This window comes from Oncorhynchus tshawytscha, linkage group LG06 (assembly GCF_018296145.1).
Source record: "Oncorhynchus tshawytscha isolate Ot180627B linkage group LG06, Otsh_v2.0, whole genome shotgun sequence".
In the NCBI taxonomy this organism is placed as follows: domain Eukaryota; kingdom Metazoa; phylum Chordata; class Actinopteri; order Salmoniformes; family Salmonidae; genus Oncorhynchus; species Oncorhynchus tshawytscha.
Window position 1 is genome coordinate 12,378,997 of NC_056434.1, and position 144,179 is coordinate 12,523,175.

General features: G+C 42.7%; 3 protein-coding genes and 1 non-coding gene across 8 annotated transcripts in view; 3 read left to right on the forward strand and 1 right to left on the reverse strand.

Moving 5' to 3' along the window:
- The first annotated feature begins 5,514 nt into the window (after positions 1–5,514).
- On the forward strand, positions 5,515–18,951 carry LOC112246726 (LIM/homeobox protein Lhx8-like). Of its 2 annotated transcripts, XM_024415235.1 has the most exons (9): positions 5,515–5,731; positions 7,156–7,234; positions 7,584–7,730; positions 7,919–8,040; positions 8,250–8,470; positions 15,923–16,026; positions 16,320–16,415; positions 17,010–17,199; positions 18,512–18,951. In XM_024415235.1, the coding sequence occupies exons 2-9, from the start codon at positions 7,232–7,234 to the stop codon at positions 18,589–18,591; spliced, it is 963 nt and encodes a 320-aa protein (XP_024271003.1). In that variant the 5' UTR covers positions 5,515–5,731; positions 7,156–7,231; the 3' UTR covers positions 18,592–18,951. The 2 variants fall into 2 exon arrangements, with proteins under 2 accessions (XP_024271003.1, XP_024271002.1); XM_024415234.1 differs by lacking the exon at positions 7,156–7,234.
- A 13,009-nt stretch (positions 18,952–31,960) lies between these two features.
- On the reverse strand, positions 31,961–113,025 carry LOC112246689 (choline transporter-like protein 5-B). 4 transcript variants are annotated; one of them, XM_042322982.1, is made up of 22 exons: positions 112,824–113,025; positions 95,558–95,606; positions 66,367–66,440; positions 60,675–60,759; positions 59,699–59,783; positions 59,435–59,563; positions 58,781–58,841; positions 58,456–58,579; positions 49,142–49,225; positions 48,922–49,034; positions 48,475–48,612; positions 41,036–41,135; positions 40,822–40,914; positions 40,457–40,544; positions 38,421–38,680; positions 36,935–37,029; positions 36,720–36,823; positions 36,471–36,544; positions 36,264–36,334; positions 35,920–36,008; positions 35,342–35,426; positions 31,961–32,394 (listed from the first exon to the last, which is right to left on the reverse strand). In XM_042322982.1, the coding sequence occupies exons 1-22, from the start codon at positions 112,858–112,860 to the stop codon at positions 32,282–32,284; spliced, it is 2,151 nt and encodes a 716-aa protein (XP_042178916.1). In that variant the 5' UTR covers positions 112,861–113,025; the 3' UTR covers positions 31,961–32,281. The 4 variants fall into 4 exon arrangements, 3 of the variants coding, with proteins under 3 accessions (XP_042178916.1, XP_024270943.1, XP_024270941.1); XM_024415175.2 differs by having other exon boundaries at positions 31,963–32,394; positions 38,421–38,683; XM_024415173.2 differs by lacking the exon at positions 31,961–32,394 and adding an exon at positions 33,547–34,740 and having other exon boundaries at positions 38,421–38,683.
- trnas-uga lies at positions 94,486–94,561 on the forward strand. The gene has a single exon. It is a non-coding gene; the product is annotated as a tRNA-Ser (tRNA).
- Positions 113,026–135,173: 22,148 nt separating the features above from the next.
- LOC112246722 (alpha-N-acetylgalactosaminide alpha-2,6-sialyltransferase 5-like) overlaps positions 135,174–144,179 on the forward strand; it is a 35,723-nt gene continuing 26,717 nt past the window's right edge. Inside the window, exons 1-2 of the mRNA XM_024415226.2 lie at positions 135,174–135,351; positions 136,140–136,319. Of these exons, the coding sequence (XP_024270994.1) occupies positions 135,337–135,351; positions 136,140–136,319 (195 nt within the window). The 5' untranslated portion in view covers positions 135,174–135,336. The remainder of the gene's footprint in view (positions 135,352–136,139; positions 136,320–144,179) is intronic.

Here is a 144,179-nt window from a genome sequence, read left to right on the forward strand (position 1 = left end):
ATACCATCTACTGCATCTTGCCTATGCCGTTAGGCCATCGTCCATCTATATGTACATATTCTTATTCATTCCTTTACACTTGTGTGTATAAGGTAGATGTTGTGAAATTGTTAGATATAACTGCAAGGTCGGAACTAGAAGAACAAGCATTTCGCTACACTCGCATTAACATCTGCTAACCCCGCGTATGTGACCAATAAAATTTGATTTGATCTTGATTTGTCCAAAGAAATCAGCAAATATGATGATGTATTCAATCGGTCCCTTGAATCAGTACCTGGGGAGGTACATTTTGATTTGAATGAGAGCTTCACTCCAGTCCAGTATGCTCCTCGCAATGTGCCCATTGCAATGAAAGTGGCTGTGAAGGCCCAGCTGGACAAGTACTATATGAGATCGATGGCCACATGGCATCTGTGACTGAACCAACCAGGTCGGGTTTGGTGTCTCCTTGGCACCTGAGGTATACCAACGCAAGCAGCATGAGCTACAGGCTGGGCTCAAGGCCATTGAACCCATCGCTGATGATGTCCTGATCATAGGCTGGTTTGACACTGATGAAGAAGCAGAACACTACCACGATTTAAAGCTCCTGGTACTGATGGAGCACTGCCGATCAGTTAAGTTGCAGTTCAAGGTGAAAGACGTCCACTTTCATGGCCACATTCTCTCAGCTAAAGGCTCGAATCAGGACCCAGACAAAGTAATAGCGATCCTCGATATGCCAATATGTCGATATGTCTGATGCAAAAAGAGTGCAGCATCTCATCGGCTTTGCAAACTATCTTGCAAAGTTCATGCCACACCTATCAGCAGTCTGTGAGCCTCTGCACCGGCTGTTGGACAAAGACACACCATGGCACTGACTACCCAAACAAGAGGCCGTTGTGCAGTAGATGAAAACTCTAGTTTCATCCATGCCAGTGTTGTGCTACTATGATGTTACGAAACCTGTCACAATCCAGAGCGACTCCAGCCAAAGTGGACTTTGTTGCCTTGTGCAGGAAGGCGAGCCCATTGCGTTTGACTCGAGAGCACTCACCCCTATCAAACAAAACTATGCACAAATTGAGAAAGAGCGCCTCAGCATCATTTGCTCCTACCAGCACTTCCATCATTACTTATATGGTCTAGAGCTGGTCATTGCTGAAACTGATCACAAACCGCTCATTGCCATATTCAGTAAACCTCTCCTCAACGCACCCAAGAGGCTTCAAATCATGCTCCTGACTGCAAAACCTAATCCTGAAAGTTGTCTACAAGCCGGGACCAGAGATGTACATCAGCGACACACTGAGCAGGGTAACAGCACAATGTACAGGCAATGGCACTGCCTATCAGCGACATAACATCTGTTCATGGCGGCAAGAACAACAAAATGTTCAACAGATCAATCAGGCAGACTACTTGAACATCACAGATCACTGCCTAGCCCAGATCAGGTAACACACTGACAAGGACGGACACCTACAGTCACTGAAGTTCATTGTTCTCACAGGTTGGCCGTACCTGAAAGAGGAGACACCTTTCACAGTGAGAGAATACTGGACGTTTCGAGATGAGATCAGCGTGCAAAATGGCATCTTCTTCAAAAGGTCATTATCCCCAAATCACTATATCCAGAGATGCTTAACCCACTCCAGTCACGTTGGAGGTGACACATGTTACCGCCAGGCACGCAAAACATTATACTGGCCAAACACGGAGGCAGAAATTAAAAACGTTGTTAGCAGCTGTACCACATGCAAGATTATGCTAATGAACAGCAAAAGTAAACCATTATGTCACATGAACTGCCCACAAGGGCCTGGCAAATCGTCAACATGGACTTATTCAGCCACAGACAGACAAAAGGACTATCTTCTCATCTTTCTCACTACTTAGACTTTTGAGAAATTTAACTGCTTCCTGACTGCAGAGACGGTCATAAAGTTCAAGCTTTTCAACTCAGAATGGGAGTGTGACCATGTGATCTCCTCTCCAAGGCACCCAAAGGCAAATGGCAAGACAGAATGACCTGTCATGACTGCAAAGAACCTGTTACCCAAGGACTTGCATGACAGCAATGACCCCTGATAAAAACCTGTTACCCAAGGCCTTGCATGACAGCAACAACCCCTGGAAAGCCATCTTACAGTGGAGGAACACACCCACCGAAAACATGGACAGCAGCCGAGCGCAACGAATTATGTCCAGACGTCTGAAGACTACCATCTTCAGTAGCCAACAAGTTACTTGAGCCCTGTGTCATGGTTGGCGTCACGGATGTACTGCACCACAAGAAGCGGCACGCTAAGTGCTTCTACAAACGGACTGCTCGAGACCTACCAGAGCTGGAGGTGGGTGAAACAATAAAGAGGAAACCGCTGCCGGGAGACCACACTTGACTTTGGAGGCTGAGCACGTGCCTACAGAGAGTTGCTCCACGCTCTTACCTGGTGGATGGCGGTGGCTCTCTCGTCGCAAATCTGGTGAATGTGAGATAACTGCTGCTGAGGCTTCTCCCCCAACAAGTTCACCAGCTTGTGGCCCTAACTCTACCCCTGTCAGGGTGGGTCGGCTGTGTAAGCCACCGGACAGGCTTACTCTGTAAGCAAGGGACTGTGTTAAACTGTCCTCTGTTATAATACATTTTCATTTGTTATGACTTGTCTGATAATAACTTCTTATGCCTGCAATCCCGTTAACGGGATGATATGACAACAGCCAGTGAAAGTGCAGGGCGCCAATTTCAAACATAAAAATCTCATAATTAAAATTCCTCAAACATACATGTATCTCATACCATTTTAAAGCTAATCTTGTTGTTAATCCCACCACAGTGCCCGATTTCAAATATGCTTTACAGCAAAAGCACCACAAACGATTATATTAGGTCACCACATAGCCACAGAAAAACACAGCCATTATTCCAGCCAAGGATTTTCCAGCCAGTCACAAAAACCACAAATAGAGATAAAATTAATCACTAACCTTTGATCATCTTCATCAGATGACACTCATAGGACTTCATGTTACACAATACATGTATGTTTTGTTTGATAAAGTTCATATTTATCAAAATATGAGTTTACATTGGTGCGTTACGTTCACTAGTTCCAAAAACATCCAGTGATTTTGCATAGCCACATCATTCAACAGAAATACTCATCATAAATGTAGATGATAATACAAGTTATACACATGGAATTAGAGATAAAACTCTCCTTAATGCAACCGCTGTGTCTGATTTCAAAAAAACTTTACGGAATAAGCAAACCATGCAATAATCTGAGACGGCGCTCAGAAGAATGAATCACAATAGCCGCCATGTTGGCGTCAACATAAACAAGAAATTATGTGATAAATATTCCCTTACCTTTGATGATCTACATCAGAAAGCACTCCAGGAATCCCAGGTCCACAATAAATGTTTGTTTTGTTCGATAATGTCCATTATTTATGTCCAAATATCTTCTTTTGTTAGCACGTTTTGTATACATATCCAAACGCTCATTCTGGTCAGCGCTACGTCGAACAAAAACTTCAAAAAGTTATGTTACAGGTCGAAGAAACATTTCAAACTAACTACAGAATCAATCATTAGGATGTTTTTAACATATAGCTTCAATAAAGTTCCAACCGGAGTATTCCTTTGTGTCTTCATGAGCAATGGAACGCAAGTGGATACCATGAGGAATAAGCGTGATCAGAAAATGGCTGACTGCAAGACACCTGATAGATTATGCTCTCATTCACTCCCACAACACAGTAGAAGTCTCATTCAAATTTATATAGATGGTTGACATCTAGTGGAATCCCTAGAAAGTGCAACATTATTAATATCTCAAGGGGATTTCATTGGGAACTGTGGTGAATACATACAAAGCTCAGATTTCTCACTTCCTGTTTTGATTTCTCCTCAGGAATTTGCCTGCCAAATGAGTTGTTGTACTCACAGACATCATTCAAACAGTTTTAGAAACATTAGAGTGTCCAGGCATCCTGCACTGACGGAATGAGGTCAATATCCTCCCAGGATACCCGGGCCTGGTCGATTAGAAAGGCCTGCTCACTTAAGTGTTTTAGGGAGCATTTGACAGTGATGAGGGGTGGTCGTTTGACCGCAGACCCATTACGGACGCAGGCAATGAGGCAGTAATCACTGAGATCCTCGTTGAAGACAGCAGAGGTGTATGCTGCCATCACCATGCTTCACTGTAGGGATGGCATTGCCCAGGCGATGAGCGGTGTCTAATTCCTTCAGACGTGACGCTTGGCATTCAGGCCATAGAATTCAATCTTGGTTTCATCAGACCAGAGAATCTTGTTTCTGAAAGTCATTTAGGTGCCGTTTGGCAAACAGGAGAGGCTTCCGAATGGCCACTCTACCATAAAGGCCTGATTGGTGGAGTCCTGCTTAGATGGTTGTCCTTCTAGAAGGTTTTCCCATCTCCACATAGGAACTCTGACCAAGGCCCCTCTCCCTGGTTGCTCAGTTTGGCCAGCTCTAGGAAGAGTCTTGGTGGTTCCTAACTTCTTCCATTTAAGAGTGATTGAGGCCACTGTGTTTTTGGGGACCTTCAATGCTGCAAACATTTTTTGGTACTCTTCCCCAGATCTGTGCCTCGACACAATGCTGTCTAAGAGGTCTACGGATCATGGCTTGGTTTTAATTTAAGCTAATAATTTCTTCCATTTTAGAATAAGGCTGTAACATAACAAAACGTGGAAAAAGTGAAGATGTCTGAATACTTTCATGCAGTGCAAATACTTATTTTCCACCATCATTTGCAAATAAATTCATTAAAAATCCTACAATGTGATTTTCTGGATTTTTTTTCTCTCATTTTGTCTGTCATAGTTGAAGTGTACCTATGATGAAAATTACAGGCCTCTCTCATCTTTTTAAGTGGGAGAACTTGCACAATTGGTGGCAGACTAAATACTTTTTTGCCCCACTGTATATGCAGAATTTGATTGTAGAATGACAATTGACTATACGAAAAACCCTTCGTCAATCCTAGCAAGCTTTGTGCAGAATTACTATTCCAATATCTTGTGAGATTTTGACACGAAACATTTGTTAAAAACATGAAATACAGGCTCGAACAAAAGGTGATATTTTGGTGCGTCTTTTTAGTAAAAAAAATATTATATTTAGATACTACATAGCCAGCCTATCATTACCAATGGCAAAATATAGTCATCTTAATTTGAATAAATGTTGTATTGTCAAATTCCCGTGCTATAAAATCAAATACGCCTATTGACTGGCCTGCACTTATGGTCAAAATGTTCTGTGCCATTTCCCATTTATTTTTTTTAATCAAAAGGGATTTAATTTAAAGAAACATTTAAATTCCTTTACAAATATTAAATACTCAAAAACAATTACAGGCCTATAACTATAGGTGAATATATCAGGGAGGAGCGCCCAAAGCACACAGGAAAAAACGAATTATGTTCCGCACTCAAGAAAACGAAATCTTCTGGTTCGGTATATAGCCTACAGCCAGAAGTAACTAGGAGTTGGAGACAAAAGGAAATATCTTATCACACTCGTTAAACATCTCTTAAAAGGGATAGGCCATTGAGCGTTTTCAACTGTCAAGAAGTTACTATTTGAGGTTGCTTTTCGCATTTACTCACAGTCATAATTGAGATGCACTGGAAAAGTGAAAATAAACTGGAATGTTACAATGTTGTTGACGAGAATGAAAACGGATCTATGTTGATGTCTAAAAATGGGGTAAGTTCCACTTTTTTATAGGTCTACTTCAAAGAGAGATGAAGTGTGTCAAAGATTATTCTGCTTTCCCCCGAACAAGAATTGTGCCATCATTTCAGGGCAGCTTGCAAAACTATAGATTTATTATTAAACGTATATAGCTGTACGTTTATTATTAAACATATTTAGCTATAGGTTTATTTGGAAACAGATATAGGTTTATTAGGAAACCTATATAGCTGTAGGGTTATTATGAAACATATATAGCTATAGGTTTATTAGGAAACATATATAGCTATAGGTTTATTATGAAACAGATATAGGTTTATTAGGAAACCTATATAGCTGTAGGGTTATTATGAAACATATATAGCTATAGGTTTATTAGGAAACCTATATAGCTGTAGGGTTTTTAAAAAAAAATATAGCTGTAGGATTATTAAAAAACAGGTTTATTAGGTTTATAGGTTTATTACGAAACACATATACCTATAGGTTTATTATGAAACACATATAGCTATAGGTTTATTATGAAACATCTATAGATATAGGTTTATTATGAAACACATATACCTATAGGTTTATTATGAAACATCTATAGATATAGGTTTATTATGAAACACATATACCTATAGGTTTATTATGAAACATCTATAGATATAGGTTTATTATGAAACACATATACCTATAGGTTTATTATGAAACATCTATAGATATAGGTTTATTATGAAACACATATACCTATAGGTTTATTATGAAACATCTATAGATATAGGTTTATTATGAAACACATATACCTATAGGTTTATTATGAAACATCTATAGATATAGGTTTATTATGAAACACATATACCTATAGGTTTATTATGAAACATCTATAGATATAGGTTTATTATGAAACACATATACCTATAGGTTTATTATGAAAAAAGGGCGCACAATTTTGACAAAAGGGGTTGAATTTGAATTGCTTGAAGTTACTTTACCAATTATGCCTATCAATATTATATTGTCAGACTTATATAGCAGCAAAGTCAGTATTTTCACTTCCTAAATATTCAGCAATTAAGACTCAAATAGTTAATAGACCTCTTCACCTTTAGCTTGCCCTGGGCAAACGTTTGTGTTCTGATTGACATGCTTGTTTTGATTGACATGCGAAATTTATGTTAGGGAGTCAACCATTGTGCTTAGCAGTTCAGAAGCCCCAAATGCAAATATCAAGAGCATACTGCACATTGGATAACTATTACCTCAAGTGTCGCCTGTTTTTGTAACTAATGACAATACATCCCTTTTTAAATGTCATTTTGGTAATCGCTGGGGTTGTCATGGTAAAAGGTAAAGAGGTTGGTAGTTATGGGATATAGCTTTGAAGGTTTCTGAAGCGGCTGAGTGTAAGTTTGACAGACCAAAAACCCCTGTTCCTCCCATGCCATGTATAGCTTGTCGTCATATGTGAAGATTGCAGAAGCGACGCAGAGGTTATCAGCAGGTGCAGTGAGGGCAGGAGAGAAATGAATGGTAACATTTCATAATATAATCCAATGAATAATTAGAAAACTAACCAAATATAATATTTCTTAGAAATTCACCATTAAGGCTACTCACATGAGATAATTGTTTTTACATTATATGGAGAGATTTGTTTGTTTTGTTTTAACCGCATGTGCCTGTCAACAACTCTAAAATAGGCCTTTTGCTAAAAGGTTTTAATTGGAATGAACCGGATAACCTGAGATGTCTCATTTCCGCGCAACTACATTGGCACATGCGTAATGTGCGCCAAAGTTTTCGTTGCGCACATGTAGGCTATAAAGGCTAAAGAATTCGGCACACATGCATCCTAACCGCGGTATATTGTTCTATTCAGGGAACACCAGTTGAAGTATTGGATGAAGATGTATGCTCCCTCGGCTCATCCTCCCCGTCGCTGCGAGAGATGGTATATCCGCCTCTGTTGGGTAGAACTGTTTGTGCAAGTTGCAGTGAGGAAATTGTGGATAAATACTTGCTGAAGGTAAAATATGTGGTTTCATCTTGTCGCAACATTTCAAATTTCGTTGGGGTGCTCATTTCGTGCATATCTTGTGCTTTTTGTATACGATTTTAGTAGACTAACTAAACTCTACTGTTTTTGCGTTTGCATTACTACTAAATAATGTCCGAATATTATTATGTTATTTCATGATCATGTTTTTTTCACAGGTTAACGACTTGTGCTGGCATGTGCGTTGTCTCTCCTGTAGCATGTGTCAAACATCGCTTGGCAGTCATACAAGTTGTTACATCAAAGACAAAGAGGTCTTCTGCAAATTGGACTACTTTAGGTATTTCAGATTGTTTTTGCATATTAAATCAAATCAAAAGTGATTTTTAAATTACATTTTTGCCATTTATGTATATAGCCTACATGTGCACATCCTTCAGTATTTATCCTGTATAATATTTATTTGTAACACGTAATTCCAATATTCAACCGCCATCTAACCAACAGGCCAGTTATTTACCTGATTTTTAAAACCTGTATTTATTGCAGAAGGTATGGAACATGGTGCGCATGCTGCGGCCGAAATATATACTCTACCGACTGGGTCCGCCGGGCGAAGGGCAACGTATACCACCTGGCGTGTTTCGCCTGTTTCTCCTGTAAGAGGCAGTTGTCCACGGGGGAAGAGTTTGCCCTGGTGGCGGAGAAGGTGCTGTGTCGTGTACATTACCACTGTATGCTGGACAACCTGAAATGTGCCCTGGAGAAAGGTGAGCATTTTGCAGTGGAGTGACACAAATTCACAACTTCTGCTGATATAGGGAGGTGAATGATGATAGACAATAAATCTATAAACTCATCATAATCTGCAGCAATATTGATAAATTAAAAACCTAAACGAATTATGATTTATTATCAACATAGGTCAAGTGGAGCCTAAATAAGTAACACAATAGATATTGTTGAAGGTGTTTCTTAAATGTATAATATTTGCACCTGTTCCTGAATTAATCAATCAAATCAATGCAAAGTATTCATACCCCTTGACTTATTCCACATGTTGTTGTGTTACAGCCTGAATTCAAAATGGATTGAATATATGTTTTTTCTCACCCATCTGAACATAATACATCATAATGACAAAGTGAAAACATAGTGTTTGCAAATTTAGTGAAAATTAAATAAAGAAATATCTTATTTACATACACTACCTGTCCAAAGTTTAAGAACACCTACTCATTCAAGGATTTTTCTTTATTTTTACTATTTCTACACTGTAAAATAATAGTGAGGACATTAAAACTATGAAATAACACATTAGGAATCATGTAGTAACCAAAAAGTGTTAAACAAATATAAATATATTTTATATTTGAGATTCTTCAAATAACCACTCTTTCCCTTGATGACAGCTTTGCACACTATTGCCATTCTCTCAACCAGCTTTATGAGGTAGTCACCTGGAATGCATTTCAATCATTACATGAATATCAGTCAATACGGAACATTTCAAGAACTATCTTCAAGTGCAGTCGCAAAAACCATCAAGTGCTATGATGAAACTGGCTCTCATGAGGACCGCCACAGGAATGGAAGACCCAGAGTTACCTCTGCTGCAGAGGATAAGTTCGTTAGAGTTACCAACCTTCAAAGTTCACATAACAGACACATCTAAACATCAACTGTTCAGAGGAGACTGCAAGAATCAGGCCTTCATGGTCGAATGGCTGTAAATAAACCACAACTAAAGGACACCAATAATAAGAAGAGACTTGCTTGGGCCAAGAAACACGAGCAATAGACATGAGACAGGTGGAAATTTGTCCTTTGGTCTGGAGTCCAAATTAGAGATTTTTGTTCCCACTGTATATTGAATCAAATCAAAGTTTATTTGTCACGTGCGCCGAATACAAAAGGAGTAGACCTTACAGTGAAATGCTTAATGTGTGAAAGTTAAATATTTCTAAAGAATATTTTTGAATTCCCCTCGCCACCGTTTCAGCTGAATGGGGGGGGGGGAGTAATAACAGGTTTTAATTACAGCCTCTAACCAACAGTGCAGTTTTTAAGTTAAAAAAAAGGTATTAGGTGAAAAATAGATAAGTAAATAAATTTGGTCAAACGTTTAGGGTAGCCTTCCACAAGCTTCCCTCAATAAGTTGGGTGAAATTTGGCCCATTCCTCCTGACAGAGCTGGTGTAACCGAGTCAGGTTTGTAGGCCTCATTGCTCGCACAGGCTTTTTCAGTTCTGCCTACAAATTTTCTATAGGTTTGAGGTCAGGGCTTTGTGATGGCCACTCCAATACCTTGACTTTGTTGTCCTTAAGCCATTTTGCCACAACTTTGGAAGTATGCTTGAGGTCATTGTCCATTTGGAAGACCCATTTGCGACCAAGCTTTAACTTCCTAACTGATGTCTTGAGATGTTGCTTTAATATATCCACATAATTTTCCACCCTCATGATGCCATCTATTTTGTGAAGTGCACCAATCCCTCCTGCAGCAATGCACCCCCACAACATGATGCTGCCACCCCCGTGCTTCACGGTTGGGATGGTGTTCTTCGGCTTGCAAGCCTCCCCCTTTTCCTCCAAACATAACAATGGTCATTATGGCCAAACAGTTCTATTTTTGTTTCATCAGACCAGAGGACATTTCTCCAAAAACTATGATCTTTGTCCCCATGTGCATTTGCAAACTGTCGTCTGGCTTTTTTATGGCAATTTTGGAGCAGTGGCTTCTTCCTTGCTGAGCGGCCTTTCAGGCTATGTCGATATAGGACTTTTTTTTTACTGTGGATATAGACACTTTTGTACCTGTTTCCTCCAGCATCTTCACAAGGTCCTTTGCTGTTGTTCTGGGATTGATTTGCATTTTTCAGACCAAAGTACATTCATCTCTAGGAGACAGAACGTGTCTCCTTCCTGAACGGCATGATGGTTGCGTGGTCCCATGGAGTTTATACTTCCGCACTATAGTTTGTACAGATGAACGTGGTACCTTCAGGCGTTTGGATATTGCTCCCAGGGATGAACCAGACTTTTTTTTCTGAAGTCTTTGCTGATTTATTTTAGATTTTCCCATGATGTCAAGCAAAAAGGCCCTGAGTTTGAAGGTAGGCCCTTGAAATACATTCACATACACCTCCAATTGACTCAAATGATGTCAATTAGCCTATCAGAAGCTTCTAAAGCCATGACATAATTTTCTGGAATTTTCCAAGCTGTTTAAAGGCACAATCAATTTAGTGTATGTAAACTTCTGACCCACTGGATTTGTGATACACTGAGTTATAAGTGAAATAATCTGTCTGTAAACAATTGTTGGAAAAATGACTTGTGTCATACACAAGTAAATGTCCTAACTGACTTGCCAAAACTATAGTTTGTTAACAAGAAATTTGTGGAGTGGTTGAAAAACTAGTTTAATGACTCCAACCTAAGTGTATGTAAACACCTGACTTCAACTGTATGTTAAAAAATATATATATTTTCCTTTATTATTTTCCTCTAACCCTACCCCTACCTATTTGCCATATATTTTTAACTATGCTGTTTCACAAAAGTTCTGAAGTTATATATATTTTACAGATACAGAAAATTTGACATTAAGACATCTTGTTTTAAGTTCCACCCTTGAGCTACCTTCAACCCCTCCCATTCATCTCTACACCATCCAGTTTTGATTTCTATTTGCAATTTATTTTTCAACTGTGCTGTGATGTTTCACAAAAGTTCTGAACCTTTCTATTGTCATAGTTTCTACAGATTGTAAATTAAAGATAACATTTTTTTGCTAAAAGTATTATTATATTAGTAATTGATTGACTATGACTTTTCAAATCACCCAGCAGTGCTATTTACAGAGTTAGCTCCAAATAAATGGTGCCATTCTTCAGCCATTCCTGAACCTGCAACCAAAAACAAGCTTCTATAAATATGGACAGTACCAATACAAATGACATATGATCTGTCTCTTCGCAGCAAAATATGCAGAGCTGGGATGGTTGTATCACCCAGCAGTGATAGAACCATATGACATTCTATTGGTTGCAAGAATTTTGTATAATATTTACTATTGAAAAATTATACATTTTGAATCCGGCGTCATTTTGTGTATCAGTTCCTAAACCATGTGCCATGCCATGTGCACATGTACCATGTGCCATTCAATCTATATGGCACAGCTGACAAATTCAATACTTTTCCCCCATTCCACTTGCCTCTTCCATTTTTGCGGTAATGCTGCAATTAGTTGGTTGTAATTTTGGGTAGAGCAGACATTTCCATATGTTTTTGTTAGCTGAATGTGTGACAACTCCACCAGTCATATTTATGATATCAATTTCAAAGACTATACTTGTTTTTATAAGGACAACCTGTGTATCACTAAAGACTTAATTCGGAGGTACTTTAATATTTAATAATTTCTGCCCTCCCAATTCACATAGATGATATAAATATGCACATTTAATTTTGTCAGGCTTGCCATATTTTTTGCTTATATAATTTAAAAAACAAGCTACTAGGCCATATGCAAATAGGTAAACTGGGATATGACTAAAGAGTTAATCAGGGTGATTTTTCCACAAACAGACTATTTTTCTTTCCATGGTAGTGAGATGTATTTATTTTGGGACATGAATACCGAGTATGTCTACATCATCGTCAGACCATTTTATTTGTCAACTACACAGTAATGTAAAAGTTGAATTTTGTAGTGATCCAACACGTAATAAAGGTTGTACATTTATCATAATGTGGTTGTAATCCAGAGGTTAGAAAAAGGATCTAGATCCTCTATGAGGCTGTGGAGGGATCCAACACGTAATAAAGGGTGTACATTTATCATAATGTGGTTGTAATCCAGAGGTTAGAAAAAGGATCTAGATCCTCTATGAGGCTGTGGAAGGATCCAACACGTAATAAAGGTTGTACATTTATCATAATGTGGTTGTAATCCAGAGGTTAGAAAAAGGATCTAGATCCTCAATGAGGCTGTGGAGGGATCCAACATGTAATAAAAGGTTGTACATTTATCATAATGTGGTTGTAATCCAGAGGTTAGAAAAAGGATCTAGATCCTCTATGAGGCTGTGGAGGGATCCAACACGTAATAAAGGTTGTACATTTATCATAATGTGGTTGTAATCCAGAGGTTAGAAAAAGGATCTAGATCCTCTATGAGGCTGTGGAGGGATCGTAATAAAGGTTGTACATTTATCATAATGTGGTTGTAACGTTAATAGAAAGGGTGTACATTTATCATAATGTGGTTGTAATCCAGAGGTTAGAAAAAGGATCTAGATCCTCTATGAGGCTGTGGAAGGATCCAAATTGTGGATTTAAAGAAAACATGAATCATCAGCGTCCAATGACACCTTTGTTTTTAATCCCTGGATTTCTAGCCCCTTGATATTATTGTTGGATCTGATTTTAACAGCTAACATTTAGATGGCAATAATAAATACAGTGCATTCGGAAAGTATTCAGACCCCTACACTTTTTCCACATTTTGTGACATTACAGCCTTATTCTAAAATGGATTAAATAAATATCATCAATCTACACACAATGCCCCATAATGACAAAGTGAAAACAGTAAGTACATAAGTATTCAGACCCTTTGCTATTAAACTCAACATTGAACTCAGGTGCATCCTGTTTCCATTGCTCATCCTTGAGATGTTTCTACAACTTGGAGTCCACCTGTGGTCAATTCAATTGATTGGACATGATTTGGAAAGGCACACACCAGTCTATATAAGATACCACAGGTGACAGTGCATGTCAGAGCAAAAACCAAGCCATGAGGTCGAAGGAATTGTCCGTAGAGCTCCTAGACAGGATTGTGTCGAGGCACAGATCTGGGGAAGGGTACCAAAAAATGTCACCAGCATTGAAGGTCCCCAAGAACACAGTGGCCTCCATCATTCTTAAAATGAAGAAGTTTGGAACCACCAAGAGTCTTCCTAGAGCTGGCTGCCCAGCCAAACTGAGCAATCGGGGGGGAGGGGCCTTGTTCAGCGAGGTGACCAAGAACCCGATGGTCACTCTGACAGAGCTCCAGAGTTCCTCTGTGGAGATGGGAGAACCTTCCAGAAGGAAGCACTCCACTAATCAGGCCTGTTGGCAGAGTGGCCAGATGAAAGCCACTCCTCAGTAAAAGGCACATGACATTCCGCTTGGAGTTTGCCAAAAGGCACCTAAAGGACTTTCAGACCATGAGAAACAAGATTCTCTGGTCTGATGAAACCAAGATTAAACTCTTTGGCCTGAATGCCAAGCGTCACGTCTGGAGGAAACCTGGCACCATCACTATGGTGAAACATGGTGGTGGCTGCATCATGCTGTAGGGATGTTTTTCAGCAGCAGGGACTGGGTGACTAGTTAGGATCGAGAGACCTGACAATAGCTGTGCAGCGACGCTCCCCATCCAACCTGACAGAGCTTGAGAGGATCTGCAGAGAAGTATGGGAGAAGCTCCCCAAATACAGGTTTGCCAAACTTGTAGCATCATACCCAAATAGACTTGAGGCTGTAATCGCTGCCAAAGGTGCTTCAACAAAGTACTGAGTAAAAATTCAGAATAGTTATGATAATGTAATATTTCAGTTTTTAATTTGTAACACATTTGCAAACATTTCTAAAAGCCTGTTTTTGCTTCGCATTATGGTGTGATGGTTGTAGATTTATGAGGACATTTAAAAAAAGAATAAGGCTGTAACGTAACAAAATGTGAAAAAGTCAAGGGGTCTGAATTCTTTCCGAATGCACTGTAAATCTGCCGATAGTGGACAACCTTGTTTTACTCCTCTTGACAGTTTAATACTTTCTGAGATGTATTCATTATTTAGTATTTTACACCCAGGGTTACTATACATAACTTTAACCCATTTTATAAGAGATTCTCCAAAATTGAAATAGTCCAGGCAAGTCAGCTATGAATACCAGGCCTGGTTTCCCAGATTTTTCATAATGTTCTATTGTTTCCAGTACTTGTCGTATATTATCGCCAATCTATCGTCCATATAAAAACCTGTCTGATTAGGATGAATAATATCCGACAATACCTTTTTAATGCTATGCATTTGAATATAATATTTGCATCACAACACTGTAAGGGCCTGTTTCAGTAATAATGAAATCAGACCTTGTTGTGTATCTGTTAATCTACCATTCTTATAGGAGTGGTTAAAACATGCTAACAACGGTCATCTGAGCACATCAAAATGTTTTGGGTATTTCAGTATTACTTTAGGGTCTTGTTGCAAACAGAATACATGTTTTGGAATATTTTTATTCTACTGTATACTGGCTTCCTTCTTTTCCCTCTGTCAATTAAATTAGTATTGTGGAGTAACTACAATGTTGTTGATCCATCCTCAGTTAGTTTTGTGGAGTAACTACAATGTTGTTGATCCATCCTCAGTTTTCTCCCATCACAGCCATTAAACTCTGTAACTGTTTTAAAGTCACCATTGGTTTCATGCTGACGTCCATGAGCAGTTTCCTTCCTCTCCGGCTAATGAGTGAGGAAGGACGCTTGTATCTTTGTATTGACTGGGTGTATTGGTAACCCATCCAAACTGTAATTAATAACTAAAATGCATATTAAATGTTTGCTTTCTACCTATAGGTGCCCTTCTTTGCGTGGCATTGGAAAATCTCCCTGGTCTTTGTGGTTGAACAATAATAAATAATAATAATAATAAAAACACATAATTCCACTTTGACATTATGGGGTATTGTGTGTAGGCCAGTGACAAAACATCTACATTTAATCCATTTTAAATTCAAGACAGTAACACAACAAAATGTGTTAAAGTCAAGGGGTGTTTATACTTTCTGAAGGCACTATGAATACTTTTACTATACTGTAAAGTGCATAAACCTTTAGACAAAGCCCCTTGACATTTGATAATAATTAAATTATGTAAATTGATACAAAAGAATACAGCCTATTGTCTTTGATATGGAACAAAAGTAACTTCCCATTTCACAGATGAGAAGCCATTCAATGCACATAAATGTCATAATAATCCCACTGGGCACACACTGCTTGAATCAATGTTGTTTCCACGTCATTTCAGTGAAATTATGTTGAACCAACGTGAATTGACGCCTGTGCCTAGTGTGATGTCTACGGATGTCTACGGCTTGCATGTCGAGTAGCATGATTATGAGCTCATTAATTAAGAAGAGCAATCATCTCATTTCAGAAAGTGGTATGAACCTAGAGGGGACGATACCAACAGAACAGCAAGTGAATCAGCCCAGGCCGTCGAAGAGAGCACGCACCAGCTTCACCGCTGACCAATTACAGGTGAGTATCAATAATCCACCAAACGTACCTGGGAGACCATCCCCAGGTCAATAGCATTGCGATAAAGCTGAATACCAAGGTTCATAATTTGGTTCAATATTAATTAATGCCACAGGTTTGTTCATTTTTTAATCCTTCCTGGGAGTTTAAATCCAGCCCCTGCAGATGTCACCAAGCCTTGTCAATTATGTCTGACTGTTCCCAGCCAAGGGGTTCAGGGCAAGTGATTAACATATGTCTGACCTCATGTGATTGACATATGATTGAGCTCAGTGACTTTATGACTCCTCCAGGTGATGCAGGCCCAGTTTGCCCAGGACAACAACCCGAATGCCCAGACCCTGCAGAAGCTGGCAGAGCAGACAGGCCTGAGTAGGAGAGTCATACAGGTTAGATCAGAGATGGTCTTTTTGGCGACCCGTTGTTTTGTTGTTGATGTAATGTGTAGAATTGCAGCAAACTTGTCTTTAAAACTGCAACATTTTCTTTACGCCCCCATGGCAAAATGTGTAGAATTGCAGGAAATTAACTCTCAAACTTCAATTTTCTCTTTCTGATGTCAAGAGGAGCAAAACATTTTTGCTTACATGGGTAAGCAGACCCGAGAACCACTGAGGCCCCAACCCCCATCAGTTACCCATCCCTGGGTTAGATATTCATACACAGTTTTAGTCAACGCATGCCTCACAAACAGGATAGGATATGACTGCATTTCTACAGTACATGTGTAAACTTTTTAAGGATTTGTTGTGTTGAAAAGAATTGAAAAGAAAAAAAAACTGTAAAAACACCCACTTGGTTTTCTGACATTTCCTCTAAAACAGCAGTCTGGGATTGGTACATCTGCTCACCAAAACGAGTTATTAGGTGACCACTTCGTTGCTGTTTGAATCTGATTGGCTCTTTAATAAACACACATCAATTAAGTGTGTCACTATTGAATGCTGGTACTAAAAACATGGCACTTTCTACATCCTATCCAGGTTTGGTTCCAGAACTGCAGAGCACGCCATAAGAAGCATGTGAGCCCCAACCACTCCTCAGCCACGCCGTTGTCCTCCCTGCAGCCCGGCTGCCACTCCCAGCCCACCCCAGCCCCAGAAGAGCGGCAGTACACAGCCTACAGCACCCCAGAGGGATCCATGCTCAATGCTCTGCACTACTACATAGATGGTAAGTGGATAGAAAGGATGCATCCCAAATGGCACCCTATTCCCTTTATAGTGCACTACCTTTAGGGGCTATGGGCCCTGGTCAAAAGCAGTGCACTGTAAAGTAAATAGGGAGCCATTTGGGACACACAGAGGCTGTACCAGAGACATATAGAGACAGTACACACCAGTAAGACGGCCCACTGGGCGGGAGGGGCTCAAAAAAGACAATCACTTAGCTGTGGTCAATTTGCAGTTTACAAATGATTGTAATTATGATCCAACCCCCCCCAACCGTCCGCTCCGACTAAAAATCATCCCACGGCTGAATCTAAATTGCCTACCCCTGGTTCAGAGTTAGGAACAGCCATCTCTTGTGGACAGACTGAGTAACAAAAATGGTATTGTAACGTATGTCAAAAGACTGTGGGATGCAATGACTAATGAGCAACAGTAGCTCCAGTGCTTTGGTTTTTCCTCACTGGTTATTTGGACACATCAAGATTGGATGAAGGTGGTGCTTAAGGAGGGTTGGGGGCAGAGCCTTAGGTAATGCTCTATAAGAACAAAGCCCTGTGTAGTTTCCTATAAGACCAGAGCCCTGTGTTTCCTATAAGACTAGAGCCATGTTTTTCCTATAAGACCAGAGCCCTTTGTAGTGTCCTATAAGACCAGAGCCTTGTGTAGTGTCCTATAAGACCAGTGCCCTGTGTAGTGTCCTATAAGACCAGAGCCCTGTGTAGTGTCCTATAAGACAAAAACCCTGTGTAGTGTCCTAAGACCAGAGCCCTGTGTGTCCTATAAGACCAGAGCCCTGTGTGTCCTATAAGACCAGAGCCATGTGTGTCCTATAAGACCAGAGCCCTGTAGTGTCCTATAAGACCAGAGCCCTGTGTAGTGTCCTATAAGCCCTGTGTAGTGTCCTATAAGACCAGAGCCCTGTGTGTCCTATAAGACCAGAGCCCTGTGTGTCCTATAAGACCAGAGCCCTGTGTGTCCTATAAGACCAGAGCCCTGTGTGTCCTATAAGACCAGAGCACTGTGTAGTGTCCTATAAGACCAGAGCCCTGTGTGTCCTATAAGACCAGAGCCCTGTGTGTCCTATAAGACCAGAGCCCTGTGTTTCCTATAAGACCAGAGCCCTGTGTGTCCTATAAGACCAGAACCCATGTGTAGTGTCCTATAACATTATTATAATGTTATTATTTGAGCATTTCATTCTAATCCCCCCTCTCTCTCTCTCTACTGTCAGGGATGTATGCCATGGCAAAGCCCTGGTTACTAGTCTTATCTAATCAACTATCTTTCTGATCTCTCTGTCTCCTTCTCTACAGTGCACTCTCCTCAGTCTAAGCTATTCCAGCCCCTGCTGTCCCTCCACACCATGACCTCCCAGCCTGTGACACACGCCTGAGCCACACACGCACACACACACACAATGTCCTCAGTTTAGCAGGTTTAATTAATTGCAACATTACTAAGTTAAACTAAGGTCCATATTGTTATCTTGTGGATGTGTGTGTTTCTCTGACCCCTTGCACACTTAAACAATCCGAGTGTGTACGGGGCCTTTGTGTTCTTAATTGCACGTGTAACAGTTTGATGCTGGTCTTAGATCTAAGGTGGGAAACTTGACTGCCTTTGACAAGCCATTGTGAAGTTACATCTTTAAATTATGAATTCTTTGTACATCAGTACTTTAACTATTGTTGTTGTATTTATTTATTGTATGTGGTTAAGAAAATAAATATTGACAAAATTATTTAAAAAATAATAACTGTGACTGTTTTCTACTCACATCAACAACCATGTATGCAAAAAGTTCAAACGGGTTCAGTCAATGTAATCAATACATTTTTAAGTGAGTATTAATATCTATATTGTAGCCAGTAATGAGGTTATTAATAGGGATGGGTACCTAACTCGGTATTAAACGGGCCCCGGGGCTAAATTATGAAAGAGCATAGTATCGATAATGCCCGACGTTATCGGTTCTGCTTTCGGTACTGGAGAAATTAAGAAAATAGATTTCCTATTTATTATTGCTACATAAACATTATCTTGCACATTTTATCTCACCAACCGTTTCTAATTTTCAATGAGATTAAGACACTCGTCTATGATGTATTTTCGCTATTCCCAATCCAGAAGAGAGATCTCTCGCGCGGAGCCTGTGTCTCTCACATGCTACAGCACCCTGCTCTTAACTTGTGACGATGGCGGAGAGGTAAACGTTCAAAAGTGTGCTTACACTTCACCAGAGTCGATGCTGACAATGCTCGTTGCCACAAGTGCAACAAGACTTTTGCTTGTAAGGGCGGAAACACGAGCAATCTGTCCAAACATCTATCAAAGGTGCATCATGTACAGGCAGAGAAATGCAGTTTTCGACTGCCTAACTCGTAGTTCATCTCTCGTTGTCCGATCTACGTTAAGTATGTATGCTAGCAGCCTAGAGCCCACACACGGAGTTAACTAAATTATGTGAACATGGGTTCATGATCAAAAGTAACCATTAGCCAGCTGATTGTTTAGCTATGGGTGCGTTCAGAAATTCAATCACCCATTTAAAGATTTTGCAACTGTTTTGTTAAAGTTGCAGCTACAATAAACCAACCCACTCCTCCCTCTAATACCGGTGGTCCAAGCCAAAGACAGGTGTAGTGAGGTGCGTACTGGCGGCAGAGAGGTCAGGCGCAGGAGAGCGAAAACTGATTTACAACGGTGCCATTTCATATCCATAAACCACCGTCAACAGAACAATACAGTAAATTGGTCAAACAAAACCCGGTAAATACCAGCATACCTGTGCATAAGCACTACAAGAAACAATGACCGATAAGGACATGGGGGGGAACAGAGTGTTAAATACACAACATGTAATCGATGGAATTGGAACCAGGTGTGATGGAAGACAAGACAAAAACCAATGGAAAATGAAAAGTTTATCAGCAATGGCTAGAAAGTAGGTGACTTCGACCGCCGAACGCCGCCCGAACAAGGAGAGGGACCAACTTCGGTGGAAGTTGTGACAAGTCCAAAGCCACTTCACGCTGACAGCTAGTGGGAGGATGACTGAGGAGAGGGTGAATGAGTGCCACCTAACCGTGACCAGGTTCATAGTGACACCCCTTTGCAACAGTGGAGTCTAAGGGCTTTAGGTAACAGTATATATTGAGTATATATATACTGTCAGTATATATTGAGTTGTATACATTTGTAGGATATAGTAGTATAAAAGAGTTGTATGTTAGTCCCATCACTCCACAATACACAACACAACACAATAATTCAATAATGATAATTCAACACATGAAAACTGTATTATTATTTTTTTACTGTCGGGAGATGAGCAAGGCACTCAACTCCAAATATACCCCTCCCTCCAGGAGTTACCTCAGTGACACATTCATTCCATCCTGCTTTGGTGTAGAAAAGGCCCATGTGAACACCTAGCTGAAGGACGTGCCAAAGCTGGCCATCTCATCAGACGGGTGGACCAGCCTCTGTCAGCACCACTATCTCACTGTTACAGTGAACTACACAAGCCAGGGCAGTGTAAAACAGAATGTCCCCCACACCAGGGCAGTGTACAACAGAATGTCATTCACACCAGGACAGTGTAAAACAGAAGCTCCTCCACACCAGGACAGTGTACAACAGAAGGTCCTCCACACCAGGACAGTGTACAACAGAAGGTCCTCCACACCAGGACAGTGTACAACAGAAGGTCCTCCACACCAGGGCAGTGTTAAACAGAAGGTCATCCACACCAGGACAGTGTTAAACAGAAGGTCCTCCACACCAGGACAGTGTGAAACAGAAGGACCTCCACACCAGGACAGTGTACAGCAGAAGGTCATCCACACCAGGACAGTGTACAACAGAAGGTTCCCACCAGGACAGTGTACAACAGAAGGTCATCCACACCAGGACAGTGTTAAACAGAAGGACCTCCACACCAGGACAGTGTACAACAGAAGGTCATCCACACCAGGACAGTGTTAAACAGAAGGACCTCCACACCAGGACAGTGGGCGGAAACAGAAGGTCATCCACACCAGAACAGTGTACAACAGAAGGTCCTCCACACCAGGACAGTGTTAAACAGAAGGTCATCCACACCAGGACAGTGTACAACAGAAGGTCATCTACACCAGGACAGTGTACAACAGAAGGTCATCCACACCAGAACAGTGTACAACAGAAGGTCCTCCACACCAGAACAGTGTACAACAGAAGGTCATCCACACCAGAACAGTGTACAACAGAAGGTCCTCCACACCAGGACAGTGTTAAACAGAAGGTCATCACACCAGGACAGTGTACAACAGAAGGTCATCTACACCAGGACAGTGTACAACAGAAGGTCATCCACACCAGAACAGTGTACAACAGAAGGTCCTCCACACCAGGACAGGTGTACAGAAGGTCCACACCAGAACAGTGTACAACAGAAGGTCCTCCACACCAGGACAGTGTTAAACAGAAGGTCATCCACACCAGGACAGTGTACAACAGAAGGTCATCACACCAGGACAGTGTACAACAGAAGGTCATCCACACCAGGGCAGTGTTAAACAGAAGGTACCTCCACACCAGGACAGTGTGAAACAGAAGGACCTCCACACCAGGACAGTGTACAACAGAAGGTCATCCACACAGGACAGTGTACAACAGAAGGTCCTCCAACCAGGACAGTGGAAGACAAGGTCATCCACACCAGGACAGTGTTAAACAGAAGTAGACCTCCACACCAGGACAGTGTACAACAGAAGGTCATCCACACCAGGACAGTGTTAAACAGAAGGACCTCCACACCAGGACAGTGTACAACAGAAGGTCATCCACACCAGGACAGTGTAAACAGAAGGCCTCCACACCAGTGACCAGGTTCACAGTGTCATCCACACCAGGACAGTGTACAACAGAAGGTCATCCACACCAGGACAGTGTATACAGAAGGTCATCCACACCAGGTCAGTGTATACAGAAGGTCATCCACACCAGGACAGTGTATAAAACAGAAGGTCCTCCACACCAGGGCACAAAACAGAAGGTCCACCACACAATAATTCAATAATGATAATTCAACACAGTGTAAAACTGTAATTTTTTTTTTTTCCACACCAGGAGATGAGCAAGGTCATCCACACCAGGACAGTGTACAACAGAAGGTCATCCACAGGACAGTGTACAACAGGTCATCCACACCAGGACAGTGTACAACAGAAGGTCATCCACACCAGGACAGTGTACAACAGAAGGTCATCCACACCAGGACAGTGTACAACAGAAGGACCTCACACCAGAACAGTGGACCAACAGAAGGTCCTCCACACCAGGACAGTGTTAAACAGAAGGTCATCCACACCAGGACAGTGTAAACAGAAGGTCATCTACACCAGGACAGTGTACAACAGAAGGTCATCCACACCAGGACAGTGTTAAACAGAAGGTCCTCCACACCAGGACAGTGTTAAACAGAAGGTCATCCACACCAGGACAGTGTACAACAGAAGGTCATCCACACCAGGACAGTGTACAACAGAAGGTCCTCCACACCAGGACAGTGTAAACAGAAGGTCATCACACCAGGACAGTGTTAAACAGAAGGACCTCTACACCAGGGCACTGTTAAACAGACGGTCCTCTACACCAGGGCAGTGTTAAACAGAAGGACCTCTACACCAGGGCAGTGTAAAACAGAAGGACCTCCACACCAGGGCAGTGTTAAACAGAAGGACCTCCACACCAGGACAGTGTACAACAGAAGGTCCTCCACACCAGGACAGTGTACAACAGAAGGTCATCCACACCAGGACAGTGTACAACAGAAGGTCCTCCACACCAGGACAGTGTACAACAGAAGGTCATCCACACCAGGACAGTGTACAACAGAAGGTCCTCCACACCAGGGCAGTGTAAAACAGAAGGTCCTCCACACCAGGGCAGTGTGAAACAGAAGGACCTCCACACCAGAACAGTGTAAACAGAAGGTCTCCACACCAGGACAGTGTACAACAGAAGGTCATCCACACCAGGACAGTGTACAACAGAAGGTCATCCACACCAGGACAGTGTACAACAGAAGGTCATCCACACCAGGACAGTGTACAACAGAAGGTCATCCACACCAGGACAGTGTACAACAGAAGGTCATCCACACCAGGACAGTGTACAACAGAAGGTCATCCACACCAGGACAGTGTACAACAGAAGGTCCTCCACACCAGGGCAGTGTACAAATCGCGAACTGGCGAAGTATAGTGGCAGAGGAGATCTCAGACATTCTGGAAGAGTTTGAGATGGAGCCGAGCAAGATTGTAGCTGTGACTGTTGATAACGCTGGCAATATGGATGTTACCATCTAGAGGCTACACATCCTAAAAATAGGATGCTTTGGACACACATTGATTCTGGCAGCGCAGAAAATCTACAAAATGACTTCCATTGATAAATGGGCAGCCCGAATCAGATCAGTGGTCATGTGGTTCAAGACATCCTCGATGTCCAGCCCCAATCAGAGCAGTCGTCGTGTGGTTCAAGAGATCCTAGGTGTCCAGCCCCAATCAGAGCAGTGGTAGTGTGGTTCAAGAGATCCTTGATGTCCAGCCCCAATCAGAGCATTCGTCGTGTGGTTCAAGAGATCCTCAATGTCCAGCCCCAATCAGAGCAGTCGTCGTGTGGTTCAAGAGATCCTCGATGTCCAAAACAGCCCTGAAGGAAAAGCAGCAGCTCCTTGGTAAGAAGCCAGTTCAATCTTTTAAAGCATTATTTTCAAATTCCCGCATTTAACAATTTAATTCAATATTCAAGTGTGTGGTAATTAAATGTATGTTGTTTTTTGTTGTTGTTTCAGGCCTTCCGCAACACTCACTCATCCTTGATGTCAAGACCAGATGGAACTCTATCTAATGAGAGATTCATGGAGCAGTATCCAGCGATCCAAGCAGCAGCCTTGGACCCACGACTGCAAAAAGCAATGACCAAGGACAACCTGGACTGTCTGAAGGAAGAGGACTTCCATAAGGCTGAGGAGTTTGTCCAGCTCATGAGAATCCTCTATACAGCCACACTGTGTGTGTCATGTGAAAAGAATTCCACCTGTGGACAGATCATACCCATCCTCCAAAAACTGGAAGAGCACTTCACTGTGAAGCATGAAGATACGTTTGTGGTAAACATCAAAGAGAAGGTGTGGGAGAACGTCTCTGAGCGCTATCAGGATGAGGACATTCAAGCCTTCCTGTATTAGGCCACAGCAATGGACCCCAGATTTAAAGGGAGGCTGGTGAGTGACGCAACTTGGGACAGGCTGAGGAAGGAAAATGTTGAAGCCACTGTGACAGGAGCAACACCAGGGCTGTCAGAGGAGACGGAGCAGAAAGACACAGAGCACCAGCAGCGGGAGGAGTCTGAAGGAGAGGAAATGAGGGAGACAGTCCCTCCAATGTACAAAACAAGGAGTGGCTTGGAGGAGCTGTTCTCAGTGGAGCACAGGGAGTTGAGATTGACGATCCAACAGGACACCTTGTCCCTCAGCAAGCATGTTGACCTAGAGGTTGAGCTCTACAAAGGCCTGCCTCCCATCCCCATGGCTGAAGATCCTGTGATGTGGTAGTGGGAGAAGAGAGCGACTCTGCCCCTCCTCACAAACATTTCAACAAGCTACCTCCTCCACCCCTAGTGAGAGGGTATTTTCGACTGCAGGGAACACAATAAGCCAGGAGAGGTCCTGACTTCTGCTAGAGAAGGCAAATATGTTGATCTTACTCCAGAAGAACTGCTAATCCTTTTCCAGCCGACCTGCATGCCCCAGTCATGTTTTATTTTCCCTTTATTTAACTAGGCAAGTCAGTTAAGAACTAATTCTATCCTACCTATCTTTCCAATTTGTTCCTGCCGTACATACCTGCACGTACGCTACGGTCACAAGACGCAGGCCTCCTTATTGCCCCTAGATTTTATAAGCAAACAGCTGGAGGCAGGGCTTTCTCCTATAGAGCTCCATCTTTATGGAATGGTCTGCCTATCCATGTGGGAGACGCAGACGCAAACTCGGTCTCAACCTTTAAGTCTTTATTGAAGACTCATCTCTTCAGTAGGTCCTATGATTGAGTGTAGTCTGGCCCAGGAGTGTGAAGGTGAACGGAAAGGCACTGGAGCAACGAACCGCCCTTACTGTCTCTGCCTGGCCGGTTCCCCTCTCTCCATTTGGAGTCTCTGCCTCAAACCCTATTACAGGGGCTGAGTCATTGGCTTACTGGTGATCTTCCATGCCATCCCTAGGAGGGGTGCGTCACTTGAGTGGGTTGAGTCACTGACGTGATCTTCCTGTCCGGGTTGGCTCACCCTCTTGGGTTGTATCGTGGGGGAGATCTTCGTGGGCTATACTCGGCCTTGTCTCAGGATGGTAAGTTGGTGGTTGGAGAAATCCCTCTAGTGGTGTGGGGGCTGTGCTTTGGCTAAGTGGGTGGGGTTATATCCTGCCTGTTTGGCCCTGTCCAGGGGTATCGTCGGACTGGGCCAGTGTCTTCCGACCCCTCCTGTCTCAGCCGCCGGTATTTATGCTCCAATAGTTTATGTGTCGGGGAGCTAGGGTCAGTCTGTTATATCTGGAGTATTTCTCCTGTCTTATCCAGTGTCCTGTGTGAATTTAAGTATGCTCTCTCTAATTCTCTCTTTCTTTCTCTCGGAGGACCTGAGCCCTAGGACCATGCCCCTGGCCTAATGACTCCTTGCTGTCCTCAGTCCAACTCGTCGTGCTGCTGCTTCAGTTTCAACTGTTCTGCCTGAGGCTATGGAACCCTGACCTGTTCACCGGATGTGCTACCTGTCCCAGACCTGCTGTTTTCAACTCTCTAGAGACAGCAGGAGCGGTAGAGATACTCTGAATGATCGGCTATGAAAAGCCAACTGACATTTACTCCTGAGATGCTGACCTGTTGCACCCTCGACAACCACTGTGATTATTATTATTTGACCATGCTGGTAATCTATGAACATTTGAACATCTTGGCCATGTTCTATTATAATCTCCACCCGGCACAGCCAGAAGAGGACTGGCCACCCCTCATAGCCTGGTTCCTCTCTAGGTTTCTTCTTAGGTTCTGGCCTTTCTAGGGAGTTTTTCCTAGCCACTGTACTTCTACACCTGCATCGCTTTCTGTTTGGAGTTTTAGGCTGGGTTTCTGTACAGCACTTTGAGATATCAGCTGATGTAAGAAGGGCTTTATAAATAAATGTGATTGACTTTGTCTACATTTTGTTACATTACAACCTTATTCTAAAATGTATTAAATTGTTTTGTTCCTCATCAATCCACACACAATACCCCATAATGACAAAGCAAAAACAAGTTGTTTAAAAGAATGTTTAAACTTTAAAAAACATCACATTTACATTAGTATTCAGACCCTTTACTCAGTACTTTAATGAAGCAACTTTTTTTGCGATTACAGCATCGAGTCTTGGGTATGACACTACGAGCTTGGCACACCTATATTTGAGGAGTTTCTCCCAATCTTCTCAGCAGATCCTCTCAAGCTCAGTCAGGTTGTATGGGGAGCGTAGCTGCACAACTATTTTCAATTCTCTACCGAGATGTTCAATCAGATTCAAGTCCACTCAAGGACATGCCGCTGAAAAACATCCTACCACCATGCTTCACCGTAGGGATGGCCAGGTTTAGTCCAGACTTGACGCTTGGCATTCAGGCCAAAGAGTTGAATCTTGGTTTCATCAGACCAGAGAATCTTGTAAACTCCAAGTGGGCTGTCATGTGCCGTTTACTGAGGAGTGGCTTCCGTCTGGTCACTCCACCATAAAGGCCATATTGGTGGAGTGCTGCAGAGATGGTTGTCCTTCTGGAAGGTTCTCCCATCTCCACCGAGGAACTTTAGAGATCTGTCAAAGTGACCATCGGGTTCTTGATCACCTTCCTGACCAAGGCCCTTCTCCCCCGATTGCTCAGTTTGGCCGGGCGGCCAGCTCTAGGAAGTCTTGGTGGTTCGATGGGGACCTTCCATGACATTCTATAACCAGCATGAATATAAAATACATTTCATCTGTATTTTAATGTTACATGATCATGACTTTGTTGTGCCTTTACACAGGTCAGATGTCAATGACAAACATGGTATGGCTTGTGCATATATGGGCATGTTGTGCTACAGTATGGTGAAGGAGGATGTGGTGTGATATTGACAGTGATGCAACGGTGTGACAGAGGCAGCGAGGGCACATTATCGGTCTCCACAGTGCTGCTGCACAAAGAAAGCAAGGGACAAAGACCTTCAAGCAAAAAACCTTGAATGGCACACCAGAGGGACAGGGGCCAAACATGACTCATTTGTGACTTCATTAGTGAGATTTATGGTCAATTGTGGTTAGAATGCTATGAACAAGGCATGGGTCCTCAAAGGCTTGGCACTTACTGAAACACCTTTAAATTGTAGGGCTATTACATACTCACAATTGGAAAAGTTAGAGGGTTGAGACAAAGAAATTAGCCCAATGGACAATGCATGGCAAATAGCTCTCTCAATATGAGAAAATAAAAGTTAGTGCTCCAAGGAGCTTGAAGAGCATAATTATACATGGGAATTATGGGCATTTCATGTACAGTATTAACCAGAGCAGCCGTTCAATCAGTTGTCTTGGTGTAACCTTTTGGGAGGTTTCTGAATATTTGTAGTACCACCCTGTGACTGGTTTGAGTCACTGCATACAGAGTTACAAGTGCCTGCTGGGTAATATGTGGAGCAACATATTGTTATAAAATTATATACTTGATTTTTCACTCAAGTAAGTGCTGTACAGTACATTGGTAAAATCAACAATATCTTGCAGTTGCCTTTAAATGCATGATTTGGTCACAGTTATGCTAACCATACTGTTATTATTGTGCATTTAAAGACATGCTCTGGAACTTTGACATATACTAAGTATTTATTTATTTTTTGCACTGAATGTGTCAATTTGAATGCATGCACAATATATAATTACGGTTTTAGCTCAGTTACACACAAAATCTCTAGTTGGTTTCCCCCACGTGGGCCAGCCACCTAGTAAGTGGAGTTCAACCAATGAGCTTCAGCCCGTCACCATATTAGTGACAGCTAACAAGAGGCAGATGATGCATCCACAGCAGAGAGCAATGACGTGGTGCACAAATCTGCACGTGACGTACTACGCATTTTTTAAACAATAAACTCAGCAAAAAAAGAAACGTCCTCTCACTGTCAACTGCGTTTATTTTCAGCAAACTTAACAAGTGTAAATATTTGTATGAACATACTGAGACATAAACTGAACAAGTTCCACAGACATGTGACTGACATAAATGGAATCATGTGTCCTCTGTGTAATGCTCATTCCTTCAACGATAAACACAAATCCGACCATCACCCTTTGAGACAAAAACGCGACTCGTCAGTGAAGAGCACTTTTTGACAGGGTTTGTGCCCAAAGGCAATGTTGTTGCCGGTGATGTCTGTTGAGGACCTGCCTTGCAACAGGCCTACAAGCCTTCAGTCCAGCCTCTCTCAGCCTAACGCAGACAGTCTGAGCACTGATAGAGGGATTGTGCTTTCCTGGTGTAACTCGGACAGTTGTTGTTGCCATCCTGTACCTGTCCCGCAGGTGTAATGTTCAGATGTACCGATCCTGTGCAGCTGTTGTTACACATGGTCTGCCACTGTGAGGACAATCAGCTGTACTTTCTGTCTCCCTGTAGCGCTGTCTTAGGCATCTCACAGTTAAGACATTGCAATTTATTGCCTTGGCCACATCTGCAGTCCTCATGCCTCCTTGCAGCATGCATAAGGCACGTTCACGCAGATGAGCAGGGACCCTGGGCATCTTTCTTTTGGTGTTTTCCAGAGTCAGTAGAAAGGCCTCTTTAGTTTTCATAACTGTGACCTTAATTGTAAGCTGTTAGTGTCTTAACGACCATTCCACAGGTGCATGTTCATTAATTATTTATGGTTCATTGAACAAGCATGGGAAACAGTGTTTAAACCCTTTACAATGTAGATCTATGAAGTTATTTAGATTTTTACAAATTATCTTTGAAAGACAGGGTCCTGACTGAAAAAGGGACATTTCTTTTTTTGCTGAGTTTATAATAATATATGCCATTTATATGCCAATTTTTGAGGACCACTTTTGGCTCGGGAGCACTACTTTCAGAACAACTGTCTAAAAAGTATACAAAATGACTGGAGAAACTCTTTAAGGTTATGTTTTGTTAGTACATAAAGTACTGTATGGAAAGATAATAAATTCCAATATTACATACAGTTGAAGTCGGAAGTTTACATACACCTTAGCCAAATACATTTAAACTCACGTTTTTCATAATTCCTGACATTTAATCCAAGTAAAAATTCCCTGTCTTAGGTCAGTTAGGATCACCACTTTATTTTAAGAATGTGAAATGTCAGAATAATAGCAGTGAGAATGATTTATTTAAGCTTTTACCTCACATTCCCAGTGGGTCAGAAGTTTACATACTCTCAATTAGTATTTGGTAACATTGCATTTAAATGGCTTAACTTGGGTCAAACGTTACAGGTAGCCTTCCACAAGCTTTCCACAATAAGTTGGGTGAATTTTGGCCCATTCCTCCTGACAGTCGGGTTTGTAGGCCTCCTTGCTCGCACACGTTTTTTCAGTTCTGCCCACAAATGTTCTATATGATTGAGGTCAGGGCTTTGTGATGACCACTCCAATACCTTGACTTTGTTGTCCTTAAGCCATTTTGCCACAACGTTGGAAGTATGCTTGGGGTCATTGTCCATTTGGAAGACCCATTTGTGACCAAGCTTTAACTTCCTGGACTGATGTCTTGAGATGTTGCTTCAATATATCCACATCATTTTTCTCCCTCATGATGCCATCTATTTTGTGAAGTGCACAAGTCCCTCTGTTTCCTGTTTCCTCCAACATCTTCACAAGGTACTTTGCTGTTGTTCTGAGATTGATCTGCACCAAAGTACGTTCATTTCGAGGAGACAGAACGAGTCTCTTTCCTGAGTGGTATGACGGCTGCGTGGTCCCATGGTGTTTATACTTGCTTACTATTGTTTGTACAGATGAACGTGGTACCTTCAGGCGTTTGGAAATGGCTCCCAAGGATGTACCAGACTTGTGGAGGTCTACAATTTATTTTCTGAGGTCTTGGCTGATTTCTTTTGATTTTCCCATGATATCAAGCAGAGGCATTGAGTTTGAAGGTAGGCCTTGAAATACATCCACAAGTACACCTCCAATTGACTCAAATGTTGTCAATAAGCCTATCAGAAGATTCTAAAGCCATGACTTAATTTCCTGGAATTTTCCAAGCTGTTTAAAGGCACTGTCAACTCAGTGTATGTAAACTTCTGACCCACTGGAATTGTGATACACTGAATTGTAAGTGAAATAATCAGTTTGTAAACAATTGTGGGAACAATTACTTGTGTCATGCACAAAGTAGATGTCCTAACCGACTTGCCAAAACTATAGTTTGTTAACAAGAAATTTGTGGAGTGGTTGAAAAATTAGTTTTAATGACTTCAACCTAAGTGCATGTAAACTTCAGACTTCAACTGTAGGTCCAAAGCACATAATAATAATGGCATCAGGAGCAATCAAATCAGTCACATACACATGGTTAGCAGATGTTAATGCGAGTGTAGCGAAATGCTTGTGCAACTAGTTCCGACAGTGCAGTAATATCTAACAAGTGATCTAACAATTCAACAACAACTACCTTATACACACCATGTAAAGGGATGGAATAAGAATATGTACATATAAATATATGGATGAGCGATGGCCGAGCAGATAAATGGTATAAAATACAGTATATACATATGAGATGAGTAATGTAAGATATGTAAACATTATTAAAGTGGCATTATAGGGTCTAGTGATTAATTTATTAAAGTGGCCAATGATTGAGTCTGTATGTAGGCAGCAGCCTCTCTGTGTTAGTGATGGCTGTTTAACAGTCTAATGGCCTTGAGAAATAAGTTTTTCCGTCTCTCGGTCCCAGCTTTGATGCACCTGTACTGACCTCGCCTTCAGGATGGTAGCGAGGTGAACAGGCAGTGGCTCAAGTGGTTGTTGTCCTTGATTATCTTTTTGGCCTTTCTGTAACAAAGGGGTGCTGTAGGTGTTTTGGAGGACAGGTAGGTTGCCCCCGGTGATGCGTTGTGCAGACCGCACCACCCTCTGGAGAGCCTTGCGGTTGATGGCTGTGCAGTTGCTGTACCAGGCTATGATACAGCCCGTCAGGATGCTCTCAATTGTGCATCTGTAAACGTTTGTGAGGGTTTTAGGTGACAAGACAAATTTCTTCAGCCTCCTGAGGTCGAAGAGAAGCTGTTGCAACTTCTTCACCACACTGTCTGTGTGGGTGTATTATTTCAGTTTGTCCATGATGTGTACGCCAAGGAACTTAAAGCTTTCCACCTTCTCCACTACTGTCTCGTCGATGTGGATAGGGGGGTGCTCCCTCTGCTGTTTCCTGAAGTCCACGATAATTTCCTTTGTTTTGTTGAGTGAGAGGCTGTTTTCCTGACACTACACTTCGAGTGCCCCAGTGTTGAGGATTAGCGAAGTGGAGATGTTGTTTCCTACCTTCACCACCTAGGGGCGGCCCGTCAGAAAGTCCAAGACCCAATTGCACAGGGCGGGGTTGAGACCCAGGGCCTTAAGCTTAATGATGAGCTTGGAGGGTACTATGGTGCTGAGCTGTACTCAAGGAACAGCATTCTTACATAGGTATTCCTCTTGTACAGATAGGATAGGGCAGTGTGCAGTGTGATGGCGATCGCATCATCTGTGGACCTGTTGGGGCGTATGCAAACTGAAGTGGGTCTTGGGTGGCAGGTAAGGTGGCAGTGGTGTGATCATTGACTAGTCTCCCTAAGCACTTCATGATGACAGAAGTGAATGCTACGGTGCGATAGTCTGTGTCCAATATGGACCTGAATTAGTATTTACCTCCATCTCTACTTGATCCTACACGGTTGTCTTCCCTATCACCTTCCCTGCCTCTGTCTATCCATACTCCTCCAGTCACCCTGTATCCATTCCTCTTCTTCTCTCATCTATCTCTTGTCTTTCCTCCTCTTGTTGGTGTTCTTGTTGAGGATGTGTCTCAGGGTTCTGCTCATGTAGAAGGGTCTGGCTGCAGAGCCGTTGTTCACCTCCAGATCCACCACTGGGGACAGGAACACATAGCCAGTCACATACCACAGAAACTCTGAAACTCTGTTAAATACCCCCATGTATTTAGAAAGTTGGGCCATTGCAGTTTCTGCATTACGTCTCATTTAAATGACAACACAACATTCTATGGCATAAGTGGCAGCGCCCCATTAACATTACAAGGGGAACATTCAAATAATGACATGTATAGAATTAGAACAATATAAAACATTCTAAAAGCTGGCCAAACTCTAAATACAAGACTGTATACCCATAACCTACTGCTAAACATTCAGAAACGCAGTCATATACCTCAAACTCACTGTTATTGGAAATTCCTTCAAATCCATTTGAAATACCTAACTCAAGTTTAGATACTTACCCTCAAATCACTGTTTCATAAAAGTCCTCTTGATCCCAAACAAGACACCTCTGATTTCCTCAAACCCACTGTTTGATAACAGGCCTACCCCAAAAACTTGAATATCCCAAACCAACGATCAATTTATAATGTCATTAACCCTTAAATACAAGATACAAATTAGATATGAATCGCCTAGAAAATTTGCTAATGAAATCATTCACATTTATTTAAAAAAAGATTTCACATTTTCATGGTGTCATTGATACAAAAAGAGTTATCCTGTACAAAAACATTAAATATCCTCAGAACAGATGTGTGTTACAGTACCTAGTATTAAAAACCGCACTACTGCAGTTCTGCACTATTCCATATAAAAATACCAAAAATGGCTTTAACATCCTTTTATAAATGGTATTTCAAAAGGTTCTCGGTGGTAGATCGTAAAACCACAAAACAATAAAGAAGGAACATTTCTCCATTTAGAACTAGGCACATTTACTAGCAACTGCAGTCGGAATCCCTGGAAGGTGTCAGGGTCCATTCAAATCATTCACCATGAGCATCAAATGTGTTCAGAAGTCTTGACCTCCCTGAGCCTACATTATAACTGTCACTTACAGTGTAAAACCAATATCTAGTGTTACACCTTACAGTGTAAAACCAAAACATCCTACAAGTGTCTGTAACCATGTCATTTGTATTAATTTATTTGACCTTTATTTAACTAGGCAAGTCAGTTAAGACCAAATTCTTATTTTCAATAACAGCCTAGGAACAATGGGTTAACTGCCTGTTCAGGGGCAGAACAACAGATTTTTACCTTGTCAGCTTCGGGATTCAATCTTGCAACCTTTCAGTTACTAGTCCAATGCTCTAACCACTAGGCTACCTGCCGCCCCAGGAGTATGTCCAGTTTATCTATCCGTAGCATTGCACGTTAAGTTTTGAACTGTGTCTGTAACAGTGCCAATAAATATGGTGGACCAAAAGTGCCTCTTCAACCAAAGACTAAACAGCCATTAAAATAATCATGCAGATAGAAAAGCCACCTCAGGGTTATTTTCCAACACATGAGCGCGCCTAAAAATAGCTCTGGGATGAAGTTTCCCCTTGGTACAGATCTAGGATCAGCTTCCCCAATCCTAACCTTAACCATTGTTGAGGAAAATGCTAAACTGACCCAAGATCAGTGTCGAAGGGCAACTTCACCCTACACGTGACCTTACATTACAGTACATGGAACCATTGCACAAACACAGTAGTGTCACATGGGGGCGCCCTTGCCTTGCCCCACAACCATCTGCAAAACTACACCAATTGCATCCGAAATACAGAGATCTCCTTCTGCAGTGTATGTGCCTCTTGCAGTGTATTGGGCTAATGGCGATTTCACCCACGTCCACTGTGCTGCTGCAGCGCTCTCTAAGTAAGGCAGAGGCCAGCAGAGTCTCGACACAACAAAGAAAGGGACAGAAGCACGGCAGAGAAAAAAGGCTAATATTAGAAGTATCAGCGGCGGTGCAGGCGGTGAGAGGGAGGAAGTTGAACAGAGCGCCGCCTCTTTCTAAACCCCACCCACATACACCACCCTCTTGGGTCCTGCCATGGCCTTCCTGGTCAGTCCTGACCCGTCAGGTCACCTCCATGCATGAGTCCAGCCCAGCCATAAGGCCCTGCTCTAGTATCCTCCAGAACACAATCACCCCCACACACAGATGCTGAATGGGACAGTCCTTCGGTGTATCAGGTGTTCTGGCTATCAGGAGAAAGAGGTTCATTGTTGTGGCCTATCAGGAGAAGAGGTTCAGTGTTGTGGCCTATCAGGAGAAAGAGGTTCAGTGTTGTGGCCTATCAGGAGAAAGAGGTTCAGTGTTGTGGCCTATCAGGAGGAAGCGTAGAGCTTGGAGCCCTGCTCTCTGCGGAGGATCCTGTGCAGTTGAGGGGACATGTAGAAGGGCTTGAGGGGCGAGCCGTCGTTCCTCTCCAGGTCTTCACCTGATCCAGGACCGACGGAAGACAAAGCATTGTCACAGAGGAGGAGAAAAGGAGGAAAGACGAGGAGGAGAGGAGCAGACAACGTATAGGTAGGAAGGCAGAAAGAGAAAGAGAGAAAGAGAAAGGAGTTTGAGCCAGACGATTTAGAAAGCCAAGCAGGTAAATTAATTAGGAAAAAAAGTTGATATAGGTTTCAGTCAGCCACAATGGCCAGTGCATTATAGCCAACTGGTTCAGTGATTAGTATGCAGCAGAGGAAAAGTTTGATAAATATAATGCATATAGCACAGGCCCTATACAATAGTATTCACTGCAAGAACATGCAATATAAATTATTGAATTGGTAAAACAATGACAGTAGTGTAACAAAAAAAAAATCACGCAGTGCAAGAACAACCTTTTTCTGTCTTATGAAATAAACTGTACACCGCTATTGATATAATAGAGAGCAACATGAAGTAGAAATGAGGAAGCATTCAATTAGCTCACAACGCTGCAGTCAGTTCCAACACAAACCCTGGAGTGTACTCCCTGTGTATCATATAAACACCCTCACACCACAGACTGGCCTGCATTTAAAAGAGATGAATGGTGTACTTACAGAAACAAAGGAATAAGGTGTCCACACACATAGCATAGACGTTGAAGAAGCCATGGGCGATCAGGTAGGATCCAAATATCACTGTCTGACAATGGCAGAAAAGTCCAAGTCAGTAAGCACAATAAAGCTTACCGTATGCTTCCCAGTCAAAACAGATTACGCATATATTATCACAAAATTGTGTGACGTTTGTGTTATTTTTAGTTTTCGGGAGTTTTTGTTCCAGCTGTTTGTGCAGACAAAAACATTTCTTGAGTCAAGTCGAAGTTTAGTTGATTAGACAATAGTAATACTCCTAGTCAGAGTGAGAACGTGAAGTGTTTGTCATTCAACGAGTGATGACTAGTTTTCATGCACATTTTTTCTGCACCAAACATCTTAGCTAAATGTAAAATTGTGCAAACAACATTAACATTGCTGTTTTTTTCTAGTTATTCAAGCGAATGTCTTTAGGGAGTATGAGAGCACAGAAGTCGCTTCACCTAGCCAAGTTCGGCTACAAGCAAACAGAACCTACGTATGTGGGCACATTTATCAACAAGCAATGCTGACTCATATGATGCAAGTCCATTTCTTACCAGTAGGGGGACCCAGTAGTAATTTAGTGATGGCACCTCCTCTTGAATAACTGGAATCTTACGGGTGAAGAAGAAGAATGCTAGAACACCTGGGGGGCAAAAAAATCGGAATCCTTAATAACAAAATAACAACCTGAGCAAACACTGACAAATGTACAATTAGTGTAACATAGTATCTATGGGCATTGTCTTATAGATAACACCTCTGCTGAGTACGTTATGGTACTATTTTCCAGCGTGTGTTGTTTGTTTAGTCTTGTTCATGCATTGGGTAATTTTAACATCAGCCCTCATAGTTAAACATACCACAAGGTTATCACCAGTGTGTGGGAAAGGGAACTCACCAACACTCCCTGAAATAAGCACTTTTCCCAAGAAGAGGAGAAAGTCTGTCACCTTATCCAGCACTGCCACCCTACAGAGGAGACACCTCATTGGAGGAGCCCAGAAGCCCAGAGAGAGACAGTCACCACCATGAAAGACAGACAGACACAAAAAACTGTCTGAGGGACAGACAATCAAACGAACCGATACAAAAGACCTTGTCTTACCTTACTACGTTCCTCATCAGGAGGAAGAAAGCATCTTTGGCCGAAGTACAGAAGCTCTTTCCATATATCGCCATCTAGGGTGAGAAATTCAAAGTAAGACCATGTTATTCACAATTCCAACACTTTCTGTGAGATGGATATCAAATAGCATGATCACAATAGTAATGGGTGTACTAACTACTGAAATGCCTCAAAGGTACTGGATGGATGGTATTGAAAAATATTTTGACAGAAACTACCCAGACTCACCATGATGTAGGCGTTCCTGTTCATGAACTTGATGAAATGTTCCAGGCACCAGAAGCAGCATTTGAGACAGCAAATCAGGAAGCGGGCAAAAGCATTGTGAGCACCTGAAAAATACATGATGATCATCTTCAAGAAAACATGCCATATAAATAAATATACAGTACTGTATGTAAACATACGAAAGGCAGTGGGTTAAGTACGAGCAGAAAACCCACCTTTGAGTTTGTGATCCAGATACTCTAGAACGATGCGAAACATCTGCACAAAGGCCAGGATCAGAGAGCCAAATGCCAGAGAGCCTGTGTGGTACCTGGGAGATACACAATACACTGTATTACTAATACAAAATAGAGCTGTATATCCACCACACACACACACACTTCCCCCTTCCCATCATAGGTGTAAAACCCTCAACACACGTAGGACCAGTTTCCTCACAGATTATGTCTCATCTTGGACTTAAAGGCTTAATGGAGAATCTGAAATAGTTTATTAGTGCAGTACTAGGATAACTCCCTTAGGGAATATCTCTCGAAGCAAGATGTGCCATTATAAACTATACTGAACAAAAATATAAAAGCAAAATGCAACAATTTCAACAACTTTACTGAGGAAATCAGTCAATTTAAATAAATTAATTAGGCCCTAATCTATGGATTTCACATGACTGGGAATACAGATATGCATATGTTGGTCACAGATACCTTAAAAAAAGGTAGGGGCGTTGATCAGAAAACCAGTTAGTATCTGGTGTGACCAGTATTTTCCTCATGCAGCGTGACATTTCCTTCGCATAGAGATGATCAGGCTGTTGATTGTGGCCTGTGGAATGTTGTCCCACTCTTCTTCAATGGCTATACGAAGTCGCTGGATATTGGCGGGAAATGGAACACGCTGTTGTACACATCGACCCAGAGCATCCCAAACATGATCAATTGGTGACATGTCTAGTGAGTATGCAGACCATGGAAAAACTGGGACATTTTCATCTTCCAGCAATTGTGAACAGATCCTTGCGACATGGGGCTGTGCATTGTCATGCTGAAACGTGAGGTGAAGGCGGCGGATGAATGGCACAAAAATGGGCCTCAGGAGCTCGTCATGGTATCTCTGTGCATTCAAATTGCTCATACCATAACACCACTGTCACCATGGGGCACAACATTGACATCAGCAAACCTCTCGCCCACACAACGCCATACACGTGGTCTGCGGTTGTGAGGCCAGTTGTACGTACTATCAAATTCTCTAAAACAACGTTGGAGGCGGCTTATGGTAGAGAATTGAACACATTCTCTGGCAACAGCTCTGGTGGACATTCCTGCAGCCAGCATACCATTTGCACAGTCCCTCAAAACTAGAGACATCTGTGGCATTGCATAGTGAAAAAACTGCACATTTTAGTGGCCTTTTATTGTACCCAGCACATGTGTAATGATCATGCTGTTTAATCAGTTTATTGACATGCCACACCGGTCAGCTGGATGGACTAATTTAGCAAACGAAAAATGCTCACTAACAGGGATGTAAACAAATTTGTGCAGAAAATGCATATGAAACATTTCTGTGATCTTTTATTTCAGCTCATGAAACATCGGACCAACACTTTCCATGTTAGTTCATATTTTTGTTCAGTGTCCAACTCAACACCATCTTCACCTTCCTTATACGTTAAAAACCTATATGACTGAGACAGCCTACCGTACAGCCCTGCTAAAGGATGAAAATAAGGGGCATGATGGTATGTCTTGGGGCTTCCTCAGGGCCCAGTAGTAGGAAGCGAAGGCCCCGGCCAGGGTGCACTGTCCCAGGGCGATGGTAAAGTTGACCAGCCACAGGAACACCAGCAGGTTGCACAGCTGCAGCACAAAGATGTAGTGGTGGTAGAGGCTCTCGCCGCCGTAGAAGGCAAAGGTGCACTGGGAGCCTGGGCACACCATGGTCACGTTGGTCTGACTGAACTTCTGGGGAGAGATAGGGGTAAGTTATTGGGTTAGAAGGAAATCGCACCCTATTCTCTATTTACTTCTGGCCAGTGTTTATAATGGCACACTATTCCCTATACAGTTCACTATCTTTGGCCATAGTTTACAACGGCAACTCCCCGTCTTAGGTCAGTTAAGATCACCACTTTAATTTAAGAATGTGAAATGTCAGAATAATAGTAGAGAGAATGATTTACTTCAGCTTTTATTTATTTCATCACATTCCCAGTGGGTCAGAAGTTTACATACACTCAATTAGTATTTGGTAGCATTGCCTTTAAATTGTTTAACTTGGGTAAAACATTTCAGGTAGCCTTCCACAAGCTTTCCACAATAAGTTGGGTGAATTGTGGCGCATTCCCCCTGACAGAGCTGATGTAACTGAGTCAAGTTTGTAGGCCTCCTTGCTCACACACACTTTTTCAGTTCTGCCCACAAATTGTCTATAGGTTTGAGGTCAGGGCTTTGTGATGGCCACTCCAATACCTTGACTTTGTTGTCCTTAAGCCACTTTGCTACAACTTTTGAAGTATGCTTGGGGTCATTGTCCATTTGGAAGACCCATTTGTAACCAAGCTTTAACTTCCTGACTGATGTCTTGAGTTGTTGCTTTAATATATCCACATAATTTTCCACCCTCATGATGCCATCTATTTTGTGAAGTGCACCAGTCCCTCCTACAGCAAAGTACCCCCACAACATGATGCTGCCACCCCCGTGCTTCATGGTTGGGATGATGTTCTTCGGCTTGCAAGCCTCCCCCTTTTTCCTCTAATCATAACGATGTTCAATATGTTCAAACAGTTATATTTTTGTTTCATCAGACCAGAGGACATTTCTCCTTACTTCTTTGCTGAGCAGCCTTTCAGGTTATGTCGATATAGGACTGGTTTTACTGTGAATATAGAAACTTTTGTACCTGTTTCCGCCAGCATCTTCACAAGGTCTCTTGCTGTTGTTCTGGGATTGATTTGCACTTTTCGCACCAAAGTATTTTCATCTCAAGGAGACAGAACGCATCTCCTTCCTGAGTGGTATGACGGCTACGTGGTCCCATGGTGTTTATACTTGCATACTATTATTTGTACAGATGAACGTGGTACCTTCAGGCGTTTGGAAATTGCTCCCAAGGATGAACCAGACTTGTGGAGGTCTATAATTTTTAGGTCTTAGCTGATTTCTTTTGAGTTTCCCATGATGTCAAGCAAAGAGGCACTGAGTTTGAAGGTAGGCCTTGCAATACATCCATAGGTACACCTCCAATTGACTCAAATTATGTCAAATAGCCTATCAGAAGCTTCTAAAGCCATGACATCATTTTCTGGAATTTTCAAAGCTGTTTAAAGGCACAGTCAACTTAGTGTATGTGAACTTCTGACCCACTGGAATTGTGATACAGTGAATTATAAGTGAAATAATCTGTCTGTAAACAATTGTTGGAAAAATTACTTGTGTCATGAGGAAAGTAGATGTCCTAACCGACTTGCCAAAACTATAGTTTGTTAACAAGAAATTTGTGGAGTGGTTGAAAAACGAGTTTTATTGACTCCAACCTAAGTGTATGTAAACTTCTGACTTCAACTGTATCCACAGCTGGGTGATTTGTACTGCTGCCAAGCACACTGAGCTGAATTTCAATAAGCTGCTCTAATTCAGGGTTTCAAGGCCAATAACATACAGTATTCTAGGAGTGTGCAATACAGCAATAACGTCAATGTGACAAAGAGGAAGACAGTAAAAAGAAAAGCCAACCTCTGGATCACAGGTGAGGTTGGCATACATGCATTTGTCCTGCGTCGACATGACCTTGTAGACAGCATCACCAGATGACGCTAAGAATCTGAGGGCAAAACCAGTCAAGGGCAACACGGAGCAGTGATAAGCAGTGATAAGAAACAAAATGTGTGCCTGCCTATGAGCCATCTACATTGGGATTTCCACTACGGGTTCAGCAGTTTCAATAGGTTCAATTCATCCAGTCTTTATCTCTATGATGCCATTGGTGACAGTTCAGGATGCTTCTCGTGAAGCTACAATGTGCAATGCTGCATGTAAAGATAACTGTGTAAAAGTGTACACACACAGTGAGGATGAGAAGACCTACATAGAGAGGATACACAGCAATGACTGCCCAGTACGCTATGCAGATGGCCAGCAGCACAAAAGTGATGATCGGGTAGAAGAGAGTGGACATGATGTAACCAATGGCCCTGGAGAAAAGAGAGACACAGAGAAAGGGGAAGAAAAGTTTGAACTCACAGATGCTGGTTTCATTGGAAGTGACATAACAAGATGTCTGACTTAATCTCCTGAGTGAAGAACACGACTCACCTGCTCCCCTCCTTCAGCAGAGCGATGGCGATACGTACTCTCCTCCTCAGGAATATCAGGATTACTATGATGACCGCCTCAATGACTGATAGGGAGATCACTGCAATACAAATTATTACTGTTGAGTAGAAAAATCTATGTCCCTTTACAGCAGAGGTGGACAACAAAAAAAAAATCGATCCTCTCAGGCCACAGCATATCCTGGGATTTGCCAAATTAATTTAAACAATATCAGGTTTAATTTGGTATTTTATGTAAATTCAGGGCCTGTCTATAAAAGAGACCATGGTCTCAGTATGACTCTCTGATAAAATAAAAGTTAAATAAAAATAAATCAATAAAATACAGTTAACAGGAAGGCCTACGGTTTCCCTGCTCTAAATCATTGGCTGATTGAGAAATAAGAATAAAACCAGCAGACACACCCAACTGCTTCCCTAGTAACTTAGAGAGACCCTGCACCTTGTGACACAGAGTAAACTGAGTTGTGGCAGCCTTGTGCCAGGCTAGTGTGCTATGCCGTGCCGTGATTGTTACTGTTGATGATATCTGGAAATGTGCACGTAAACCCCGGCCCATCTACTGTTGCTAGCCCCAATTCTGACTTGTGCTCTAATATCTGCTTCACTGATTTCTGCTCTTGTAAAATAAAGTGTGGGTTCACAGCTCCAATTCAGATGTGTTGGTCATTACTGAGATGTGGTTAAGGAAGAGTGTTTTGAACACTGACGTTTCTGGTTATCACCTTTTTCAGCAAGACAGATCTTCCAAAGGTGGAGGGGTGGCTATCTTCACCAAGGATCACCTTCAGTTCTCGGTTGTCTCCACCAAGTCCGTTTCCAAACAAATTTATTTGCTGGTTTTAAGCATTACATTTTCAAATATCTCTTTTTTTTCGATCTCCATCAGCACCGACCTGTACCCTACCTGCCCTAAGCTCTCTCCTGGCCCCTTACACTAAGTCTGAATTTGTCCTGCTAGGTGACCTCAACTGGGACATGCTTAAACCACCTGACCAAGTCCTAAATAAATGGGACTCCCTAAATCTTTCTCAGATTATTACCAATCCCACAAGGTATGACTCCAAACACCCAGAAAAGGCTACTCTCCTCGATGTTATCCTCAAAAATAATCCTGATAGGTGTCAGTCTTGTGTTTTGAAATGACCTAAGTGATCACTGTTTTACAGCCCGTGGTCGTAATGGATGCTCAGTGAAACGACCTGTCCTGATTTGTAATAGATGATTACAAAAAAACTTCAATGAGAAAGCCTTTCTTCATGAATTGGCCTCCGTAAAATGGTATAGAATCAGCTGGATCCCCTCTGTCGAAGACGCTTGGACCTTCTTTTTTGATATTTTCAGTGGTATTGTTAACAACCACACCCCATAAAATTCTAATTAAAAACAGTTTCAGCCCCTGGTTCAACCGTGATTTTTTAAAAATTATTATTGAACCTTTATTTAACTAGGAAAGTCAGTTAAGAACAAATTCTTATTTTCAATGATGGCTTAGGAACAGTGGGTTAAAAAACAGAGATGGCCGACAGAGATGGCCGCCTCGCTTCGCGTTCCTAGGAAACTATGCAGTTTTTTGTTTTTTTAACGTTTTATTTCTTACATTAGTACCCCAGGTCATCTTAGGTTTCATTACATACAGTCGAGAAGAACTACTGAATATAAGATCAGCGTCAACTCACCATCAGTACGACCAAGAATATGATTTTCACGAAGCGCTGTGTTCTGCCTTTCAACCAGGACAACGGAATGGATCCTATGCGGCGACCCAAAAAAACGACTCAGTAAAAGAGGGAAACGAGGCGGTCTTCTGGTCAGACTCCGGAGACGGGCACATCGTGCACCACTCCCTAGCATTCTTCTCGCCAATGTCCAGTCTCTTGACAACAAGGTTGATGAAATCCGAGCAAGGGTAGCATTCCAGAGGGACATCAGAGACTGTAACGTTCTTTGCTTCACGGAAACATGGCTCACTGGAGAGACTCTATCGGAGGCGGTGCAGCCAGCGGGTTTCTCCACGCATCGCGCCGACAGAAACAAACATCTTTCTGGTAAGAAGAGGGGTGGGGGCGTATGCCTTATGGCTAACGAGACATGGTGTGATGAAAGAAACATACAGGAACTCAAATCCTTCTGTTCACCTGATTTAGAATTCCTCACAATCAAATGTCGACCACATTATCTACCAAGAGAATTCTCTTCGATTATAATCACAGCCGTATATATCCCCCCCCAAGCAGACACATCTATGGCTCTGAACGAACTTTATTTGACTCTTTGCAAACTGGAATCCATTTATCCAGAGGCTGCATTCATTGTAGCTGGGGATTTTAACAAGGCTAATCTGAAAACAAGACTCCTTAAATTTTATCAGCATATCGATTGCGCAACCAGGGGTGGAAAAACCTTGGATCATTGTTACTCTAACTTCCGCGACGCATATAAGGCCCTGCCCCGCCCTCCTTTCGGAAAAGCTGTCCACGACTCCATTTTGTTGATCCCTGCCTACAGACAGAAACTAAAAAAAGAAGCTCCCACGCTGAGGTCTGTTCAACGCTGGTCTGACCAAGCTGACTCCACACTCCAAGACTGCTTCCATCACGTGGACTGGGAGATGTTTCGTATTGCGTCAGATAACAACATTGACGAATACGCTGATTCGGTGTGCGAGTTCATTAGAACGTGCGTTGACGATGTCATTCCCATAGCAACGATTAAAACATTCCCTAACCAGAAACCGTGGATTGCTGGCAGCATTCGCGTGAAACTGAAAGCGCGAACCACTGCTTTTAATCAGGGCAAAGTGACTGGTAACATGACCGAATACAAACAGTGCAGCTATTCCCTCCGCAAGGCTATCAAACAAGCTAAGCGCCAGTACAGAGACAAAGTAGAATCTCAATTCAACGGCTCAGACACAAGAGGTATGTGGCAGGGTCTACAGTCAATCACGGACTACAAGAAGAAAACCAGCCCAGTCACGGACCAGGATGTCTTGCTCCCAGGCAGACTAAATAACTTTTTTGCCCGCTTTGAGGACAATACAGTGCCACTGACACGGCCTGCAACGAAAACATGCGGACTCTCCTTCACTGCAGCCGAGGTGAGTAAGACATTTAAACGTGTTAACCCTCGCAAGGCTGCAGGCCCAGCATCTCCAGCCGCGCCCTTAGAGCATGCGCAGACCAGCTGGCCGGTATGTTTACGGACATATTCAATCAATCCCTATACCAGTCTGCTGTTCCCACATGCTTCAAGAGGGCCACCATTGTTTCTGTTCCCAAGAAAGCTAAGGTAACTGAGCTAAACGACTACCGCCCCGTAGCACTCACTTCCGTCATCATGAAGTGCTTTGAGAGACTAGTCAAGGACCATATCACCTCCACCCTACCTGACACCCTAGACCCACTCCAATTTGCTTACCGCCCAAATAGGTCCACAGACGATGCAATCTCAACCACACTGCATACTGCCCTAACCCATCTGGACAAGAGGAATACCTATGTGAGAATGCTGTTCATCGACTACAGCTCGGCATTCAACACCATAGTACCCTCCAAGCTCGTCATCAAGCTCGAGACCCTGGGTCTCGACCCCGCCCTGTGCAACTGGGTACTGGACTTCCTGACGGGCAGCCCCCAGGTGGTGAGGGTAGGCAACAACATCTCCACCCCGCTGATCCTCAACACTGGGGCCCCACAAGGGTGCATTCTGAGCCCTCTCCTGTACTCCCTGTTCACCCACGACTGCGTGGCCACGCACGCCTCCAACTCAATCATCAAGTTTGCGGACGACACAACAGTGGTAGGCTTGATTACCAACAACGACGAGACGGCCTACAGGGAGGAGGTGAGGGCCCTCGGAGTGTGGTGTCAGGAAAATAACCTCACACTCAACGTCAACAAAACTAAGGAGATGATTGTGGACTTCAGGAAACAGCAGAGGGAACACCCCCCTATCCACATCGATGGAACAGTAGTGGAGAGGGTAGCAAGTTTTAAGTTCCTCGGCATACACATCACAGACAAACTGAATTGGTCCACTCACACAGACAGCATCGTGAAGAAGGCGCAGCATCGCCTCTTCTACCTCAGGAGGCTGAAGAAATTCGGCTTGTCACCAAAAGCACTCACAAACTTCTACAGATGCACAATCGAGAGCATCCTGGCGGGCTGCATCACCGCCTGGTACGGCAACTGCTCCGCCCACAACCGTAAGGCTCTCCAGAGGGTAGTGAGGTCTGCACAACGCATAACCGGGGGCAAACTACCTGCCCTCCAGGACACCTACACCACCCGATGTTACAGGAAGGCCATAAAGATCATCAAGGACAACAACCACCCGAGCCACTGCCTGTTCACCCCGCTATCATCCAGAAGGCGAGGTCAGTACAGATGCATCAAAGCTGGGACCGAGAGACTGAAAAACAGCTTCTATCTCAAGGCCATCAGACTGTTAAACAGCCACCACTAACATTGAGTGGCTGCTGCCAACACACTGACACTGACTCAACTCCAGCCACTTTAATAATGGGAATTGATGTAAAATATATCACTAGCAACTTTAAACAATGCTACCTAATATAATGTTACATACCCTACATTATTCATCTCATATGCATACGTATATACTGTACTCTATATCATCTACTGCATCCTTATGTAATACATGTATCACTAGCCACTTTAACTATGCCACTTTGTTTACATACTCATCTCATATGTATATACTGTACCCGATACCATCTACTGTATCTTGCCTATGCTGCTCTGTACCATCACTCATTCATATATCTTTATGTACATATTCTTTATCCCCTTACACTGTGTATAAGACAGTAGTTTTGAAATTGTTAGTTAGATTACTTGTTGGTTATTACTGCATTGTCGGAACTAGAAGCACAAGCATTTCGCTACACTCGCATTAACATCTGCTAACCATGTGTATGTGACAAATAAAATTTGATTTGATTTGATTTTTAACTGCCTTGTTCAGGGCCAGAATGACAGATTTTTACCATGTCAGGGGATTTGATCTAGCAACCTTTCGGTTACTGGCCCAACGCTCTAACCAATAGGCTACCTGCCACCCCAAAATTACTCCACCTCAAGAATTCCATTTGGCGAAAGGCTCCGCACACGCATACTCAGGCTGACGGGCTATCGTTCAGGAAAATGAGAAATAAGTGCACTCAGGCTATCCGGAAGGCCAAAGTTATTTACTTTAAGGAGCAGTTCTCTCTCTATGGATCTAACCCCAAGAAGATACGGAAAATGGTTAACGACCTGGAGAATAATCCCTCCTCCTCACAGCTGACCATGTACCTTAATATTGATGATGTGGTTGTTACTGACAAGAAGCACATGGCTGAGCTCTTTAATCACCACTTCATTAAGTCAGGATTCCTATTTGACTCAGTCATGCCTCCATGCCCATCCAACATTTCCACATCTCCCACTCCTTCTAATGCAACCATCCCCGATGCTCCTCCCTCTTTTTCACCTGCCCTGATACAAAGTTTCTCCCATCAGGCAGTCACTGAGTCCGAGGTGCTAAAGGAGCTCTTTAAACTTGACCCCCAAAAAACATCTGGGTCATCGCCAGGCCTATCTTAAACCTTTTTAACCGGTCTCTCTTTTCTGGGGAGGTTCCCATTGCTTGGAAGGCAGCCACAGTTCGTCCTTTATCTAAAGGGGGAGATCAAGCTGATCCTAACTGTTATAGGTCTATTTCTATTTTGCCCTGTTTATCAAAAGTGTTGGAAAAACTTGCCAATAGTCAACTGACTGGCTTTCTTGGGTATGCAATCTGGTTTCCGCTCAGGTTATGGATGTGTCACTGCAACCTTAAAGTTCCTCGATTATGTCACCATTACCCTTGATTCTAAGCAATATTCTGCTGCTATTTTTATTGACTTGGCCAAATCTTTTGATACGGTAGACCATTCCATTCTTGTGGGCCGGCTAAGGAGTATTGCTGTCTCTGCGGGGTCTTTGGCCTAGTTTGCCAACTACCTCTCTCAAAGAGTGCAGTGTATAAAGTCAGAAAATCTGCTGTCTCAGCCACTGCCTGTCACCAGGGGTGTACCCCAATGCTCGATCCTAGGCCCCACACTCTTCTCAATTTACTTCCACATGATACCTCAGGCAGCAGGAAGCTCTCTCATCCATTTATACGCAGATGATACAGTCTTATACTCAGCTGGCCCCTCCCCGGATGTTGTGTTAAATGCTCTACAACAAAGCTTTCTTAGTGTCCAACAAGGTTTCTCTACCCTTAACTTTGTTCTGGACACCTCCAAAACAAAGGTCATGTGTTTTGGTAAGAAGAATGCCCCTCTTCCCACAGGTGTTATTACCCCCTCTGAGGGTTTAGAGCTTCAGGTAGTCACCTCAGACAAGTACTTGGGAGTATGGCTAGACGGTACACTGTCCTTCTCTCAGCACATATCAAAGCTGCAGCCTAAAGTTACATCGAGACTTGAGTTCCTCTATTGTAATGGCTCCTCTTTCACCCCAGCTGCCAAACTAACTCTGATTCAGATTACCATCCTACCCATGCTAGATTACGGAGACATCATTTATAGACCGGCAGGTAAGGGTGCTCTCGAGCGGCTAGATGTTCTTTACCATTCGGCCATCAGATTTGTCACCAATGCTCCTTATAGCACACATCACTGCACTCTATACTCCTCTGTAAACTGGTCATTTCTGTATACCCGTCGCAAGACCCACTGGTTGATGCTTCTATATAAAACCCTCTTAGGCCTCACTCCCCCACATTCTGAGGTATCTACTGCAGCCCTCATCCTCCACATACAACACCCGTTCTGCCAGTCACATTCTGTTAAAGGTCCCCAAAGCACACACATTCATGGGTCGCTCCTCTTTTCAGTTCGCTGCAGCTAGCGACTGGAACGAGCTGCAACAAACACTCAAACTGGACAGTTTTATCGCAATCTCTTCATTCAAAGACTCAATCATGGACACTCTTACTGACAGTTGTGGCTGCTTATTGTGATGTATTGTTGTCTCTACCTTCTTGCCCTTTGTGCTGTTGTCTGTGCCCAATAATGTTTGAACCATGTTTTGTGCTGCTACCATGTTGTGTTGCTACCATGTTGTTGTTGTGTTTTGTTGCTACTATGCTGTGTTGTCATGTGTTGCTGCATTGATATGTTGTTGTCTTAGGTCTCTCTTTATGTAGCATTGTTGTCTCTCTTGCTGTGATGTGTGTTTTGTCCTATATTTATGTTTTATTTTTAATCCCAGGCCCCCATCCCCGCAGGAGGCCTTTTGCCTTTTGGTAGGCCATCATTGTAAATAAGAATTTGTTCTTAACTGACTTGCCTAGTTAAATAAAGGTTCAATAAAATAAATAAATAGTATCCCCCTGTGCTTAAATAGAGGGAAGGTCACTCACTCAAGATGAGCCAGGTTTGACTGAGCTGTAGGTAAACCCTGAAGTCCGTCTGAAAGCCGATGTCAGAGATGGTAACATCACCATCACTGTGTGGCTTCCCTCTCAGTGTACTGAACTCCCAGTAGCAGTGCCAGATCCCTGAGAGAGAGAGAGAGATATGAGAAGTTATCTGCTACATTTGGTTTTCCATGACAACAGGTGTTGGTTTGCCATGACAGCAGGTGTTGGTTTGCCATGACAAGAGAGGTGTTGGTGACAGTTGGATGTTAGAAGATGTGGACACTGTCTCCCACAAATCTATATACAGTAGCGGTATGTTACCTTAAATACAGTATGGGCTGGTGGAGTGTGGGTACTGTACGCAGACTAAAGACGGCATTAGTCTCTTTTACTGAGGCTAAAGTTGCTGTTGATTAGTGGCAGAGTGTACTGTATTGTATTACTAACCATAGCCCACCACAGCGATGACTCCAAAGATGATGAGCCACAGGAGAACTCCGGCTGTGAACCGTAGCAGCAGGATAAAAGCCAGGCTGACCACCATGGTTATCACCAGACCTCTAGACACACACACACACACACACACACACACACCTTTATGTCAGAGTGAAAAACACAGTAAAACACACATATGGCACTCACAGACGCACAGAGACGCAGGTCTTACAGTAAGATCCAGTACCAGGAGCTGGCGTAATCCTCAAATATCTTCATGCCAACCTCCTTGGCATCTAGCAGACTGGTAATGCCACTGTGAGAGAGGAAGAGGGGGAGTGGGATAGACAAATATAGTAGGGTGGGAGAATTGTGGAAAGAAAAAAGGTAGACCGAGAGGGAGATGAAGGGAGAAAGAGAGGGAGGGAGAAAGAGAGAGAGTGAGAACATGTCCACAGAGAGAGAAACGTTGACTTATACTGACCTGTGTTGTATAACAGTGACTCACTCATTCACACAGCAGGTCATGACACATTGCAGTTTATGAGGGGATTGTACATACAACCCTGGGAGACTGCACAGGTTGTAGGCAGGCCTCCCTTATAAATGTCACAAGTCAACATCGGGGTTATCAAAGTGGAAGCAGTGATGCTCTCTATGACTCTGAAGCAGAAGGTTACTACTCTACAGCAGTTACCAATTAATTGTCTGATTAGACAAAGAAATGACAAAGAAATGATTATTAATTATTCCTGAATCTCTTTCTGTAAAAACTACATTTTAGCTTTATTTAACTAGGCAAGTCAGTTAAGAACAAATTCTTATTTTCAATGACAGCCTAGGAACAGTGGGTTAACTGCCTGTTCAGGAGCAGAACGGCAGATGTGTACCTTGTCAGCTCGGGGGTTTGAACTTGGAACCTTCCGGTTACTAGTCCAACGCTCTAACCACTAGGCTACCCTGCCGCCCCATTACATGTACAAGCAGGGTATGATAACGGTTCAATGTACAAGCTGGAGAAAGAGGTGATAGCAAAAACCACCTAGGATACTTTGATCAGAAATCCACTGTAACTACAGAGATTCTGTAAAATCATGCAAATATCTGGCTTTGTGATTCCTCATTATTGCATTGGTAAACTGGCAACGTTAACACAAGTTATATTGTTCATAATTTGAATTGTAGATATCTGAACTAAAATGTTCCCCGATGCTTTTGCTCACTAGACTTTCAGCCTCTACAGGACTGGTGGATAACAGTAGCATGAGACTAGAACCAACCTTCCACTGAAACTGGGTAGGATGCCTCCGGACTCAAGCACTAATCTGTTTTATGAGGACAGCTACCTCATGTCAGGAGCAAAGCTCACTCTAGGCGTTCATTTAATCTGGGCCATCGTACTTCTATAAAAATCACTATAGTAGCACAAAATACAATTTACTTACGTCATTTTGTTGTTATGAAAAAAAGAGTCCCTGATCTCCATCAGTACTAATGAAACCATTTGTTAACTTGTATTTAACCAGGTAAAAACACATCGAGACCTAGGTCTCATTTGCAAATGTGCCCTGGGAACGATACAACAAATAAAATTAGACCATTTAAAACACAAAATTAAATAAATAGAAAATATATACACAATCAAACACCTTTATCACTATAAAAATCCCTAACATTTCTCCTAAACTGACCCAGAGACAACAACACATCCAAACATTACTTGGAGATTATTCCACATGATAGGGACCTGGTAGGAAAAGGCAGATTCACCCAACTCTGTGGATACACGTGGAGTGCTGTGCTAATGTGCCTAATGCACTCCACAGACCAGAATTTAACAGATGGAGTTCAGCCAAACCTCCAGTCGAAAGCAAAATAATAGATGCTATGTTGAAGTGGTTGGTTGTAGGAAGTGTAATTGGCCTGAAATGCTCTGTCCTTGGACAGCTTGTTGAAGAGCTTGACATTCAGGGGGAAATATGGGAAAGGCACTGGGGTGGACAAATCATGTGTAAGGGTGAGATGAGCCCAGCCATGCCTGAGGGGTTCACCACCAGGCGAAATGCTGAGAGATTACAAAAACGGCCCTTTAAAATTGCTGTAAAGAAAAATAAATAATTATGGGAAATGAAGGAGCTGTCACCCTAACAGTGGTTGAGGTCATACAAAGTTCACCATTTGGGTGAGATGAAAGATAACATTACATCTGTCATTACAAAAACATCACACTCCAGTCATAACAAAAACATTACACAAGTCAAAACAAAAACATTACACAAGTCAAAACAAAAACATTACACCAGTCAAAACAATAGCATTACACCAGTCAAAACAAAAGCATTACACCAGTCAAAACAAAAACATTACACCAGTCAAAACAAAAACATTACACCAGTCAAAACAATAGCATTACACCAGTCAAAACAAAAACATTACACCAGTCAAAACAATGGGGATGACAGACGACTAGTCAACAATAAGGACATCAATCTGAACCCCTACAAATCAGCCGGGCTAGACAATCTGGACCCTCTCTTTCTAAAATTATCTGCCGAAATTGTTGTAACCCCTATTACTAGCCTGTTCAACCTCTCTTTCGTATCATCTGAGATTCCCAAAGATTGGAACGCTGCCGCGGTCATCCCCCTCTTCAAAGGGGGAGACACTCCAGACCCAAACTGCTATAGACCTATATCTATCCTACCCTGCCTTTCTAAGGTCTTTGAAAGCCAAGTTAACAAACAGATTACCGACCATTTCGAATCCCACCACACCTTCTCCGCTATGCAATCTGGTTTCAGAGCTGGTCATGGGTGCACCTCAGCCACGCTCAAGGTCCTAAACTATATCATAACCGCCATCGCTAAGAGACATTACTATGCAGCCATATTCATCGACCTAACCAAGGCTTTCGACTCTGTCAATCACCACATACTTATCGGCAGACTCAACCGCCTTGGTTTCTCAAATGATAGCCTCGCCTGGTTCACCAACTACTACTGATAGAGTTCAGTGTGTTAAATCGGAGGTGCCACAAGGTTCAATTCTCGGGCACACTCTCTTCTCTGTATCCATCAATAACGTCGCTCTTGCTGCTGGTGATTCTCTCATCCACCTCTACACAGACGACACCATTCTGTATACTTCTGGACCTTCTTTGGACACTGTTAACTAACCTTCAGATGAGCTTCAATGCCATACAACTCTCCTTCCATGGCCTCCAACTGCTCTTAAATGCAAGTAAAACTAAATTATGCTATTCAATCAATCGCTGCCCGCACATGCCCGCCCGTCCAGCATCACTACTCTGGACGGTTCTGACTTAGAATATGTGGACAACTACAAATACCTAGGTGTCTGGTTAGACTGTAAACTCTCCTTCCAGACTCACATTAAGCATCTCAGATCCAAAATTAAATCTAGAATCGGCTTCCTATTTCGCAACAAAGCATCCTTCACTCATGCTGCCAAACATACCCTCGTTAAACTGACCACCCACCGATCCTCGACTTTGGCGATGTCATTCACCAAAGCCCCATATACTACCCACCACTGCGACCTGTATGCTCTTGTTGGCTGGCCCTCGCTTCATACTCGTCGCCAAACCTACTGGCTCCAGGTCATCTACAAGTCTCTGCTAGGTAAAGCCCCACCCTATCTCAGCTCACTGGTCACCATAGCAGCACCCACCCGTATCACGTGCTCCAGCAGGTATATATTTCTGGTCACCCCCAAAGCCAATTCTTCCTTTGGCCGCCTTTCCTTCCAGTTCTCTGCTGCCAATGACTGGAACAAACTTGCAAAATCACTGAAGCTGGAGACTCATATCTCCCTCACTAGCTTTAAGCACCAGCTGTCAGAGCAGCTCACAGATCACTGCACCTAGACCATTTGTAAATAGCCCATCCAACTACCTCATCCCCATGCTGTATTTATCTTGCTCCTTTGTGGCCCCGTACCTCTACTTGCACATTCATCTTCTGCACATCTACCATTCCAGTGTTTAATTGCTATATTGTAATTACCTCGCCTCTATGGCCTATTTATTGCCTTTCCTCCCTTATTCTTCCTAATTTGCTCACATTGTATATAGACTTTTTCTGCTGTATTATTGACTGTATGTTTGTTTATTCCATGTGTAACTCTGTGTTGTTGTATGTGTCGAACTGCTTTGCTTTATCTTGGCCAGGTCGCAGTTGTAAATGAGAACTTGTTCTCAACTAGCCTACCTGGTTAAATAAAGGAGAAATATATATTTTTAAATAGAGCAGTCATAACATCAAGGCACAAGTACAGCAGACAAAGTAATTGTCACTGAGTCTGGTGGCTTGAGGCTCAGAGATAAATCTTTCTGGTTCAGAGACTGAGGGAAGGATAGGTTAGAGGACATCATCCCTGCTCTGTCAGAAGCAAAGAACACACTGTCAGAAACGGTCTTCAAAACAGTTTCAACTCATGACAAGGACATCAGAATACCACCTTCATTTTCAGCTACGAAACTCAATTTTTGTGTTCAGATTGACTTTCATAGACTGAGGTAGGCCTAAGAGCTATATATAACTTGTGGTAATTACTGTGGCAATAACGCTAATTACTACACTAATCTGAGGGTGCTCTTTTCCAGTTTTACTAAATTAAATCTTTGCAAACATTATGATAAAAAAGAAGTAACACATTGACGAAGGAACACGTTGATGAAGGAACACGTTGACATAGGAACACGTTGACGAAGGAACACATTGACGAAGGAACACGTTGACGAAGGAACACGTTGACGAAGGAACACGTTGACGAAGGAACACGTTGATGAAAGCCAGGTGACGTGACCCTCAAGCTTTGAAAGACCAATAGTACATCAAATGTAAGCTACATTGTTACTCTTTATTAGGGCTTTGATATTGACATCATACAACATTTGGAGGTAATCTGTCCCCTTTCCTTTCCACAGCCACAGTCAAGAGAGGAGCAGCAGCAGATTACCGATGATGCACATTCAAGTGGGAAGGTTAGTTTGAAAACAGCGAACTCGGGGCTACAGAAGGTTGAAACACTGTAATTAGTTTGAGACCTTTCCAATCCTTGCTGCATGGCGATAACCTGGCTATGAAGAAAAAGCATTCAACTGGTCATCAATTTCTTGTTTCAAAGGCAAACGGGTTTAAATCAATGCAACCATGGAATTTGATGCACTAATGATGGCAACTCATTGATACAAAACTATCAAGACCCTGCATCTGTCTTAATTGCTCCTGTAATCATTCCCACCAGTTAATCTAAACTTATTGAAAGTCACTTAACTGTACTACTCTGAAGCTACAGCATATGTTGTATTTTCATGCAGACATGCATAGACGGCTTTCAATATGCATGAATGATCCACACTCCACACGCTATTGGGCATGAGTCTCATTGCCCAGTTGTCCGACCCTGCAATAGCTGTCCAGTTGACTCTGGGTTCAAGAGTGGAATCCCTATGACCCAGGGGCGTAACTTTCACTGGGAACGGTCATGTCCCCCCACATTTTGAAATAGCATTTTTTCATCCTGGTTTTATCATTTGAATGTGATACAAAACGAGGCAAGCGTGTGCTTTAGGACCATGCAGATGCCTCCGAGCGGTCGGGTAGGCTGTTTGGAGTGTTTATCCAACTGGATAAAATAACAATAATAATAAATTATTATGTCCCCCCCACTTCTAAAACCAAAGTTGCGCCCCTGGTTTCAATGCATTCGCATTACCAAACATCAATGAAGCCTCAGTGAACAGATTTGTGCAGCGTTAATCTTTCAGGTCTGCTGGTCAAAAATATTCAACCATTTGATACCATCACCCATAACAGGTCTTCCACTTATGCAACAGTCTCCCTCAGCCTCGACAGCATTTCCACAACACAATGGGACGTTGAGGAGAGCAGGACTTACTTGGACAGAAATTCCAACTATCAAATCAAGCTTTATATATACACAGCACATTTCAGACATGGAATGCAACACAATGTGCTTTACAGGAGAAAAAAACTAATAAATAACAATGAAAATAAAAGCAAAGCTAAAAATGTTGTTTTAAGATCTCTTAAATATGTCCACACTTTAAGCCCCCCTCAGGTTCTCTGGCAGGCTATTGAACAGGCTGGGGGCATAATAACTAAAAGCTGCCTCTTGGTCCTAGGCTTTGGGATAGTTAAAAGGCCAGTACCCAGAGGACCTGAGGGAACTATTGGGTACATAACTTAAAAGCATGTCTGATATGTATTGGGGGTGCAGAATCGTGAATTTACTTTAAAAAACAATCTTAAAATGAATTCTAAAACTTTCCGGGAGCCAATGCAGAGACATTGAAACAGGTGTAATGTGTTCTCTATCTTCCGCCGAAGTCAGTTCCTCTCCTTGTTCGGGCGGTGCTCAGCGGTCGAAGTCGCCGGTCTTCTAGCCATCGCCGATCCACTTTTCATTTTCCATTGGTTTTGTCTTTGTTTCCTACACACCTGGTTTTCATTTCCCAATTACTGGTCATGTATTTAACCCTCTGTTTCTCCCCCATGTCTTTATGTGTGATTGTTTATTGTTCACGTCGGTACGTTTCCATCTGGTTTTGTCCGGGTGCTGGTTTCACCCTTGTTTTGTGGCAACCGTTAATGTTCGCACTTTGGTACTGTTACTTGTGCTATTTTCTTGAGTAAGTGCGTTGTTCACTCATCTCTGCTCTCCTGCGCCTGACTTCATGCACCAGCTACACCCGCCGCCTGACACCGTCTGGTCTTGGTCAGAACCCATGCTGCAGCATGTTTTGCAGTTGACCAATGGCTTTCTTGTATAAACCAGACAGGAGAGCATTACAGTAGTCAAGTGTGCTTGTAATAAATGCATGGATGAGTCTCTCTTTGTCAGCCGGAGAGAGACACGGCCACACCTTGGCAATGTTCCTCGGGTGGCAAAAAGCTATTTTAATCACGTTCTACTGTGTGATTCTAAATTTAGATCAGTATCTAAAATAACACCTAGGTTTTTTACCTGGTGTTTTATCTTTATTTCCCAAGGTGCTTTGGCTCCAACAATAAGAACGTTGGTCTTGTCTTGATTTAGCTGGTGGAAGTTGTGAGACATATCACGTATTTGATATATAAAATATATCACTAGCCACTTTAAACAATGCTACCTAATATAATGTTTACATACCCTACATTATTCATCTCATATGTATATACTGTACTCTATATCATCTACTGCATCCTTATGTAATTACATGTATCACTAGCCACTTTAACTATGCCACTTTGTTTACATACTCATCTCATATGTATATACTGTACCCGATACCATCTACTGTATCTTGCCTATGCTGCTCTGTACCATCACTCATTCATATATCTCTATGTACATATTCTTATCCCCTTACACTGTACATAAGACAGTAGTTTTGGAATTGTTAGTTAGATTACTTGTTGGTTATTACTGCATTGTCGGAACTAGAAGCACAAGCATTTCGCTACACTCGCATTAACATCTGCTAACCATGTGTATGTGACAAATAAATTTGATTTGATTTGATTTAAATCACTAATACAATATAATAATTTATACATGGAGATAAAATCCTCTGATGACACAGAAATGTAAAATGGTGTATCGTCTGAGTAGCAGTGCTTTCTGATAACGCTGCCAAGGGGTTTACTGAACAGCATTTTTCACTGTTATGTTCACCAATGATGACAAAAAAACTCGACAGGTTAAATAGGTCCTAAACCAATTTAGAACTGGACCGGAGAGGCCAACCCACCTCTCCAGTCTGTGAAGGACATCATGGTCAACAGTGTCAAATGCAGCACTTAAATCTAAGAGTAGCGAGAGCTGTTTAGCATCTGTATTGGCTCTAAGATAATTCACTACTTGAACTAAGGCTGTCTCTGTGCTGTGGTGGGCACAAAACCCAGATTGGAATTTTTCAGAAATACAGTTGGCACATAAAAAAATATTTAGCTGTTTGAACACAAATTTCTCCAGAATTTTGCTTAAGAATGTAAGGTTGGAAATTGGCCAAAAATTGCTAAGAGCTGATGAATCTAGATGACTTTTTCTCAGAAGGGGTTCCACCATAGCTGTTTGTAATGCAGTGGGGAAAATGCCTGTGAACAAGGAGTGATAACTAAAGGCTGCCTCTTCTTCAGATATGCAATTAAAAACGGTTTTGAAGAAGATGTTGGGAATAGGATCAAGAAGGCATGTAGAAGGCTTAAGTTGTGAGATCACTTTCCTGAGCATGTCTGTGTCAACCAGGGAAAATTACTCCATATTGCCTTTACATGGTCGTCTAGGGCACATATCAAGCTTCTCATCAGGTCTTGCTTGACTGATACCCAGCCTAACGTTGGTTTTCTTCTCTCTAAAATATGCCGCAAACTCATCACATTTAGATGTGGAGGAAAATTCACATACTGTAGGTTGGCAGGGGTAGGATTACAGGCCATCAATGGTCGAAAAGAGCACTGTCAAATTATTCTGATTAATAGTGATCAAGTTTTAAAAAATGAGCCCGTCTGGCATTTCTATTTCCCCTTTTATATATGCCTCATACAGTCCATTCGGAAAGTATTCAGACCCTTTGACTTTTTCCACATTGTGTTACGTTACAGCCTTATTCTAAAACAGATTAAATATGTTTTATGCTAATCAATCTACACACTATATCCCATAATGCAAAAGTGAAAACAGGTTTTCAGAAATGTTTGCAAATTTATATTTTAAAAAATATCTAAATTAAATACCTTATTTACAAGTACAAGTATTCAAACCCTTTGCTATGAGACTCGAAATGGGTCAAGGGTCTGAATACTTATGTGAATGTGATATCAGTTTTAATTATTTTTAACATTTGCAAAAAAAATCTAAAAACCTGTTTTTGCTTTGTCATTATGGGTTGTGTAGATGGATGAGGGGGAAAAAACTATTTAATCAATTTTAGAATAAGGCTGTAACGTAACAAATGTGGAAAAAGTCAAAGAGTACTGTCACGTTTACTCCCGCTCCCCCTCTCCGGCACTCGACGTGGCCAGTTGTCTCATCATTATGCAGACCTGCCACCATCGTTACGCGCACCTGCCACCATCGTTATGCGCACCTGCGCCTCATGACACTCCCCTGGACTCCATCACCTTCCTGATTATCTCCCCTGTATCTGTCGCTCCCCTTGGTTCTTTCCTCAGACGTTATTGACTCTGTTTCTGTTTCATGTCTGTACGCTTTTCCTGTTTTGTACTATGTTCTACTTACTATTACATTTGCACTCCCTGCACTTGCTTCCTGACTCCCAGCGTACACGTTACAGGTCTGAATATCTTCTGAATGCACTAAATATGTAATTAATAAATAGAAAGTGTTAATATGTTAATTTAGTTGGTTTACTTGAATTCAATTGGCTATGAATGACATTGGCGGTAAGTTTGATATAATTTGTATGGTAGGCTATCAGTCTATAAATAGTGTTTCCACCAAACTACCTCGACAACATTTCGACTACAACAGAGGGACGTTGAGGAGAGCAGGACTTACTTGGCAGCGTCCCTGAGATCGATCACGCTCCTCGTTTTACCTAACCCATCTTTAAAGTCTGTCTTGTTGGCGACAGTTAGCGTCCCGTTCCTGGTGATAAAGTCAGGGAAGCACCTCTGAAGGACTGAAACACACAAAGAAATATTTAATGGCTAAGAATAATGTTTCAATGTCATAGACTGTTTATAAGTATCACTTTCCTTTCCCAACCCCTAACACATAATGCCCCCCTCCCACAGAACCTAAGTCTTAGAATAGACAGTCTGAATCTTAAGTCACCATAATGATAGTGGAGGAACTGTGTGTAGAATCTAGATTCACTTACAAGGTCTGCTTGGCACTATCATAGATGGGCAGTCCTCATCTCTCAAGACATGTGCAACTGACTAAAGGGAGAAAAGAGAGGAAGAAGACTTCAAACAATGTAAATTCAGTGACGTCAAATCCTCAGAGTGTGAGTGTTTATACCAACTCATAGGTTAGGATGACTGGTAAGACATCCTATCACCATATCCTATGAGTTTGCCATTATCCAAAAGGACCATGAGGAGAGTGGGCGTGTGGAACAGAACAGAAGACTGTCATACATTAGAGACTGGTAGGGAACCCTTCCTGAGTCATTTGTCGTTTTAGCACTCTGGTCTCGGTGCAGACTAAGCGCACACTCTTTTCCTCTTTCTCTTCCTCCCTCTCTCCCCCTTTCAGTCACTCCCTCTTAGCCACAGAACTTTTAAATCTCATTATGTTTCCTTTACATAATACATTACATAGGCCTAGTACTTATAAAGCAATATAGTGTTTTTCCGTATAATTAAATGTACAACAAGATATACTCTAATTGCAGCAACTAAATGACTAACTGATTCTAATAAGATTGCCATATCGGAAGAGTCTTGGTCACTACTGACTTCTAGATGGATAACCATTACAGGTGACATCTGTTCAGAACACTCTGACTGGAGGCATCAGGTCTCTGTACCTTTCTAGGATTGTCGAAGCCCGGCTTGCAGAACTGCCTGTAATACTCCCAGTAGCTGTTGTTGTACCTGTAGTTGTACTGCATGTCTAGGTATGTGGCAAATCTGTCTGGGCACTTGGAGACACAGAGCTGAGAAGAGAGAGGTAGAGACAAACATTCATCAATGCTTAACAACAGAGAACACTGACCTTGTATAATCAAGCAAGAAAAAACGAGCAGGAACAGAATAGCATAATGTGTGCCGCGTAAAGAGGGGCCTCTTACTTGGGTTGTAGGGCACTGGAGGTTAATGAGAACGGCAGGATTGGCACATTGCAATATGTTGAAGTAGAATAATATGGCTTTGTTGCTGTAACCACAGTGAAATGGAGAGAATATTCATTTGTTTTCCAACACACACAATGACAGTTTTATTAGAAAACGCTGAGAACAAATGTTGTATTGAAAATAATGGCAGATTGAGCTGCCTGTCAAACAGAGGCAAGACACAGTGTAAACACACAGGGTGCAGGGAAGCCTGTGGTGGTGGTTAATGCTACTTTAAATTCACTTTCATACATGCCACACAAAGCCCTATACAAACTAAAAGGGGGGATTACTGTAAAGCAGGGCTCTGCAACCCTGTTCCTGGAGAGCTACCCTCCTACAGGCTTTCCCTCCATTCCTGTTCCTGGAGAGCTACCCTCCTACAGGCTACCCTCCTTTACATTTAGCAGACACTCTTTTCCAGAGTGACTTACAGTAGTGAGTACATACATTTTTGTATGTATTTTTCTTACGGGTCCCCCATGGGAATTGAACCCACAACCATGGTGTTGCAAGTGTCATGCTCAACTAACTGAGCAACATGGAAGCCACACCCTTGTGCAGATTTTCGCTCCAACCCCAGTTGTAACTAACCTGATTCACCTTCTCAATCTGCTAATTATTAGAATCAGGTGCGCTAGACTGAGTGTAAACCTACAGGACAGTAGCTCTCCAGGAACAGGGTTGGAGAGCCTTGCTGAACATACAAGGGGAGCTTAAAATGTCTATGTTTACAGACTAATCCCAGGCTGCTTACAATCTCTTCCAAGTGCAGAATTCTTTTAGAGGATATTAATGTGAAGCCACACTTGTCCTAAGTGCAATGCAATGATATAGTACTATACCTATCCATAGTAACTATACACTATCCATTGTACTGTAGATCCAATACATTTTTCTCCAAACACAGAGAGCGGTCTTTCGTTCTACTTACGCGTTGGGGGTCCCTTGCTGTCCACAGAACTGTCCGTGGCTGTCGGTGGGGTAGACCACCTTCCTGGTGTCGCCATGGATCCAGGCTGCAACCAGACAGACGGCCACATCATTAGCCTCATTCACAGACCTGTCATATGTCAATCACTCTGGACATGAATTAGTGATAGGCTCTGCCTGACTGTGTATGTATTGGAATATTCTGACAGTCTAATGCACATGCATAAGTTGTCTTGACCTCTGAATGCTCAGCTATGAAAAGCCAACTGACATTTACTCCTGAGGTGCTGACCTGTTGCACCCCCTAGAACCACAGTGATTATTATTTGTCCCTGCTGGTCAAACATCTATAAATGTTTGAACATCTTGAAGAACGATCTGGCCTTAATGACAATGTACTCCTATATTCTCCATCCGGCACAGTCAGGAGAGGACTGACCACCCCTCAGAGCCTGGTTCCTCTCTAGGTTTCTGCCTTTCTTGGGAGTTTTTCCTAGCCACCGTGATTCTACATCTGCATTGTTGCTCTTTGGGGTTTTAGGTTTCTGTATAAGCACTTTGTGACAACTGCTGATGTAAAAAGGGCTTTATGTGATTGATTTGATTGACTACCACTATCACTTCAGCCCACAGCTACTGTACATCAGTATTAAAACAGGTCAAATGGGATCCAATGTAGACTGTTGTTATGAATCACAATCAGAAGCCAGATATGAATATATTAGTGTGTCAAGCTGAGACTGGCTGTTCAGACATTACAGGACAACCTGAAAAAGTCTGTGAGAAACTTAGAGATTACAGTGATTATTATTATTTGACCATGCTGGTCATTTATGAACATTTGAACATCTTGGCCATGTTCTGTTATAATCTCCACCCGGCACAGCCAGAAGAGGACTGGCCACCCCACATAGCCTGGTTCCTCTCTAGGTTTCGGCCTTTCTAGGGAGATTTTCCTAGCCACTGTGCTTCTACACCTGCATCGCTTTCTGTTTGGAGTTTTAGACTGGGTTTCTGTACAGCACTTTGTGACATCAGCTGATGTACGAAGGGCTATATAAATACATTTGATTTGATTTGGTAATACGAGTGAAAGGCACTAACAAAACCAAGGCCAAGGTAATCCAATCATTCCAACACTTTCTCCACCAGTCTGCATCTTTTGAGGCTTCAATTCACGATGCAATCCTGTGTTCAATAGTTTTTCTAACCTGTTCAAAACATAAACAGCAAAGAATTACCTAGGAGGACAATAACATACTATTTTCTAGCCTGCCTCACACAGCTGGGAGGTTGAGAAAGGGAAGTTATGCACAAGGAAGAGCACATGGGAGGAGAAAGAATGAAAAGCTCTTCACGTAATTGCTGACATGCCAGTGTCTATTTGAAGTCACCTCCATTTTCATGGCTCTGGCTCTCTTAAAGTAATTGGGCAACAGACAGTCCTTCCTCTGCCCAGACTCAGACGTGACTACACTGCCAATCGAAGTCTGAGAGGGACTCCACTTTGAGAGAAGACATCAACGTTGATTTCATTTGACTCACTGAGGTTGTGTGTGTGTGTGTGTGTGTGTGTGTGTCATACAGACTACATACAGACTTAGGTGTGTGTGTGAGGAGATTCACATGATTGATTCCAATCTACTGAGAGGAACACTGAAGTATGCTGTGTTTAACTGCTCTAATTAAATTCCTTAAAAAGGCATGGAGGCCAGAGGACATCACCCATTTCTCTAGACAACATGCTCTAATCTCCAATCGGAAGATTAGAAGCACAGATTAGGGAGATGCCATTGAGCAGTGGTTCCCAAACTTTTCATAGTCCTGTACCACTTCAAACAATCCACCTCCTGCTGCGTACCCCCTCTAGCACCAGGGTCAGCGCACTCTCAAATGTTGTTTTCTGCCATCATTGTAGGCCTGCCACACAAACACACACACACTATACAATACATTTATTAAACATAAGAATGAGTGAGAGTTTTTGTCACAACCCGGCTCATGGGAAGTGACCAAGAGCTCTTATAGGACCAGTGCACAAATAATAATAATCAATCATTTTTCTCTTTATTTAACCATCTTATATATAAAACCTTATCATTCCTTGAAAATTGTGAATAACTCACCACAGGTTAATGAGAAGGGTGTGCTTGAAAGATACACATACTGTAACTCTGCAATGTTGGGTTGTATTGGTGAGAGTCTCAGTCTTAAATCATTTTCCACACACAGTCTGTGCTTGTATTTAGTTTTCATGCTAGTGAGGGCCGAGAATCCACTCTCACATAGGTACGTGTTTGCAAAGGGCATCAGTGTCTTAACAGCGCGATTTGCCAAGGCAGGATACTCTGAGCGCAGCCCAATCCAGAAATCTGGCAGTGACTTCTGATTAAATTAAATTTTCACAGAACTGCTTGTTGCAATATTGATCAGGCTCTCTTGTTAAGATATCGGTAAGTGGACTAGAGGCAGGGCATGAAAGAGATAACGAATCCAGTTGTTTGTGCCATCCGTTTTGGGAAAGTACCTGCGTAATTGCACACCCAACTCACTCAGGTGCTTCGCTATACCATATTTGACATTGTCCGTAAGCTTGAGTTCATTTGCACACAAAAATCATACAATGATGGAAAGCCCTGTGTGTTGTCCCTTGTTAATACAGACAGAGAAGAGCTCCAACTTCTTAATTATAACCTCAATTTTGTCCCGCACATTGAATATAGTTGAGAAGAGTCCCTGTAATTCCAGATTCAGATCATTCAGGTGAGAAACATCATCACCCAGATAGGCCAGTCGTGTGAGAAACTCGTTATCATGCAAGCGGTCAGACAAGTGAAAATTATAGTCAGTAAAGAGAACTTTAAGTAAGCTCGTCTCTCGACTCCAAAAAATGTGTCAATACTTTGCCACTTGATAACCAGCACACTTCTGTATATTGTAAAAGCGTTACATGGCCGCAGCCCATATCATTGCATAGTGCAGAAAATACATGAGAGTTCAGGAGCCTTGCTTTAACAAAGTTAACCATTTTCACTGTAGTGTGCAAAACGTTTTTCATGCTGTCAGGCATTTCCCTTGGCAGCAAGAGCCTCTCAGTGGATGCTGCAGTGTACACAAGTGTCGTCGGGAGCAACTGCTTGCACGCGCGTTACCACTCCACTATGTCTCCCTGTCATGGCTTTTGCGCCATCAGTACAGACAATTAATTTTAAAAATATATATTTCACCTTTATTTAACCAGGTATGCTAGTTGAGAACAAGTTCTCATTTACAACTGCATCCTGGATACCAACACATCTTACCACCAAATTCCATTTGATGTCACAAAGTTGTCCAGTTCTTCAAAAATATCCTCTCCTGTTGTCCTGGTTTCCAGAAGAGGATGTCTTCCTTAATTGACCCCCCATAAACGCAACAGACATATACCAACAGCTGTGCCAGGCCCGCCACGTCTGTTGATTCATCCAGCTGTAACGCATATAATTCACTGGCTTGTATGCGAAGCAGTAATTGTTTCAAAACATCTCCTGCCATGTCACTGATGCGTCGTGAAACAGTGTTGTTTGATGAAGTCATTGTCTCTATAGTTTTTTTTTATAGCCTTTTCCCCCAGCATTGTCCCAGCCACAGCCGCAGAAACAGGAAGAATGAAGTCCTCCACAATAGTCTGGTGCTTGCCTGTCCTAGCGACTCGGTAGCTCACCATATAAGACGCTTCTAGCCTCTTCTTATTAATGGTATCTGTTGCTTTTATACATGTCTTACTACGCGAAAGTCGACTTAAGTCTCGCTCAAAAACCTCCCGTGCTTATTTTTCAAATGTGCATGTTTTGTTTCTAAATGTCTGCACAAGAGTTGTGAGATAGTACTTTTGCACATATAACATACTGCTGAGGAAAGGCAAACACCCAATATAAGTGAACCCCAAATCAATGTAGTTCTCATTATATTTGTGCCTCTTCGATGGTGCAATGGGGCAGAAGCTCTTCGGCTGCATCAGATTCACAACTGTCAGTGTCCATGCTAGCTGGGCTAACAACAAATGTAGAATTACTGATGCTAGCATTGGATGTGCTCGTGGAAGCAGAACAACTTGTGTCATCAACAGGTGCAGGTGTAGTACTGCTGTAGTACTGCTGGTAGTAGCAGTAGTACCAGTAGAGCTGGTATGAGTCTCTATGGAAACGCTGGCCTTACTTTTTTTAACCCTTTATCCATTTTCGAGCAAACAGAATGAGCAGCAGCTACATTTGGCTAAATACGGACCGTTAGTGGAATTCCCGCTGGAGAGTAACGGTGAATATGATTGGATGTTAATTATTTGACTAAGCTACCTGTATTTGACATTGTGATGTTATTTTGCTGAACACTAGATGTTTTTTTTTGTTTTTTTGGCACTGAGACAAGGCTACTCAGGCTAGAGAAAAAAACTGTATAGCCCCGTTGGAAAATATAAATGGACCGTTTGAAAATGTTAAAAACAAATATATATTTTACATTTTTAAATGTGAATCACATTTTTATTTGGCGTACCCCCGACGGCATTGCAATATCTGCCATAGAGTAACCTCAGAAAACAGAAAGTGCCTCACATACAAACATACTGTTGTTACTAACTCCTGCTCATTAAGGAATGGGTCTGTCTCTGGGGAAACTCAGGCGCTCATATTTCTACCTCCCACACACTACACAATCAGAGGCTCTGTTGCTCAATGCAAAAATGGCATCAAATACAACACTAACATCGATATGGCACCACAGTTGGTGGAATATATAGAACACAAAGACTGTCTAGATGAGAGCTAGGCACGCAGAAACTCACTAACTAACAAACATGAACACAGACGAACTCACACACACACCAACTTTCCTCACACCATCTGCTTAGAACAGTGTTTCCCAACCCTAGTACTCGAGTACCCTCAACAGTACACATTTTCATTGTAGTCCTAGACAAACACACCTCATTCAACTCATTGAGGGATTGATGATTAGTTGACAAGTTGAATCAGGTGTGCTTGTCCAGGGCTACAATGAAATAGTGTACGGATAGGGGTACTTGAGGACCAGTGTTGGGAAACACTGGCTTACATGCTGACCAGACCGGAAAGTCTGCGATGCCAAGGGCTAAAATAGAACTCCGACGCAGATCGTGCTGAAAGTCCTGCCTCTCCCATCTGCTCGTTGGTTTATAGAAGCAGGTACCCACGTGCCATCTTCTCATTGGTTATACCCACGTGGGTGATTGAAAGACTAACTGTTTTTCCGGTAGTCGTGGTAATACTATGAAAGTTTAGATGCTGATCACCATATAAATTCAAAGATGAAAAATCCTGGAAGGAGGAGAGATGATTAGAAACTATTCTGTTGGCCGTTTTATGTGTGGATTAATTGTTTGGAGTGGAGGACCTTGTTCATTTCAGGTAGAATACCAACTCAATGTTTATATCCCAGGACAAATTAGCTAGCAACAGCAAGCTGCGTGTTGTGATCGCGTTTGGTGTAGGGGGACAAAATACATTTATGCATGTAAGTACACGATGGCGCACACGCGCAGCCGGTTTGGGTTCTGTCTTAGACCACATCCTTCTTTGAGGTACAACAGAGGGAAGGGGGATGTGTGTGGGACACTGGGACTTTGTTGTTATGAATCCTCTATGTCTGATGAAATATGCAGCAACATGACAACTCACCCACGGTGCCCAGAGCGATGTAGCCGAGGATGACGATGACGAAGATGACACAGCACAACACATCCGTGCAGGCCCTGGGGAGAAGAGAGAGAGATAGAGAAACAGAGAGAGAGACAGAGTGTAATATTTACTGTACATTTGTATTGTTAATTATCTAGTTCACTTGCTTTGGCAAAGTTAACATATGTTTCCCATGCCAAAGCCCTTGTCATGACTGCCCTTAGGGGAGGATCATAGGCGCCCCCCCCTCTCTATTCAATTCAAGGAACTTTATTGGCATGGGAAACACATGTTAACATTGCCAAAGCAAGTGAAGTACATAAACAAAAGTGAAATAAACAATCAAAATGAACAGTAAACATTACAATCACAGAAGTTACAAAATAATTAAGATATTTCAAATGTCATATTATGTATATAAACAGTGTTGTAACGATGTGCAAATGGTTAAAGTACAAAACAGAAAATAAATAAACAAATATGGGTTGTATTTACAATGGTGTTTATTCTTCACTGGTTGCTATTGTCTTGTGGCAACAGGTCACAAATCTTGCTGCTGTGATGGCACACTGTGGTATTTCACCCAGATCCACAATTTTGATCAACTCTATCTACTCTAATGTCTCTAATATGGTCATACATTGGGCAGGAGGTTAGGAAGTGCAGCACAGTTTTCACCTCATTTTGTGGGCAGTGTGCACATAGCCTGTCTTCTCTTGAGAGCCAGGTCTGCCTACGGCGGCCAATAGCAAGGCTATGCTCAGAGTCTGTACATAGTCAAAGCTTTTCTTAAGTTTGGGTCAGTCACAGTGGTCAGGTATTCTGCCACTGTGTACTCTCTGTTTAAGGCCAAATAGCATTCTAGTGTGATCTGTTTTTTTGTGTTTTTTTTTTCCTATATGTCAAGTAATTATCTTTTTGTTTTCTCATAATTTAGTTGGGTCTAATTGTGTTGCTGTCCATTGGCTATGTGGGGTCTGTTTGGGTTTGTCAACAGAGCCCCAGGACCAGCTTGCTTAGGGGACTCTTCTCCAGGTTAATCTCTCTGTAGGTGATGGCTTTGTTATGAAAGGTCTGGGAATCGCTTCCTTTTAGGTGATTGTAGAATTTAAGGTATCTTTTCTGGATTTTGATAATTAGCGGGAATCGGCCTAATTCTGCTCTGCATGCATTATTTGGTGTTTTACGTTGAACACAGAGGATATTTTTGCAGAATTCTGCATGCAGTCTTAATTTGGTGTTTGTCCCATTTCGTGAATTCTTGGTTTGGGAGCGGACCCCAGACCTCACAACCATAAAGTTCAATGGGTTCTATAACTGATTCAAGTATTTGGTTTAAATGGTTTAAACTACAACTCTACAAAAGGACAAGACCAGAGAATGTGGAGATCATCCCCACGCTGAAACAGTGAAAAAATCTACAAACGAAAAAGACACATTTTTCAGGCTGCACCTGTTTAAATACTTTAGTCTGGTAAACGCATCCATCCTAAAAACATTTCCGAATGGTACTCTGTCGTATCCATAATAACAACCTACAACTACGGAAGACTTTAATCTCTGGTGGACAAACCAGACACTGGACACATTTCTGTCGACAATCTATCCAGCAGATGGACCGGCGATCACAGAGAGGGACAACAAAAGCATACACCAGTCACAACATCAACAGTGAAGAGGCTCCTCCGGGGTGCTGGCCTTCTAGGCAGAGTTCCTCTGTCCAGTCTCAACATCAACAGTGAAGAGGCTCCTCCGGGGTGCTGGCCTTCTAGGCAGAATTCCTCTGTCCAGTCTCAACATCAACAGTGAAGAGGCTCCTCCGGGGTGCTGGCCTTCTAGGCAGAGTTCCTCTGTCCAGTCTCAACATCAACAGTGAAGAGGCTCCTCCGGGGTGCTGGCCTTCTAGGCAGAGTTCCTCTGTCCAGTCTCAACATCAACAGTGAAGAGGCTCCTCCGGGGTGCTGGCCTTCTAGGCAGAGTTCCTCTGTCCAGTGTCTGTGTTCATTTGCCCTCTTTTCTTTTTATTGGACAGTTTGAGATATGGCTTTTTCTTTGCAACTCTGTCTAGAAGGCCAGCATCCTGGAGTTGCCTCTTCACTGCTGACGTTGAGACTGGTGTTTTGCAGGTACTATTTAATGAAGCTGCCAGTTGAGAACTTGTGAGGCGTCTGTTTCTCAAACTAGACATTCTAATATACTTGTCCTCTTGCTCAGTTGTGCACCGGGGCCTCACACTCCTTTGTCTATTCTGGTTAGAGCCAGTTTGCACTGTTCTGTGAAGGGAGTAGTATACAGCGTTGTACGAGATCTTCAGTTTCTTGGCAATTTCTTGCATGGAATAGCCTTCATTTCTGAGAACAAGAATAGACTGATGAGTTTCAGAATAAAGTTATTTGTTTCTGACCATTTTGAGCCTGTAATCGAACCCACAAATGCTAACGCTCCAGATACTCAACTAGTCTAAAGAAGGCCAGTTTTATTGCTTCTTTATTAAGCACAAAGGTTTTCAGCTGTGCTAACATAATTGCGAAAGGGTTTTCTAATGATCAATTGGTCTTTTAAAATGAGAAACTTGGATTAGCTAACACAACATGCCATTGGAACAGAGGAGTGATGGTTGCTGATAATGGGCCTCTGTACTCCTATATAGAAATTCCATTAAAAATCAGCCGTTTCCAACTACAATAGTAATTTACAACATTAACAATGTCTACACTGTATTTCTGATCAATTTTATGTTATTTTAAATGGACAAAAAAATGGCTTTTCTTTCAAAAACAAAAGGAATTTCTAAGTGACCCCAAACTTTTGAATGGTAGCGTATGTAGTGGGTCCATTCTGTTCTCCCGCTCTTTCTTATCTGTCCCCACCCCTTTCCTTTGCCTACCAATCCATCATATGGGTTTCATCCACTAGGGACTTTTTATTGTTATCATGTTAGTAACCAATGTATGACCTATTGTGTGTGTGTGTTTATTTAATTCTGTGATTGATTAGTTAGTAAATAAATAATTAAGCCAATTTGTATACCGCTGATTCATGATTTATGATGCAAGGGTTTGTGCAGATTTAGTTAATGCAGTTAATTAAAGTTACATGATTAGTTTCAATCACATAAGGAATAATTACACAATGAATTGATTTGATAATTTAACAGTCTTCACATTTAATGACAGCAAATGCTACAACACCCTTAAATTAAATTGAGAGAGAGAGATAAAGAGGGAGAGAGAGATAAAGAGGGAGAGAGAGATAAAGGGAAAGTTCTGCTCCTAAGTTGGGAGCAGAATTTGTCACCAGACCAGGTGTCATGTTAAGACTGAGTTCAGATAAAAACATTCCCGAGCTACACTGAATTTCTAATGAGACAAAGCCCCAGAGGTCATACAATCTCCACAGAGATCTCTCCTACAGAGTTTATGCTCTCCACAGAGATTCCTCCGACAGAGCTTACGATCTTCACAGACTCCTCCGACAGAGGTTTTACCATCTCCACAGAGACCCCTCCGATAGAGTTTATTCTCTCCATAGAGATCTCCCCGTGACAGAGGTTCTCAAGGTTGGATTCCACAACAGTATGGTACATCTTTGCCCCCTTTAGAGAGGGGAGTCTGTCTCCTTCACAGCTGGGCTTTCTCCTTCTGTCAACAGATAAGAAGTCTTCCCCGGTATCTCCCCTCAGAGGAGCAGTCAGCCTTGCCCCTCCATGGCCTGTCTTACAAAAACCCTCCCTAACTTCAACCTTATGGTGTCCTCTTAAGGCATCAGCATGCTGCAGTTCAGCTGGCGTATAGCTGAAGTCAGTGTGCTCGCATACTACCTTAAAAGACCATCGCTTGAAGATCTTATTGTCTAAGAAAAGTGAGGAGAGAGGAAACCCCAAATTAATTAGGTCTAAACTACATGACCAAAATTATGTGGACACCTGCTTGTTGAACATCTCATTCCAAAATCAGGGGCATTAATATGAAGTTGGTCCCACCCTTTGCTGCTACAATAGCCTCCACAATTCTTGGAAGACTTTCCACTAGATGTTGGAACATTGCTGCAGGGACTTTTTTCCATTCAACCACAAGAGCATTAGTGAGGGGTTGAGGTCAGGGTTGTGCAGGCCAGTCAAATTCATCCACACCGAACTCAACAAATCATTTCTGTATGGACCTCGCTTTGTGCATGGGGGCATTATCATGCTGAAAAACGGAAAAAGCCTTCCCCAAACTGTTGCCACAAAGCTGGAAGCACAGAATCAACAGCGGGAGACAATTTCCCTTCACTGGAACTAAGTGACCTAGCCGAACCATGAAAATCAGCCCCAGACCATTATTCCTCCTCCACCAAACTTTAGAGTTGGCACTATGCATTGGGGCAGGTAGTGTTCTCCTGGCATCCACAAACCCAGATTATTTACACTCCTCCAGCTGATGCTTGCGCATTTTGATCTTAGGCTTGTGTGCGGCTGCTCGGCCATGGAAACCCACTTCATGAAGCACGCAAAGAACAGTTCTTGTGAGGACGTTGATTCCAGAGGCACTTTGAAACTCGGTAGTGAGTGTTGCAACCGAGGACAGACGATTTTTACACACTACGCACTTCAGCACACAGCGGTGCCACTCTGTGAGCTTGTGTGGACTACCACTTCTCGGTTGAGCCATTGTTGCTCCTAACCTTCCACTTCATAATAACAGCAATTACAGTTGACTTGGGAAGCTCTAGCAGCGAAGAAATTAGACAAATTGGATTGCTGGAAAGGTGGCATCCTATGACGGTGCCATGTTGAAAGTCACTGAGCTCTTCAGTAAGGTGCTTCTACTGCCAATGTTTGTCTATGGAGATTGCATGGCTGTATGCTTGATTTTATACACCTGTCAGCAATGGGTGTGGCTGGAATAGCCGAATCCACTAATTAGAAGTGTCCCCATACTTTTGTATATATAGTGCATAAACAATAGCCTAACTGCTAAATGTGCCTGGCCTTATAAATCATCAATATATACAGTGGTTGTGAGCTTACACCGCGGGACCCAGCGTTACGGCTTCATTGCTCCAGACCACCGCAAGGAGGAGTTAGAGCATTCATTATGCATTTGGGTCCTAAGGATTTTATATGACCAATCATATCGACTGGTTCCAATGACGAATTTTGACGCGAGCCACCCGTCCCTGGTGACTTTCTTCAGCAAAGATGGCTGACAAAACATTACGGTGGGAGCTCATTTAAGTAATTATAACGTCATAACAAGTCAAGCAAAAAATGTACAATTGAGAGGAATATGTTAGTTAATGTAGAGACAAACGATTGTGCATAATTTTTGTCATAAAGTTAATTTACGAAAATCGCTATTTAGCACAAAAAAAATGTTTCAGTCATATCCAATACCAGGTGTATCAAACTCCCCTCCCCAACTCGAGCTAGGTGTGAACCCCCCGCCCCCTCCCTTCCCAACTTGAGCTAAGTGTGAACCCCCTCAACCCCCACCATCTTTCCACATCTATGTATCCTTCTTTCCACATCTACCTACACATGGTTAATGTTCTGGGGGGGGGTATTAAATACTTTTTTCTTTACATAGTTGAATGTGCTGACAACAAAATCACAAAAATTATCAATGGAAATCAAATTTATCAACACATGGAGGTCTGGATTTGGAGTCACACTCAAAATTAAAGTGGAAAACCATACTACAGGCTGATCCGACATTACAACTGATGTAATGTCCTTAAAACAAGTCAAAATGAGGCTCAGTAGTGTGTGTGGCCTCCACGTGCCTGTATGACCTCCTTACAATGCCTGGGCATGCTCCTGATGAGGTGTCGGATGGTCTCCTGAGGGATCTCCTCCCAGACCTGGACTAAAGCATCCACCAACTCTTGGATAGTCTATGGTGCAACCTGGCGTTGGTGGATGGAGCGAGACATGATGTCCCAGATGTGGTCAATTGGATTCAGGTCTGGGGAACAGGCGAGCCAGTCCATAGCATCAATGCCTTCCTCTTGCAGGAACTGCTGACACACTCCAGCCACATGAGGTCTAGCATTGTCTTGCATTAGGAGGAACCCAGGGCCAACCGCACCAGCATATGGTCTCACAAGGGGTCTGAGGATCTCATCTCGGTACCTAATGGCAGTCAGGCTACCTCTGGCAAGCACATGGAGGGCTGTGTGGCCCCCCAAATAAATGCCACCCCACACCATGACTGACCCACCGCCAAACCGGTCATGCTGGAGGATGTTGCAGGCAGCAGAACGTTCTCCACGGCATCTCCAGACAGTCACATCTGCTCAGTGTGAACCTGCTTTCATCTGCGAAGAGCACAGGGCGCGAGTGGCGAATTTGCCAATCTTGGTATGCTCTGGCAAATACCAAACGTCCTGCACGGTGTTGGGCTGTAAGCACAACCCCCACCTGTGGACGTCAGGCCCTCATACCACCCTCATGGAGTCTGTTTCTGACCATTTGAGCAGACACATGCACAATGTGGCCTGCTGGAGGTCATTTTGCAGGGCTCTGGCAGTGCTCCACCTGCTCCTCCTTGCACAAAGGCAGAGGTAGCGGTCCTGCTGCTGGGTTGTTGCCCTCCTACGGCCTCCTCCACGTCTCCTGATGTACTGTCCTGTCTCCTGGTAGCGCCTCCATGCTCTGGACACTACGCTGACAGACACAGCAAATCTTCTTGCCACAGCTCGCATTGATGTGCCATCCTGGATGAGCTGCACTACCTGAGCCACTTGTGTGGGTTGTAGACTCCGTCTCATGCTACCACTAGAGTGAAAGCATCGCCAGCATTCAAAAGTGACCAAAACATCAGCCAGGAAGCATAGAAACTGAGAAGTGGTCTGTGGTCCCCACCTGCAGAACCACTCCTTTATTGGGGGTGTCTTGCTAATTGCCTACAATTTCCACCTGTTGTCTATTCCATTTGCACAACAGCATGTGAAATGTATTGTCAATCAGTGTTGCTTCCTAAGTGGACAGTTTGATTTCACAGAAGTGTGATTGACTTGGAGTTACATTGTGTTGTTTAAGTGTTCCCTTTATTTTTTTGAGCAGTGTATATTGGTCTTGGCTCCCGAGTGGCGCAGCGGTCTAAGGCACTGCATCTTGGTGCAAGAGTCTTTACTACAGTTCCTGGTTCGAATTCAGGCTGTATCACATCCAGCCGTGATTGGGAGTGCCATAGGGCGGAGCACAATTGGCCCAGTGTCATCCGGGTTTGGCCAAGGTAGGCCTTCACTGTAAACAAGAATTTGTTCTTACATGGCTTGCCTAGTTGAATAAAGGTTCAATTTAAAAAACAACTGGCGGCAACTGCAGCGCAATCAATAGGAGGTGAACAGTGGCCGGTGCTGAAAATATAGCTAACTTGTTATGCAAGTGCTGCACACCAACAGATGGAGAAAACCTACACCAATCATGCAATTCATTTCAACAATAATCTTCATTTTAATTAGACTTTACAAACAACAAGAGGACAAACCAGTTATGCATTAGGGGGCGCTATTAAACAAGATATTTTGTCACGAAAAGATGCTCGACTATGCATATAATTGACAGCTTTGGAAAGAAAACACTCTGACGTTTCCAAAACTGCAAAGATATTGTCTGTGAGTGCCACAGAACTGATGTTACAGGCGAAACCCTGATAAAAATCCAACCAGGAAGTGCCGCATTTTTTGAAACTGCCTCATGCCAATGACTCCTTATATGGCTGTGAATGAGCTACGAATGGCTTACGTCTTCCACATATTCCCATATATAGCATGTGGTCACATGGTGTCTCCCGCAGAAAATCTTGCGTAAAATACTGAGGTCGCCATTTTTCCAATCGCTTCTTATGAGAAACCAATTGCCTCGACGGATATATTATCGAATATATATGTTAAAAACACCTTGAGGATGGATCCTAAACAACGTTTGCCGTGTTTCTGTCGATATTATGGAGCAAATTTTGAAAAGAAGTTTGCCGTTATAGTTACAGCATTTTCCGGTCGATTTCTCAGCCAAGTATGATGAAGAAACGGGAGCAATTTCGTCCAAAAATAATATTTTTGGAAAAAAGGAACATTTGCTATCTAACTGGGAGTCTCCTGAGTGAAAGCATCTGAAGTTCTTCAAAGGTAAATGATTTAATTTGGTTGCTTTTCTTATTTTCGTGAAAATGTTGCCTGCTGCCAGCAGAGCTAGCATAGCATTATGCCATGATAAACTTACACAAATGCTTGTCTAGTGTTGGCTGTAACGCATATTTTGAAAATCTGAGATGACAGTGTTGTTAACAAAAGGCTAAGCTTGTGTTTGAATATATTTATTTCATTTCATTTGCGATTTTCATGAATAGGAAAAATGTATGTCCACTGCGTTATGCTAATTCGTTCGAGGCTATGATTACGCTCCCGGATATGGGTTTGCTCGTCGCAAGAGGTTAAAACTTCTTTGGGATAGGGGGCGGTATTTTGACGTCCGGATGAAAAGCATGCCCAAAGTAAACTGCCGGCTACTCAGGCCCAGAAGCTAGGATATGCATATAATTGGTAGATTTGGATAGGAAACACTCTAAAGTTTCTAAAACTGTTAACAAAATGTCTGTGAGTATAATTGAACTGAAATGGCAGGTGAAACCCGCGAGGACAAACCATCCCAAAAAAATAAATATTCAGCATAACACTGATTTCAATGGCTGGCATTTTTATTATAGGGCTAAATCCTCCCTTATTGCAGTTCCTAGGGCTTCCACTAGATGTCAACAGTCTTTAGAACGAGTTTCAGGCTGGTTTTTGGAAAAATGAGGGAGAAGAAGTTGTTTTTCTATTTTGGCTGTAGTGTTTCCATGCGCATGGCTGTTTATCTCCGGTAAAGACAATTACGATTCTCTGTCTTAAATTGTATTGTTTATTTGTGTATTAAGGTACCTAAGGATTGATTATAAACGTTGATTGACTTGTTTGGATAAGTTTATTGGTAACGTTTGAGATTCATTTTGTATGCATTTTGATCGATGGAAACCGAGTGGATTATTGACTGAAGCTCGCCAGCTAAACTGAGTTTTTATGGATATAAAAAATACATTTATCGAACAAAAGGACCATTTGTAATGTACCTGAGACCTGTTGGAGTGCCAACAGAAGATCTTCAAAAGGTAAGGCATGAATTATATCGTTATTTCTGACTTGTCGCCACCTGCCTGGTTGAAAATTATTGTTATGCATTTGTAAAGTGGGGTGCTGTCCTCAGATAATCACATGGTTTGCTTTCACCATAAAGCCTTTTTGAAATCTGACACTGTGGCTGGATTAGCAAGAAGTTAAGCTTTATTTTGACATATTGCATGTGTATTTTCAAGAATGTTAAATATTTACAATTCTGTAGTTTGAATTTGGCACCATGCACTTTCACTGGATGTTGGTCAGGTGGGACGGTAGCGTCCCATCTAGCCTAGAGAGATTTTAAGCAAGTACCACTCAATAGTTTGGACACACCTACTCATTCCAGGTTTTTTCTATATTTTTACATTGTAGAATAATAGTGAAGACATCACAATCGTAGCATGTGTATCCCATCATGCAAATGTTTCCTATTAGCAGGACCATATACTTTTTATAACTCGGCAGATTACAGACTACCTTTGCCGATCGCTCATCATCTTCATTCATCAGTGAGTCGATGGCTTGAATAGTCTCACTGGAAATGAAATACAAGTTGAAAATGTGCAGCATACAGTGAAGACCAGCAGTAAATTTATTTAAGCATTATTTTTGGCATTATTAGGCCTACATTAAGAACAAATTCTTATTTACAAGGACAACCTACCCCTTCCTCGTGCCCTGCGGGGATTCTTTAGCTAAATATCCCAGTACTGTACTGCTGACCATCACGCTGTACAGCGCCATATTATCCATTCCATCCTAACAGAAACCCAGAGGGATTTTCATGGAATAGAAACACCATAACATTAATCAAATTAATTAGGCAAGTACCAGTCAAAAGTTTGGACACACCTGCTCATTCCAGGATTTTTCTAGATTTTTACTATTTTATACATTGTAGAATAATAGCGAAGACATCATAACTATGAAATAAGCCTCCCGTGGCCTGCTCTCCCTTATTTAAGGAATTAGGGACTTTCCCATGTTTACTACCGTATATATTGTAGACTGCACAGAAACCTAATAAACAAATAAAACACATTTTGTTTATAAAATAATTATAAAAATACTCTTTCAAAATGCAGATGTTGATTTACTTATGGATCCATAACAAATTACTATGGGAATAAATATCACTGATTTACAGAAATATTGGAACAAAGTTGTCTAATGAAGGCAAACAATGTAGAATCCTCCAATCCTGTAGCCTACTCCTGACCATCACGTTGTACAGTGCCATATTTTCCATTCCATTCTAACAGAAACACTGAAGGTTTTGTTTTTCTCTGAATAGAAACACCATAATATTAATCAAATTAATTAAGCCACATTTCTCTAAATCAATCCCATATACTACGTTATTACAAAAAGGTTTTCAATTCTTTGGTAATGCCAATATGGAATACTATCCAATGCTTCTCAAAGATTCCCTCTGATGGTCAAACTAGCAATAACTTGCATTAACAGAAAAAAATGGCTGACAAATAGATAATGTGCCACAGAAGGCTGCAGCAGCCCACAAGGTGTGCTGCAGTATGACATAACTTTTAAAAAGGAGGAACCACTGTATCTACAGAAATAATACAGATCCTGCTTATGTTACCTGTTTGACTATTTGTTTAATAGCCTACTGATTCCGTGAGCACCAAACCTCACACAACTACATGTCAACTAAACAATTTCACAAATTTGTTTGTTTTTAATCTTTGCTTTGCTTTAACAAAGGCTTTACACTTTTTTTTCATTAGACCAGCCTCTCTGGTATTATTTATAATTAACTTAATGTTGCTTACACTATGCCAAAGTGTCTGAAGAATTATATTTACAATAATAATAACTATTTTTCCTTTATCACCTTATTTGTATTATTATTATGATGATGATCATCATTATAATAATAAGTAATGTCATTATCATTACCAGGGTTAGTATAGCAGCCTTGCATAACCACCACACCAGCTGTAGGCCTAAAACCACATCCTGTTTAGTCTTAATACTGTAACTTACTGAGGCCTATATTTCAATACTTACATAGGCTACTGTATCAATCAATAATGTATTTGTTCATGTCATCACACAGCATACGAGTCATTCATGATGTGAAATGAAATCAAGAATTTTAGTTTTAAAATAAAATGACTGTAGTAAAGGCTTTACAGAAAATAATAATTATAAATCCTGACTCTCTGGTACGCTTATAATTGTGTTGTTAACATTGTTCCAAACGGTCTGAAAAATGACATTGTAATCTAACAGCACCTGTTAGGCACACACAGCATTGATATGCACGCAGAGCTTGCTCCATACCTTATTTTTCTTGATCTCCAGTATTTTCCACAACTAGTCAAATTTATTCCACACATCTGACTTCCCCTTCATCTCTTGTGAAACCAGTAAACATTCCCCTGTTTCAAGTTTATTTGTCAGGTCCTCTGCATCCATGTTGCTGTCACGTGTTACGGTGTTCAGTTTGTTATAACCAATTTATTGATGTGAATATGATATGCTATAGGTCAGACCCTATTGGTCACGTGCATACGATGCATATATGTGTCACGTAAAAAGAGCAGGGTTGAGGGAATAGGGAATATTTTTCCTGAACAAAATGAGGGATTTTGGTAAGAGAACTTTTCAGTCAGAAATGGCTGTAATTATTTTACAGCTTCAGCAACACGGAGAGCGCGATACACACTGCTGATGTGTGGTGGCCTCTGCAGCAGGGAGGAGAGACAACAGGTGCTAGTCACAGTCACTCGCTGTCTTTTCTCTTTTTTTACGCAGCAAGTATGAGTCAGGCGGCAAAAACAAATAAATTTCGGTCGGACTCCCTCTAGTCATTTGTGCCTTAATTATTTAATCAAACATTTAGCTTTAAACATCAGACAAGCTCAGTGCATAATGTAGTTGATTTAATTAAAACACAGTCTATATACGGATTAGTCTATATACGGAAAAAAACATGTTTAAAATGGTTGGATTTTAGGTCAAATGTTTCATATGAGGTGACAGAACAGAATGTCACCTTTAATTTAACGGTACAGTGCATTCGGAAAGTATTCAGACCCCTTGAATGTTCCTCAATCTACACACAATACCCCATAATGACAAAGCGAAAACAGGTTTCTACATTTTTGAAAATGTACTAAAGAATAAAACTGAAATATCACATTTACATACAGTGCCTTGCGAAAGTATTCGGCCCCCTTGAACTTTGCAACCTTTTGCCACATTTCAGGCTTCAAACATAAAGATATAAAACTGTATTTTTTTGTGAAGAATCAACAACAAGTGGGACACAATCATGAAGTGGAACGACATTTATTGGATATTTCAAACTTTTTTAACAAATCAAAAACTGAAAAATTGGGCGTGCAAAATTATTCAGCCCCTTTACTTTCAGTGCAGCAAACTCTCTCCAGAAGTTCAGTGAGGATCTCTGAATGATCCAATGTTGACCTAAATGACTAATGATGATAAATACAATCCACCTGTGTGTAATCAAGTCTCCGTATAAATGCACCTGCACTGTGATAGTCTCAGAGGTCCGTTAAAAGCGCAGAGAGCATCATGAAGAACAAGGAACACACCAGGCAGGTCCGAGATACTGTTGTGAAGAAGTGTAAAGCCGGATTTGGATACAAAAAGATTTCCCAAGCTTTAAACATCCCAAGGAGCACTGTGCAAGCGATAATATTGAAATGGAAGGAGTATCAGACCACTGCAAATCTACCAAGACCTGGCCGTCCCTCTAAACTTTCAGCTCATACAAGGAGAAGACTGATCAGAGATGCAGCCAAGAGGCCCATGATCACTCTGGATGAACTGCAGAGATCTACAGCTGAGGTGGGAGTCTCTGTCCATAGGACAACAATCAGTCGTATATTGCACAAATCTGGCCTTTATGGAAGAGTGGCAAGAAGAAAGCTATTTCTTAAAGATATCCATAAAAAGTGTTGTTTAAAGTTTGCCACAAGCCACCTGGGAGACACACCAAACATGTGGAAGAAGGTGCTCTGGTCAGATGAAACCAAAATTGAACTTTTTGGCAACAATGCAAAACGTTATGTTTGGCGTAAAAGCAACACAGCGCATCACCCTGATCACACCATCCCCACTGTCAAACATGGTGGTGGCAGCATCATGGTTTGGGCCTGCTTTTCTTCAGCAGGGACAGGGAAGATGGTTCAAATTGATGGGAAGATGGATGGAGCCAAATACAGGACCATTCTGGAAGAAAACCTGATGGAGTCTGCAAAAGACCTGAGACTGGGACGGAGATTTGTCTTCCAACAAGACAATGATCCAAAACATAAAGCAAAATCTACAATGGAATGGTTCAAAAATAAACATATCCAGGTGTTAGAATGGCCAAGTCAAAGTCCAGACCTGAATCCAATCGAGAATCTGTGGAAAGAACTGAAAACTGCTGTTCACAAATGCTCTCCATCCAACCTCACTGAGCTCGAGCTGTTTTGCAAGGAGGAATGTGAAAAAATGTCAGTCTCTCGATGTGCAAAACTGATAGAGACATACCCCAAGCGACTTACAGCTGTAATCGCAGCAAAAGGTGGCGCTACAAAGTATTAACTTAAGGGGGCTGAATAATTTTGCACGGGCAATTTTTCAGTTTTTGATTTGTTAAAAAAGTTTGAAATATCCAATAAATGTCATTCCACTTCATGATTGTGTCCCACTTGTTGTTGATTCTTCACAAAAAAATATGGCTTTATATCTTTATGTTTGAAGCCTGAAATGTGGCAAAAGGTTGCAAAGTTCAAGGGGGCCGAATACTTTCGCAAGGCACTGTATGTATTCAGACCCTTTACTCAATACTTTGTTGAAGCATCTTTGGCAGCGATTACAGTTTCGAGTCTTCTTGGGTATGACGCTACAAGCTTGGCACACCTGTATTTGGGGAGTTTCTCCCATTGCTCTCTGCAGATCCTCTCAAGCTCTGTCAGGATCGATGGGGAGCGTTGCTGCACAGCTATTTTCAGGTCTCTCCAGAGATGTTCAATCCGGGTTTGATCCGGGCTCTGGGCAAGTCAAGGAAATTCAGAGACTTGTCCCAAAACCACTCCTGCATTGTCTTGGCTGTGTGCTTAGGGTGTTTGTCCTGTTGGAAAGTGAACCTTCACCCCATTCTGAGGTCCTGAGTGCTCTGGAGCAGGTTTTAATCAAGGATCTCTTTGTACATTGCTCCGTTCATTTTGCCTCGATCCTGACTAGCCTCCCAATCCCTGCCGCTGAAAAACATACCCACAGCATGATGCTGCCACCACCATGCTTCACCATAGGGATGGTGCCAGGTTTCCTTCAGACATGACACTTGGCATTCAGGCCCAAAAGTTCAGTCCTGGTTTCATCAGACCAAAGAATCTGGTTTCTCATGATCTTAGAGTCTGTGGGTGCCTTTTGGCGAAGTCCAAGCGGGCGGTCATGTGGCTTTTACTGAAGAGTGACTTCCGTCTGGCCACTCCACCGTAAAGGCCTGATTGGTGGAAAGCTGAATACTGTAGATGGTTGTTCTTCTAGAAGTTTCTCTCATCTCCACAGAGGAACTCTAGAGCTCTTTCAGAGTGACCAAGAAAGGCCCTTCTCCCCAGATGTCTCAGATGCCTCCATCATTATTAAATAGTAGAAGTTTGGAACCACCAAGACTCTTCCTAGAGCTGGCCGCCCAGCCAAACTTCTTCTATTTAAGAATGATGGAGGCCACTTCTTGGGGACCTTCAATGCTGCAGAAAAGTTTTGGTACCCTTCCCCAGATCTGTGCCTCGACACAATCCTGTCTAGGAGCTCTATGGACAATTTCTTCAACCTGATGGCTTGGTTTTTGCTCTGACATGCACTGTCAATGGTGGGACCTTATATAGACAGGTGTGTGCCTTTCCAAATCATATCCAATCAATTGGACTCCAATCAAGTTCTAGAAACATCTCAAGGATGATCAATGGCAACAGGATGCACCGGAGCTCAATTTCAAGTCTCATAGCAAAGGGTCTGAATACTTAGAAAATGAGGTATCTGTTTTTATTTTTAATAAATGAGCAAAAATGAATAAAACCTCTTTTTACTTTGTCATTATGGGGTATTGTGTGTAGATTGCTGAGGGAAAAAAAGTATTTCATCCATTTTAGAAAAAGTCTAATGTAACAAAATCTGGAATAAGTCAAGGGGTGTGAATACTTTCCGAAGGCACTGTATTTTCATACATACAGGGCCTTCAGAAAGTATTCACACCCCTTGACTTGTTTCACATTTAGTTGTGTTACTGCCTGAATTAAATTGAGATTTTGTGTCACTGACATACACACACTACCCCATAATGTTAAAGTAGAATTGTTTTGAGAAATGTTTACACATTAAAAATTAAAGCTAAAATACATTGTATTTTTTAAATTTATTTCACCTTTATTTAACCAGGTAGGCAAATTGAAAACAAGTTCTCATTTACAACTGCGACCTGGCCAAGATTTTTTTTAAAGCAGTGCGACACAAACAACACATGGGATAAACAAACGTACAGTCAGTAATACAATAGAAAGATCTGTATACAGTGTGTGCAAATGAAGTAAGGAGGTAAGGAAATAAATATGCCAATAGTGGCGAAGTAATTACAATTTAGCAATTTACACTGGAGTGATATATGTGCAGATAAAGATGTGCAAGTAGAAATACTGGTGTGCCAAAGAGTGGCCTAGTTACGAGTTTTTACTTAATTCGGCTGAAAATATATGGCAAGACTTGAAAATGGCTGTCTAGGGAAGACTATAACAACCAATTCAACAGAGCTGGAAGAATTTTGAAAAGAATAATGTGCAAAGCTCTTAGAGTCTTACCCAGATAGACTCACAACTGTAATTGCTGGCAAAGTTTATTCTAACACTTATTGACTCAGGGGTGAGAATACTTATGTAAATTAAATATTTCTATGTTTCCATTTCAATACATTTGCTAACATTTCTAAAAACATGTTTTCACTTTGTCATTATGGGGTATTGTGTGTAGATGGGTGAGAAACAAAATCAAGTTGGGAAACGCACCGTATTAAATAAAGCCATAACAACATGGAACTCTGCCACCCCAGTTAACTCAAGCTAGCAATAAAACCAGATTAAAAAACACCTTACTGCACAAAAGGGGACTGTGAAGAGACAGACATTTTATATGTCTTGTATTGTAATTTTTACTGCATTATGCATTTGACCTAGATACTGTGTGTATGTACTGATATGTAGGCTGTGTGTGATGTTTTAAATATATGTATTTCAGTCCTTGACTAATAATGTTCTATACTAAGTATTATATCATGATTCATGTGGACCCCAGGAAGAATCGCTCCTGCTTTTGCAGCAGCTAAAGGGGATCCTAACGCTGTACCAATACCAATGTTTGAGTATTTTTTTCTGAACGGCATATTCAGCAAATTGGATGTTGTCTATCACAGTGCCATCCGTTTTGTCACCAAAACCCCATATACTACCCACCACTGTGACCTGTATGCTCTCGTTGGCTGGCCCTCGCTTCATATTCGTCGCCAAACTCACTGGCTCCAGGTCATCTAGAAGTCTTTGCTAGGTACAGCCCCACCTTATCTCAGCTCACTTGTCACCATAGCAGCACCCACCCGTAGCACATGCTCCAGCAGGTATATTTCACTGGTCATCTCCAAAGCAATTCCCTCCAGTTCTCTGCTTGCAATGACTAGAACGAATTGCAAAAATCACTGAAGCTGCAGTCTTATATCTCCTTCTTTAACTTTAAGCATCAGCCATCAGAGCAGCTTACAGGTCATTGCATCTGTTTATTTTATTTAACTTTATTTAACCAGGCAAGTCAGTTAAGAACAAATTCTTATTTTCAATGACAGCCTAGGAACAGTGGGTTAACTGTACCTTGTCAGCTCGGGGGTTTGAACTTGCAACCTTTCGGTTACTAGTCCAACGCTCTAACCACTAGGCTACCCTGCCGCCCCGAATCTGTACATAGCCCACCTGTAAATAGCCCACCCAACTACCTCATCCCCATATTGTTATTTTATTTTTTTGCTCCACCCCAGTATCTCTACTTGCACATTCATCTTCTGCACATCTATCACTCCAGTGTTTAATTGCTAAATTGTAAATATTACGTAACTATGGCCATTTATTGCCTTACCTCCTTAATCTTTCTACATTTGCACACACTGTATATATACTTTTATATTGTGTTATTGACTGTACGTTTGTTTGTCCCATGTGTAATTCTGTGTTGTTTGTGTCGCACTGCTTTGCTCTATCTTGGCCAGGTCGCAGTTGTAAATGAGAACTTGTTCTCAACTGGCCTACCTGGTTAAATAAAGGTGAAATAAAAATAAAATGAAAAATTGTGTAAGTACACACGCATTATTCACCATTCAGTTCCTATTGGGAAAAATGTAATCCAAAACTAGGGCCGTCAGAGTTACTAGGGCCGTCTGTGTACCCATTGCACTAATTGTTTTTAAATCGTGATTAATCGCAATGTTGTAAATCATTCAAAATACACAACCTACACAGCGAAAAACAACAATATGATGTCAAAACAAGTTGATATTGAGAAAGAGTGCTTTATCAAGTTACCTGATTTTGCTTACAGTTACTTTTTACAAAATCAAGACGTCAATATTTTGTAATGCTTCTTGTATAACTAATCTTAAAATTACAGCTCAATTAATTCTGAATTTCCTATTAATATCACAGCAAATCCTGCGATTTACTTATTTGTTTTTTATTGTTTGAAATCCCGATCCAAAACAAACCGCAAATGCATCAAACTAGATTGTAGTCACAAGCTTGATGTAGTCATTGTGTGCTAGAAATGCACACGTTTAGGTAACTAAATACGGCTCATAAACTGATTTAGATGGCATTGCACAGTTTAAGCTTTGCATCACAAATTATCCTGGAATGTTTTGCAAAGTGCTGTTGCAATTAAGCAGAATGTTTATGGCCCTACATAAATACCGTAGGTAATTGCCACTGCATTAGCATTCCACTCTAATGAGTTGTTATGTGAAAGTGGAGCTTTTTGGAGTTCAACAATAAAGACGATTGAGATTCCTTCCCAGTTACCGTGCATTCAGAAAGTATTCACACCCATTGACATTCTCTACAATTTTGTTGTGTTAAAAGCGGGATTAAAATGGATTTGTCCTTTTTTCAACGATCTAGACAAAATATTCTGTTTTCAAGCCGATTTCACTTAAAACAGTAACTAGGGCACTCAAGAAAATTCAATGCCGTCTTGGTAAGCAACTCCAGTGTATATTTCACCTTGTGTTTTAGGTTATTGTCCTGCTGAAAGGTGAATTTTCCCCCCAGTGTCTGTTGGAAAGCAGACTGAACCAGGTTTTCCTTAAGGATCCTGCCTGTGCTTAGTTCTAAATGGTTTATTTTTATCATTAAAAACTCTAGTCCTTGCCCATGACAAGCATACCCATAACATGGTGCAGCCATCACCATGCTTGAAAATGTGAAGAGTGGTACTCAGTGATGTGTTTTGTTAGATTTGCTCCAAATATAATGCTTGACATTCAGGTCATAAAGTTCATTTCTTTGCCACATTGTTGCATCTTTACTTTAGTACATTATTGCAAACAGGATGCATGTTTTAGAATATGTGTATTCTGTACAGGCTACCTTCTTTTCACTCTGTCCATTAGGTTAGTATTCTGAAGTAACTACAATGTTGTTGATCAATCCTCAGTTCTCTCCTATCACAGCCATTAAACTCTGTAATTGTTTTAAAGTCACAATAGGCCTCATGGTGAAATCCCTGAGCGATTTCCTTCTTCTCTGGTGACTGAGTTAGGAAGGACACCTGTATTTTGTATTTTGTAGTGACTGGGTGTATTGATACACCATCCAAAGTGTAATTAATAGGTAACTATTAATTACACAAGGGATATTCAATGTCTGCTTTTTAAAAGTGTTTTAGCCATCTACCAATAAATGCCCTTCTTTGCGAGTCATTGGAAAACCTCCCTGGTCTTTGTGGCCGAATCTGTGTTTGGCTGAGGAACCTTACCGATAATTGTATGTGTGAGATACAGAGATGAGGTAGTCATTCAAAAATAATGTTGAACACTGTTACTGCACACAACTTATTATGTGACTTGGAAAGCACATTGTTACCCCTGAACTAATTTAGGGTTGACATAACAAAGGGGTTGGATACTTATTGAATCAAGACATTCCAGCTTTTCATTTTGAAATAATTAGTAAAAATGTCTAAAAATATAATTCCACTTAGACATTATGGGGTATTGTGTTAAGGCAAAATGAAACAACATTTAATCCATTGTAAATGCAGGCTGTAACATAACAAAATGTGAAAAAAGTCAAGGGGTGTGAATACTTTCTTATTTGACTGTAAATGGATGAGATCCAAAAGTATAGTACCTGTAATACACATCTTTCTCACTGCTGAATTAAATGTCTATCACCAATCTCATCTGAATTACATGAAGTCTGGAGACATCATCATTATTCAAGTGTCCAATGATTTCAAGTCTGTATGTAGGCAGCAGCCTCTCTGTGTTAGTGACAGCTGTTTAACAATCTGATGGCCTTGAGATTGAAAAATAGCTTCAGTCTCTTGGTCCCAGCTTTGATGCACCTGTACTGACCTCGCCTTCTGGAGGGTAGCGGGGTGAACAGGCAGTGGCTCGGGTGGTTGTTGTCCTTGATTATGTTTTTGGCCTGCCTGTGACATCGGGTGCTGTAAGTGTCCTGGAGGGCAGGTAGTTTGCCCCCGGTGATGCGTTGTGCAGACCGTACCAATGTAAGAATGTGAAATGGCAGAATAATAGTAGAGAATTATTTATTTTATATTTTATTTCTTTCATCACATTCCCAGTGGGTCAGACGTTTACATACACTCAATTAGTATTTGGTAGCATTGCCTTTAAATTGTTTAACTTGGGTCAAATGTTTCAGGTAGCCTTCCACAACTTCCCACAATAAGTTTGAGTAACTGAGTCAGGTTTGTAGGCCTTGCTTGCACAAGCTTTTCCAGTTCTTCCCACAAATGTTCTATAGGATTGAGGTCAGGGCTTTGTGATGGCCACTTCAATACCTTGACTTTGTTGTCCTTAAGCCATTTTACCTCAACTTTGGAAGTATGCTTGGGGTCATTGCCCATTTGGAAGACCCATTTGCGGTCTTCCAAGCTTTAACTTTCTGACAGATGTCTTGAGATGTTGCTTCAATATATCCACATAATTTTCCATCCTCATGATGCCATCTATTTTGTGAAGTGCACCAGTCCCTTCTGCAGCAAAGCACCCCCACAACATGATGCTGCCACCCCCATGCTTCACGGTTGGGATGATGTTCTTCAGCTTGCAAGCCTCCCCCTTTTTCTTCCAAACATAACGATGGTCATTATGGCCAAACAGTTCTATTTTTGTTTCATCAGACCAGAGGACTTTTCTCAAAAGTACAACCTTTGTCCCCATGTGCAGTTGCAAACCGTAGTCTGGCTTTTCTATGGCTGTTTTGGAGCAGTGGCTTCTTCCTTGCTGAGCGGCCTTTCAGGTTATGTCGATATAGGACTTGTTTTACTGTGGATATAGATACTTTTGTACCGGTTTCCTCGAGCGTCTCCACAAGGTCCTTTGCTGTTGTTCTGGGATTGATTTGCACTTTTCGCACCAAAGTACGTTCAGCTCAAGGAGACAGAACGCATCTCCTTCCTGAGCGTTATGACGGCTGCGTGGTCCCATGGTGTTTATACTTGCATACTATTGTTTGTACCAATGAACGTGGTATATTCAGGCATTTGGAAATTGCTCCCAAGGATGAACCAGACTTGTGGAGGTCTACAATTATTTTCTGAGGTCTTGGCTGATTTCTTTTGATTTTCCCATGATGACAAGCAAAGAGGCACTGGGTTTGAAGGTAGGCCTTGAAATTCATCCACAGGTATACCTCCAATTAACTCAAATTATGTCAATTAGCCTATCAGAAGCTTCTAAAGCCATGTTGTCATTTTCTGGAATTTTCCAAGCTGTTTAAAGGCACAGTCAATTTAGTGTATGTAAACTTCTGACCCACTGGAATTGAGATGCTGTGAATTATAAGTGAAATAATCTGTATGTAAAACAATTGTTGGAAAAATTCTGTGTCCTGCGCTTGACTCCGTCAATCTCGTACAGCGCTGTGTACTACTCACTTCACTGAACAGCCCAAACTGTCTCTAACCAGAATAGAAAGAGGAGTGGGAGGCCCCGGCGCACAACTGAGCAAGAGGACATTAGTGTGTCTAGTTTGAGAAACAGACGCCTCACAAGTCCTCAACTGGCAGCTTCATTAAATAGTACCCACAAAACACCTGTCTCAACGTCAACAGTGAAGAGGCGACTTCAGGATGCTGGCCTTCTCGGCAGAGTTGCAAAGAAAAAGCCATATCTCAGACTGGCCAATAAAAATAAAAGATTAAGATGGGCAAAATAACACAGGACACTGGACAGAGGAACTCTGCCTAGAAGGCCAGCATCCCGGAGTCGCCTCTTCACTGTTGACGTTGAGACTGGTGTCAAGGGGTCTGAATACTTCCCGAATGCACTGTATATATATATTTGATGGCAGAGACTCAAAGAATGGCATGTTTATAGCGTGATGGTTATGGAATTCAGACTTCAAAGGCTATGCCACATTTTGAAAACAGACCCAGACAAAGGGATTTGAGGCAGAACACTGACTAGATTCCTGTAGAGACTTCCTGTAGAGACAGTTCCTGTAGAGACGGTTAATTTGATACAGTGTGAAGTGAAGCTACGCCACCTCAGGCACTGCCTGCTCTTATATTAAACACTGTATTAAAAAGAGATGAGGGACTACTTTTTCATTTCATTCAAGGCAAGGAACAAGAGCTGTTAGTAGTTGAGTCAGGTAATGCAGTGGACCAGCAGGTAGCTAGGAATTATGGGTGATTAGTCGGTGAGATCCAGGGGGTGGGACTCCGAGGCAGACCTTCTAACACCTCTTCACTGCCTTACTGTGAGGTCAGTCTTCACTGTCTTCTAACCAACCCCCCCAGGGCCTAGAAATTACCTCCTTAAGGTAAAGGCAAAACTGGCACAACACAGATAATACAAATAACCACCTTTGAGTCATTCAAAGGTGAACGCTGAAAGGAAGATGCCAAAGGAGAGAAGAAAAACATTGTCTCTTTTATCTATGAGAAGCAAACGCAGCTGGAATGCAAATGTGGTCCACTGTCAAATTCCTGTCCTAGTCTAAACCCATTCTGATTTCCAAACCTGGCCTGCCTTAGATCTCCCCCATATCTGAACCAAAAGCCAATCGGCCAGAACAAGTTCTTTCCACCTGCTGGGTTGGTGTTTGTGTGTGCTGCTAGTCTACGTGCTGTGAGGCAGTGAATACTGGCTGGTATTCTTGCAATGCCATGTGAAGCTGCGTGTATTATTCGTAAAGCTCACTCCACTTAGAGAGCCATGGCTGTGGTGGTGATAACTGGTTAGACGCTGCTACAGAGTAGCCTGGGTACCATTCTGGTGTGTCACCACCGGCCGCCTGTCTCCAGCACAATGAGAATTAACAGGGAGAGGGTTTGGGAGAAAGGGGGAGAAATAGTGGATTCCAACATGCTGGAACACACTGGGAAATGTCTAACCATCTGCAGAGCCAACAGGGATAGCAATGGAAGGCAGGACGGGTTTGAATGTTTTTTTTTTGTTTGTTTTTTTACTTTCCTGCCTTGACTAAAAAGACGCGCAGTCCACTGTTCACTGTCAATTACATTATTTCAATTCATACATTATTCAGACGTACTTTACAGATTGACATGCTGCTGGTACAACAGGATAATTGTAGGCTGAATTAGTCAGAAAGCTACAATATTTGCCCATTTTTTTCTACTCTTTGGAGAACTGTTAACCACAGGTATGGACTTCATTTAGGCAGTGAGCTTCACTTCTCTCCCAGTTCTCATTAAAATAGCCTACAAGCAAGAGAAACATAAAAGTGCCTTCACTCAGTCCACACAGATGTAGGAGGTATACAAGCTGGAAAGGGTGGGATAGAGAGGGTTGGATAGAGAGGAGAGGAGATGGAGAGGGTGGGATAGAGAGGAGATGGAGAGGGTGGGATAGAGAGTGTGGGATAGAGAGGAGATGGAGAGGGTGGGATAGAGAGGAGATGGAGAGGGTGGTATAGAGAGGAGATGGACAGGGTGGGATAGAGAGGAGATGGACAGGGTGGGATAGAGAGGAGATGGAGAAGGGATGGATAGAGAGGAGATGGAGAGAGGGATGGATAGAGAGGAGATGGAGAGGGTGGGATAGAGAGGAGATGGAGAAGGTGGGATAGAGAGGAGATGGAGAGCGGGTGGGATAGAGAGGAGAATGAGAGGGTGGGATAGAGAGGAGAATGAGAGGGTGGGATAGAGAGGAGAGAGGGTGGGATAGAGAGGAGATGGAGAAGGTGGGATAGAGAGAGATGGAGGGATAGAGAGGAGATGGAGAAGGTGGGATAGAGAGGAGATGGAGAGGGTGGGATAGAGAGGAGATGGAGAAGGTGGGATAGAGAGGAGATGGAGAAGGTGGGATAGAGAGGAGATGGAGAGGATATAGAGAGGGATGGAGAAGGTGGGATAGAGAGGAGATGGAGAAGGTGGGATAGAGAGGAGATGGGAGCGTGGGATAGAGAGGAGATGGAGAGCGTGGGATAGAGAGAGAGATGGATAGAGGAGATGGAGATGGATAGAGAGGAGATGGAGAGGTGGATAGAGAGGAGATGGAGAGGTGGGATAGAGAGGAGATGTATATAGAGAGGGTGGGATAGAGAGGAGATGGAGAAGGTGGGATAGAGAGGAGATGGAGAGGATGGAGAAGGTGGGATAGAGAGGAGATGGAGAAGGTGGGATAGAGAGGAGATGGAGAAGGTGGGATAGAGAGGAGATGGAGAAGGTGGGATAGAGAGGAGATGGAGAAGGTGGGATAGAGAGGAGATGGAGAGGGTGGGATAGAGAGGAGATGGAGAGGGTGGGATAGAGAGGAGATGGACAGGGTGGGATAGAGAGGAGATGGACAGGGTGGGATAGAGAGGAGATGGATAGAGAGGAGATGGATAGAGAGGAGATGGATAGAGAGGAGATGGATAGAGAGGAGATGGATAGAGAGGAGATGGAGAGGGTGGGATAGGAGATGGAGAGGGTGGGATAGAGAGGAGATGGAGAGGGTGGGATAGAGAGGAGAATGAGAGGGTGGGATAGAGAGGAGGAGAGGGTGGGATAGAGAGGAGAATGAGAGGGTGGGATAGAGAGGAGATGGAGAAGGTGGGATAGAGAGGAGATGGAGAAGGTGGGATAGAGAGGAGATGGAGAGGGTGGGATAGAGAGGGTTGGAGAGAGGAGATGGAGAGGTTGGGATAGAGAGGAGATGGAGAGGAGATGGAGCGTGGGATAGAGAGGAGATGGAGAGCGTGGGATAGAGAGGAGATGGAGAGCGTGGGATAGAGAGGAGATGGAGAGGATATGGAGAGGGTGGGATAGAGAGGAGATGGAGAAGGTGGGATAGAGAGGAGATGGAGAGGATATGGAGAGGGTGGGATAGAGAGGAGATGGAGAAGGTGGGATAGAGAGGAGATGGAGAAGGTGGGATAGAGAGGAGATGGAGAAGGTGGGATAGAGAGGAGATGGAGAAGGTGGGATAGAGAGGAGATGGAGAAGGTGGGATAGAGAGGAGATGGAGAGGATGGGATAGAGAGGAGATGGAGAAGGTGGGATAGAGAGGAGATGGAGAAGGGTGGGATAGAGAGGAGATGGAGAGCGTGGGATAGAGAGGAGATGGAGACCGTGGGATAGAGAGGAGATGGGAGATGGATAGAGAGGAGATGGAGATGGGATAGAGAGGAGATGGAGATGGATAGAGAGGAGATGGAGAAGGTGGGATAGAGAGGAGATGGAGAAGGTGGGATAGAGAGGAGATGGAGAGGGTGGGATAGAGAGGAGATGGAGAGGATATAGAGAGGGTGGGATAGAGAGGAGATGGAGAGGTGGGATAGAGAGGAGATGGAGAAGGTGGGATAGAGAGGAGATGGAGAAGGTGGGATAGAGAGGAGATGGAGAAGGTGGGATAGAGAGGAGATGGAGAAGGTGGGATAGAGAGGAGATGGAGAAGGTGGGATAGAGAGGAGATGGAGAGGGTGGGATAGAGAGGAGATGGATAGGGTGGGATAGAGAGGAGATGGATAGAGAGGAGATGGATAGAGAGGAGATGGATAGAGAGGAGATGGATAGGGGAGATGGATAGAGAGGAGATGGACAGGGTGGGATAGAGAGGAGATGGAGAGGGTGGGATAGAGAGGAGATGGAGAGGGTGGGATAGAGAGGAGAATGAGAGGGTGGGATAGAGAGGAGATGGAGAAGGTGGGATAGAGAGGAGATGGAGAAGGTGGGATAGAGAGGAGATGGAGAAGGTGGGATAGAGAGGAGATGGAGAGGGTGGGATAGAGAGGGTTGGATAGAGAGGAGATGGAGAGGTTGGGATAGAGAGGAGATGGAGAGGAGATGGAGAGCGTGGGATAGAGAGGAGATGGAGAGCGTGGGATAGAGGAGATGGAGAGCGTGGGATAGAGAGGAGATGGAGAGGATATGGAGAGGGTGGGATAGAGAGGAGATGGAGAAGGTGGGATAGAGAGGAGATGGAGAGGATATGGAGAGGGTGGGATAGAGAGGAGATGGAGAAGGTGGGATAGAGAGGAGATGGAGAAGGTGGGATAGAGATGGAGATGGGATAGAGAGGGATGGATGGATGGAGAAGGTGGGATAGAGAGGAGATGGAGAAGGTGGGATAGAGAGGAGATGGAGAGCGTGGGATAGAGAGGAGATGGGAGCGTGGGATAGAGAGGAGATGGAGAGCGTGGGATAGAGAGGAGATGGAGAGGGTGGGATAGAGAGGAGATGGAGAAGGTGGGATAGAGAGGAGATGGAGAAGGTGGGATAGAGAGGAGATGGAGAGCGTGGGATAGAGAGGAGATGGAGAGGATATAGAGAGGGTGGGATAGAGAGGAGATGGAGAAGGTGGGATAGAGAGGAGATGGAGAAGGTGGGATAGAGAGGAGATGGAGAAGGTGGGATAGAGAGGAGATGGAGAGCGTGGGATAGAGAGGAGATGGAGAGGGTGGGATAGAGAGGAGATGGAGGGATAGAGAGGAGATGGAGGGATAGAGAGGAGATGGAGGGATAGAGAGGAGATGGAGAGGGTGGGATAGAGAGGAGATGGAGAGGGTGGGATAGAGAGGAGATGGAGAAGGTGGGATAGAGAGGAGATGGAGAAGGTGGGATAGAGAGGAGATGGAGAAGGTGGGATAGAGATGAGATGGAGAGGTTGGGATAGAGAGGAGATGGAGAGGTTGGGATAGAGAGGAGATGGAGAGGTTGGGATAGAGAGGAGATGGAGAGGTTGGGATAGAGAGGAGATGGAGAGGTTGGGATAGAGAGGAGATGGAGAGGTTGGGATAGAGAGGAGATGGAGAGGTTGGGATAGAGAGGAGATGGAGAGGGTGGGATAGAGAGGAGATGGAGAGGGTGTGATAGAGAGGAGATGGAGAGGGTGTGATAGAGAGGAGATGGTGAGGGTGGGATAGAGAGGAGATGGAGGGATAGAGAGGAGATGGAGAAGGTGGGATAGAGAGGGTTGGATAGAGAGGAGATGGAGAGGAGATGGAGAGCGTGGGATGGAGAGGAGATGGAGAGGGGAGATGGAGAGGAGATGGAGAAGGTGGGATAGAGAGGAGATGGAGAAGGTGGAATATGGAGATGGAGAAGGTGGATAGAGAGGAGATGGAGAAGGTGGGATAGAGAGGAGATGGAGAAGGTGGAATAGAGAGGAGATGGGAGAAGGTGGGATAGAGAGGAGATGGAGAGGTGGGATAGAGAGGAGATGGAGAGATGGAGGGATAGAGAGGAGATGGAGAGGGTGGGATAGAAGGAGATGGGAGGTGGGATAGAGAGGAGATGGAGAGGATATGGAGAGGGTGGGATAGAGAGGAGATGGAGAAGGTGGGATAGAGAGGAGATGGAGAGAGAATAGAGGAGATGGAGAAGGTGGGATAGAGAGGAGATGGAGAAGGTGGGATAGAGAGGAGATGGTGAGGGTGGGATAAAGAGGAGATGGTGAGGGTGGGATAGAGAGGAGATGGTGAGGAGATGGAGGGATAGAGAGGAGATAGAGAGGAGATGGAGAGGGTGGGATAGAGAGGAGATGGAGAGGGTGGGATAGAGAGGAGATGGAGAGGGTGGGATAGAGAAGTTCAGGAGGACCTGAACATGCTTTCCCACCAGCTTGTGAAACTGGTCTTGAATATATTCTACAGTATGAAGTAATGATACGCTTCAGTGGTCCAAAGAGAATAAGCACAACTTTGAAAGGCTATCAGACATATGCAGCTGCATACTAAGTTACCAATGTTGTTTACTGTGTTGTCTATTGAGATGACATAGTCAAGTGAGAGCCAAACAAATGCAAACAAGACATAGCAACATGGCATTGGTCAACAGGTAAAGATCAAACATTCAACCTCTGACTGCTTCCTTGTTAAATGAAAATATGTCAAAGGAGGATCTTCTATTGCAGTTAACGCGCTAAACTCCCTATGATATGTGAGTGTGTAAACTCCAGACCACCATGTGACTGATAGCCAATGATCTGTGTGATGTAGCAAAGAGACCTGCCAGCCCTCAGCGGCTCTCGATTAACACTGCCTGACAAACGATCAATGTGTTGACACGCGAAGAAGCTTATGAAACAGTGTGGTTCTAAAAGCATGCACAATTACATTCTAGGTCCGTTTTACAAGATGACTATAAGCATATCTTTGGGGCAGAGAAAAAAGGAGAGAAAAAATAACACTTTTGTAAAGAAGAATCTAGGCCTCCTGTCTATAGGCTGCTGAACATCCATCATGCAGCTTATTACTGTACATGTCTGGTCCCGTGTGGCTCAGTTGGTAGAGCATGGCACTTGAAATACCAGGGTTGTGGGTTTGATTCCCACGGGGGACCAATGCGAATGACAATGTATGCACTCACTACTGTAAGTCGCTCTCGATAAGAGTGTCTGCTAAATGACTCACTACAGTAAGTCGCTCTGGATAAGAGTGTCTGCTAAATGACTCACTACAGTAAATCTCTCTGGATAAGAGTGTCTGCTAAATGACTCACTACAGTAAATCTCTCTGGATAAGAGTGTCTGCTAAATGACTCACTACTGTAAGTCGCTCTGGATAAGAGTGTCTGCTAAATGACTCACTACTGTAAGTCGCTCTGGATAAGAGTGTCTGCTAAATGACTCACTACAGTAAGTCGCTCTGGATAAGAGTGTCTGCTAAATGACTCACTACTGTAAATCTCTCTGGATAAGAGTGTCTGCTAAATGACTCACTACAGTAAATCTCTCTGGATAAGAGTGTCTGCTAAATGACTCACTACTGTAAGTCACTCTGGATAAGAGTGTCTGCTAAATGACTCACTACTGTAAGTCACTCTGGATAAGAGTGTCTGCTAAATGACTCACTACTGTAAGTCACTCTGGATAAGAGTGTCTGCTAAATGACTCACTACTGTAAGTCACTCTGGATAAGAGTGTCTGCTAAATGACTCACTACTGTAAGTCGCTCTGGATAAGAGTGTCTGCTAAATGACTCACTACTGTAAGTCACTCTGGATAAGAGTGTCTGCTAAATGACTCACTACTGTAAATCACTCTGGATAAGAGTGTCTGCTAAATGACTCACTACTGTAAGTCACTCTGGATAAGAGTGTCTGCTAAATGACTCACTACTGTAAGTCACTCTGGATAAGAGTGTCTGCTAAATGACTCACTACTGTAAGTCACTCTGGATAAGAGTGTCTGCTAAATGACTCACTACTGTAAGTCACTCTCGATAAGAGCGTCTGATCAATAACTAACATGTAAACGTAATGTCTCTGTAGCTTCTTCAGCTGAAAAAATCTAAATAAACATGCAAGGGAAGTTGGAGTTGACCAGTGAGTACAGTACCTGTTATGGATAGGTCCTCTGAAGCTCGGGTCAAAGTTGCGTGGCTCACCTGTAAGGGAAGCAGATCATAGAGTGGTTACCATTCATAAACCAAGAGTCTGTTACCTCTTTAACATGCAACACAACGGTGTCTCGGAGAACTACTCGGCTTAGAAACAGGGAAGTCTATAATATTGCAATTTACATGTACAGTGAACAAGTATTTGCCACTTTTCTGATTTACTCTATTTTTGTATATTTTTGATTCTTCAACCAAAATGTAATATTAGATAAAGGGAACCTGAGTTTACAAATACACATTTTTTTATACTTGTTTATTTGATGAACAAAGTTATGCAACATCCAATTCCCCTGTGTTAAAAAGTTATTGCTCCCTTACGCTCAATAACTGGTTGTGTCACCTTTAGCTGAAATGACTGCAACCAAACACTTCCTGTAGTTGCTTATCAGTCTCTCACATCTTACTGTGGAATTTGGTTTTTCGCCAGACATAAATGGGACCCATCTCATCCAAAAAGTTGACTCATGTTTGCTGAAAAGCACCTGGATGATCATCAAGACTCAAGACTCCTGGAAGAATGCTCTATGGACAGATGAGGAAAAAGTATCACTTTTTGGATGGCATGGGTCCAATTATGCCTGGTGAAAACCAACACTGCATCCCACAGTAAGAACCTTATACCAACGGTTAAGCATTCTGGTGGTAGTTTGATGTTTGGAGATGCTTTGCTGCCTCAGGACCTGGACGACTTGCCTTAATAGAAGGACCCATGAATTCTGCTCTGTATCAGATAATTCTACAGGAGAATGTCAAGCCTTCCATCGGAGCTGAAGCACAGCTGGGTCATGCAGCAAGACAATGATCCAAAAACACACAAAGTCTACATTAAAATAGTGAAATAGCAACACATTTGAAGTTTTGGAACGGCCTAGTCAAAGTCCAGACCTAATCCCAATTGAGATGTTGTGGCAGGACTTGAAATGAGCAGTTCATGCTTGAAAACCCACTAATGTCGCTGAGTTACAGCAGTTCTGCATGAACAAGTGCGCCAAACTTCCTCCACAGAGACGTGAGAGACTGATCAACAACTACAGGAAGTGTTTGGTTGGAGTCATTGCAGCTAAAGGTGGCACAACCAGTTATTGAGTGTAAGGGGGCAATTACTTTTTCACACAGGGGCACTGGGTGTTGCAAAGTATGTAATCATTGTGTTATTTGTTCACTCAGGGTCCATTAATCTAATATTAGGTTTGGGTTGAAGATCTGATAACATTCAATATCAAAAATAGGCAAACAAGTAGAGAAAATGAAAAAGGGGCAAATACTTTCTCACAGCACTGCATGAGATCAACAGAGAAGTTATTGAATGTAGACTACAGAGCAGAAATAAAGTGTTTAAAAACGGTAACATACAGTAGCTGCACCTGGTCTTACTGACAGGAACGGTGATCAATGAGAGGAAGTGAAACAACAACACATCTACCAGTAGACATAAAATTGTGTCTGGTCTGGTCCGGCAATAAGCGTAACATCCAACTGCCTGGGAGGGCACTAACTAGTTCAGTTCACAGCTCCTCCCTGTATCTTCAGTCCAAATGGCACCCTATTCCCCTAACAGTGCATAACTTCCTACCGGTACAAATTTAGTGGACTAAGTAGAGGTGTGCCATTTGTGACGCATCCTGTGTAGCAGTACTGAGATGCTAAGATGATGCCAAGCTACTATGTGTATGTGTTCGTGCCTGCTTGAGTGTGTCCACGTCCACATCCCAACGTGTGTTTGTATGTGTGCTGTATATGTTTTCCGGTGCCCATGTGGAGTTGCAGTATGAACTGTTCCTGTGAGCACATTCATCATCACACAGAGAGTGTAATTTCTCAGAGCAACATGAGTGGGCCTATCTCCCATCTGTCTCTGAAGGCCTGCTTCTGCTCTCAGAGATACAGCCCACTTGGCAGAACCCAGCACCGGGGACACTGTACTACGCACTTGGCCTCCTCACTGAGCACTCATGAATCACTGGGTGTCATTGGCTGAGAGAGAGAGAGAGTGAGAAAGATACATGGCAATGCTCTCATGTTGACGATCAATCACGTGGCTGAAGTGTGCAACATTTCTGCGTGAAGACATTGTCTCCATCAGCACTGTCCCAACATTCAGGCATCACATTCAGAGGAGGTCATAAGTTATTTATGCAAAGAGAAATGTAAAAGTATGAGATTCAAAGGACTTGGACCCATAACCCCCCTGTGCCAGAGACGCTGTGCTCCTCCAACCCACTGAGTATACAGTCCATTGTTCTCTACCGCAATGACGTTGTATTTTGGTTCTAAATAAAGACGCCCGGGACCTTGGAGATTTTCTAGGATTAATCTGCATCTCTCAGCCAAGGACAAAGAGTCACAGGACCAGGTGCAGTCAGCAGGAGACTACAGCAACCTTGGAATTCAGATAAGAGAGAGCGTAGATGTAGAGTTGTGTTAACAGCCTGGTCACGTTTTTGCATGACAATGACCACAGGACAAGACATCACAAACAGATCTGGGACCAGGCTACTGAGTTAGCTATTTCCTTATATAGCACATCAAAGTTATTTTAATAGGCAAACCACATCGATATGTTTGACACACGGATGCACATCTGTGCTATAAAGATATGAGACATCAATGATGCAGTGACAAACCAATTGGTGATTTAGCCTGCCATGTTCCAAGACATGAAGGTCATGACAGCAACACCATCTATTTCCTCAGGCAAAAGCAGCAAAACAACCGCATTGTCCTTAACTACCATCTAACCACCTTAGTATCTGTGTGACCCGGACACAGATGTTTACAAATTTCCCTTAGATGAGTGCAACATGTCGGGATGGACCCCGAGACACCAGCAGGGTCATAGAGAAGGTTTTAACAGAACTTTCAAAGCCAGTTCAATTAACTGCCAATGGCAAATGGCCAAACTAATTCACCATGGACAATTCCTGCAATATACGGCTTCAGAGCAGATATTAGAAACCAGGTCCAGTGCAGTAAGAGATTGGTTTGATCCGTGTATGCATGGCGCATGTTGTTGTTTGTATATCCCGGTGGATGTTCCTACAAACCAGCGGCCAGCAGGTAGCACTAGATGAAGTAACATCAGAGATCATTAGAGGTTCAGCTGCCGGGGGCTGTGAGCTGACTACTGTATCTGTTGGACCGGGATCCAAGCAGCCAGGTAGATTAGATGAAGTAACATCAGAGATCATTAGAGGTCCAGCTGCCGGGGGCTGTGAGCTGACTACTGTATCTGTTGGACCGGGATCCAAGCAGCCAGGTAGATTAGATGAAGTAACATCAGAGATCATTAGAGGTCCAGCTGCCGGGGGCTGTGAGCTGACTACTGTATCTGTTGGACCGGGATCCAAGCAGCCAGGTAGATTAGATGAAGTAACATCAGAGATCATTAGAGGTCCAGCTGCCGGGGGCTGTGAGCTGACTACTGTATCTGTTGGACCGGGATCCAAGCAGCCAGCTAGATTAGATGAAGTAACATCAGAGATCATTAGAGGTCCAGCTACCGGGGGCTGTGAGCTGACTACTGTATCTGTTGGACCGGGATCCAAGCAGCCAGGTAGATTAGAAATACAGAGAAAAATATTTTTCATTGACCTCAAGGGTGTGAACGTTTCAAACGACTGAGTGCTCCCTGGTCTTTGTCATCCATCATGGTGAAAACCGACTGGTCTGTACGGGGGGGGGATATTGCGGAAGCTAATTAATACAGAGATGAAGGGAAGCTAATGTTGAGAGGACAGATTGCGCAACAGCGAGGGGCAGGAGAATATTGTTTCAGGAGGGCTTGCAATATCGCTCCCCACTTCATTGACAAACCCCACAGTGTCCAACAGGGGAACGGATGGGGGGCCGTGGGCCCCGCCCAACTGTAGGGTGTAAAGAGAGGACACCAGCTTGGCGTGGGTGGCTCATCATACTATTGTCTGAATACTCTCTTGGACGTAAAACACAAGTTATCAGGGGACTCAATGTGAACGCCTAAGAACATTACTCAACAACATGAGGAGCTGAAATGCACTAGATTCTACAGTACACACAAAATAAGGATTTGCTTATTGGTCACAACCTGTGAGACCTGACTGCTTGGCTTTATTACTTGACTGCTTGGCTCACCACAGTAGCCTGCCCTGTTACTCTGATTCTCAAGTGATTTCAGTCCCATTATATAGTACCGGGGGCCTGACATTAAATCGGTAACACTGGGCCACCAGTAGACTCGGCCCTGGTTGACGACTGCTGTTTTTAGACTTAACAAGTGTAGAGAGAGTAGTGAATGTGTGATGTGCTGGGGTCAGTCAGGCTGAATGAAGGGCTGTAGTCAACAACATTTGGAAAATGCCTCCAAGGCATACTGTGGCAGTTAGCTAACATAGTGTGTTGGCTCTGTTGCCTGCTAGGCTCCTCTACTCTCAGTGTGTTGGCTCTGTTGCCTGGTGCCTGCTAGGCTCCTCTACTCTCAGTGTGTTGGCTCTGTTGCCTGCTAGGCTCCTCTACTCTCAGTGTGTTGGCTCTGTTGCCTGCTGGGCTCCTCTACTCTCAGTGTGTTGGCTCTGTTGCCTGCTAGGCTCCTCTACTCTCAGTGCGTTGGCTCATCTCACGTTGAGGTGTTGTTACACAAGACATTAGATGATGATGCAGGTTGTGTACATAGAGCAAAGACAAATATGTTGATGTCTGTAGTATGCATGCACAAACAAAGTTTAGGAATGAGGATGTTAGGAGGGTGTATATGTAAAGGATCAAAACATATTTTATTTGTCACATGCGCCGAATACAATACCGGGAAATGCTTACTTACGAGCTCTTCTTAAAACTGCGTCGTTGGATAAGAAAATATTTACAAAAATAAATAAAAAGACCAACAATAAAATAACGAGGCTATATACAGGGGGTACTGGTACCAAGTCAGTGTGCGGAGGTACAGGTAGGTCGAGGTAATATGTACATGTAGGTAGGGGTAGTGACTATGCATAGAGTCCGGGTAGCCATTTGATTAGCTGTTCAGCAGAAGTATGGCTTGGGGGAAGAAGCTGTTAAGAAGCCTTTTGGACCTGGACATGGCGCTCCTGTACCACTTGCCGTGCGGTAGCAGAGGGAAAAGTCTATGAGTAGGGTGGCTGGAGTCTTTGCCAATTGTTAGGGTCTTTCTCTTGTATAGAAGTCCTGGATGGCAGGAAGTTTGGCCCCAGTGATGTACTGGGCTGTAAGCACTACCCTCTGTAGCGTTTTGCGGTCGGAGGCTAAGCAGATGCCATACCAGGCGGTGATGAAACCCGTTAGGATGCTCTTGATGGTGCAGTTCTAGAACTTTGAGAATCTAAGGACCCATACCAAATCTTTTCAGTCTGCTGAGGGGGAATATTGTCGTGCAATCTTCACGACTGTCTTGGTGTGCTTGGAACATTATATTTTTGTTGGTGATGTGGACACCAAGGAACTTGAAGCTCTCAACCTGCTCCACTACAGCCCTGTCAATGAGAATGGGGACGTGCTTGGTCCTCCTTTTCCTGTAGTCCACGATCATCTCCTTTGTCTTGATCACATTGAGGGAGAGGTTGTTATGCTGGCAGCACACGGCCAGGTCTCTGACCTCCTCCCAATACGCTGTCTCATCATCATTGGTGATCAGGCCTACCACTGTTGTGTCATTGGCAAACTTAATGGTGGTGTTGGAATTGTGCTTGGCCACTCCGTCATGGGTAAACAGGGAGTACAGGAGGGGACTAAGCACGCACCCCTAAGGGGCCCCCGTCTTGAAGATCAGCATGGCAGATGTGTTGTTGCCTACCCTTACCACCTGGGGGAGGCCCGTCAGGAAGTCCAGGATCCAGTTGCAGAGGGAGGTGCTTAGTGATGAGCTTTGAGGGCACTATGGTGTTGAACACTGAGCTGTAGTTAATGAACAGCACTCGCACTTAGGCGTTTCGTTTGTCCAGGTGGGAAAGGGCAGTGTGGAGTGCAATAGAGATGGCTGTGGATCTGTTGGGGCGGTATGCAAATTGGAGAGGGTCTAGGGTTTTTCTGGGATGTTTGTGATGATGTGAGCCATGACCAGCCTTTCAAAGCCCTTCATGGCTACAGACGAGAGTGCTACGGGTCGGTAGTCATTTAGGCAGGTTAGCTTGGTGTTCTTTGGCACAGGGACTATGGTGATTTGCTTGAAAGATGTAGTTATTACAGACTCGGTCATGGACAGGTTGAAAACGTCAGTGAAGACACTTACCAGTTGGTCAGCGCATGCTTCAACATTGTGAATGTTGACCTGTCTAAAGGTCTTACTCACAAAGCGGGGGTAAAGCCCCGCCTTATCCCAGCTCACTGGTCACCATAGCAGCACCCATCTGTAGCACGCGCTCCAGCAGGTATATTTCACTGGTCACCCCCAAAGGCAATACCTCATTCGGCCGCCTATCCTTCCAGTTCTCTGCTGCCAATGACTGGAACGAACTGCAAAAAAATCACTGAAGCTGGAGACTCATATCACCCTCACTAGCATTAATCACCAGCTGTCAGAGCAGCTGTCAGATCACTGCACCTGTACATAGCCCATCCAACTACCTCATCCCCATACTGTATTTATTTATCTTGCTCCTTTGCACCCCAGTAGCTCTACTTGCACATTCATCTTCTGCACTTCTATCACTCCAGTGTTTAATTGCTATATTGTAATTATTTCTCCACTATGGACTATTTATTGCCTTACCTTAAAAACAATAGGATGTCTTCAGCCCAGCAAATGAATTGTGGCGATTATAGCTACTCTCTGGGGCGCTGAGGGCAGACTGGGTATGACATTACACATCAGGTTCAGACAGAGGCTTTGTCACTAATCCTCATACTCCAATCCCATTTGCATCCTCAGTCTGCCATAGCGATAGCATTATGGATCAATGTACACCACAGAACTGACAGCATTGACTGTGACATACTGTACAGAACAGGAGTTTCACTCCAACCACATTCCACTTCCAATCATTCTGTGACTAATCAATGGATGTACTTGAAGATATAGGACAGCTTCAACTAGACGATCTCTAGCATCCTTTCAGAGCGCTGTAAAAGTGACGTTGTACAGAAATGAATGTTGTGATGATCATTGGTGGAACAGGATGTTCTTGGTAGAGGGCTGTGAGAGTGATGTTGTACAGAAATGAATGTTGTGATGATCATTGGTGGAACAGGATGTTCTTGGTAGAGGGCTGTGAGAGTGACGTTGTACAGAAATTAATGTTGTGATGATCATTGGTGGAACAGGATGTTCTTGGTAGAGGGCTGTGAGAGTGACGTTGTACAGAAATTAATGTTGTGATGATCATTGGTGGAACAGGATGTTCTTGGTAGAGGGCTGTGAGAGTGATGTTGTACAGAAATGAATGTTGTGATGATCATTGGTGGAACAGGATGTTCTTGGTAGAGGGCTGTGAGAGTGATGTTGTACAGAAATGAATGTTGTGATGATCATTGGTGGAACAGGATGTTCTTGGTAGAGGGCTGTGAGAGTGATGTTGTACAGAAATGAATGTTGTGATGATCATTGGTGGAACAGGATGTTCTTGGTAGAGGGCTGTGAGAGTGATGTTGTACAGAAATGAATGTTGTGATGATCATTGGTGGAACAGGATGTTCTTGGTAGAGGGCTGTGAGAGTGATGTTGTACAGAAATGAATGTTGTGATGATCATTGGTGGAACAGGATGTTCTTGGTAGAGGGCTGTGAGAGTGATGTTGTACAGAAATTAATGTTGTGATGATCATTGGTGGAACAGGATGTTCTTGGTAGAGGGCTGTGAGAGTGCTCCACAAAAGGCTCCAAAAGGGATGAGGCCAGACTGAATGCATGTGTCTGTTATAAAACATTTCTCAGGTCACAAACACAGCAGCATATTATTTTATTAAAACACCTCTTAATTGAGATATTGGCCTACTGGGATTGTGTACGTTATTGTCCTAATATACAATATAAGTACAGTACCGTTTCTCCCTGCGCCCTCGAATTCTCCCCATTTCTCTCCATTCCTCAACCTTTCCCATTAACTCATCGATTACTCAGACACACCAAAACAGGCAGACAGGGGCACCACCGTCCCACAGGCTTCTTTCATAAGGTGACCAGGAAAATGGCTCAACAGCTGCAGGTGCAACGCATGGGTTGGACCTGAGATCCTGCCTTGGTTGACCTTTTCTCATTCTATCCATTCAGGAACATATTAAAGACTCTGGGAGTGGTGTTTTTCACCTTTAAGATATGTCTCGCTTGTTAGTATTCTGTCAGGTCTGTCTCTACTGTAGCAACCCTGTCTGTGGTCCTGTGGTGCCCAGTTGGTAGAGCATGGTACTTTCAATGCCAGGGTTGCAGGTTTGATTCCCATGGGGGACCAGTGAGAAGAAAATGTATGAAATCTCTACTGTAATTCTATCTGGATAAATGTGTTTGCTAAATGACTAAAATATAACTGATCTGTCTCACCACCAAACCCAACTTAGAGGCTTGGCACACCAATCTCAACTCTGCTTGGTGGGTTATGACACACAGGCAGTGTGAGTGGCCTGAACATAAACTCCTCTGAGGCTCCATTGGGTGCAGCGCGCTGATCACACTCCCCACTCTCTCTGCCCAACCTAAATGATTTGGAATATATTTTAACTGCAGATGGCTGTATTATATTTTAGACATGGACACACACACTTTCTCTCTAAACAGTTCCCTCTCTCTCACTATTCCTCAGGGGCACCAAACCTGGTCTAGGCCTGGGATCATCACCTAGATTCAGCCACGGGCCAATTTTTTCTTGAGCGGAAGGTCAGGGTGCCGGAACATAATTACAAATAATTTGTGGAAGGCAAATGGACTACAAGAAGTCAGACTAAAACATAATAATTTCAAACCTTACTTACATCCTAAGTATACGATCGAATACAGTTGAAGTCTGAAGTTTACATACACCTCAACCAAATACATTTAAACTTCGTTTTTCACAATTCCTGACATTTAATGCTAGTAAAAATCCCTGTCTTGGGTCAGTTAGGATCCCCAATTTATTTTAATAATGTGAAATGTCAGAATAATAGTAGAGAGAATGATTTATTTCTGCTTTTATTTCTTTCATCACATTCCCAGTGGGTCAGAAGTTTACATACACTCAATTAGTATTTGGTAGCATTGCCTTTAAATTGTTTAACTTGGGTCAAACGTTTCAGGTGGTCTTCCACATGCTTCCCACAATAAGTTGGGTGAATGTTGGCCCATTCCTCCTGACAGAGCTGGTGTAACTGAGTCAGGTTTGTAGGCCTCCTTGCTCGCACAAGCTTTTTCAGTTCTGCCCACAAATTTTCTATAGGATTGAGGTCAGGGCTTTGTGATGGCCACTCCAATACCTTGACTTTGTTGTCCTGAAGCCATTTTGTCACAACTTTGTAAGTATGCTTGGGGTCATTGTCCATTTGGAAGACCTGTTTGCAACCAAGCTTTAACTTCCTGACTGATGTCTTGAGATGTTGCTTCAATATATCCACATAATTTTCCACCCTCATGATGCCATCTATTTTGTGAAACACACCAGTCTCTCCTGCAGCAAAGCAACAATTTCAAAGATTCTGAGTTACAGTTCATATAAGGAAATTAGCTAATTTAAATGTATAGATTAGGGTCTAATGAATTTACTTCACATGACTGTGAATACAGATATGTATCTTTCGGTCACAGATTTAAAAAAAAAAGTTAAGGTAAGGGCATGGATCAGAAAGTAGAGAGAGAGGTAGAGAGAGAGAGACAGTAGAGGGTCAGAGTAGAGAGACAGTAGAGGGTCAGAGTAGAGAGACAGTAGAGGGTCAGAGTAGAGAGAGAGAGAGAGAGAGAGAGGGGCAGAGTAGAGAGGGGCAAAGTAAATAGGGCGGCAGACTAGAGAGAGAGGGGTAGAGTGAGAGAAGGGCAGAGTAGAGAGGGGCAAAGTAAACAGGGAGGCAGACTAGAGAGAGAGGGGTAAAGTAAAGAGGGAGGCAGAGTAGAGAGAGGGGCAAAGTAAACAGGGAGGCAGACTAGAGAGAGAGAGGGGCAGAGTGAGAGAAGGGCAGAGTAGAGAGAGGGGCAAAGTAAATAGGGAGGCAGACTAGAGAGAGAGGGGCAGAGTAGAGAGAGGGGCAAAGTAAATAGGGAGGCAGACTAGAGAGAGAGGGGTAGAGTAGAGTGAGAGAAGGGCAGAGTAGAGAGAGGGGTAAAGTAAATAGGGAGGCAGACTAGAGAGAGAGGGGTAGAGTAGAGTGAGAGAAGGCAGAGTAGAAAGAGAGAGAGACAGGGGCAACTCATCCCAAACCATCTCAATTGGGTTGAGGTCGGGTGATTGTGGAGGCCAGGTCATCTGATGCAGCACTGGTGACTGGTGACACTGTCAGTGATTTATTTAGAATTCAGGGCACACTTAGCCAGCATGGCTACCACAGCATTCTGCAGCAATACACCATCCCATCTGGTTTGCGCTCAGTTGGACTATAATTTGTTTTTCAACAGGACAATGACCCAACACAACTCCAGGCTGTGTAAGGCCTATTTAACCAAGAAGGAGAATGATGGGGTGCTGCATCAGATTACCTGGCCTCCACAATCCCCAACCAAATTGAGATGGTTTGGAATGAGACGGACTGGAGAGTGAAGGAAAAGCAGCCAGCAAGTGCTCAGCATGTGTAGGAACTCCTTCAAGACTGTTGAATAAGCATTCCAGGTGAAGCTGGTTGAGAGAATTCCAAGAGTGTGCCGTTGTCATCAAGGCAAAGGGTGGCTATTTAATGAATCTCAAATATATTGTGATTTGTTTAACACTTACTACATGATTCCATATGAGATTTCATAGTTATTCTACAATGTAGAAAATTGTAAAAAATAAAGAAAAACCCTTCAATGAGTAGATGTCCTAAAACGTTTGACCGGCTGATCTGCTCAGAAAAAAATAAAAATCATACGTGAGCCGCCCGCCAGTTCCTCCTTTGAGAGACAGGAACTCATATAACCAACTCCTGAGTCCTCCCTGAGCTTAACTCGGTTCCCCAATAGATAATCTGCCCGTGTAGGTATCAAACCCACAACGTTTATGTTACAACCAGCATGTTCCAACCAACTGAGCCTCCGGAACTCCACTCGGCTGGAATATCTGGAGTGGACTCTCACTGAGTTAGTACATTAAGACATGACTAGTATTTATAACATCTCCCTGTTACCAGCCTTGTAAACACACCACACTGACATCCACTCCGTAGGGGAAAGAGGCAGCAGGGTACAGAATGGGCTCCCACAGGGGGTTTGGGTTAGCATTTCAGTGTCAGCCTCTGGCAGCTAGCCTACAGCAAACAGAGAGGCAGAGTAGAGAGAGAGTAGAGAGGTAGAGTAGAGAGGTAGGGAGAGAGAGAGGCAGAGTAGAGAGAGAGGTAGAGAGAGAGAGGGGCAGAGTAGAGAGAGAGGTAGAGAGAGAGGGGCAGAGTAGAGAGAGAGGTAGAGAGAGAGAGGGGCAGAGTAGAGAGAGAGGTAGAGAGAGAGAGGGGCAGAGCAGAGTAGAGAGAGGTAGAGAGAGAGGGGGGCAGAGAGTAGAGAGAGGCAGAGAGAGAGAGGGGCAGAGAGAGAGAGAGGTAGAGAGAGAGAGGTAGAGAGAGAGAGGGGCAGAGAGAGAGAGAGGTAGAGAGAGAGAGGGGCAGAGTAGAGAGAGAGGTAGAGAGAGAGAGGGGCAGAGGGCAGAGTAGAGAGAGAGGCAGAGAGAGAGAGGGGCAGAGTAGAGAGAGAGGTAGAGAGAGAGAGGGGCAGAGTAGAGAGAGAGGTAGAGAGAGAGAGGGGCAGAGTAGAGAGAGAGGTAGAGCGAGAGAGGGGCAGAGTAGAGAGAGAGGTAGAGCGAGAGAGGGGCAGAGTAGAGAGAGAGGTAGAGAGAGAGAGGGGCAGAGTAGAGAGAGAGGTAGAGACAGAGAGGGGCAGAGTAGAGAGAGAGGTAGAGAGAGAGGGGCAGAGTAGAGAGAGGGGTAGAGAGAGAGGGGCAGAGTAGAGAGGGAGGTAGAGAGAGAGGGGCAGAGTAGAGAGAGAGGTAGAGAGAGAGGGGCAGAGTAGAGAGAGAGGTAGAGAGAGAGGGGCAGAGTAGAGAGGGAGGTAGAGAGAGAGAGAGGGGCAGAGTAGAGAGGGAGGTAGAGAGAGAGAGAGGGGCAGAGTAGAGTGAGAGGGGCAGAGTAGAGAGAGAGGGGCAGAGTAGGGAGAGAGGGGCAGAGTAGAGAGTAGAGAGAGAGAGTAGAGAGAGAGCGAGAGAGAGAGAGAGATCGGAGCAGAGTAGAGAGAGAGGCAGGCAGTGTTTGGGGGATTGTGACCTTGGCTACTTGTGTGATGTAGCAGGGTGTGATGGGACAGAAATGCAGCTAGGTCCCCAGGCATATCAGTAGCAGCCCTGTGTTCCTGTGAAATTAGTCTCTCATGCTGGATCAGTGACAAGCTCAACAGGCTTTGGTTTGGGTTTATATGGATTTTAAGGTTGAGTCACGGGAATGACGCCTGTTTCTTCATCTCCGTCTTGTGTAATGTGTAGGTTCAGGGAGAGACAGCACAGCTTAAATGCTTAGCTACACATAAACACACACAATGTTTCTTTATTGTCATTCACACACTAAATATTGCATTTCAGACTGCCTCCGCTCCCCAACTACAGCGGAGCTTCAATGTCGAGCATAACAACTCGCTAATTCGACTCTGTTGTCAATTTGCCTGAGGTTGCATGGGGTGTTACAGGACCCAAAGCAATCAGACTTACTTGACTTCACTGATTAAGTGACAGTAAGAATTGGTTCTGGATCAGCCTCCTAAAGTGATCAATGTCAGTAAGAACACTGGGTTATCCTCAGGATAAAGGATTCTCATAAGCGTATGCCTCTACCACTCTCTCCTTTCCTTCTCATCTCTCACAGTCATTTTGTCATTCAGATCAGCCTGGAGTTGGCTGAGAAACCGGTGCAACGCAGCACATCCCTGAGGTGTTATGCAAGTCCCTCACCTCCCCACATACAGAATAAATAACACAGGGAGCAACAGTAGCTGACTTTCATCTCAGGATAATGATCCATCTGAGTGGAATCTGTTGATAGACCTGAATCATTCAGTACAGTGTGTTGCTCTCAACCAAAGTCCTCATCACCAACCTCACAGTAGCAGGGACTGAAGCTGTTTTCTATGTGTGTTGTAACGGCAGCTGTTTCACTCACTATACACAGTTTGTATCGTTGAGTTGTGTTAAATAAATCATTGTCAGTTTTAATCAATCAGCACAATCATCCACAATTAGATTAGAGCCACTCGTTGTATAATGTCAGTTAGCCCACTACCCCAACAAAGAAAGGGACTGTATTCATACTGCAAACTGGATATCCAAAGCCTTCGTGCATAGCGTTGCCTGTAACAAGGAGACACAGCTGGACATTTAGAGCCAACTCTGTTCACTTCGCACAGGGTTTACAAAAGGTAGTTAATGTTTGCCTGTCGTGATACGAAGCCAGTTTGTGGAAGTATTTACTGTCTCAAGCCTGCCAGCACTGTGAATACCATTCTGTAGTCTCTAAACACATCAGGGAACCGTGATATCCTGCTGTAGTAGCCAGAGAAAAGCACTGTGAATACCTTTCTGTAGTCTCTAAACACATCAGGGAACCGTGATATCCTGCTGTAGTAGCCAGAGAAAAGCACTGTGAATACCTTTCTGTAGTCTCTAAACACATCAGGGAACCGTGATATCCTGCTGCAGTAGCCAGAGAAAAGCACTGTAGAATTTCATAGGGGAAGAACCTCATTCAATAGAATGAGTAGGAGCATTATAAAGAGTAAATTAGAGTGTGTAGGAGTACCACCCAGCGATCATCAGTCTTCATATGACGTGTGATAGCAGAGGCAACTAACAGCGGCAGGGAGCCTAGTGGTTAGAGAGTTGGGCCAGTAATTGAAAGGTTGCTAGATCAAATCCCCGAGCTGACAAGTTAAAAATCTGTCGTTCTGCCCCTGAACAAGGCAGTTAACCCACTGTTCCCCGGTAGGCCGCCATTGTAAATAAGAATTTGTTCTTAACTGATTTGCCTAGTTAAATAAAGGTTCAATAAAAAGCCAATCATGGCACTTATTCCTGTCTGAGGGATGACATCTGAACTACGACCGCAGTAGTTTATAAGGAGAAGAGAGTCTTTGAAAAAAGTATTCCTAGCTCTTTGTCAGCCTCTGTGAAAAGTCTGCATTGCCTGGGTGTGAGAATGCCATGCTCAGGCAACCTGACCATGTGAGAAATGTGTTAATTAACAAGGTGACCAGCTCAACATTTTTGTTGCTGAACGAGACTCAATCTAAACAGTCACTTACGAACTTAAGTATTTTCTACCTTTCTGAATGACAACATCATTCAGGATGCATTAGTGATGAAAGTATTGGCTGTGGATCCATTATAATAAGTTGAGGATGAATGAAGGGACTGTCTATGACTGTGCAAATGTATGATTTAACATTTTTATTTGTCTGTAAAAATGCACTAGAAGTGTGAATGTTGGTGTGTGATGGAAAATGCACAAATTGAGCATGTCTGCAAGTGTGCATTGATTCGATGTGTATTGGTGCTTGATTGACTAGTGTTCCTGTGTGTGTGTGTGTGTGTGTGTGTGTGTGTGTGTGTGTGTGTGTGACCATTCACCACGCATTTCCATTTGCTAGAGAGGCAGGTTGGCAAGGACTATAGAGTTTTTGCACCTATCATCCCTCTCTGCATGACAGCCCTGCCCTGAGCTGCCTGTGAAAGGCCATTTGGACAGGCTGGCTGACTGAGCACCAGCACCAGAGACGCCACTTGGACACAGCAGCTGACCTGAACATGGGGAGTCGGCACAACTCCATCCCATGCTCCACTGGCTGAGTCTCCAACTGCCCAGGCTGCATTTAAAGACGCAGGGCCTCGTTTCCTTTTCAGATGGAGGAGCGTAAGATTATCCCAAATCTCTCAACAATAAACACCAAAATGTGGCATTGGCACAAGCATGATCAACTCACGTGTGCCATAGGCATGATCAACTCACGTGTGCCATACGCATGATCAACTCACGTGTGCCATACGCATGATCAACTCACGTGTGCCATACGCATGATCAACTCACGTGTGCCATACGCATGATCAACTCACGTGTGCCATACGCATGATCAACTCACGTGTGCCATACGCATGATCAACTCACGTGTGCCATACGCATGATCAACTCACGTGTGCCATAAGCATGATCAACTCACGTGTGCCATTTTTATTTTTTATTTGACCTTTATTTAACTAGGCAAGTCAGTTAAGAACAAATTCTTATTTTCAATGACGGCCTAGGAACAGTGGGTTAACTGCCTGTTCAGGGGCGGAACGACAGATTTGTACCTTGTCAGCACGGGGGCTTGAACTTGCAACCTTCCGGTTACTAGTCCAACACTCTAACCACTAGGCTACTCTGCCGCCCCAGCACCATAAGCACGCACTATTCATTCTAAAATGCTGATGTTCTGAACATCATTTTGTACTGTACGTACAGCTTCCTCTGCTTCAACACAATGTTCAAGTCTGGGCTGAATTCTGAGTGGGCAGTTGGAGGTCTCAAGAGATGGCAGTGAGAGTCTATTTCACTGCAGCCAATCCTCATCTCCAGCTGACAGGCTACAAACATGATTGGCAGGGGCCTGGAGTCATGGGAACTGAGTGAAACCCTGGGTCAGTGTGTAGGGAGAGATGAGAGACACTGCAGCTTTCCCATGAAGTCATACTGAGTAGACTGACTATGTCACTTACTGACAATGACAATGCTATATACCTCTGCCAGTTGTCACAGCATGAACTGGGCTGGTTGAATTAGCAGTCTTTTGACAAATTCACCAATAATATGGATGGCTTGAGCCTAATTATAATGAATGATCATGTACAGAAATGATTGATTATAATGAGGGTTCACCTCCTATGATAATGACTGTAAAACCGTTACTTATAAGATGCCATGACATGCACTGTCTATAATAACCAACAGACATGAGTCATAAAGCCCTTGATGCATTGACTATTATACTGTAATTACATAAGCCATAGCTTGCATATCTCTGCATGCACTACTATAGGGGAAAGGGAAAGATGGATACCTAGTCAGTTGTACAACTGAATTCCTTCAACTGAAATGGATCTTCTGAATCAGAGAGGTGCAGGGGCTGCCTTAATCAACATCCACGTCTATGTATTAGTGCTCCTTTGTCTGACAATCTGTGGTAAACTGTTTTATTACCGTGTTACTGTTTATGAAAGCTGTCGTTTCACAATTGAAACACTGTAGTAATGTGGTTTCTATGGCATCTGGCACGAGTCCCGGATTTTCATAGACAACCTAACAAAGAGGACCAGCTAATGGACCAGTAAATCTTCACAGAGATTGACTATCCATATGCCGACCAGAGGACAACTCTCACTTAGGGACAAAGGCAAAAATCTATTGTCTTTTACATCGTTTGCCTTGTATTTGCCAAATAACAACGGACATGGTTAATGAGTATTGTTGTTCCTCTTGGCTTTCAGATGCAATTCACTTTTTTTCTTCATCAAAACAATACCTTTAGGTCTTTCGTCTGTTGTCAACGGTTGGGGAAAAGAAAACAGTCTTAAATCGTTAGAATTAAGCTATAGTATGTGTTTAATACTGTAACAATAACATGTCGTACCAATACGGTTAGCTAGGTACACTACATGCCAAGTGTCAATCCCCAAGAGGATGCCCTGTATTATGTGAAAAAATACATTTAAAACTACGGGCGACTTCCATAGCAAACTACGATTGATAGTTCCACTGGTGTTACATTTCATGATTCGAGTGACAGAAACAATATCTTAACGTTACCATGTTTATATCCACTAGCCTACTTTCAAATTAAAATATTATCGCGAAGCAATTTCTAATTTGGTAGTAGGCTCCATTCATGATTCATTATCGGCATCCAGTTGTAGCGCTTTCTATGAACGTTACACTGACATAACATTGTTACATTGTATCTTGCTTCAATGTTACATTTTGTAAATCAGCCCTAGCGCGAAAAGCCGCCCCAATAACCAAAGTCAAGAATAGCGTTTGAAGAATATCGTTGTTGGCTACCCTTTGTTGTCTTGAAGAAAGAACTTGAGGTTACCGACGTTAAACAAGGACGAATGTGGCGACTCACCATAGTATGAAGGAGGAATGTCTGTCTTTCTAGCCATTGCACCTCAGACAGGAGATTCTGCACCGTCTTTGAGATGGCATATGAGGCTTGAGATGTGAATACAGCGTTTGAATGGCCCAGCCTACGTAAATACAGCAGCTCCAGCCCTTGGTTTGAGCTGTCTCCGCCACGCAGCTGAGCGTCAGCGGTGTTTACAGCACCATGTATTGTCATCAACTGTGTGATTAAAACCCTTAAAGGCACACAGACACCAGGGCTGATTGCAATGAAAATGCTTTACATGAATCTCGATGTAGACCTGATTCACACTTGACACATAGTTACAATCATCTATATTGTGAATGTATTAGTCAAATTTGAAAGCAATATGGTCACACTACAGTTGGTCATGCTTTATTTGGATAGTCTGGATAGTACATCTATAGATGCTCTATCATCAAACGAGGGTTAGGATCAGAATAAAGGTTAGGGTAAGGGTTGAGTTTAGGGTTAGGATAAGCGTTGAGTTTAGGGGTAGGATAAGGGTTGAGTTTAGGGTTCGGATCAGAATAAAGGTTAGGGTAAGGGTTAAGGTTAGGGTTAGGATAAGGATTGAGTTTAGGGGTAGGATAAGGGTTGAGTTTAGGGTTCGGATCAGAATAAAGGTTAGGATAAGGGTTGAGTTTAGGGTTAGGATCAGAATAAAGGTTAGGGTAAGGGTTGAGTTTAGGGTTAGGATAAGCGTTGAGTTTAGGGGTAGGATAAGGGTTGAGTTTAGGGTTCGGATCAGAATAAAGGTTAGGGTAAGGGTTAAGGTTAGGGTTAGGATAAGGATTGAGTTTAGGGTTCGGATCAGAATAAAGGTTAGGGTAAGGGTTAAGGTTAGGGTTAGGATCAGAATAAAGGTTAGGGTAAGGGTTAAGGTTAGGGTTCGGATCAGAATAAAGGTTAGGGTAAGGGTTGAGTTTAGGGTTCGGATCAGAATAAAGGTTAGGGTAAGGGTTAAGGTTAGGGTTAGGATCAGAATAAAGGTTAGGATAAGGGTTAAGGTTAGGGTTCGGATCAGAATAAAGGTTAGGGTAAGGGTTGAGTTTAGGGTTAGGATAAGAGTTGAGTTTAGGGTTCGGATCAGAATAAAGATTAGGGTAAGTATTGAGTTTAGGGTTAGGATAAGGGTTAAGGTTAGGGTTAGGATCAGAATAAAGGTTAGGGTAAGAGTTGAGGTTAGGGTTAGGATAAGGTTTAAGGTTAGGGTTAGGGTTAGTAGCTAGTTGAAATGTTACTGATAGTCTGTAGAGCATCTACAGTTGGAATATCCAAATAAAGTCAGCCTACTATATCCCTCTTTTTAAAATGGGGCGGTACGAGCCTTGAATGCTGATTGGCTGACAGCCGTGGCATATCAGACCGAATACCCCAGGTATTGACAAAACATTTATTTTTACTGCTGTCATTTTTTTTAACCTTTATTTACCTAGGCAAGTCAGTTAAGAATAAATTCTTAGTTTCAATGACGGCCTAGGAACAGTGGGTTAACTGCCTGTTCAGGGGCAGAACGACAGATTTGTACCTTGTCAGCTCGGGGGTTTGAACTTGCAACTAGTCCAACACGCTAACCACTAGGCTACCCTGCCGCCCCAATTACATTGGTAACCAGTTTATAACAGCAATAAGGCACCTCAGGGGTTTGTGATTTGGGATACAGGGCCAATATACCACGGCTAAGAGCTGTGAAAATTAAAAAAAATATATATATATATCCAATATCGTCATGCTAAGAACAGCCCTTAGCCATGGTATATTGCCAATATATCACCCCTCCTCGTGCCTTATTGCTTAATTATGCTACTGTATATGTGACATTATGAATGTTTGCTAGCCTATGCAGTGTTTCCTCCTTCCAGTAACACATTTGTGTTGTAGCCCCTGACAAACTCACCTTATTCAACTAAATTAGTGTGTAGGAGTACCACACAGCGATCATCAGTCTTCATATTACGTGTGGTAGCAGAGGCACTTAAAAAGCCAATCACGGCAGCTATTCCTTTGCGAAGGGATGACGCATCTCATTTAGGGTTTGATGATTAGTTGACAAGTTGAATCGGGTGTGGTTTTCCGGGGCCACAGCAAAAATGTGTACTGTTGGGGGGTACTGGAGGACTGGAGTTTGTAAACATTGGCCCATATCTTTCTCTCAAACAGCTTTCACTATTTTACTGTGCAAAATCTCTTGAGTTTAACATGGACCCTTTGTGATGAAACACTGTCCTCTGCAGGACTTCTTGTGACAGCACAGATCCTATCTATATTTTACAGCTACAGTGCCTTCAGAAAGTATTCATACCCCTTGACTTATTCCACATTTTGTTGTGTTACAGCCTGAATTCAAAACGAATTAAGAAAGATTTTTGAATTCACCCATCTACACACAATACCCCATAATGATAAAACTTGAAACGTGTTTTTAGAAATTGTTGCCAATTTATTGAAAATAAAATACAGAAATATCTCATTTACTTTCAACATTCACACCCCCGAATCAATACTTTGTAGATCACCTTTGGTGGCAAGCACAGCTCTGAGTTGTCTTGGGTATGTCTGTATCAGCTATGCATATCTGGATTTGGGGATTTTCTCCCATAATTTCTTGCAGATCTTCTCAAACTCTGTTAAATTAGATGGGGATCAGTTGTGAACAGCAATCTTCAAGTATTTCCACAGATTGTCAATGGGATTCAAGTCTGGGCTTTGGCTGGTCCACTCAAGGACTTTCACATTCTTGTTCTGAAGCCATTCCAGCGTTGTTTTGGCTGTATGCTTCAGGTCATTGTCCTGTTGGAAAGATCACCTGTACTCCACACACAGAGTCGTATACAAAGCTCTCCCTTGCCCTCTATTTGGTAAATCCGACCACAACTCTATCCTCCTGATTCCTGCTTACAAGCAAAAATTAAAGCAGGAAGCACCAGGGACTCGGTCTATAAAAAAGTGGTCAGATGAAGCAGATGCTAAACTACTGGACTGTTTTGCTATCACAGACTGGAACATGTTCCGGGATTCTTCTGATGACATTGAGGAGTACACCACATCAGTCACTGGTTTTATCAATAAGTGCATCCAGGACATCATCCCCACAGTGACCGTACATACATACCCCAAACAGAAGCCAGGGATTACAGGAAACATTCACACTGAGCTAAAGGGCAGAGCTGCCGCTTTCAAGGTGCAGGACTCTAACCCGGAAGCTTAGAAGAAATCCTGCTATGCCCTGCGATGAACCATCAAACAGGCAAAGCGTCAATACAGGGCTAAGATTGAATCATACTATACCGGTTCCAACGCTCGTCTTATGTGGCAGGGCTCGCAAACTATTACAGACTACAAAGGGAAGCACAGCCGCGAGCTGCCCAGTGACACGAGCCTACCAGACCAGCTAAATCACTTCTATATTCGCTTCCAGGTAAGCAACATCGAGGCTAGCATGAGAGCATCAGTTGTTCCGGATGACTGTGTGATCGTGCTCTCCGTAGCCGGCGTGACTAAGACCATTAAACAGGTCAACATACACAAGGCTGTGGGACCAGACGGATTACCAGAACGTGTGCTCTGGGCATGTGCTGACCAACTGGCAGGTGTCTTCACTGACATTTTCAACATGTCCCCGATTGAGTCTGTAATACCAACATGTTTCAAGCAGACCACCATAGTCCCTGCGCCCAAGAACACAAAGGCAACCTGCCTAAATGACTACCGACCCGTAGCACTCATGTCCGTAGCCATGAAGTGCTTTGAAAGGCTGGTAATTGCTCACATCAACACCATCATCCCAGAAATCCTATTTGCATACCACCAAAACAGATCCACAGATGATGTCATCTCCATTCCACTCCACACTGCCCTTTCCCACCTGGACAAAAGGAACAATTATATGAGAATGCTATTCATTGACTACAGCTCAGCGTTCAACACCATAGCACCCTCAAAGCTTATCACTAAGCTAAGGATCCTGGGACTAAACACCTCCCTCTGCAACTGGATCCTGGACTTCCTGACGAGCAGCCCCCAGGTGGTAAGGGTAGTTAGCAACACAACTGCCATGCTGATCCCCAACACTGGAGCCCCCAGGTGTGTGTGCTCAGTCCCCTCCTGTACTCCCTGTTCACCCATGACTGCATGGCAAGGCACGACACCAACACCATCATCAAGTTTGCAGATGACACAACAGTGGTAAACATGATCACCAACAACGACGAGACAGCCTATAGAGAGGAGGTCAGAGATCTGGCCGGGTGGTGCCAGAATAACAACCTATACCTCAACGTAACCAAGACTAAGGAGATGATTGTGGACTACAGGAAAAGGAGGACCGAGCACGCCCCCATTCTCATCAACGGTTTAGTAGTGGAGCAGGTTGAGTGCTTCAAGTTCCTTGGTGTCCACATCACCAACAAACTAGAATGGTCCAAACACACCAAGACAGTCGTGAAGAGGGCACGACAAAGCCTATTCCCCCTCAGGAAATTACAAAGATTTGGCATGGGTCCTGAGATCCTCAAAAGGTTCTACAGCTGCAACATCGAGAACATCCTGACTGGTTGCATCACTGCCTGGTAGGGCAATTGCTTGGCCTCCGACCGCTAGGCACTATAACGGGTAGTGCGTATGGCCCAGTACATAACTGGGGCCAAGCTTCCTGACGTCCAGGACCTATATAGGCGGTGTCAGAGGAAAGACCAAAAAATTGTCACTCCAGTCAACCCCTAGTCATAGACTGTTCTCTCTGCTACCGCACGGCAAGCGGTACCGGAGGCCAAGTCTAGGACCAAAAGGCTCCATAAGCAGTAAGACTGCTGAACAATTAATCCAATGGCCACCTGGACTATTTACATTCCCCCCCCCTTGGTTTTTACACTGCTGCTACTCACTGTTTATCTATGCATAGTCAATTTACAAACTAACCTGTACCCCCGCACATTGACACGGTACCGGTACCCCCTGTATATAGCCTCGTTATTGTTATGTAATTTTTACTTTAGTATATTTAGTAAATATTTTCTTAACTCTATTTCTTAAACTGCGTTATTGGTTAAGGGCTTGTAAGTAAGCATTTCACGGTAAGGTCTACACCTGTTGTATTCGGCACATGTGACTAATACAATTTGATTTGATTTAACTCCTCAATCCTGCTTAGTAGGATACCCATCATGTGTGGTCAATTATTAGGTGTGGCCAACACACCTGAACACATTGAAATTGACAAGAAAAACTATTGACTGTTGAGAATGAAGTTGATGGTAAATGTATGCATACTGTATATTGAAAGGTTTGAATAATACAACACCGTTTTGGGTCCAATTAACACAAATATAAAACACAAATTTACTATGTATAAGTGCAGATGCATTGAATTCAAAGACATGGCGTCTTCACACACACACACACACACACACACACACACACACACACACACACACACACACACACACACACACACACACACACACACACACACAGGCTACATTATATGGGCATGGCCAGTGAGTGGCAGCAGAAGGTAGAAAAGCCATAGAGTATAAAGTAGGCTATAGGTTTGATCCTGGCAGGATGTAGTATGTGAAGTACTTTAACATAAAATATATTGACTTTATCATTATTTTACAACCTATGTCTATAGGTTTGATCCTGGTAGGATGTAGTATCTGAAGTACTTTAACATAAAATATATTGACTTTATCATTATTTTACAACCTATGTCTATAGGTTTGATCCTGGCAGGATGTAGTATCTGAAGTACTTTAACATAAAATATATTGACTTTATCAATATTTTACAACCTATGTCTCGTCATCAAATAAGAGGGAATCTGTTTAAATTCCCCTATGATTATTAAAGTACAATTGTTATTTGATACTAGACTAATCAACTCCAAGTGGCTTAACAACCACAAGAACACCGTCCCTGATTATGTGGCCTGATTACCAAAGCATTTACACCCAAATCTGCCTTCTCTCTCTAATGCTGCGGTCGATGAAACCCATTTAAATTACTCAAGTTGCCCAAGGGCAATCATTAAAAAGGGATTGACTTCCCCCAGGCAGATCAGATGGTGATTTACTGATTTTCTGCACTGAAATGAGGAGTCGTTTATAGAGATGAAAATTGTAGTAACTGTTTCCTGCTTTACAGATTATACATTTTGATGAGTCCTGGAGATCAGAATGCATTCAATGCAATTTGAGATATTTAATTCCCTCAGAAATATACACTATAGCTCTGGTATTAACGATGACATCCAATCCACTACAGTTTTATTGACCTAAGTTGCTCATGCAATCTCTTGTGATGCCTTTCTACGCTAAACTATAAGTGGTGTATATACAGTACGTACTTGGCTGTAGATTGCATTTGGATTACTGTTACAGTGCTATTTGGGTTGTTAATTGGACTTGTTCTGACATTTCTAGATTTCTTTGTAAAAAATATATATGTATATTTATATATATATAACGAAAAATCCTTGAATGAGTAGGTGTGTCCAAACTTTTGACTGATACTGAACACCTACTCATTCAAGGGTTTTCCTTTATTTTTGCTGTTTTCTACATTGTAGAATAATAGTGAAGAAATCAAAACTATGAAATATCACATATGGAATCATGTAGTAACCAAAAAAGTGTTAAACAAATCAAAATATATTTATGTTTGAGATTCTTCAACATAGCTACCTTTTGCCTTGATGACAGCTTTGCACACTCTTGGGGCGGCAGGGTAGCCTAGTGGTTAGAGCGATGGACTAGTAACTGGAAGGTTACAAGTTAAAATCCCTGAGCTGACAAGGTACAAATCTGTCGTTCTGCCCCTGAACAGGCAGTTAACCCACTGTTCCTAGGCCGTCATTGAAAATAAGAATTTGTTCTTAACTGACTTGCCTAGTTAAATAAAGGTAAAATAAATAAATTGGCCTGCTCTCAACCAGCTTCATGAGGTAGTCACCTCGAATGCATTTCAATTAACAGGTGTGCCTTATTAAAAGTTAATTTGTGGAATTTCTTTCCTTCTTAATGCGTTTGAGCCAATCGGCTGTGTTGTGACAAGCAGTGGTGGGAAAAGTATTAATTTGTCATACTAAAAGTAAAGATACCTTCATTGAAAATGACTCAAGTAAAAGTGAAAGCCACCCAGTAAAATACTACTTGAGTAAAAGTATAAAAGTATTTGGTTTTAACTGCACTTAATATTCAAAAGTAAATGGAACTGCTAAAATGTACTTAATAAGTATCAAAAGTAAAAATATAAACCATTTCAAATTCTGTAAAAGCAAACCAGACGGCACAATTTATTTTGATGGATAGCCAGCGGCATGTTCCAACACTCAGACATAATTTACAAACAAAGCATTTTAGTTTAGTGAGTCCGCCAGATCAGAGGCAGTAGGGATGACCAGGGATGTTCTCTTGCTAAATGTGTGAATTGGATGATTTTCCTGTCAAAATGTAACGAGGACTTTTGAGTGTCAGGGAAATGTATGGAGTATATTATTTTCTAAGGAAAATATGCATAAGACCAACATGCAAGAAATAAAATAATAATATTACCTATTATTATTATTATTATATTAACCCTACTGCTGCATGCTTATTAAAACAAATAACAGTTTATTGGTTGCTTACACAGTCTAGCAGATATTATAGCAGGAGAAGCAACATGCGTATGTTACTAGCTCCTAACAATGCAGTATAATGTTAAATATTTGTGAACTTGTTGGACACTTTACTGCATTGTTAGGAGCTAGTAACATAAGCATGTTGCTTCTCCTGGTCTTATGGATGTCATACATGAATCATGCATGTCTTATAATTGATATACAGTTGAAGTCAGAAGTTTACATACACTTAGGTTGGAGTCATTAAAACTAGTTTTTCAACCACTCAACAAATTTCTTGTTAAAACCTGTTGAGTGTAGGGGGCAGTATTTTGAAGTTTGGATGAAAACCGTACCCAAATTAAACTGCCTATTTCTCCAGCCCAGGAGCTAGAATATGCATAGAAAGTTTCCAAAACTGTCAAAATATTGTCTGTGAGTATAACAGAACTGATATTGCAGGCGAAAACCTGAGGAAAATCCAACTAGGAAGTGTCTCTTATTTTGAAAGCTCCCTGTTCCATTGCATGCCTTCCCTCCATTTAAAGGGATATCAACCAGATTCCTTTTCATATGGCTTCCACATGGTCTGAACCATCTTTAGACATAGTTTCAGGCTTTTTTTTCAGGCTTTTTTTTTCTGAAAAATGAGCTAGAAAGATCCCATCGCATCAGTGGATGGCTGGGTGCCAGCAGCATGTTGCATGCACCAACAGAGTGGAGCAGACATTATCTCTCTCACTCTTATTGAAAAAGCTACGGTCCAGCTGAAATATTATCCATTATATATTGTAAAACAACCTGAGGATTGATTATAAAAAACACTTGACATGTTTCTACGAACTTTACGGATACTATTTGAAATTTTCGTCTGCCCCGTCGTGACCGCTCGAGCCTGTGGATTTCTGAACATAACGCGCCAACAAAATGGAGGTATTTTGGATATAAAAATCATCTTTATGGAACAAAAGGAACATTTATTGTGTAACTGGGAGTCTCGTGAGTGCAAACATCCGAAGTTCATCAAAGGTAAGCAATTCATTTGATTGACTTTCATGACCAATCTACTTTCCTGCTAGCTGTTTGTAATGTTTTGTCTGCTGAGAGAGATGTCCTTACATAAACGCTTGGAAAAGCTTTTTTGAAATCTGATACGCCAGGTGGATTAACAACAACTTAAGCTGTGTTTTGATATATTGCACATGAAAATTAAATATTTTAAGTAATTTAATTTGAATTTGGCGCTCTGCAATTCAGAGGATGTTGACAAAAATTATCCCGCTAAAGGGATGGGTGCATCAAGAAGTTTAACCAACTACAGTTTTGGCAAGTAAGTTAGGACATCGATTTTGTGCATGGCACAAGTCATTTTCCAACAATTGTTTACAGACAGATTATTTCACTTATAATTCACTGTATCACAATTCCAGTGGGTCAGAAGTTTACATACATTAAGTTGACTGTGCCTTTAAACAGCTTGGAAAATTCCAGAAAATTATGTCATGACTTTAGAAGATTCTGATAGGCTTATTGACATCATTTGAGTCAATTGGAGGTGTACCTGTGGATGTATTTCAAGGCTTACCTTCAAACTCAGTGCCTCTTTGCATGACATCATGGGAAAATCAAAAGATATCAGCCAAGACCTCAGAAAAAAATGTGTAGACCTCCACAAGTCTGGTTCTGTCACGACTTCTGCCGAAGTCGGTTCCTCTCCTTGTTCGGGCGATGTTCGGTGGTCGCCGTCACCGGTCTTCTAGTCATCGCCAATCCATTTCTAATTTTCCATTTGTTTTGCCTTGTCTTGTTTTCCCACACACCTGGTTTTCATTCCATCATTATGTATTGTGTATTTAACCCTCTGTTCCCCCCCATGTCTTTGTGTGGTATTGTTTGTTTGTAAGTGCTTGTGCACATGTTGACTGGTGCGCATCGGGTTTTGTACCCAAGTTGTTGTTTTCTTAATGCCATTGGTTTTGGAATTAAACTGCTCCGGCTATTACCTAGTTCTGCTCTCCTGCGTCTGACTTCCCTGCCACCAGTTACGCACCCCTTACAGGTTCATCCTTGGGAGCCGAAGAACACCATCCCAACCGTGAAGCACAGGGGGTGGCAGCATCATGTTGTGGGGGTGCTTTGCTGCAGGAGGGACTGGTGTACTTCACAAAATAGAGGGCATCACGTGGAAGGACAATTTTGTGGATATATTGAAGCAACATCTCAAGACATCAGTCAGGAAGTTAAAGCTTGGTCACAAATGGGTCAATGACCCAAAGCATACTTCCAAAGTTGTGGCAAAATGGCTTAAGGGCAACAAAGTCAAGGTATTCGAGTGGCCAGCACAAAGTCCTGACCTCAATCCTATAAAAAATGTGTGGGAGCAAGGAGGCCAACAAACCTGACTCAGTTACACCAGCTCTGTCAGGAGGAATGGGCCAAAATTCATCCAATACCCAAAACGTTTGACCCAAGTTGAACAATTTAAAGGTGATTGAGTGTATGTAAACTTCTGACCCACTGGGAATGTGATGAAAAAAATAAAGCTGAAATAATTCATTCTCTCTACAATTATTCTGACATTTCACATTCTTAAAATAAAGTGGTGATCCTAACTGACCTAAGACAGGGAATTTTTTACTATGATTAAATGTCAAGAAATGTGAAAACTGAGTTTAAATGTATTTGGCTAAGGTGTATGTAAACTTCCGACTTCAACTGTATTATACCAACCTGGTCTCAGAGCATTTCATATTATTCTATACATAAAAACGCTATGCAAGTATGATATGTTCTGTTTCATATGGTATGTATTAGTTTGTAGATGTCCATCACCCGTTTAATTTAATATGTTGCGAATTACAATTCGTATAATACTATACATTTCAGAAAGTATTCCGACCCCTTGGCTTTTCCCACATTTTGTTGCGTTACAGCCTAATTCTAAAATGTATTAAATCGTTTTTTTCTTCATCAATCTACACACAATACCACATAATGAGAAAGTAAAAACAGTTTTTTAGAAATGTCACATTTACATAAGCATTCAGACCCTTTACTCAGTAGTTTGGCACCGATTACAGCCTCAAGTCTTCTTGGGTATGACGCTACAAGCTTGAAACAACTGTATTTGGGGAGTTTCTCCCATTCTTCTCAGATTCTTCTCAGATTCTTCGCAGATCCTCTTAAGCTCTGTCAGGTTGGATGGGGAGTTCTTCTGCACAGCTATTTTCAGGTTTCTCCAGTGATGTTCGATCGGGTTCAAGTCGGGGCTCTGGCTGGGCCACTCAAGGACATTCAAAGTCCTGTCCTGAAGCCGCTCCTGCGTTGTCTTGACTGTGTGCTTTGGATTGTTGTCCTATTGGAAGTTGAACCGTCACTCCTACTGACATCCTGAGTGCTTTGGAGCAGGTTTTTATCAAGGATCTCTCTGTACTTTTCTCCATTCATCTTTCCCTCAATCTAGAGCAGTCTCCCTGTCACTGAAAATCATCCCCCCAGCATGATGCTGCCACCACAATGCTTCACCGTAGGGATGGTGCCAGGTTTCCTCCAGACGTGACGCTTGGCATTCAGGTTTTTATCAAGGATCTCTCTGTACTTTTCTCCATTCATCTTTCCCTCAATCCAGACTAGTCTCCCTGTCGCTGAAAAAAATCTCCCCAGCATGATGCTGCCACCATGCTTCACCTTAGGGATGGTGCCAGGTTTCCTCCAGACGTGACGCTTGGCATTCAGGCCAAAGAGTTCAATCTTGGTTTCATCAGACCATTATCTTGTTTCTCATGGTCTGAGAGTCCATTAAGTCCCTTTTGGCAAACCCCAAGCGGGCTGTCATGTGCCTTTTACTGAGGAGTGGCTTCCATCTGGCCTCTCTACCATAAAGGCCTGATTGGTGGAATGCTGCAGATGGTTGTCCTTCTGGAAGGTTCTCCCATCTCCACAGAAAAACTCTAGAGCTCTGTCAGAGTGACCATCGGGTTCTTGGTCACCTCCTTGACCAAGGCCCTTCCCCCAATTGCTCAGTTTGGCCAAGCGGCCAGCTCTAGGAAGAGTCTTGGTGGTTCCAACCTTCTTCCATTTAAGGATGATAGAGGCCACTGTTATTGGGGACCTTCAATGCTGCAGAAATGTTTTAGTATCCTTTCCCAGATCTGTGCCTCAACGCAATCCTGTCTCGGAGCTCTATGGACAATTCCTTCGACCTCATGGCTTGGCTTTTGCTCTGACAATAACTGTCAACTGTGGGACCTTATATAGACAGGTGTGTGCCTTTCCAAATCATGTCAAATCAATTGAATTTACCACAGGTGGACTCCAATCAAGTTGTAGAAACATCTCATGGATGATCAATGGAAACAGGATGCACCTGAGCTCAATTTGGTGTCTCATAGCAAAGGGCATGAATACTTAAGTAAATAAGGTATTTTTGTTTTTATTTGTAATATATTTGCACCAAAAAAAGAAGAATCTTTTACATTATGGGTTATTTTGTGTAGACTGATGAGTATTAATTTTTTAAAATATATTTTTGATTAAGGCTGTAATATAATGGCCGTAATAAAAGGCCATAAAAGTCTGATATAATATGTTGGAAAAGGGAAGGGGTCTGAATACTTTCTGAATGCACTGTATGTTCCGATTTTGAAAAATCTACAATATGTTAAGAATTCTCAAAATGGACTATATGTTACGAATTTGCGAAACGTATGATATGATATGAATTCTAGATAGGTGGCTAGGTAGCTAATGTTAGTTTGCTGGCTAAAGTTAGTCAGGCTAGGGGTTAGAGGCTAGGGTTAAGGTTAAGGTTAAAGTTAAGTTTAGGAGTTAGGTTAAAGGGTTAAGGTTAGGGGACTGGTTAGCTAAAACAGTTAAGTTTAGTGTTAGGGGAAGGCTTAGCTAACATGCTAAGTAGTTGCAAAGTAGCAAAAAAGTAGTTAGTAGTTGAAACATGGCTAATTAGCTAAAATGCTAAAGTTGTCCATGAGGAGATTCAAACTGAGGAGATGAGGAGATTCAAACTTTTGAGTTGTTAGACGTTCGTGTTATACACCCACCCATCTACAAGTGTGCTGTCTTAATTTGACCTGTTTCTCACAGCTGGAAAATAATCCTGCAGCAACGGGAAATGTGAATAATTATGTGCATTATAATTCATGGACATTTTTGTAGAGGTTGATATATTTTATGTCAGGGCAAATCAGGTCTGACATTTTTAAGTGGAAATTACAAACCTTGGAAGCCTTTTTAAACGCTACCTGCAGCGCAGAAAAATTATCTGTGACAACAGAGTGATCTAATTACGATAGCAGATTAGTAATTGCACAGACATTGAAGTTGTATTAGGCAGATTGAAAAAGCCTGATTAACAAGAATCACTAAAATGTCCCGGAGTAGCACTTTGCCAAAAAGCTGCCTGTCGCACCATCTGACTGAAATAACGAGGAACAACCAACAGCTTGTTAATTGCATAATCTATAATAACAGTACATGCCAGATGTGATGGGTTACTGGTGTTTCCATCTCTCTCTTGTTTCCAGGCTGAAGATTTGCTGCTGCTACACTACATGCAGACACAATGGGTAATTTTCCATTTGCAATTTTAGAACTGAAGTGAGTTGACAATCAGTGCAGGGACGGCAGGGCCATGCTTCTCTAGACTACCTCTGTTTCTACTCAGTGGGTAATGAGGAACTGTGGTTGTAATCGACCCCAGTGACTCCCTGGTATTGAAACCCAACTAGTTCCAAAATAAGAAGGGAAGTGATTCAGTAGAGTTCTCTCGGCAATGCTTTTTCTCTTGAATTTCAAACAAACAAAACAACAAAACAACCGGAAAAATGATCACAATAACAAAACAAACTTGAGAGTATTCTGTTGTGAAAGATCAAGTCCATCTGAAAGAGGAAATTGCATCCACTAAATGTATGAAGGGGATTGCACTGGTATACAGAGGCTTTGCTCAAAGAATAAGTTAGTGACTATCTGGCATGAAGTATAGTCATGTGAAGTGTACAGTGCACCTGCCGATAGAGAATTGACCATTCTACTCAGGTAGTAGTAGTATCTTCTGTCAGATATCGATTCACTGGGAGATGCTGATATGTGGAGTCTCTTGGCAATTGATACAGTCTCAGACCCACCGGGGACTGCAGAGCCAAAGCTCCCACCCAGAATCTGTCCAGAATAAATTAACATTCAGCAGCTTTGTCCATCCTATACTGTACCTTGCTATTATCTGTTGGAGGTTGTGTTGTGTCTACTGCACTGCCTCCCATATAGCTCCTTTTAGTTTGTGTGGCTATCTATCCACATACCACCTCCTATGCTTTTCTGCTAACCAATGTGTATTCCTATAAAATACAAGATAATACAATATTTACTGTGACATACTGTACTTCAAAAAAAATGTTTTACTGGCTGCCAGTAAATTACCTGAAGATAAAAAAAACCTGGAATGTTTTAAAGTGTAGAATTATGACACTTCAGAGGGCTGGACAATGGAGTGAGTGACGAAAAGCATGAAGAATATCAAACAGATGCAAGCAGAGCTGCCTAGTCCTCTTCTGTATTGTGTCTAGTGCAGCTTGGGCGAGCCGCCGTCTGTCGTTTTACTGTAAAGGAGAGCCTGGTTAATTTAAAAAAAAATTGGGGGTCCACAGACAGCATTTGCTTCCTTTCTATCACTGTGGTCCCCTAAGCTTGTAATATAATATGTGCCATTTAGCAGGCACTTCTATCCAAAGCAATTTACAGTCATGCGTGCATACATTTATTTTAATGTATGGATGGTCCTGGGAATCGAACCCACTACCCTGCCGTTACAAGCACCACGCTCTACAAGCATAATATCTCAGGAAGCTATCTAATTAAACATACAGTATATACTGTCTGCTGGAAACACTGGGGAATAGTCAGCTAATCCATCCAAGCATGGTCTTTCACTTCAATAAAAAAAGAATCAGTCCGTAGTTATACTCCACATTATCCAACAGTGCAGGGAATCGATCTGTCATTAAATAGTCTCCCTAGGCAAACAGGTTGCCCCCCCCTCTCCCATGTAAACAATGTTCCAGCATAGGTCTGGGATTTCCGAGACTAGTCGTTGGCAATCATGAATTCCCTATTTGGTATATATTGTTAGGGATGTGTGTTGTAAAGACAAATATATGATATTGTCACGGTCAGTTTGAAGAATGATATTGTTTTCCTGCACAAACATGTGAGTGTCTGAGTGTGTGAGTGTGTGAGTGTGTGTGTGTGTGTGTGTGTGTGTGTGTGTGTGTGTGTGTGTGTGTGTGTGTGTGTGTGTGTGTGTGTGTGTGTGTGTGTGTGTGTGTGTGTGTGTGTGTGTTTATCTTCTACTTCACAGCATTGACTGTACTATTGCCCCATGACCCTATCAGGGAGATGCAGAGCCAGAAAGCGTAGTGGAATAGAACTGGGAATGGAACCCGTTTGAGCTCAATAAGCCCAAAGCATGGTCTCTCCCTGTAGATGTTCTGTGCTGCATGTTCATGTGGCCTTGAAGGACCTTGAAACCGGTGTGGTATAATTTAATCCCACCCAATTGAATACAGTGCCTTGCAAAACCCTCCTTGGATTTCTTCACAATTTATTGTGTTACAAAGTGGGATTAAAATGAATTGAATTGTAATTTTTTTGTCAACACTCTACACAAAATACTCTATAATGTCAAAGTGGAAGAACATTTATAATTTTTTTAAAAGATTAACCGAAATGTTATAAGTAAAAATGTAGGCGTTGCGTAAGTATTCAGCTCCCTGAGTCAATGCCCTGCAGTGCCTAGCTCCACTCCTATTCCCCAGGTGCTCTCTTTTGATGACTTCTGTAACCGTAATAGCCTTGGTTTTATGCATGTTAACATTAGAAGCCTCCTCCCTAAGTTTGTTCTATTCACTGCTTTAGCACACTCTGCCAACCCGGATGTTCTAGCTGTGTCTGAATCCTGGTTTAGGAAGACCACCAAAAATTCTGAAATTTTAATTACAAACTACAACATTTTCAGACAAGATAGAACTGCCAAAGGGGGCGGTGTTGCAATCTACTGCAACGATAGCCTGCAGAGTTCTGTCCTACTATCCAGGTCTGTACCCAAACAATTTGAACTTCTACTTTTAAAAATCCACCTCTCTAAAAACAAGTATCTCACCGTTGCCGCCTGCTATAGACCACCCTCTGCCCCCAGCTGTGCTCTGGACACCATATGTGAACTGATTGCCCCCCATCTATCTTCAGAGCTCGTGCTGCTAGGCGACCTAAACTGGAACATGCTTAACACCCCAGCCATCCTACAATCTAAACTTGATGCCCTCAATCTCACACAAATGATCAATGAACCTACCAGGTACCTCCCCAAAGCCTTAAACACGGGCACCCTCATAGATATCATCCTAACCAACTTGCACTCTAAATACACCTCTGCTGTCTTCAACCAAGATCTCAGCGATCACTGCCTCATTCCCTGCATCCGTAATGGGTCAGCGGTCAAACGACCTCCACTCATCACTGTAAAACGCTCCCTGAAACACTTCAGCGTGCAGGCCTTTCTAATCGACCTGGCCGGGGTATCCTGGAAGGATATTGATCTCATCCCGTCAGTAGAGGATGCCTGGATATTCTTTAAAAATGCCTTCCTAACCATCTTAAATAAACATGCCCCATTCAAGAAATTTAAAACCAGGAACAGATATAGCCCTTGGTTCTCCCCAGACCTGACTGCCCTTAACCAACACAAAAACATCCTATGGCGTTCTGCATTAGCATCGAACAGCCCCCGTGATATGCAGCTGTTCAGGGCAGCCAGAAACCATTATACACAGGCAGTTAGAAAAGCCAAGGCTAGCTTTTTCAAGCAGAAATTTGCTTCCTGCAACACTAACTCAAAAAAGTTCTGGGACACTGTAAAGTCCATGGAGAATAAGAACACCTCCTCCCAGCTGCCCACTGCACTGAAGATAGGAAACACTGTCACCACTGATAAAGCCACCATAATTGAGAATTTCAATAAGCATTTTTCTACGGCTGGCCATGCTTTCCACCTGGCTACTCCTACCCCGGTCAACAGCACTGCACCCCCAACAGCAACTCGCCCAAGCCTTCCCCATTTCTCTTTCTCCCAAATCCGTTCAGCTGATGTTCTGAAAGAGCTGCAAAATCTGGACCCCTACAAATCAGCCGGGCTAGACAATCTGGACCCTTTCTTTCTAAAATTATCTGCCGAAATTGTTGCCACCCCTATTACTAGCCTGTTCAACCTCTCTTTCGTGTCGTCTGAGATTCCCAAAGATTGGAAAGCAGCTGCGGTCATCCCCCTCTTCAAAGGGGGGGGACACTCTTGACCCAAACTGCTACAGACCTATATCTATCCTACCATGCCTTTCTAAGGTCTTCGAAAGCCAAGTCAACAAACAGATTACCGACCATTTCGAATCTCACCATACCTTCTCTGCTATGCAATCTGGTTTCAGAGCTGGACATGGGTGCACCTCAGCCACGCTCAAGGTCCTAAACGATATCTTAACCGCCATCGATAAGAAACATTACTGTGCAGCTGTATTCATTGATCTGGCCAAGGCTTTCGACTCTGTCAATCACCACATCCTCATCGGCAGACTCGACAGCCTTGGTTTCTCAAATGATTGCCTCGCCTGGTTCACCAACTACTTCTCTGATAGAGTTCAGTGTGTCAAATCGGAGGGTCTGCTGTCCGGACCTCTGGCAGTCTCTATGGGGGTGCCACAGGGTTCAATTCTTGGACCGACTCTCTTCTCTGTATACATCAATGAGGTCGCTCTTGCTGCTGGTGAGTCTCTGATCCACCTCTACGCAGACGACACCATTCTGTATACTTCTGGCCCTTCTTTGGACACTGTGTTAACAACCCTCCAGGCAAGCTTCAATGCCATACAACTCTCCTTCTGTGGCCTCCAATTGCTCTTAAATACAAGTAAAACTAAATGCATGCTCTTCAACCGATCGCTACCTGCACCTACCCGCCTGTCCAACATCACTACTCTGGACGGCTCTGACTTAGAATACTTAAATACTTAGGTGTCTGGTTAGACTGTAAACTCTCCTTCCAGACCCATATCAAACATCTCCAATCCAAAGTTAAATCTAGAATTGGCTTCCTATGTCGCAACAAAGCATCCTTCACTCATGCTGCCAAACATACCCTTGTAAAACTGACCATCCTACCAATCCTCGACTTTGGCGATGTCATTTACAAAATAGCCTCCAATACCCTACTCAACAAATTGGATGCAGTCTATCACAGTGCAATCCGTTTTGTCACCAAAGCCCCATGTACTACCCACCATTGCGACCTGTACGCTCTCGTTGGCTGGCCCTCGCTTCATACTCGTCGCCAAACCCACTGCCTCCATGTCATCTACAAGACCCTGCTCGGTAAGGTCCCCCCTTATCTCAGCTCGCTGGTCACCATAGCATCTTCCACCTGTAGCACACGCTCCAGCAGGTATATCTCTCTAGTCACCCCCAAAACCAATTCTTTCTTTGGCCACCTCTCCTTCCAGTTCTCTGCTGCCAATGACTGGAACAAACTACAAAAATCTCTGAAACTCGAAACACTTATCTCCCTCACTAGCTTTAAGCACCAACTGTCAGAGCAGCTCACAGATTACTGCACCTGTACATAGCCCACCTATAATTTAGCCCAAACAACTACCTCTTTCCCTACTGTATTTAATTTATTTATTTATTTTGCTCCTTTGCACCCCATTATTTTTATTTCTACTTTGCACATTCTTCCATTGCAAATCTACCATTCCAGTGTTTTACTTTCTATATTGTATTTACTTTGCCATCATGGCCTTTTTTGCCTTTACCTCCCTTCTCACCTCATTTGCTCACATCGTATATAGACTTGTTTATACTGTATTATTGACTGTATGTTTGTTTTACTCCATGTGTAACTCTGTGTTGTTGTATCTGTCGAACTGCTTTGCTTTATCTTGGCCAGGTCGCAATTGTAAATGAGAACTTGTTCTCAACTTGCCTACCTGGTTAAATAAAGGTGAAATATATATTTTTTAAATGCATGTTAGAAGCTCCTTTGGCAGCGATCACAGCTGTGTGTCTTCTTGGGTAAGTCTCTACGAACTTTAAACACCTGGATTGTGCAATATTAGCCCATTAGCCCATTATTATTTTCATAATTCCCCAGTATTTGCCGATGTCAAGCATACCCATACCATGATGCAGCCACCACCATGCTGGACAATAAGAAGGCAATTACTCAGTGATGTGTTACGTTGCGTTAGATTTGTCCCAAACATAAGGCTTTGCATTTAGTCCAAAATGTGTACTCCTTTGCCATTTTTTTTAGCAGTATTACTTTAGTGCCTTGTTGCATGTAAGATGCATGACAATCAAGTCATTATTGTGGAGTCACTACAATGTTGTTGATCCATCCTGAGTTTTCTCCCATCACTGCCATTGCTCTGTAATTGTTTTTAAATCACCAATGGCCTCATGGTAACATCCCTGAGCCATTTCATTCCTGTCCTGCAGCTCAGTTCAGAAGGATGACTGTATCTTTGATGTGTCTGGATGGTTTAATATATAATCCACAGCATAATTATTCATTTAACCATGCTTAAAGACATATTCAATGTCTGATTTGTTATTGTTACCCAACTACCAATCACTATCCTTCTTTATGAGGCTTTTGAAAATCTCCTTGGTCTTTGTAGTTGAATCTGTGCTTAAATTCCAAGACTTAAGTGATGGTATTGGGGACAGAGGAAAGGTTAGTCATTCAAAAATTATGTCAGCCCCTATTATTTCACACAGAGTGAGTCAATATAATTTTACCCCTGAACTAATTCAGGCTTGCCTGAGCAAAGGGGCTGAATCCATATGCAATGACTATATTTTAGTTATCACATTTTTACAAATAATAAATAATAACACTTTTTCTTCCGCTTTGACATTACAGAGTATTTTGTGTAAATTGTTGACAAAAAAATTGTAATAAATCTATTTTAATCCCACTTTGTAAATGCAATAAAATGTAAACAAATCCAAGGAGTATGAATACTTTTGCAAGGCACTGTATGTGCCCACTGGGCACACACTGGTTGAATCAACGTTGTTTCCACATAATTTCAATTAAATTACATTGAACCAACGTGGAATAGACATTGAATTGTTGGCTGTGCCCAGTGAGTCAATTGTTGAATTGTTTTGTGATGTGACAGTGTCCCTGTGGCTTGCCAACAGTTAGCCAGGACCACAGCTTTTTCACAGGAAGAATGGACGGTATTTTTCACTTCCTGCGGTGACATCTTCTCCATTAACCTCTGCCAGTCTCTCTCAGGTCCTATTCATGAGGTTAGTTTTGGGTCATTTTCATGTGCCCTTACACACCCTTTCATCATTAGTCATAGTGGAATGAGTGCAGTGTTAAACCAGTTTGAATTAGCTATGTGTACAACACACTGGAGCTATATCCCTTCCAGACCAAATGTCCTTAGACATATCAAAAGATATTAAATAAAATGAATGCGTGCATGTGAATATAAGACTTTGATTAGTACTAATTACCCTAACCCCATGCTGATTACACTAATTAGGGCAATGATATTATTCAAATGTACATCTTTAGACCAGAGTGAAAAGAGACCAAACAATGACTTGAATTATTCCACACACTTTTATTAATTTAACTTAGGCTGCTTGCATTGTTTTCTATTGATATTTAAAAGGACTTTGTTTGCCAGTGCCACCTCCCTCAAGCTGAAGGACCCTGTATCTTCAAACTTAGGTGAGCAGTTTCAGACTAGAATTCAGCTTCCAGCAAATCTGCTCTCCCATGGGGATCTCTGGTACTCTGCTCTGGTTACCACATTTAGATGAGGAGATGGTAAGATGGTATGAGGCTATACAAATTCAATGTATTATCATTATTAGTGTATTATCATTTATCTATTCACATTGGGGCTCCCAATGTATTTTGCATGGCAACACTTGGCAGGTGATTGGTGATGTGTACTCTTGTTGAGGCTACTCGCAGACAAGAGGTCAAGGCATTTATGGCACAGGTGGTAGTGGACACACAGGTGGTAGTGGACACACAGGTGGTAGTGGACACACAGGTGGTAGTGGACACACAGGTGTTAGTGGACACACAGGTGTTAGTGGACACACAGGTGGTAGTGGACACACAGGTGGTAGTGGACACACAGGTGGTAGTGGACACACAGGTGGTAGTGGACACACAGGTGGTAGTGCACACACAGGTGTTAGTGGACACACAGGTGGTAGTGCACACACAGGTGGTAGTGGACGCACAGGTGGTAGTGGACACACAGGTGGTAGTGGACAGACAGGTGGTAGTGGACGCACAGGTGGTAGTGGACGCACAGGTGGTAGTGGACGCACAGGTGGTAGTGGACGCACAGGTGGTAGTGGACGCACAGGTGGTAGTGGACACACAGGTGGTAGTGGACAGACAGGTGGTAGTGAACAGACAGGTGGTAGTGCACACACAGGTGGTAGTGGACGCACAGGTGGTAGTGGGCACACAGGTGGTAGTGGACACACAGGTGGTAGTGGACACACAGGTGGTAGTGGACAGACAGGTGGTAGTGCACACACAGGTGTTAGTGGACACACAGGTGGTAGTGCACACACAGGTGGTAGTGGACACACAGGTGGTAGTGGACACACAGGTGGTAGTGGACAGACAGGTGGTAGTGGACGCACAGGTGGTAGTGGACGCACAGGTGGTAGTGGACACACAGGTGGTAGTGGACGCACAGGTGGTAGTGGACAGACAGGTGGTAGTGGACACACAGGTGGTAGTGGACAGACAGGTGGTAGTGGACAGACAGGTGGTAGTGGACAGACAGGTGGTAGTGGACAGACAGGTGGTAGTGCACACACAGGTGGTAGTGGACAGACAGGTGGTAGTGGGCACACAGGTGGTAGTGGACAGACAGGTGGTAGTGGACACACAGGTGGTAGTGGACACACAGGTGGTAGTGGACACACAGGTGGTAGTGGACAGACAGGTGGTAGTGGACACACAGGTGGTAGTGGACACACAGGTGGTAGTGGACACACAGGTGGTAGTGCACACACAGGTGGTACCACAGAAAGTCCTGCCCATGGTGCTCTCCCACTACCTTATGCCTTATGGTTACATAATGAAATAAATAAGAATAAGAATAGCTAGTGTAAAGTACAGTATATTGTACCTATTATGAAATAGTATCCCACAATCTGGTTATTAGGCTATGATATAAAATGAAAAGGAATTAAATAAATATGATTCTACATATTTCCATAGCCTATACATTACATACCCTACACCCATTCAATTTCATTATTCATCCTTCTTTAAAACCACTTAATTAACTGTAATTAATAGCACATAAACTCTTTGTTAATACTGACATTTTTATTTTACCTTTATTTTAGCAGGGAGTCCCATTGAGAGCAATGTCTATTTTATAAGGGAGCACTGCATACACAATTTCCAAATACAACATCATACAAATATATACGATTTCAAACACACTCAAGAGAAACAATCACATTCCTCAGTAAAGAGGTCCCCAATCAATAATTTGAACTTTATGAAATTGTGCCATACTTAACCCTGCGTTCATTATGACCACGCGGAGGTACCTACAGAGCGCTCTGCATTCTGCGAGAGGGAAGAGAACTGATGTACTGTATCAGCGCTAATCCGCTACATTGAGGCATGCGCTCGTTTCACTGGTAGAAAGTCAGGTATTATTTGGCGCAATAGTGGATGGGCTGCAACGTTTTCAGCAACGTGGATGCTCGGGCATCTAAACCGTGATGTAAAGTGGACAATTTACGGAAGACATCCACAAAATGAAGACACTAGTGGTATGTTTTTTTTTTTAACTCTTGGAAAGAGCGAAGTTAAGGGGAAAATAGACATCTAGCCTACTTCTACAGTATCGTGCTGCGAGTCTTGTCTACTGTACTCTCCTGTTTAAACATGTTCCTCTCTCTCTATAACAATGGGTTGGATGATGGATTTAAAGATTAGAATTGAAAGAGTTCCAGAGCGTACAGCTGTCATTGTTTTTAAATCATAGAGCGCATCTGTTGTTTTGAGTAGGCCTAGTGGATGAGATGAGAAAAATGAAATGTAATCACAGAAAGAAGATATATGCTATTATTTGTCATCGCACAATCATTTTTCTAAGCTGTTAACAGAGTTTAAAATGTCTCATTTGTCATTATATTGTACAATAGAAATGCTATAAATAAGTCACTAAAGCGGCAATATGTAGCTTTTTGGGGACCCGACAAAATGAACATGGAAATATGAGATGGACCTGTCATTCTCTTTCAAAGCTAGTCTAAGAAGTGGTAGAGTGGTTCTGTGTGCACTATTTATATGCATCCCGTTCTTAAATTGAGTTATTTTTCGGTTTTGTTTAGGGCTAACAGCTTCAAACAGCTGAAAATACAATATTTTTGGTTATTGAAAATATATTTCACAGCTGTTTAGATGGTACAATGAATCTCTACACTATACATTGACTTGTTTTGTTACATAAACTGAAATTAGGCGAACTAATAGTATACTGCTTTTTTCATCTTCTTACAAACCGGTTGAGTACCTCATGATATAGCCTGTTTGACCAATTCCCTCCATATTATAGTGCCATGGGGTTATCGGCATTATCGTTATTACCATGGGTACCATTCTTATGGTTGTGTACAACAACAGCTTCACCGACACGTCAGAGTTTCACTCAGAGAAGCCCGGGAAGGCGCAGCCTAAACCACCAAGAGCCCTATCATCAACTCTAGAGGGCTACACTGAACTCATCAATCAACAGGTAAGCAGTAGGCTACACTGGACTCATCAATCAACAGGTAAGCAGTAGGCTACACTGGACTCATCAATCAACAGGTAGTCTACACTGACTATTCGTGCTGGGTGAAATGGCCAAAATATCATATCACTATATATATATATTTTTTAAATTACGGTATTGTGGTATTTGACAGCATTTTATGTTTTTGATAATAATAATAATAATAATAATTATAATAATAAAAGTTCTAAATATTCTTTATGAGTAGTGACCCTAGAGTGGAAATTCTAAGTGATTTCAATAGGTCTTTCTCCATTCTGAATGTTTTATATTGTTCAATCCAACTTCAAACAAAAAACACATTCAGCATCTCAATACATTTCTGCATTTCCTGCACTTGTGTTATCATTTCCACACTGTACCCCACAGAGATGCATAATATGGGCAAAACAATCTAGGCTTAGTTAACTGGTGAACTATTGGAATCATGGAAAAAGAATGTTTAATCTAATTCTATAGTTGGAATATAGTGGGCAGCACCTTAAATACAATGTTTGACATGACAACGAATGAATAAACCAGGAAGGAATTATTGACAGTGTCGGAGCTAAAGTGTTGGTCAGTGTTTCCAGGGAAACCTAATTAGACGTTATATTACATGTTTTCTTACCTCGTGTAGCTAGTTAACACAATCATGCGTCGACTACTCCTCTCGAAAAACATGCTTATCTAGGCCTCCACCAGCACTGGTACCAGGCTGTATTAGCTAGATAAATTTGCTCTGACTTAGTACATTTAGCAAGCTAACACTTTATTCTAGACAGAACTTGCTAAGAAAAGACAAACAAGCAGACAGTAGTTTTCAGACAGTAAGATACACAAACTAATATTGTCATTATCCAGCAGGAGGAGAGGGAGAAAGAAGACTCAAGTAACAAACGAAGTAAACCATAAAAACGTCCATTACATACGCCTGATTTGCATATCACATTTAACAAAACAAACATTGAAATACTGTTATACAAGGTAAAGTAAAAACCCAAACAGGTTCCTGCATCAATAGCGGTCCATAATAAAATAAGGTATACTGCCCAGCCCTACTGACTATAATAATGTGGTTTTCTGTAGAAAGAATGTATGGACAACCAATGCTGTCAACAGACAAAGGTTGTTGCATGTATAATTTACTTCAAAGGCTTTGTAGCCTAGATATTTTCGGTATTCAGTAAATCCTATCTTCCAAAGCACTGTTTACGACATGATCACTAGACTTTTCAATTCCCTGATGCCCTTCGTTGCCACACACACCTTCATACAGTCTGTTTAAGGTTCAATCATTTGGTATTGGTATTTTGGTATTATATTAGGATTCCGATTAGCTGTTGCAATAGCAGCATCTACTCTTCCTGGGGTTCACACAAAACATGAAACATGAATACAGAACATAAATAGACAAGAACAGCTCAAGAACTGAACTACATACATTTAAAACAAACTAAGGTGAGGGCTAATCGATTCCGTGTCTTTTGAGTACAGTTGTAATCTGTGGCCTTACCCGATATGTTGGGCATCAGGCACCTGAGAGGCACATTGATTGCTCTAGTGATGTTGTGCATTTGTAATTCATGCTGCTCCTCCTGATATGTATTCAGTTGTCGTTCAGGTAATACTGGCAGGTCAACTCACATGAATATGAATAGCCCAGGTACTGTAGGCTACACTTGAAATGGCATATTGCTAAAGCTTTGGGGATTTCCCTTGAGCCAGACTGACTGGGTATAGGCCTTTGATAATGGTAACCATTTGCAGTATGTTTGAGTTCCATTTCCAAAGCAGTCAATTAGGATGATTGGTAGTCAGATTAATTTGATTAATTTGTCTTGAAAGCAATGCCATTATAACAGTTTGTAGATTATACAGGGTTTGGTTTATGGGCAGTTTATGGGCAGTCAGTGTACTTTGCTGTATTAAGATCATAGTGTACTTTAGGTCTATCTGTCCAATAGACTATGTGTCCTTTCTTCAACTATTTTCCGTTTTGATGTACAGGTGGAGTATCTTAATTTGGTTAATGTGTTGTCGCTGAGAATTTTTCTGCACTGCAGGAAATTCAAATGAGCCTTGTGATTTACATAAAGTCACTGAAAAGCTGCAGTTCTCTTTCTCTCTCGCTTAAACGCTAAAGCACAAGAGAGAATAACTGTCCTATTACTGTAGATCCTACTTTGACATTCAAATGTACAAAAATGTATTTGAAATGCAGCCGTACACATCAACAACCATTGTTTTACATAACTTTATAACACAAAATAGATATTGATCTCCATTACGACATACAAGTGTACACCTAAACTATAGCCTATCACAACTAATTTCACATTAGAATAATTACTTTTTTACAATCAAAAACGAAACTGGTCAAATTAAGATCCTACATCTGTACTGTGCACTGTTTTGACCATCAGAATATATTTCAGCTATGTACTTTTTCTTCATTTCAGATGTGAATTACTTACTTTTAGTAGTTGTTATTTGAATTGGGAAACAGATGCATGACAGAACTGAATATATTGTTTTCTTTCTTTATGATAAGTACTTGAGTGTAGTCTAGACAATGTTGTCTCCTATATTACTGCAGTGGTCTCTTCGAGCTTGGCCGTATAGGTCTCGACAGGGATGCCCCATCTTAAAATTCTCTCTGTAGTTTGATACGCTTTCTCCAAATTCATAATTTATGCGTGTGCCTGACATAAAATATTTAATGAGAAAACGTATTTTAAGGAGAAGCATCCTGTGCGTAAAGCTTCAAAAGCTTCCCAAGTAGTCTCATACAAGAGCTAACCTAACCTGTATATCATATAGAGTAGCTTTATTCGTATACTAGCCTACTTTCATTTCTCATACTCACAGAACTATGGTGGATAACACTGTGTTGACCTGAAAGTGGATCAAAAGGCTCATGATGTGTTTTGGTAACCGTTCCCTGTAGGAGAAAGCTATTCCTCCTTTAACTTCAGGCTGTGTAACAATCAAGCTGTGTATCGTTCCAAAATATCAAATGAAGCCATTGATAGTGCCTTTCATAACGCTGTCGGATTAAGATGGCATCTGCCCTTTGAACAGACATACACACACACCAGCAGACAGACACACACACACACACACACACACACACACACACACACACACACACACACACACACATATACACACACACACACACACACGACAGACAAACACACCCCACACAGTTCTCCACACACACACACACACACACACACACACACACACACACACACATTCTAGATAACATCACACACACACACACACACACACACACACACACACACACACACACACACACACACACACACACACACACACACACACACACATACACACACATACACACACACATATACACACACACACACACACACACACACACACACACACACACACAAACACACACACACACATGCACACACACATATAACATATGTACACACACACACACACACACACACACACACACACACACACACACACACACACACACACACACACACACACACACACACATACACACACACACACATACACAAACACAAACACACACACACACATACACACACACACATATACACACACACACACACACACAGAGCAGTAATGAGGAGCAAAAAACAGACACATTTATGAAATTGCCACTCCTATTTGCTATAACTTCAATTTAATCCTACTAGAAACTTTCAGGCCTGGAGGGAACGACAAACCCTACCAACCCCATTCCTCAACCCCAGTAAAAGTTCGCAGTTCATTTCAGAATGGGTGGCAAGGAATACATTTGTCCTAAATATTTCAAAAATTAAAAGCATTGTATTTGGTACAAATCATTCGCTAAACCCTAACCTCAACCAAATATCGTAATGAATAATGTGGAAATTGAGCAAGTTGAGGTGACTGAACTGCTTGGAGTAATCCTGGATTGTAAACATGGTCAAAACATATTGATACAACAATAGCTAATATTGGTCTGTCTATAATAAAGTGTTGTCTACTGTACCTTCTTAATAGCACTATCAACAAGGCAGGTCCTACATGCCCTAGTTTTGTCGCACCTGGACCACTGTTCAGTGGTGTGGTCAGGTGCCACAAAGAGGGACTTAGGAAAATTGCAATTGGCTCAGAACAGAGCAGCACGGCTGGCCCTTGGATGTACACAGAGAGCTAACATTAATAATATGCATGTTAATCTCTCCTGGCTCAAAGTGGAGAGATTGACTTCATCACTACTTGTATTTTACATGTTGAATGCACCGAGCCGTCTGTTTAAACGACTAGCATACAGCTCAGACACTAATGCATACCCCACAAGACATTCCACCAGAGGTCTCGTCACAGTCCCCAAGTCCAGAACAGACTATGGGAGGCGAACAATACTACATACAGTAGAGCCATGACTACATGGAACTCTATTCCGCATCAGGTAACTGATGCAAGCAGTAGAATCAGATTTAAAAAACAGATAAAAATACACATAATGGAACAACGGGGACTGTGAAGCAACACAAACATGCACACACACACATAATAACATCCGCACTATACACACACTTACACATGGATTTTGTGTTATAGATATGTGGTAGTGGATGAGGGGCCTGAGGGCACACACTTAGTGTGTTGTGAAATCTGATATGAATATATTGTAATGTTTTTACAATTGTATAACTGCCTTAATTTTTCCGGACCCCAGGAAGAGTAGCTGCTGCCTTGGGGATCCATAGTAAATACAAATACAAGTACACCACTCCAGCCGACGCTTGGCATTGCGCATGGTGATCTTAGACTTGTATGCGGCTGCTCGGCCATGGAAACCCATTTCATGAAGCTCCTGATGAACAGTTATTGTGCTGAAGTTGCTTCTAGAGGCAGTTTGGAACTCGGTAGTGAGTGTTGCAACCGAGTAAATAATTTATTTTGGTGCTCTGCGCTTCAGAACTCGACGGTCCAGTTCTGTGAGTTTGTGTTCTCTACCATTTTGTGGCCACTTCCTACCACTTTGAGCAGTTGTTTCTCCTAGACGTTTCCACTTCACAATAACAGCACTTACAGTTGACCGGGGCAGTTCTAGCAGGGCAGGAATTTGATGAAACTGACTTGTTGGAAAGGTGGCATCTTATGACGGTGCCACATTGAAAGTAACTGAGCTCTTCAGTGAGGCATTCTACTGACAATGTTTATCTATGGAGATTGCATGTCGGTGGGCTCGATTTTATAAATCTGTCAGCAATGGGTTTGGTTGAAATAGCCGAATCCACTAATTTGAAGGGGTGTCCATATACTTTTGTAAATACTGTATAGTGTTTCAGAATGCAGAAAAGATAGGTCTCCTCTGCCTGTCTCCCTGCTCCCTCAGGGTGTGAGTGATACAGGAGTAGTGAGCCACGACATGTGAAAGGACTCTGCGTCTCTCAGGTGGCTCCAGACAAGGAGAGGCTACAAAGGACAGGAGTTGAAAACAGGAAAAAATCAGGAGCTGTGTCTGGAGATGTTCTGTTCACGGTTGAATGGTTACAAGCTTCAGAGAGTTTTGGCTGCTATTGTACTGTACATGTGCAGCACAACTAAGTCCTCTTTTCTTCCAGCTTCCCAAACTTTTCCAGAAAATCAGAAGCAATTTAAAGTCCACTCCCAGCCAAGAGCTAGAATGTGATGATGAAATAATTGAGTAACTTGGACTAAACAGGATAGAAATAAGTTTTTACTTTGTTATATTTGGTCTAAATCCAAGAAAAGACAGCACAGTGAGTACATCTAGTTGTTGTTCTCATTCTCCCCATATCATGATATTGTGTCTGACACACATGTGGGATCTTCATTTGAGCCAGTTTACTACAGCAGGAAAAGAATCCTGCAGCAACAGGACATGTGAATTGTTATGTGGATAATTTTTTAGCAATATTTTTGTAGGGGTTGATACATTTTTCATAAGGAAAAATCAAGTCGGAAATTTCAACGTGAAAATTACAAACTTCAGGAGCCTTTTTTATACCTCAAATACCCTACAGGTTTTATATTTCCTGCATTGAAGGAAAGTTCTCCTGCAAAAGGGTGATCAAATTAAGATGCAACATTTGTATTCATTATGTATTGAAAAATCTTCCCTTTTGTTGTCCTCTGCCATCCTATTGACAGCTGGCAGTATGATGTATACTGTACTTCATCAATCGTGGACTGCCTTATCTCAGAGTCTGTTCTCCCCCTGTGGGGACTCTCAACTTTAGCTCTGTACTGTAGCTTCCATTAGATCCAGAAAATTATTATCTGGACTCAGAGCCTTTGAGCCTGGTATCAATCACTATCTGGACTCAGAGTCTTTGAGCCTGGCATCAATCACTCTCTGCACTCAGAGCCTTTGAGCCTGGTATAAATCTCCAGACCCACCCAGAGAAGGTTGGAATCGGCCTATGCTGCAGGGCTCCTTGATCACACACATACACACTCGTGTGGTGTACACAACCCCACAACTAACCCCAATACAGCCCCAGCTGCGTGAGAGATCTCTTTCAACCTGAGGACAGAGTTATACAGTATTTACTGAAGGAGTCTATTTATGACTCCTTAACTTATGTGCATACCTTCTTTCATTCTGGGTGGTGGATCTGTGAGCTTGGTGGTGGTGGTAGTAGTGGTAGTGGTGGTGGTGGTAGTAGTGGTGGTGGTGGTGGTGGTCGTAGTGGTAGTAGTGGTGGTGGCGGTAGTAGTGGTGGTGGTGGTGGTGGTGGTGGTGGTAGTAGTGGTAGTGGTGGTGGCGGTAGTAGTGGTGGTGGTGGTTTTGGTAGTAGTAGTGGTGGTGGTGGATCTGTGAGCTTGGTGGTGGTGGTGGTGGTGGTGATAGTAGTGGTGGTTAGTAGTGGTGGTGGTGGTGGTAGTAGTGGTGGTGGTGGTGGATCTGTAGTGGTGGTGGTGTGGATCTGTGAGCTAGGTGGTGGTGGTGGTGGTGGATCTGTGAGCTAGGTGGTGGTGGTGGTAGTGGTGATGGATCTGTGAGCCTGGTGGTGGTTGTGGATCTGTGAGCTAGGTGGTGGTGGTGGTGGTGGTAGTAGTAGTTGTGGTGGTGGTGGTAGTAGTGGTGGTGGTAGTAGTGGTAGTAGTAGTGGTGGCGGTAGTAGTGGTGGTGGTGGGGGTGGTGGCGGGGTGGTGGTGGTGGTGGTGGTGGTGGTGGATCTGTGAGCTAGGTGGTGGTGGTGGTTGTGGTTGTGATGGTAGTGGTGGTGGATCTGTGAGCTAGGTGGTGGTGGTGGTGGTTGTGGTTGTGGTTGTGGTTGTGGTTGTGGTTGTAGTGGTTGTGGTTGTGATGGTGTTGGATATGTGAGCTAGGTGGTGGTGGTGGTGGTTGTGGTTGTAGTGGTGGTGGTGGTGGTGGTGGTGGTGGTTGTGATGGTGTTGGATATGTGAGCTAGGTGGTGGTGGTGGTTGTGGTTGGTGGTGGTGGTGGTGTGGTTGTGGCTGTAGTGGTGGTGGTGGTGGTGTTTGTGGTTGTGATGGTGTTGGATATGTGAGCTAGGTGGTGGTTGTGGTTGTAGTGGTGGTGGTGGTGGTTGTGATGGTGTTGGATATGTGAGCTAGGTGGTGGTGGTGGTTGTGGTTGTGATGGTGTTGGATATGTGAGCTAGGTGGTGGTGGTGGTTGTGGTTGTAGTGGTGGTGGATATGTGAGCTAGGTGGTGGTGGTGATTGTGGTTGTAGTGGTGGTGGTGGTGGTGGTTGTGGTTGTAGTGGTGGTGGTGGTGGTTGTAGTTGTGATGGTGTTGGATATGTGAGCTCTAGCTTCTTCATGTCTGATCCTGGAGGCTGATAAAGGCCACACATATTT

Excerpts from the sequence above, each read along its gene's own strand:
- LOC112246726 (XM_024415234.1), top strand. The coding sequence starts at position 5,645 with ATGCACTGGAAAAGTGAAAATAAACTGGAATGTTACAATGTTGTTGAC. Across the intron at positions 7,731-7,918 it reads TGGATAAATACTTGCTGAAG|GTTAACGACTTGTGCTGGCA; the intron begins GTAAAATATGTG and ends TTTTTTTCACAG. Across the intron at positions 16,416-17,009 it reads TGAGTAGGAGAGTCATACAG|GTTTGGTTCCAGAACTGCAG; the intron begins GTTAGATCAGAG and ends CATCCTATCCAG.
- LOC112246689 (XM_024415175.2), bottom strand. The coding sequence starts at position 112,860 with ATGGCTAGAAAGACAGACATTCCTCCTTCATACTATG. Across the intron at positions 59,784-60,674 it reads CAGCAAGGGACCCCCAACGC|CAACAAAGCCATATTATTCT; the intron begins GTAAGTAGAACG and ends CTGTGGTTACAG. Across the intron at positions 41,136-48,474 it reads TCAAACCTGGCTCATCTTGA|TGATCTCCCTATCAGTCATT; the intron begins GTGAGTGACCTT and ends TTTGTATTGCAG.